General features: G+C 40.3%; 5 protein-coding genes across 8 annotated transcripts; 2 read left to right on the forward strand and 3 right to left on the reverse strand.

Moving 5' to 3' along the window:
- Positions 1-43,696: 43,696 nt before the first annotated feature.
- Positions 43,697-48,523, reverse strand: TEX36 (testis expressed 36). Its single transcript, XM_008491766.1, has 4 exons — positions 48,473-48,523; positions 47,551-47,682; positions 44,910-44,990; positions 43,697-43,945 (listed from the first exon to the last, which is right to left on the reverse strand). Exons 1-4 carry the CDS (start codon positions 48,521-48,523, stop codon positions 43,697-43,699), a joined length of 513 nt encoding a protein of 170 aa, XP_008489988.1.
- Positions 48,524-51,528: 3,005 nt separating this feature from the next.
- On the forward strand, positions 51,529-73,697 carry EDRF1 (erythroid differentiation regulatory factor 1). The gene is made up of 25 exons (XM_030452836.1): positions 51,529-51,702; positions 52,401-52,609; positions 54,661-54,727; positions 55,568-55,693; positions 56,208-56,332; positions 56,754-56,913; positions 58,115-58,216; positions 58,514-58,635; positions 59,616-59,727; positions 60,468-60,615; positions 60,692-60,800; positions 61,093-61,204; positions 61,434-61,694; positions 62,476-62,547; positions 62,647-62,797; positions 64,544-64,732; positions 65,766-65,966; positions 66,342-66,560; positions 67,717-67,940; positions 68,348-68,506; positions 68,770-68,919; positions 69,670-69,823; positions 70,086-70,201; positions 70,982-71,139; positions 72,920-73,697. Exons 1-25 carry the CDS (start codon positions 51,637-51,639, stop codon positions 73,089-73,091), a joined length of 3,684 nt encoding a protein of 1,227 aa, XP_030308696.1. The 5' UTR covers positions 51,529-51,636; the 3' UTR covers positions 73,092-73,697.
- UROS (uroporphyrinogen III synthase) lies at positions 55,498-92,272 on the reverse strand. Of its 4 annotated transcripts, XM_030452838.1 has the most exons (12): positions 92,040-92,138; positions 89,797-89,855; positions 87,699-87,788; positions 86,881-86,964; positions 85,827-85,923; positions 83,866-83,940; positions 83,146-83,220; positions 79,540-79,623; positions 79,020-79,105; positions 77,061-77,159; positions 56,376-56,482; positions 55,498-55,560 (listed from the first exon to the last, which is right to left on the reverse strand). In XM_030452838.1, exons 3-12 carry the CDS (start codon positions 87,759-87,761, stop codon positions 55,530-55,532), a joined length of 801 nt encoding a protein of 266 aa, XP_030308698.1. In that variant the 5' UTR covers positions 87,762-87,788; positions 89,797-89,855; positions 92,040-92,138; the 3' UTR covers positions 55,498-55,529. The 4 variants fall into 4 exon arrangements, with proteins under 4 accessions (XP_030308698.1, XP_030308700.1, XP_008489965.1 ...); XM_030452840.1 differs by lacking the exon at positions 77,061-77,159; XM_008491743.2 differs by lacking the exons at positions 55,498-55,560; positions 56,376-56,482 and adding an exon at positions 75,552-76,442 and having other exon boundaries at positions 92,040-92,272.
- Positions 92,273-92,286: 14 nt separating this feature from the next.
- On the forward strand, positions 92,287-101,813 carry BCCIP (BRCA2 and CDKN1A interacting protein). Its single transcript, XM_008491741.2, has 7 exons — positions 92,287-92,465; positions 95,243-95,317; positions 95,949-96,029; positions 96,875-96,967; positions 97,664-97,851; positions 98,219-98,396; positions 101,273-101,813. The coding sequence occupies exons 1-7, from the start codon at positions 92,337-92,339 to the stop codon at positions 101,441-101,443; spliced, it is 915 nt and encodes a 304-aa protein (XP_008489963.2). The 5' UTR covers positions 92,287-92,336; the 3' UTR covers positions 101,444-101,813.
- A 77-nt stretch (positions 101,814-101,890) lies between these two features.
- DHX32 (DEAH-box helicase 32 (putative)) lies at positions 101,891-121,315 on the reverse strand. Its single transcript, XM_008491765.2, has 11 exons — positions 121,046-121,315; positions 118,708-118,901; positions 116,964-117,336; positions 115,341-115,586; positions 113,099-113,198; positions 112,770-112,928; positions 107,130-107,321; positions 105,339-105,488; positions 104,166-104,356; positions 103,151-103,332; positions 101,891-102,100 (listed from the first exon to the last, which is right to left on the reverse strand). Exons 1-11 carry the CDS (start codon positions 121,313-121,315, stop codon positions 101,908-101,910), a joined length of 2,250 nt encoding a protein of 749 aa, XP_008489987.2. The 3' UTR covers positions 101,891-101,907.
- Positions 121,316-121,896: the final 581 nt, after the last annotated feature.

Here is a 121,896-nt window from a genome sequence, read left to right on the forward strand (position 1 = left end):
ATTAATTGCATGTAACATGCCTGAAGGCAGACTGGGAATGGAATTCAGATGGATGGACACAGAGAAGGATTAAGCTGATAATGGCAATTTGGGGTGTAACTTCTTCATAGTCACAAGAACTCTCCTCACATGGAATTATTTTCACAGATGGTATTTATACAGAAGTAGGAACTACCCCACAGTTTATCTTTTAAGCATTATGAAAGCTAAACTGCTGGTGTGATAGAACCTTTTCAGATTCTTTCATATCAAATTTTGACAACTAAGTGCTGTGTTCCTAAACCTGGTCACACAGATGCTCAAGTGATTTGATTGGGAAACTTGCTCTTTGCTTAAATTGTGTAACATCAGGGCTAGACTGGCCCCCTTCCAGGCTAAAAAGGAAAACAAGGAAGGAGCCAAGGGATGTAAGAAAAGTCCACCAGGGATCACTCTTTTGTTACCTGAAAATAAATGTTGGGTTTGGGTGTTTTCCTGAGAGATTTAAACCGTTCTGTCCTAGGGCTTAATTCAGCTCATGATTTATGAGTAGTGGGATAAAAGGTTCTGAATTGGTCTGGCTTATCCATTAACTGGTTGTGTTGATATTTCTTGACATTTCCCCTGCATTGGCCATTGCTGGAGATAGGATGCTGGAATAAACAGGCTGTGCTCTGGTCCATTCAGGCAACTCTTGTGTTTGCTTGAGGCCAAGAAAATCCTCTTACTCAAAGTGGGAGGGCAGGGCATGTTGTCAAAAACTACAGGCAAACAACAATTTGAAGGATTAAATCTGTCTGTAAGAAGAAAACAGGACCCAAACATAAGGAGGTAGATTTCAGGTAAGAGGAGGAGTGTGGCTTTGGGTGTACACTGCCCCTCTGGCTGGTATGGTGTGCTAAAGGCTGTACTCTGCAACTGGTGAACCACCACACATAAAATTAATGGGATAATTAATCTGCAGAGTGTGGAGATGCTCTGCCAGGGCTCAGCCATGGCCCTCTGCAGCAGCTCTGCCATTGCAAGGACTGGCATGAGAATTAAGGGTGAATTAATAAAAATAAGGGTGACTTGTAAAATATTTGTATTTTGTAAATAGGAGGCAACCCCAATCACGTTACCACCAGGCACAAGCAACCCTGGAGGGCTGGCAGGAAAGCACCTGATACCTCTCAGCTGGGGTATACCCCAACCTGCTTCTAACTCAATTTCTACTCAGTCTTTCTTATTCCAGGAATAAGGAAGGCCCAAAGAGGAGTTTCATATTAGCAATTAAACCTGAAAGGAAATTCACCCTCTTTGATCCTTCCAGGTCCATGTGCTGGACTGTTCCCTTGCAATTAATCTGGTTTGCTGAGGCAGAGGTGGAAGAAAGGCCACAGATGCTATTAGACAAAGAGCTGGTTCCTGTTAGTGTTGCAGATGGTGGAAGCAGAATCCTCTGTCTTTAGACACTATCAATTAAGCAATGTTGCCAAACCCACATCAGCTTCTCAGTCAAACATTTCATTTCTCAGCAGTCTGTGCAAAGTTTGAAAGCTACAGTATGTTCTGCCAGCGGCCTCCAGAAAGCTGCTTTGCATTGTTTTGCTTAAATGGCTACAAAAGTGCTGTCAAAGAGACACTGTCAACTGCAGCTTTTGTGTTTATTTCTTTTACTTTAGGAAAAAAAAGAAGAAAAAAAAAGAAAAAAAAAGAAAACCTTTTGGAGTTGAAAGAACTGATTTCTGCTTGTTTTATCAATTCTTTTTACATTCTTTTGGCAGACACTGGATTTCCCTCTCTCAATTCAATATTGAATAGACCTTTTTGACAGTTTTGAACCTGTTCCATAAAATTCCAAATGCACTGATTCATGGGGACTTGCAAAGTTCCTACACACTCACAAAAAGCCTGCCCTGCCTCAAGGATTGCTTTGCATCAGGATCATTTAAAACCTATGCTCCTTCATCTCTGTGGTTTCTCAGAGCCAAGAAGAACACTTACATCAACAATTTGTCCAGCTTGCTCACAGAGAGGGATACAACACCACTCACTGCCTCAAAGTCAAGAAAATCTAATTATGGCCAATATTATACAGGTTCTTCTCCTGCCTTTCAACATCAGAAGAAGGGCAAGATGCTGGTCTCTCAAAGAATAAAGTCCACAGAGGGCCTCTGAGAGCCCTGCACTGAGCACATATTCAGTCACAGATGCTGCAGTTCAATGCTGGGGTTACATTAATTCATTTATTAGTTGCCTTCTCTGCAGGATTTGGAGTTTCCCAGCAGCCTGAGGATATTTTCTTCCTGGAGTAGCCCCCCCACTCCCTTAACGCTGCTTCTCTGAGAACTAACTCCATAGTAGTGAGATTACTTTTGGTTTAAAACTCCTCCTGTTTTCCTACTCCAGGGGAATATTCCAGCCTAGAATCTTCACTCTGGAAAAGCAGAGGTGAATCTGTGTAAATTAATAAATGACAACGGTGGTGCTTGCAGTGATGTGTTAGGAGTCTGAAGGTGGAGGCAGCTATTTTCAGTGGGTTACAAACACAGGGAGAGCTGGTTCTATTTTCTGTTCCATGGCCAGGGTCAAGGAAAGAAATCAAGCAGTGGTTCCCAGTGTGTTGTCCACAGACCCATTGAGTCTGACTTCAAGTTCCAGCATGGAGAAGTAAATTCTACAGTCACTGAGCTGAAATTCAAGAGCCTGCAGCCTACAGAATTTTTCAGTAGCCCACAAAAAAAGAAAAAAAAAAGGAATGAAAACCACTGAATCCTGAAGCACCTCCAGACAGAGCATTAGGTCTCTCACATATGTCTCTCTCAGAATAAAGCTCCCATAGAAAGCACCAGGAATTAAATCTACAGGAGTGGAATGGAGCTCTATGGAACTCCCTCTAAGATCTATAGAATTGACTACAGCAGGGAGTCCTTTTCAGAGCCATTTTTTTTTCAGACAGCTTGAAGAAGGATCTAATTCTAATGAATGGGTTTTTATAAAGAAGTCATGGAATGACAATAATATTCCATTAAATTATTTTCCAGAGGAGTATTGACAGCAATAGCTATTACCATTATTTTATAAAACTATAGAGATTTATTGATCAGTGGATCCATTCTGCCTCTCTGACACTGAGAACTCAGACAATTTATGCTGCTATTCATTGTCAGGCAGAGGGTTTTGTTCTTTTTCCTTTTTAGAAACATCTGGAGCACCATGAATAATTACTTTAATTAAAATAAGAGACTATTTTATATGCCCTCCTTGGCAAGGACTTTGCCTTCATGCTGTCTGGCAAGTCCACTATTGCTGCTGTATAAATACCCCAGTGCTTATTGGTCATTTGATACTTTCCATGGATTTTTTGTGATTTAAGATATAATCCCCCTTGGGATCTTCCAGCTCTTGGACTCTGGCTGAGCCTCCTCACATCACATGGAAAGGAAGGATTAGTTCCATACCTGGGACGAGCCTGGGGCAAGCACAGCTCCTTGCAGAAGTGGCCAAAAGGAAAAAGGAGAGGGAAAATCCCTCCAAATAAAGGTTTGGAGATGGCAGAGGGAAACTGCAAGGCTGAGGAAATCCCCCTGGCTCTAAGGGAAGGTTTGCTGTACTCTAACACTTGGTCTGCAGGGAAATTGCAATATTAAGTGTAAGCAGTCAGGGATAACAAGAGAAGTGTCCATCTCACTGCCACTAAGGGGACAGAGGGATTTCCAATCAGGAACACCAACAAAGATCAGGAGAAGCTGGGGGAAGACATACCTAGGACTGAAGGAAATGAAAGCCAAGTGCTCTGCTCTGGAAACTGTCCAGCCCCCCAGCAGCCCAGTGCCAGAAGTCATTCATCCTGAGATCCACCCTCTGCTGCACTTGATGAAGGAAATCTCAAGCTTTTCTTCTAAGACTTGATTTTCTTGGTTCAAAAAAGTTCACCTCTATCTGCTGGAGAGGAAATTTCACAAGGGCATGGAGGGATAGGAAGAGGAGGAACAGTTTGAAACTAAAATGGGGGAGATTTAGATCAGAAATTAGGATGAAATTGTTTGGTCTGAGGGTGCTGAGCCCCTGGCCCAGGTTTGCCAGAGAAGCTGTGGCTGCCCATCCCTGGCAGTGTCTCAGCCCAGGTTGGATGGGGCTTGGAGCAACGTGGGCTGTGGGAGGTGTCCCTGCCCATGGCAGGGGGTGGAAATAGAAGATTTTTATTATTTTCTCTAGATCCTCATTAATTGCATCCTTATCAGCATCATCATCTCTAAGGCTTCCCCATAGTGTGGTGTCAGTCGTATAAGGATAGATCAAAGCAAAAACTTAAGGAAAAAAAAAGGAGTTTCTGACTTTGTTGGTACATATACATCTGGAAATATCTTTTTTCTTTCTTGTTATCTGCTCAAGTGTCCTTCATTTTGTCTTCTGGGAACCACCATGAGCACACAGGACTTTGGTTTGTTGTTTGTTTGTTTTTAAGAAAAATGTCTCTGCGCTAGATGCTAAATCCTCGCCTCACAGAAATCAGTGGCAAAATTCCTTATGCCCTGCTTCCCTGGGAGCAGGATTTGGTCCAGCAGGAATGCAGGAATGGACATTAGCTAAGCCTGCCACCTCCCATCCCTGGAGATCTTCCCAGGGCAGCAGTAATCAAAATAATTCATTTGCAGTTCTAAGCCTTTGATGCATGACTGCTGAGAAAGAAGATTTGCAAAAGCTGTGACAAACTTACACCTCAGCTTTCAGAAAAGAAGAAAAAAAATCTGTTACTGGAAAATTTGCCAATTTTTCCCCTCCAGCCCTCAATGCTCAGCAATTCATTTGACCACATAATTACTACTTAAAGAAAAAGACTTGGTAAAAGAAGTGTAATTTATGGGGATGAACAAGGAAACAGGTGAGAAATGCAGAAGAAATATTAGAAGTATAAAAAGAACAGAGAAACATTGCTGTATAATGCTGTCAAACCTACATCAAAGTCGAAAGGGAAAAATGAGATGCTCGTGTACACAGATTATGCCACCATCAGTTTTTGATGGAGCAGGAAGAGTCTTGGCAATCAAGATGATCTGATAATTACCTTTCTTAATGCATTAAATTCACTCAGCTTCACCTTCAGGCATTTAGCTGCAGAAAATAATGACATACATCCTCATGGTTAATGGTTAAACTCTATTTCCAAGAAATCTGTTCCACACGGTGTCACGTTAAAGCTCAGACAATAAAGCACTTTGAAAAGATGTCCTGATTGAAGAGAATGGTGATTTGAAGCATAAATAACAGCTGTTTGCATCAAAACATTTTAACTTGCAGGCTTTATTAATACTAATGAAAGGTGGATTGTCTTTGTTAATTACCTCCCCACCCTCCTTTGTCAAGATCAGCTGCAGAACAAACCTTCTCCTGCCAGCATCTCAGGATGCATTAGCCCTCATTAAACATCATTTTTAAACGAACATTTCATTTAAAGGAGATTAATTTTTAAAGTATGCTAGTGCTTGAAAATGAATCAGTGAAACTATCCAGTTGCTGGAGAATCCATTCACCTCCTCATCCACCAGAATTTATACCCAGATAAATCCAAGTGATGCCACTCACCAGGTTTGGAGTCTGTTTGAGAGGCTGCAGGCTCCCAAAGGGACTTTGCCAAGTGGTTGAGCCCTTTCCCACAGGATGTGCAAACTATCCTTGGGCCAGGAGAGAGCCAAACTCACATCATCTTCCTGGTCACACAAGCTCTGGAAAGGATTAATTTAACCTAAAGCTGCTTTTAATCCCTTTCTCCAGATGAGGACACATCCCTCACAGGCAGCATCTCCAAGACAAAGTCCTGGCAGCAGGATCCTGGTCTCAAGGGAGCAGAAGCTCAAACCAAGATGTTCCCCAGCTTCTTCCCAGCTTACTGCTTTCCCAGGTCCCACCCACTGCCATATCCAAAGGACTCATGGAGTTCCATCTTCAAACATTTTCCAGGTTGTTGTCAGGGTATTCTGGATACTTGAATTGGTCATGCCAGGTAGGATCATCCCTTCTTGTATGGCTTAATTCCATCATCATGGAGGCAGCATGGGAGGAGAAGAAAAGGTCACTGCTGTTTGCAGAGAATGAAAACTCATCTGTACATAAAGTTTGGGTTGGCCTTCTAGAAAATTTTGGACAGATCATATTTTTTTTCATGGATGGTTATTTTATTACTGCAAAAATGGTCACTTGAGGCCATCACTTGAGAGCAAGTGAGATTTCTTTCTTCAGTATGCACAAATTCATGGGCTGCAGGAAGAATTTCAGCACCCTACCATGGATGGCAAGTTTCCTCTACTGTGGAAATTGGACTTCTCTGAGACCCCAGGACCAAGAAATTTCAGATCATTCTTCTCAAATGAATGGGCTCTGGGCCCTCTCGTGGCTCCAGCTGACTTCGCAGAGCTTGAAACGTATCAGTCACATCCACATGGATAACTGCATAATAGTGCATAATGGAATGGAATTTGTTGCAGGATTTGGGAAAAGGAACTAAGGCTTAGTAGAACAGCTTATTTTCTCCTGTGCTGAAGTAGCTCTGCTCACTCCCATGGGACTGCTGCCTCTCATGGGCCTTGATTTAAGTTAACACTTCAGCAAAGGCCTGAAGTGCACAGAAAAATGTTCTAACTTTGCTGAAGTTTCACTGAAGCTGATGAGATTCAGGCACTACCTTTGGGCACAACAAATACTCCAGTGAAGGCTGCATTGGATTTCACTTCTTAACATTTTAAAGGGTTCTTGTTTGCATTTTGCACTGTGGTCTGCTTAATTAGAAACACAGGTGCATTCCCTCTGCTTATATTTTGCTTCTCAATTTAAAAAGCCAATTTAAAGCTCCTGATACAAGGTAAAACAATTACTTGCTGTTTAATTGGTTTTACTAAGAGTCATTTTAAATTAATACCTGTTTTTTGGGAATCCATTAATTCGTTTTAATTACACAATGTAAATATTTATATGTTAAGCAAGCACCCATAAATTGAATCTGGGAAAGGAGTAACAGTATTATCAGATATTAAACATCACTGCAAGCTCTCTGTGGAACAGGCAGCCTCTGACACTATTGTAATCATATCAGTTACTAATGATTTGCTATTAGAAATAAGGTTATTTTGGATATTTGTTGTACAGTCTAGCAATTAAAATACTTCATCTGTGACCCAGAGGATAATTCTGCTCTGCCAAAGTCAGGACTCCAGTGTATTTTTCCATGGTCAGTACCTACACAGTTACAAACTGTTCCTGAAGAGGAGGGGAGCAGACCTGAGAGCCACGTGTCAGAAACATTCTGTGCTCCACTTGGAAAAGCCAAATCTGGCCCAAGACAACCTGTTTATCACCAATGCAATGCAGCACTTTGGCTACAGAAATGCCCCAGTAGCTTTCCCTGAGCTCTTATAGGTTGTGCTGGCAGCCAAAAGCCATTTTTATCCCATAGTTAGTTGCAGTTTATGATCACATCCTCTCTGTGCATGCAGCAGCATTATCTCTCTCTTGTGCAGGATTGACAGAGAATGGCATCACCCCACTCCAGCTCTCCCTGGTACAAGAGCCACATTTCAAGCCTGACTCTGTTCCATGTTAGTTATTTAAGCAGATTTCCTAGAGTTTACTGCAGGAGAAAGGCAATCCATTCTTGGACATTTAAATTTAGATTCTTTTCACTCATTCACACAGTCAAAAAAAGGTATTTGTAGCAGTTCTCCTTTTCAATGGAGAAAATAAAACCAGCTGCCTAGCAAGTGCTGTCGACCAGGAGCTATATAAAGCAGTGCATTTATTTTTACCTCCAAGCACACAAAAGAAGTAAAGCAGTGGATGAGAAAATAAACCTGCCCCAAAAAAGAAAGGGTTTCATGTTTCTAGTACAGATCCTATTCCTAAAGCAGCTGGAGAGCCTGGAAACATTATTCTAAAGGGCATAGCCTGGAAGTCTCTCTGATGTACCCATCTTAATTGGTGTCTGCCTGAGATTTTAGGTACTTGCACGGAGGGGCAGTGAGCAGGGGCACTCAGGTTCAGCTCCTGTAACTGCTTAATCTTTAATGCAGTCAGTGGTAAGGCTAAGGAATGGCAGAGAGCAATCCAATCTGTCCCATGGATGTGCTTCCTTCTGTCCAGCAGCTATACACAACACAGAAGTGCCTCTAGAGAGCAATCCAATCCACTGAAGTTTAAAGTAAGAATGGTCATGGTTGGGACAAGACCCCAGGTCCATCTCTGGCCAGACCACTACTCCCATCCACTATTTGCAAATGAAGGAAATGTTCAGCAAGAAGTGGTTTTCAGAGATTAACTAACCCCCAGGTGGGTTTCCTTTTCATGAGAAGATGAGGGCCTCCTCTTGGACTGAGGCTGGAGGAAAGCAATAGGAAACCAGGTGGTGCCATCCCTCACCTTGGATCCAGGGCTTTACATCTCTGAGTGTGCTCACCAACCAGCTGAGCAGCTTTTGCATACAAATGTAGGGGAGAAAAGAGGGTGGCCCTGTGTTCTAGGTACTGAGGGTAACAGCATGGGCCTCACAAGAAGATGCTCTCTCTAAGGAGATAATCAGATTAAGGAGCCTCTTGTCTGGCTTCCCTACACTGCAGGTGGGCACACAGAGTTCATGAGGCAGCTGGAGAGGAGCTCAGACAATTTTTCATGCTGACCAAACCCCTTGCACCAGCTGGGCAGGAGGACACCCTTGCATTTTGGTCCACATGTCCTACACTAAGTGCCCATTTCATCTGCCACCACCAGTGGCTACCAAAAAAATCCAAAGAGACCCCAGTGGTGGCTGTAAGAAGAAGGGCCCAGGGTAATTTCAAATGATGTAGAGTATTGTCAAATGAATTCTATGCCTACCAGGTCAGACAGTCCTGGGCAGCAGACTGGACTGGAGACCCTGGGCAGAATGGATTCCAGCCAATATTAATAATTGCTTTACTAGTGGTTAATTGAGGTTCTTTGTTTAGTACCTACAGATTATAATTTAGGGTCTGAAGCATCTGTCATTTCTTTTCAGGGAAAATTAAAGCACCTGGATGACAGAATTGCTGTTTTTCAGCTCTTGTTGAGCCAGACCAGCTTTGAGATCTGGAGGTTTGCAAAACACTTTTTCTACGTAGTTTGGTGTTTCCTTTGCTTTCTTTGGTCCTTTGGAAATGACCAAAACCATGACTGTGCTCCTGGTCACCACCTTCCACTGGGAGGAATCACCCATCAGCCAGACAACCAATTTCATTCATATGAAAGAGGAAAATGAGAATTCTACAGCAATATTTTTCCACTTTATTTAGGCAATAATGTAAAAGCCCAAACCAACTTAAAATTATGCAAAACACTAGCATACAGAATGTCTAATTACATTCTGAATTCACTGCTTTCCAACTCCCTAAGTCAAAACAGGCAGCCAATGAAGAACATGAAATAATTGCAGTCATTATCACATGAAATGTCCTGCAGATGATTTTAGAGTGGTTTTGGTCTAGATCTATCATTAGCTTAGGCCCTTGCTATAAAGTCACATTTACACTAATAAGTACAGAGAATAAGGTAAAAGCCAAAGTTGGGAGAGTGGCTGGACTGGTTATTTCCTGTGGTGCATGAGAAACTCCTCTGCCTAAGAAATAAAAGCAGATATTCTGTTGGAGCCTGTGGTAAAAATTACCTATCTGGACCCTGCCTTTTTGAACTGCAATGGTTATATGCCAAGAGAAGAGAACATTGATTTCTTATACCTATGCAACATTTTAAGGGATCTACTACAAGTACTGAGTTCAATCTATTTGATTAGCTACTTAGATTAAAAAAAAAAAATATAAGCCTCAGCCCAGTTGTACTCATTTATCCTTTATTTATGCTTTGTTTAAAATTCCCAGAGTTGCTCAAGCTGCACGCCGTTGCTTTGCACCTCTCAGAAGATGTGTGCACATTAAACATATTGGCAATATTTATTTATTCTGCCATCTGTCCCCCTCTCCCCACATTTTCAACAGTTTGGCCTAAAGAGGGCCAAAAATCACCTGAGCATCATCAAATGAGTCCCCGGCTGTCAGCCTAACACATTGAGACCACAGCTGCTGTCCTGCTGCCTGATTTAATGAGGTTCCTAAAGTATCTGGACAAGTACTCGGGCTCTTGGTTGCCATGGTGATGGGAGCGGAGCTTGGAGCGGGTGTCAGCAGCATTCCCATCACTGGGAATCAGCCCTGGCCGTGGGGATGTGTCAGAGCCCCAGCCCAGCCCCTTGGCCACGCCAGGAGGATGAGCAGCTTCTGCCTGGCTCCGCAGCTCAGGACACAGCATCTACCAACAGAGCAAAACTCCTTTTTTTTTTTGGCTCTGACTCACTCAGTGCTCAGCAGCCCTCGTGTTTCTTATTCCCCTTCCAAAGCCAGTCCCTTCCCTCAGGTGCCAGGAGAAACCTGGTCAGTGCCACGCTCCCCAAAGGAGAAAGGATTGCTCCTTGGTTGCTTCAGATATCTCTGAATCCCAGCATGGGACTGGAGCAGAGGAGGAAGAGTGAGAAGTAAAATTCTGGGGCTGTCAGTGAGTCGGCTCAGCTGTCTCATGTGCAATCTGTGTTTCTTGTAGATGTTTCCTCACCCAACAAGAACTGGAAACCAGAGCAGAAATCCAGGGAGAAACCATGTCATGCCAGATCCTTCAGGTGGGATTCCCACACATTTCCACCAGAAGGGACAGGGACAGATTTTTTCTCCATATTTTAAAAGCTAAGAAGTTGAAGTTGTGCAGAAACACAGAAGGGGTAATCCAGATATTTAACTATACCCACAGCACCCAAACCTGAATGAAAGGTTAACTCGGTCACTTCTCCCCAGAAAACCCCCCAACAATTAAACATATTTTAATGACTGCTTCAAATCTCAGTTTCTCACCTGATAGTCTTTCAAGATTATTTTTCAGACTCAAAAGCAGCAGCTTCTTGCTGCTTTCCCACCCATTCAGATATTAACTTTCAGTCCAGAGTATTGAAGACCAAACAGCACCATATCAGAGGGATTAGCCCCAGATTTTACACTGCATTGGCCATTCAACCCAGCTTGTCCTCAGCTGGATGCTAACAATGAAGCAGTTACACTGTGTACAACCCAAGTGGGTAATGAAGATCTCTGAACAAAGACAGAGAGAAAATTAAAGAGTTTGGAGTTTAAGTAGCACAGAAAGCAGCATAAGATGTCATCAAAGTTGATAGCAACAGACATTTAAGAAGGTAGCATGTGAAGTCTCAGAAAATGGCATAAATATTTTGTAAGGGTAGGTGGAAAAGCACAGCACCATGCTGACAAATATGTAATCCCTCTGGGAATCACCTCAGCAAATAAGATCCACATTTCAAGAGAAATTCCCTGAATAAACCCCCTCCCTCTGAATGAAAAAGCATCAATAATCAGACCTGTTCTTGACATGGTGTTTTGTCACTCATTAAATCCTCTGAAAGCAGAGAGGGGAAACAAATTCCAAAGGAATTCACACTGAGAGCAGGAATTTCCTTCTGTAAAAACTAATACCATCAGTTTTGCTACAGTGCTGAGCAGATGTTACAGCTTAAGATGCTCCCCAAAATGAAGCTCTCAGTGCTAAGCCCTTAGGAACTACATTGCACAAGGGATGCAGCTTGGAGAGTGGGGTACATGTCACCCTGGGGTATGTCACTCACTCGGGTTGGGTAATAGTGGGAGCACAGCAAACCAAGGCTCCACACTTTGATTTCCAGCAGCTATTTACTGTATGCAACTTCCAGCCATGGCAGGTATCAGCAGGGATTTCTCCCCGTCTGGATTTCCTCATTAAAATATTGACATCTTCAAAACCAGAACGTTGCTCTGCAAACTTTCACCTCCAATGTCCCCGGGGCAGCCAGGGGGGTCAGAGGATGTCTACAACTTGTAGTACTGTTACAGGGAAAGGAACTGGGGACTTGGAACCAGTTCAAAATGTGTCGATCTACAGAACAAAATCCACTGCTCTGCCAGTCCTGATTAGTCCTACCATTGCAGCAAGAGGAGATAAAAGGCAAAGGCACATCTAAAGTCCCCCTGGTGAGGAGGGAAGGATTTCAGCACTGTGCCACCCTGACCCAGCTCAGCTTGGCAAAACTGGTCTTGGCAAGAAGCTGCTTCTGGCATGGTGTTTCATCTAGTACCTGTCAATCAAATTGGACTTGATGGCATCTTTGTTACACCCCTGGCTTCCTTTGAGGCATTGGCTTAGAAAAAAAGGACCCATGATTCACCTGGAAAGAGTGCTGAGGGCTGGGGACACCTTACCCTGCAGCTCCATGGGCTTCAGTGCCACTTAGGAAATGCTCCTCTCCAACCAAAGCATCAGCCCCTGGTGCCCACACAGGTTTGTAACCCAAGCACAGGACCTGGCCCCACCAGGCAAAGTCTGGACTAGAAGATCAGACAACACAACCTATTTTCAGGATGGCCAGTCCTCATTTGAACAAGAAATAAAACTAACAGAGCTGACCTTGTAATTGGAAATAAATAAATTAAAAAAAATCTGTTTCATTTCATTATGAATCCCCTTCCATTAGGAACCTCTCACCTGGGTTGAACTTCTCAGACCAATCAGACAAGAGTATCCACTGGGATGGCAGCAGGAAATTCCTGTACTGGGCACAGAAAGAATGGAAGCCACCCCTGGAAAGCTAAAGCTGTTATCTCCACTGACACCACCAGATAACTCCTAAAACTTGCTACTATTACCTTACTTTGTTATTTCCACAGTGGGAATTTCCACACAAAGCATTTCGCTAAAGCTGAGTGGTCCAGAAAACTCTGGCTTGGGATTCTATTTCATGGTATATACAAAAACTTTAAAAAAGTTCTAAAATCTTTTAGATTGAGCTTGTTCTTACAATATGCAGACTCCAGATTTGTTACAGTAAATGAGAGCTCTGTTCCATCTTCCACACAAAGACACAATTCTGACTTCTCTCCCAGCTTGGATATTAAAAGTTAACTTCAAATCCCTTCATGAAATGGATGTTTATTCTTGGGTTTTTTATTTGCAATTTTTGGCATAGTGTTATTTGCTTTATATTTACTTTTCCCCACCACAGCTATAATCTCCTCTTTCAGGATAGTGAAGTGTTCTCTAATTTGCTTTTATTTTGCTTCATGCACTCGTTGCACCTCATAACAGAGCTTCAAAGAGCTCCCATTCTGCCAAAGAAGTTTCTACAGAGGCTTTACTTGCTATAAAATATGGTGAAATTAGTTCAGCAACATGATTCCCCAAACACACATCCCTGGCATCAGTCTCCATGACTCTGTATCACAGGGAAGCATCAGTCCACAATAAGACCAAATACAACAGGGAGTGATGTGATCAGAGCATGTCCTACTGAAACACTTGTTCTTATCAAGTCCATGAATATTGCTTTTAAGTGTAAAAAAAAAAAAGTAATCTATTCTAGAAAGAGACTTAAGAACAGAAAGGGGGAAAGAACAATCTCTGATCTCTTGAGCCAAGCTCTCAAGACATCAATGCCTATGCACTCATTTCTAATCTCCACTAATTTGCTGGCTGCCCTAGAGACACACTTTGATCTTTGGGAAGATCTACTGTAGCTTTCTGCTTTGCAACAGGCAATGAAAACTGTAACCCCTTATAAAAAAGCAGTCTGAACCATGTAGTCAGAGCATCCAGCCCCCAGCTCACCAAGGAAGGTGCCACCTTCCACTGCACATCCATGGCATGAATATTCCTCACCAGCAGGGAAGGCTTTGGCTACGTACAACAAGGTCTGTAGTAGATGTCCTTGTCCTGTGCTGAGTGCCAGGGTTGCTGCCACACTTGGAGCTTCTGATGGGAAGTACAGAAACCACAAAGCTGGCTGTTTGGTTAGGCAAGTTGCTTCTTTAGAGGAGACCTGTGTTTTGCTATATTCATGGATTATTTGGGGTATACATGGCCTCACTCATGATGTGTCCTGCAGGAGGTACTCACAGGAGGAGAAGAGCACATTGCAACCTCTTTAAAGTAAGCCCAGGGGCTGGAGGTGCAGACTTGAGTTGGCAGAAGGAACCAGGTAGCACCACTGCAGGTGTGAGACAGCACTGCCTGCGTGTTCAGCACCTAACCACTACCACACCTCCAGTACAGCTCCTGGAGCCCCAGTAGCACTGGTTTATCCTCTGCACTCCACTATGAGACAGGGATCATAGAATCCCAGACTGGTTTAGGGATGAAGGGACCTTAAAGCTCACCCAGTGCCACCCCTCTGCCATGGGCAGGGACACCTCCCACAGCCCAGGTTGCTCCAAGCCCCATCCAACCTGGGCTGAGACACTGCCAGGGATGGGGCAGCCACAGCTTCTCTGGGAAACTGGCAAAGGGAAGGGGCTCTTACTGCTTCCTACTACAACCTCCTCCTCCTCAGCTCACTCCTGTTTCTCCCGCTTGTCCTCAGCTCTCTCTCTTCCCAATTCTTCAGCAGCTCAGCCCCACTAACTCCCAAAGCACACACACACACAGCTGAGGAGCAGGGATGCCTTTGCTGCCATCAGCTGTGTCTCTGTGTCCTCCCCTCCTCTCCAGCACCCCCACGTTTTGTCTGCTTGGGCTGTGAGCTCAGCAGGGCAGGAGCTGCTCCCTCTTTGTACAACTGTCAGCCCTCAGGCACCATCAGGAAAGGGGAATTAAATAAACACTGGAAAAATCTCTTTGCTTCAAGACTGAAACAGGGTTTCCTCAATACTGAAAAGTAACTGCAGGGATAAAACAGTAATTTTTCAGGAGGTCATAACTGGAGCACAAGAGTTTAGGTGGGAGGTTTTGGTGAATGCTTTGTACTACAGACATTGCTGAGGAGTTGAGAAAGCACTCGTGGTTTTGCAGGGAGGAGTACAACCAGGCTAACCTCACTAAAGGGTTTTTTAGCTTGATTTTTTCATTCAAGTACAACCCAGTGTCTAGAAATTACAAGAGGTCTCCTGCAGCAGTGACCCACTGTGCAGACCCACTCAAGGCACCATAAAGGGCTCCACTTTCCAAACCACAAATACTCTTCTGATGTTTCTGCACTCAGCAGAAGAAGTGGGATGCTTTGCACTGCTGAAAAAAAGTCCAGAAAGCCCAAATGAAGCACAGAAAAAAACCAGGCCCCAGAAGTGACAGACATTTTTTAATATTTTGGCCTAAATAATGAATTAAGCTCCCAAACAAACACTCTTAGGACTAGCCAAGATTATGAATGTTACAAGGCTGTAAAACAATAAAACTGAAAGCCAAATTTAACAGCATTATTTAGCATATGGTACAACGAGAGGAATGATAATAAAGTAATTCAAAGAGCTAAAAGTCCCCAATTATAGCTTCTGAATGTGTAGATCCTTTGTGAAATTTCCACATACCACGTGCAGAGAACAGCAGCAGGGAAGGAATCCAGCTATGGGGGCTGCAGGAAATCCCACATGGGGCATTTTTCATAACTGCATATCTACATTTCATTTTTCAGACATAAAATGAATTAAATGTTTTCTGCAGGTTTCAAGCAAAGCATAAAGCACCAGCAAGAATCTAACTTGGGGTGGAGAAGCCTGAGTGTGGCAGAGATGTGTAGGGAGAGGCAGAGGTGTGTGACCTGCAAATGGGCAGAGGGGACAGAAGGCTCTGTAGAGGAAACTCTGCTGTGGCCTCCCTGTCACTGAGCCAAGGGCTGTTGTCTCTAAGGCTTTAGGAGAGCTCAAGAGCTTCAAGAACTCTTCAGAGTGATTTTCTAACTTTAATTTTTTTTTTCATTGCAATAAGTAATATTTTCTATGGTAAAAGTTTTTCTCTTTCTGCCTTGCTGCACTGCACTATTCCTATTTTGGAATTTCAGACACCTCTGCTGGGAAAATCAGATCTCCACTTTCCAGCTGGGAGAGAGGAATTATACAGCATTTGCTGGAACAGGTTTCCCAGCAAAAAGGCAGCATGGAACATGCTTCTTCCTTATAATTATCATGGAATTTATGCAGAAGGGATCTGACACAATCAACAAAAAGATGAGCAAGAAGAAATCTGTGTTAATGAATTATTGTGTACTTGGAATCAGTAGATAGATAATGACAACTCAGAGGAAGAAACTCACATTTCTGGGAGCAGGAAACTCCAGCTGCAATCATGCTGTAAGTTTAGAAGAAATGGCCCTTGCACCAGGCAAAATGTCATGGTATAAAATGAGAATATATGGAATTCAGAAAACTTTTGGAAAACAATACTAGGGGTTATTTCCTAATGGATAGTCATGTTTAATTAGTTTAAGAGAAAATATGGCAAGGAATCCTGACACCACAGAGCAGAGTGCTGTTAACTTTGGCTGCTTCCTGAATTTTCAATGAGATTTCTCCTATAAAAACCATTTTGCTGCTGAAAACATTATAGAAAAGTTTTCTTGCTAATCAAAGAATGTCATGGTTTGGAGCATGCCAGTCATGTAGACTCTACCACAGGTACCACATCAAGGCAGCTCTGAACACCACATTCACAGATTCTTTTTTTCCTGCTTGGAAGATCATGGCTTAAAAAAAGAGTTCACTTTATGCCCTTAACTTGTGAACATATTAAATATGCAGACTAATGTTAACTAGTACCATTTAGCATCTGTCAGCCTCAAATCAGTGCATCAAGGCAGTTGTTCCTGTCATTTGCTTTTCCTGACCAATTTTTGTCATTCATTTCTAACCATATTGACTTTCCAGCATGGAATTGAGCTTCATTTCCAAACCAGCATCCAGTAAAAGTTAATGATCCAAAAATTTTACTACTTTCAGCTCACAGTGGACCAACCAATCATTTCTAACCATGGAGTTAAGGGCTTTGCTTCATATCCTGACCTCTCTGGGCCCTTCCATCCCCAGTGCCTGGGTAGCACAACCAGAACTCCTCAGTAGTTGACACCTCTCACACCTGAAGTACAGATGAAAACCCAAGGGGGATCCCAAGCACCCACATACCCCATTCCCACTGAACACCTCTGCAACCCTCCACTCTACCACTGGAAAGATGCAGGAGGAGCAGAGAGGAGAGAGAAGTTCTGCCCCACTCAGGATCTTCCCAAGTAGGTTGCAGTCCCATTTTTTAATTCTGTTCCATCCTTTTTCCTCTTCCAGTTTCCATAACAGAGGAGAGGGGAGCTTCACCCTCCCAGTCTAGGACTGGATATTTCTTCTCAATGGAGCAATTTCTCAACTAGAGGGAGTGCAGCAAGAGGGGGAGCTGGCAATTGCCTCTGGCCTTTCCATGGGTCAGAATGACTGACAGATGAGCCAGGACTAAATCTCTAAAGATAAATCTTGTGGCTTTGACCTTTAAACAATATAAAATCCCTCTGAAAAAAACACCCTTAAATTCAGGGCTTAAACTTCTGAGAAGCTCTTTAGACCCATTAGATCCTGGGGCTGATTATCATGGCATTCCTTTTCACACTATTTTGTTTCTGTTAGGGAAAAAAAATCCAGATACTGTTTTTAGACAGAGTCAAGAACAGGAAAAAGTACAGGCACACTCCAGCAGCTGGAAAAATTATGCCTAGAATTAAACAATATAAGCAGACAACATAAAGCAGAGCTGTTCTTTCTCATTTGTGGGTTTGTTGTTTTTTTTTTTCCTTGCAATACCACAGATAGAGCCTTCATTACAGCATCACAATCTCAACCAAGGGATGTCCAATTGCATCTTTTAAGAAATATTGCAGAAACATCTTAACACTGGAATGAAGAAACTGGCACTATTTGCTGCCCTCCATTTTGGAATTCTCATTGGCTCTCATTCCTTTTTCTCCCTCCGCTCAGCAGAACAAGATAATTAGACAGAAGCAAATAAGACAGAGCTAGAAAACAGAAGAGCCTGACATGTGTAGGACATGCTGTCAGCCATATGACATTCTATATATATTGGTACAGATGAAAATTGTACCACACACTGCGCTGTACATTAACACTGGAATGCTATACAGTAATTCATGGCCAGAAACTGATCCAATCCCCCGTGTTGGCTAATAGATTTTTGAAGTTTTCTCCCTAGCATTTTATTTTAAATGACAGTGTTTTCTATTAATGGGTGGGCACTGTCAGTTTGTTGACCCGGGTCGGGAAGGATGTCTTTTTGTTCAAATGGCAGCCATCATTTCTGTGAAGTGATGCATGTAAAAAAGCCAGGCAATGCAATTCACCTCACACGCTGCTGTCACTCAATTTGACATCTACATGTTGGAGTATTTTCTCAAAGTTTTCTCCATGTGACCTGCAAGTTAAAGATCAGGGAGGTTACCTTCATCCAGCCCATCCACCTGTCAATCATCTCCACCTAAAAATGAAAGTTGCAAATAAACTGCAGCTCCTGTTTATACTCTGCTGCCTGTCCCATCTTTTCCACGTCAGTCTTCCCGTTTCTCATTAGAGCAACATCGTGCTCCCCCTCACTTCTTCTTTGTGTATCCCAGATTAAGTTTCTTTCTTTTTCTGCCACTGTCCTTCTGAGCATGCAAAGTGCCTTCTCTCTCTTTTTTTTCCCTGAGATGACTTTGAAAGGAAACTTAGAAAGACATTAGTGGTCTTTTGAAAGCAATCCACAGCTACAAATCAAACACAAACTCCCTCCTCCATGAGGACACACAAGATGCCAGGAATTTAAGCACAGCTTTGCAGTCACCTGAAGCTAAACCATCTTTAGGATGTAAAACCCATTGGCAGAGCAAGCTGAGAGATCTGCCAAAATGCAGAGCCAGGGACTTCTCCACCACCACTTTGGGGCCCCCAAAATCCACCACTGGCCACCCACCCACCCTGAGGCCCTTCTCCCACTCCAGTGTGGGTCCTCATGGAAAAACCCACTTAAAGATTTGTGAGAGAAGGTGAAAGAGAGAGAAGGAAAAGGCTTACTGGTGTCCTGGGAGGGAGGAGATTAAATCTGAACCCAGGGAGGAAAACAAACAGCTCTGGAGTTTGGGAAGCCTGGTGATTTAAGTTTCCTGCAGTTTGAGGTGCTAAGGGGAAAGGTGTTTCTCTGTGCCACTGGTGTATTACTGTGGCTGACCCTTAGAAAAAAGGAGTTTTATACATGCTGAAAGTTGACTTGAACTGAATTACACTAAGAAAAAAGAAAATATTACTGAAAAAACACAACCCTGAAGGTGAAGGTGATTTTTACATCAGCCTAGAGGAGTCTAATGCTAAGTGGTTGATGTCAGTAAAGCTTTCCTCTCTTCTCTTGGAAGGCTGTCCCAGTGTGTCACCCAAAACTGCTAGAAAATCTCTCCCAGTATGAAAATTTCTCCCTGTACTTTAAACAAATGCTTCAGAAAATCATTCCTCCTTCCTAACTAACACAGTCAGCTTTGTTCACCAACCCCTGAAAACTGAGCTGAATAAATTAGAAACTACCCAAAGAATCTTGAATAACTTCAGTTAGAATAAAACTTCATAAGAGGACACTGTACACCCAAAGGCTTGGGGTCAATTCTCTTGGACTACCCAAGGTACCCAGAATACCCCAGAAAAACCAACCTAGAGGACAAACAAGGAGGAGATAGGGAACAGCTCTCACAGTCACAGAGCAGGACTGTGCTACTACTTATTTTTGCTTGTTACCAAACATCCAGCTTGAGTTTCAAACATTTTCTTTGTCGCACTGGTAAATCCTGGTTTCTGCAGGGAGATGATGATTTGGGGCAAGGCTGACAAATGCAGAGCCTTCTCTCCAGGCAGCAGGAAACCAACTCACAGCCCTGTCCAGATGTGGTAGCTGGGGTTTTCCAGCCTGGAACATATCCAGGGGATCCAGAGGTGAGAAGGTATTTTCTGCCTGCCTCCAAAGGAGTGTATTTCCAAGCATCATCTTGTGGGTAGTGCCTTATCTGGCGAACAAAAATAAGCTATCGCAGTGAAAAGAAAATACTTTCTGGCTTGAAATGTTATACTAGGGAGTCCCTCTCAGTCTTTGTCTTCTGCTCTATCAATATTTGTGTACTTCCCAGAAAGAAGTAGGCTTTTTGGCTTCACAGAAAAGAGCATATACATGAAAGTATCTCCATACATCTGAACACATCTCCAAGTAGCTCAGTAGTTGGATCACTTTCCTGGATGGTGAGACATGCAAACTCCAATCTTCCCAGGGAAAAGAGGGGGTTGAATCTCTGTCTGCTTCATTATAGCTGGGCACTGACTCCTCAATGTAAGGAGGATGGGACCATCTCTTCCCTAGTAATTGCTTTGCTTTCAAAAATTTCATTTGAAAAGGGGGGGAACAAATTAAAAAAAAAAAAAAAAAAAAATCAAGCAAACAAGAGAATGGTTTTCTCAAGCCTGGTATCCTAGTATTTCCCTCCTGTTTTAGTCTGGCTGCCAAATTTGACCAGTTCAGTCTGCTCCCAGAAGTCTGAAGAGGTGAAATGTCAGCCCTGCCTCAGCTTGTCTCTTTTGAGGGCAAATCTCCTTCTGGGCTAGGCTGGAAATGTGAGGAGTTCCTTCTGCTTTCTGACACAGCTAAGCAGTGAGGATGGTATTTTTCTAAGGTGGTTTGTAGGAACTGTGACTGTATTAAATGACATTTTACAGCTATTTTGACTGCATTGCTATTTGCATTTCAGATTTTCAAACCTACATGAAATGGTCTAAGTTTACAATTTAATTGAAGAAGAGGCCCTGGAAATTTTGATTTAGGAGACCCAGTCTTTGAGCTCCCATTTGCAGCCAACTGGCCAGCAGGTCTGTGCTCCTCTCTACTCACAGGAGGGGTCAGGAATAAAACTCCCTGACATGGTGACTGCCCTCATCATTTTCTTGGGCCTCAGCTGGAGCACAGAGGAATGGACTGAGAAGCAAGGGGAGTAAAATATTGCAGTGAACTTTTAAACTAAAATAGCAATAGAGAGTTAGATAATTAAATGGGAAACCAGACCCAAATGTCAAATAAGGAGGGAGACATCAAAGAGAAACAGCAATCTCTGATAAAGATCAAGAGAGAAAACTAAAATTTTTATGGCATATGCTGACAAATGGCTGAAGTAAAATATAACAAAGTAACTTGATTTAGCAATATTTCTACAGATTGTCTGAACTACACTGCTGCAGAGATCAAAGGATAGAGCTGGAAACAAAATACCAAAAGAAATGACACACTCGCCTTCTACCTCCCTCCCTTTTTAAATTCATATTTCAGTTCTAAGACTCAGAGGCTGGAAATTCATAAGAGTTTCTGGAAAGGTCACTCCATCATCTGAACAAGTGGAACATTTTATTTGAAATTTCTTCCGAGTACCTGGGTTTTTTTCCCCCATAGAAAGGTGTTCAGAAGGCAGGTCCAGCTTGTCTCTAGCTCAGATCTCAGTCCCAAACTCCTCTCTGGGATGCAGAGCTCTCCTCTGCATTTCTGTCACTCAGTCACATCTCCAGCAGATGGGCTTTCTGTATTTTTCCCCAACAATGCTTCTATTGTTGTTATTGAAACTTTTTCTCCTGCTCTGAGCCTAATCCTCCTGATTTGCAGATGAACCTGCTCATCCTGATGACCGTGCCCCTCTATCAACAGTTCCAGTTTGAATGCATCCTCTACAGAGGGAATCATCTCATTTTTTTGGTTTGCTTTGCTGACTTCATCACTTTCCCATACTCTAGTTAAATACATTCGTCAACTGAGGCATTTTGAACAGTTTGCTAATAAAAAAATATCTGTAATTTATTTCAGGTTTATTTGCAGTGATCACAAGTGCATGATCTCCAATTATATTTTGTTCATGCTTTCCAATTAGTTAAAAATTTAATCAGGAAAAAACCTGATTTTTCCATCCTGCTTGAAAGTCAGCTCTCAAGATAGCTGCTTTTCTAGAATATCAAGAGGCTGGGAGATCATCTTTATCTCTATTTTCTCCTCCTATGTGAGAACAAAGACCATTTTAATAAATGGAACTCAAACTCTTCCTCTTCAATGAAAAATGATTGAAGTAAACACACAAAACCAACCAAACAGAGGTGGCCAGATGAAATCCTGGAGTATATCTTACATGCAAGACTAAACTAGATCTAACGACCCTTTCTGGCTTAAATAAAGTATCAGATTTTCAGGAAGTAGCACATGGGCCATCCACTTTCTGCAAACTCGTGATAGTTAAAAGGAAATTGCAAATATATGGAAGGGCAAGGTTTAGCCATCTGACAGGAGGCACAAATGTTGACAGATAAAGTGGTTTAGCCAGTTTAAAATGTCTACTTAGTTCAAATACAAAATTACTCTTCAGTCAGTTCTTGAAAGCTGGAATAGAGTAAAATACCATTCTGCACCATAAAATGTGTGCAAAATACTGCAAAGCCTCCAGTGAAGCTTTTGTCATTTACTGCTGGATCTGGGTGTTTCACCTTGTCTGCACAGTTAGTAAATACCAAGCCCTTACAGGGGAGGAAGACAGCTAAAAGCTGAAGGCAGATCACAGGGCTAAGCTCTTGATAGCCAGGAGAGGATCTTATCACTCCTCACAGCACCTCCCTTTGCAGAAGAGATGTATTATATGCAACTCAGTGTAATCTTTAAAAAAAAAAATCTATTCACATTAAGGGGGTTATTCAGAATCACAAGTGGGATTTAGAAATTTATGTATGTGAAAGAAGAGAATCAATTAAACTGATGTAGACTCACCCTAGTATTCACCAGCTCAATCTTGATTACCAGAGATGCATTGTAACCAAGTCTGATCCTTTAGCTTCCATGTTTGCAGAGAACTTCAGCAAATTAAACTGTTGATTTTAAAAGCTATTTGTCTCCTATGTGTCATATATCCTGACATTTCCTCCCCGCTGAATCATCTTTTGCCAATTATTACATTTATGCACCGTGTCTTTCCTCCGATGTCTTTATATTTATAGTTCCATGGCTTGTATTTTCTTTTTCATTGTCTCTTAAGACTGGAGACAAAAACCAAATGTGGTGCTGGTTGGGGAGGAATTGCTGATGGATTTTTGCAGGGTTTCCCGATTTGCTTTGGGATCCCATTCACTTCTCACCTAGTTAACTCCTCATACCTTAATAGGTACAGTTCTAGAATATAAGCCACTTTATATGTCATGCTTGAATCTGCAAGAATTTAACAACCAGTTCCTGGTACTTGCCTCACCTGGGTTACCTTCCCTTCCCACAAGGAAGCAGTCTGGCAGACACAAGCTTTACTTTCAGGAGTTCTCTTTTCTCTAAAGTAGTGTTTCTACAAAATCAGTGTTTATTAACTATTGCTGCTGAGCCTCCTGAGGTGATGAGAGATCCTGGTACAAAGCCTTAGCTCACTTCAGTGGCATGAGCCTGGCTTTACAGGAGATATATATGGCAGCTAATTTTGTGGAGTTACTGCTTAGTCACAGAATTTTGAGGGACTTTTCAAGGACATTTAGTTCATCCCAAGCCTCAAAAAGGATCAGAATACCAATTAACTTCTGAGGCCAACTGACTTGTATGGATGGAGACACCACAACCTCTTCCTAAGATCTACTCCAATGCCATGTATGCCTCTCATTCTGTAGAGCCCCTCTAGACTTGGGATTATTTTAATTAAAACTTCAAATCAAGTCCTGCAATCCAAAATAGACAAATGTCCTACTATTCATTTTTTTTTAAATAAAAGATTAATGTGGTCTGTGTAAGAACTCTCCATTCATGCTTGTCTGCTGGCAGACATTTTCAAACTCTAAGAGCAACAAGAAAAAAAAAACAAAAACAAACTATTGTTGCTAATGACAAGCAATAAGCATTCTTTCTTGGACAATAAAGCTCTTTATTTTAATTCCCTGGGACTTCAAGACACAGTCTATCAAGTGCTTTTGGTTTCACACTTCACTACCATAGTTTATTTGGAAACAGAAGAGGCAGCACATAATGCTCAGTCTTACAGGATGCTTCTCATGAACAGGCAAATCCAAATCACCTGTCAGAAACTCCATGGAAAGTTTGTACTGAAATCCTACATTAAACATGGAGTTCAGCTCATGCATTGTGTTAGGGAAGGATAAGTGGTGGGAAATTGTTGCTCAGTGGTAGTAATTAAGTTTCCAGATTATAAGGCAAATGATAAGTGTTGATTGTTGCAGGTGAAAGAATGAGTATGACACTGCATGATTCAGCTGTGAGTTTGGTACCTGAGGTAATAACAAGCTCAAAACTTCATAACCAATTTTTTTCTATTCTTCTTTTTCACCCTAAAACAACTGGAAGTAAAAAGACTTGAAACAGATTCTCATCTCTGTTCCACCCACGACATAATTTTAATACAAAATTAAATCACCTCAATTAAGTCTCAACCAGTATGAGTACACTGCAGACTGCTCATAAATGTTGTTTGCAAGTTAATCATCAATACCTGACTATCTATCTACACTGCAGTCACCCCACAGCTTCAACAATTTCTATTTAAGGCAGAAAAAAGGATTTTAACCCTGCTTTGTTTCACACACTGGTTTCTCTTTGGCCAGATAGGAACCTGTGATTCCTTTTAGTGTTCTTCTATAGCAAACACAGGAAAAATACCTGAAAATGAGCAAGTGTAAGTACTTTATGGGAAAAACAGAAGGAAGAAAGGGAGAACTGAGTTGCAGTGATTTCAGATGAGGGCTTAAGTGTTGTCTAGAGCTGTGGTCTTATCTGTCAATGTTCAAAGTTCACCCGAGAGCTTCCAATGCCCCTGCCAGAAACACTCTGCACGGAGCTGCATTGCCCATCTGCTTCCTTTCCACAGAAAAAAATTCACTAAGCCCAAACATATAAAGAATAACAGCAAAGGAAGTCCAGGACCTGGAACTGTGACCCCATCCAGAGGGCCCTAACCAGGGATCACCTCCGCAGCTTGTGGGAGCTCTGGGCAGGGCAGAAAAGAGGCTCCATGGAGTGGTTCAGAGCGCAACCTCTGGGAGCTGCCTCCAGGGGCAGGGATGCAGCGATCTAATGCCTGATTCCTATTATATACATGGCTGCAGGAAATAACCTGCTGCCTTGGCTGCTGTGGGACCCTTCTGCTGCCTAATGTGCTGCCTCTTCAGGACTGGATTCCTTGAAACAGCTTTCTGGAAACATTTTTTTCTGGCTAATTGTTCTTTTTAGCACCACCACGCATGATGCAGGAGTCATCCACTCAGGAAAGAGCAAAATGAGAGCTTCTTGGGCTGCCCTGTGAGCTGCTCTCCATCCTTCCCTGGCATCTCATTACCCCAAGAGGCAGAGGAGCCTCCTGCTCCAGGTCAAGCAGACAGGCAAGGGAGGGCAGGGGACTCCTCTGCCTTTTCTAGGGCTTGTGTCCATTCAAATCAAGATAATAAACAAGTTTTCAGCCTCATGCTCCAGGCTGTATGATGATCACTGGGAGGTCTCGGAGAAGAAAGAAATAATAAAAGCTGAAAAAAACAAAGCAGAAATCTAAAAATCTGGAATACAAGCAATACAGCAAATGAAGCAAGGCTGTGGTTGTCTATAAGATATAAGGGCAGACTGCTGGGCAATGAAGAGGGCACTGAGGCAAACGTAGAGAACATATTCCCCATGGAAATAAAAAAAACAAACAACAAACCACACCACAAGAACATAACAATACACATTTAAGGTCAAGAATATAATCTACAAATAAAGAAAAAGTTCACAAGGAGCAAAAACTAAGAGATATTAAGAGGAAACCTACAGAGGAATGTAGCCTACAGTAGGATTATAGGCTTTTGACTCTGATTCTTACCATGAGGAAGGATTAGCTCTGATTACACAACAGCTCTGTTACTATTAGTGCCTTGCTCACATGCCAGTTGGAATAAAAGCAATGCAAAGTATCTTTAGTTAATTTTGATACCAAAATGCAGCCACAGGGCAGTTATTTAACCACAAGTATGGGTAAAGAATCTCATTTTTTGTTATCTTCCAGATGCAGAGTTCAGTCTGTACTAAACCCATCATCACAATGCATGTACTACCATTCCTCCTAAAACCTCCCCTACCTTCACCCCACATAAATAAACCCAAGCAAGCCCCTAACCTCAGTCTCTCAAGCAATGCTTCCAGAGCACATGGGGTCTCTAAGAAAAGCCACTGTTGAGACTGACAAGATTGGGCGAACCTCTGTTCCCAGGTCCATTCCTTACAAACTCTCCCACTCCAAAGGAATGAATGCAGAATTTTAAATCAGGAAGGTGAAGGTACAAATAATATTGCTTTTTTTGCTTTTTACTTGATTGCCCTCCTTGCAATGGGCATTTCAGCAGGAAGGTGAAAGTCCAGCTCAGTTTCTCAGAGCAGGTTTGTTCCAAGTGAGGTGTGACAGGACCTTACCTGCAGTCACTTAGAAGTTGCACACCATGCTAACTTGATCTGCACTAACTGGGAAACTCCAGACACCACTTTAATCTACTACTAATCTTCTAACTGATAAACACTTCCCTGTTTCAAATCCAAATTCTCTGAGGCCTCCAGAAGGAAGAGGATCCTGCTGCTTAAGGACAGTGCTAACATTGGCTGGCTGGGATTTGGAGAGAAAGGTTCAGATAAAGTTTAACCCCTCAGAGCCCCTTCCTTCCTCATTCCTTATGTGGCCAAGATGGAAATTTATCCTTAAAATTTTCAGAGAAACAGCATTTGGGGACAGAGTTTAAAATACTGGTATTAACATGACCAATTTATCTTAGCCTGGAATCACAGAATTGTAAATAATTATCTTTAGAGAAATCAGGCAAAAGATTCTAAGTACAAATGCCCTTCAAGCCCTATTTTTTTTTTCTTTTTGTATATCACACTGTAAAGATTTTCTGATGCCAAAACTAAGTGGAAGCAGCCTGCAGAGTCCCTTCTTTTTTTTCTGACACACTGCTACAGATTTATTAATAGCTTGTTTATATTGACTTAGTTCCTTTCTGTGGCCTGTAAAGGAAGTCTTTCATTGAAGGCACCACAACTGATGTCTTTCTGGTCTTAAACAACAGAGCTGGTATATTGCTGAGTAACTTTTTGCCTTGCTTCATTTATTAATTACCACGTGTAGCTATAATTATGGTACTCAAAACACATTAAGCTACGTGAAGTAAAAGCAAATATTTTTTTTTTCTGGAGGCTTTTCAGCTGGAAAGGCCTCCTTGGGCAATTTGTGATAAACATCCATGGCCTGACAGCTCCTGTACAGGCACCAAGTGCCCTCTCAGAATCTCCCGAGGGATGAGCTGTGTGGGGCTATGGAGCATTGACAGCAGCACCATCTGCTGGAAAAGCCTTTTATTCCGTCCTGTACCCTGGATTCCTTCCACAGCCCGAAAAAGCCAAGAAAGAAAAAGTTGTGCCAGCGGTTCCAAGTGGCAGATCTTGCCCACTGTTGTTGGTGATGCCCAGAGGGGCCCTCCTGAAGTCAGTGCTGGATGAAGAGCTCTCTCCTTAGGCTGCTGCTCATCACCCCCTCTTGGTCCTTCAGGTTGGTGGAAAGGCAAAGAGACACCACGATCTCCCTTCCCTGCTTGCAGGGTGTGAGCCAAGCCTTGCTTTAACTGATGGGGGAGGAAGAGGTGGTACCTGTAAGTGTGGCTGCCCCAGATGGGGTGGGAACAGCCAGCCCAGCTCCTGGAATTAGGACCCTGCAGGTCTGGCTCTGAGATTTACCAGGATAGACCAAAAATAGGGAGATGGAGATGCCCAGGCACTGATCCTTACAATTTCCCTAGGTAAACCAGGTTAGTAACAGGCTCTTGTCCCAAAGCATCAGTCTAAGCATTGAGATGAACCAATGAATGTGTAGTGAATATGTATCAAACAATTCTCATGATGTATACCTATAAATGTATCACCTAATTTAAGGGACCTAATTCTCTTGAAAATGAACTTTCATTCTTCTAGGACAAACCGTTCTCCACGTCATCTAAAGCTGTACCATTAAACCCAAAGGCAGGAAGGCTGCTTTTTAAGGACACCCATCTATTTTTATCTTGGTTCTTAAATAACTGGAGAAGTTTCTTTTCTGTGTGAATCAGAGCAGACTGCAGAATATTTGTAAATGCAGACAAGCAATACAACACATGCTTTTGCTCTATACTTTCTAGAAGTGCCATTTTCTCAGGTGGAATTATCAGGATGAATTTAAGGACCATTAAAGGACAAAGTCCTTCTTAAAAATGGAACCAGGCCAATTTATCTTTTGGTTGGCAAAGAAATGCAGTTAAGAAAAAATTAGCTACTTTGCATTTAGAACATGAGATAATTTAGTAATGTCAACATCCAGCAAAATGGGCTGAAGTGACTACTGCCATGGTGTAATTAAGGCTCAAGTCTCCAAGGTTATAAAGCAGATATACCTGTATTCCACTGGGCTTGACCCCACTACACACCCTAATTATATTTGAAGAACAATGGCAAACCATGTCAGACTTCTGGCTGCTCATTTAATAACATTAAGCTTCTAGGAGACAACCTCTGCCTTTCAGTTACATCTGAAATAGCAAACAAGGGTATTTAAAGAAAAGGAAAAAAAAAAATTGCAGCCATTCATCTGTCCTCACACAAATATCTCAAGACACATAATACAACCTACAAAACATCAAAGAATCAACTGGAAGTTCATATATATATATATATATATATATATATATTATATATACACACACCCCCATTGGCAAACATAATGAAAATTGCATGGCTCTTGCACTAAATTTACCCCTTTTGATTTGAATTATTTTTAAGGCTTCTGTTTACTGGAGTTTATTAGTCATTATTCAAGTTCTTTGGGGGAGTTGTTTCCCCTGGCTATAATACATGTTAGCTCTTCTGTTTCCACTAAATCTTTTCTCACATGGATTAATGAGAATCAAGGAAAGCAATTCAGGCAGTGCTGTGCCCAGAATCGATAGAAGGTTTCATAATGGCTCACTTTTATTTTTATGCATTTCTGAACACAGCCTTGTATTTAACTATTGAAAGTTAGACATCTGAAAGGTTACCCATTCATCTTCTTACAGGGACTTCTGGATCTTTTTCCTGAGGGGCTGGAATGAATTTCCAAACTATCAGTGTTACAGCTATGTGGTTAGTGATGAAGATTCTTTTAAATATAAATTTAATGAAACTTTAACACCTAATTTTATGCCTTTTAAAATGTCCAAACATCAATGTACACTGGTTAAAAGTTTCATCAGCCTCTCTAGTCTTAAGTAACTAACTCATAAGTAACCTACTTACTTGTAGTAAATAGCTAACTTGCTTCATGTGGAAATTTAGCATCTTTTTGTTCACACCCTATCCTGAATGTTCAGAGACTGAATGAGATGTGAATCCCTCAGATACATCCCTGCTAATTTGTTTGGCACAGTAGCAGCTGACTGTTACTCTGATGTTTGAAGTTTGTTGGTCTGTTTTTTCTTGCAGATTAAAAAGCAGTCACAAAAGTGGAAGAAAAAGAATAGCTCTCTCCCTGGCAATATATTTCTTTAACCAGCTTATCATAGATTTTTGAAAGTCCAAATTTATTATCTTAACTAGTTAACCATAACAAAACATTTGTACTGAATCCAAAAGGCATGATTTTCAAAGCAGTTATATTTCTCCCAAATGTCCTACAGCACAGTTATGATGAGATCTTGTTGGAAACAGGAATTTTCCCCAAGTTCTTTAATTTACTTTTTTGAAGACAGAAATATGAACTTTTCATCCAAAGCCCAAACACTTCATTTGCAATGAAGAGGACTTTGATAGTGCTATTGGGAAGGCTGACAAGAGCTGAAATCCTCCATAGAAAACAAACTGCTTCTGCACAGATCCAGGCAAGATTGTGTCAAAAAAAAGAAGAGAAGGCAAGTTTTCATTAACAGGAAATTTTACAACATTCCCACTCATCATTTCAAGTGATATCCCTACACCAAAAATAGGGTCACTTAATCACTTGAGTGTTTACTTAAAGGTACACAGAATTTTCACTGCATGCCCACACTATGGCATCATACCCCATGGGTAGGAAAGCCTGCACAGTTCACTTAACAGCTCAAACATTTAAATGCTCAAGTCCTTCTAGTTTATAACTTTTTTTTCCAGTTCTTTGGGCAATTCCAGCTCTGTCATTTTTTGATTTATCAGTATCCAGCACCACCTTTATCCCCTACTCCCAGCCACTCTTGCTTTTGTTATATTTGAAATAATTTGTGTATTTTTCTGCCTTTGTTACTTGCTCTTCAATTTCCTCCTTTGTCTTGCTGGACTTTCCTGTAATAGTTTGTTCTTTCCACTGGATCAATTTGGGCAGGATTTCCATTTTCACTGTTTGGCTTTAATAACCTCTTAAACTTTAGCAGTAGAGGAAAATCTGCTGTTCTGATTGAGCAATTAAGATTCTTTAAGCACGTTAATGAGAGGACACTGACATGTGACTGAGCTATATATAATCATGGCCTTTTAGAAAGTGTCACCAGAAAACCAATAAAATAAATTCACTAATACTGGGTCTTCTAAACCCCATTAGAGAGGAAAGTCTATGAGATAGCCTAAACATCTCATCAGGTCACCCAGGTTCTTTCCTGGTTTTATCTTCATGATGAGCTTCTCATTGCCATATGTGAACTTTCCAGATGAGATTCACTCATCTGATTATTTCCCTGGGGGATGGGAAGAGCACAGCCCTAATTAGCAATCTACTTTGATATGAAATAAATATTAATTGCTTTTTTTAATCTGAAGGTGTCTACAACCCTTGCCTTAATCTATTAACAAGAACCACAGTATTCTTTTCACTTTTTTTTTTTCCATCTGGGTGTGTGTTTTCCTTTTACTATTAAATAGCCCTTAAACTTACTGAGGCAACGTCTCATTCTTAAAGGTTTGTACTGAGTTACTGCTCAGAAAGCAGGTTTTTTTAGTTCCTTTCAAGGCATTTTCAGTGTGCCTGTGCCATACACAGTCTCAACCTACACACCAGGCCATTACATTGGATTTTGCTGTCCTCCTTACCCATTATGCTTGCTCTGTCTCCATTAGAGAAGAGACTTCATCTGCAATGATGAATGCTCTGCTGAGAAATGGATGCAAAACTAGCAAGTGTTCAGAATTCAGGCATCACTCAACCTACCCTGATCAGCAATTCAGGATCCAAAAATTCATCATGCATTTCACAGCTCATTTTCAGTACAAGGTATAGTGTTTATTTGCCTGGTCAGTACAGTTCAGGGGAGGCAAAAAATTTCCTAATGGAGATACTAATCCAAAGTATCAAGTGCATAAACAAATCTCTGTAAGAGGAGACATGGCAGTTGTGTCAGAGCTGCCACTTCAGGGCAGAGTGCTCAGACACTGTGCTCATGAGGATGATAGAAAACCCACCAACAAACAGAAAATCAAACTGGATCTAGTATAATTAATGCTTTTAACTAACAGTTTGTGGTGAGTGTCAGTCACTATTTCAAAGCCTAGAATCTCTCCAACAGATCAAGCTTTTTTCTTTCTTTCCTGTTGGAAAAAACACAGCATATTTATTCCATATTTTTCTATTTTCTGTTTTCTAGACAATTCTATCAGATTATATTTACCAAATGTAAACACTATTTCCTTAAAAGTAGACCAATAAGACTGGATACTAAATACCACATCTATTTTTAAAATACTTCTTAAAATGTTTAAGGAATATGGGTTGACCCTGTAAAACATATGTCCAGAATTAATCTAAGAAGTGGCTGCCACTGCTGCTCAACCTTTAAGGAATGAGGCACCACTTAGGAGGAAGTCAGAGAGATGACTTTCCAAGAAAAGAACTGGAAGATATCAGTGCAGGGGAAAGATTAATACTAAGGATGGGGAAGTGGGCATGGGACTCCTTGGTGGGAGCAGTGGGGGTGGAAGGAAAACAGACTGCAGAGAAAAAAGGAAAATTCTCATTTCCAGTCCAGTGCTGTTTTTCCTCAAGAGGACCTTTTCCTTTTTTTCTGTGCCATGTTTTCCTTTTAAAAACAGCAAGTTTCCTTCCACAACATCCAAGGAAATCTTCCCATAAGAAACCTGAGGAACACAGTGTTAGATTTTCAACTTTTCCTCTTCACTAACAGACTAATGGCAACCTGGCAGAACTAAGAGGCAGGCGTGAAAGCCTAGGGAGGATTTTTTTCTTATTATCACACCATCGCATCTGAAATAATTCCAGGATTCAAGCCAAGATCTTTGACACAACTATTTGTAACGCCGAGCTAAATACCAAAGCAAAATGCAGTTGAGCTCTGTTTGCTAAGCCAGAAATCCTCCTGAGGAGCTTCTAGATTTATCTGTCTTCAGAAGATGAAAGAAAAAAAAAAAAAAGAAATCCAGAAGTTTTTCTGAACGGGTGCAGCTTGGGGACTGAGTGTGATCCGTAGGCAGAATATTTTGCAAGGCTTTTTATCCCTGCCATGGCAGTCATTTCACTTGAATGTTCTATTTCTGTAGCCACAGGGGATTTTTAAGTTTGCTAAAACAACTGAACACATTCTTCAAAACAATACAGTGGGTCTGCCTTGTGAAAGCAAAGCTAATCAAATACAAGCATCCTGTGCTATTGATGTCAGCCAGCAAACCACTATGGCACCACTAGATTCTCTGCTTTTAGGCCAACAGGCATATTATGGACTGTTTTCTCCATCTGTTCTCAAAGCAAATGCCAAGATGGCCAAGGTGTCAGAACATCCCACTGAAAATTGGATCAAAGAAGTGACCTGAGCTGCCTTGCCAGGACTGGAGTCTTTGCAGAGACAAAATTTGTAGAAATAAAATACGACAACAAATCTAAAAAAATAATTTTAAGATAATTAAGTAGAAACTGATGCTTGTACAAGGAGAAGTCAAAACCAGAAATGGTGTGCTGGAAGTAGAATGCCAATTCATCTGGCATAGAGGACACAGATGAAGTGCAAAGGGTATTAACCATGGTATCATTGCCATGGAAAGAGGCACCTGAACAGGAGAGGTGGGAGCTACAAAATGGGAGATGACTTGATTTTTGACTCTTACTTTTGGTCTGCTTTTTGGCAAAAGACACCCTCGCATCACTCCCACTCCATTGAAGATGGCAAGAGCAGCAAATCCAAACTGTAGGGATATTCCTTGTTCTTGCCCTCCTTCCTTTCACTCCCCTCACTGTACCAGGAGGGGTCAGTCTCAGGTAGCAAAATTAAGTTTTACAAGTGCTGCTGAAAGACCTGGGGAATTCTGGAGTGCTTTCCCCAGAAAAAACTTGGTTGTGAACTGGTTAGGAAGTCTAGATCTTCCAGGCAAGCACTGCACTTTTCAGTGAGTTTCCTTCTATAGAAGGAGTCCAAAAATGCCTGTGAATTCAAATCTTCCATTTAAATGTAAAGCATCCCATTTCCCTGACTGACCAGAATAGGCTATTATTATTTGGATATTAAAGCCTTGTGTTTTCCACCCATTGAGTGCATAAACAACAGTTTAACCTTTCTACCAAGGCATGTACACCCGTCTACTCCTAGAAAAATGAATTCATGTTTAGCAGTCAAATCAGTATCAACCTGACCTTTAAACACATCAGTGTTTCTTGGAAAAATATTATGCCTGAGATGCCTACTGTGGTAAACAATATTAGCTGCTCCAGCCCATTGTTGAGCCATGCTGTGCAGAGTCTTATCAAAATAAGGGGGTGGAAATCGGCAGGGACCACAGATCTTCTGACAAACACCCCAGGATATGAAGAACAATGTAAATGTAACAGTACTGGCAGATATATTTCTATATTACTGTTCCAGAGATAACAGCTAAGGTGAATCATTTCCCACCACCTACAGCACTGAATTATTTCAGATTCTGAAGGGACCATATTTATTTTATTGGTAGGTAGCAATTTACTTAGCTGAAGATCATTATATTTATGTGTCTGTGAAAACCTCACTATAATTATATATTTGAGCTGTCTCAGAAGTGCTATATATATTCTCATTAGTCATGTACTTCCAAGGATATTTTTTTTTTTTCCTTCAACCTTTGCAATCTGAGTATGAAGTACTGCACTGCATACAAACCTCAATTCTTACAGTTTTCTTAAACTCCAGTTTAATCAAACAGCAGGGTGGTTATATTCAAATGCAAATGCTAAGCATGCTATGAAATATCTTCATTTCCTTAAATGACTGCACTGTAAAGCTTATTTAAAACAGACCTCACTGTGCAACAAAACAGGAGAAGACATGGGGGAAAAAGTCCTTGGTTTGATATTACTTTTGAGAAACTTTTCCAAAAAAGGTCATGAAAATGTTTAGAGCAGGGTAAGGAGATAAAGGAGAGGGTGTTCCTTTGGTTCCAGTCCTATCCTTGCCAAGTAGTTAATTATATCTCTCCAGGGTGGAGAGAGGTCCATTTATTCTCTTCACTGCACCTCTGAAGTCTCATGTGAAAAATACTTTTAAAACACAAAACGGTGTATGAGTTTCCATCTAAGCAGCAGTCCATGTAGCTGGAGATTAATCAACCCAATTAGTATCATTCCTTTCAGCTGCAGTATACACTGATGGTAAAACTTCCAGCTCTCAGACAGAGATAAGAAGATCCCACTTCCCTTTACTCCCCAGCTTATCAGTCTCTGCATTGGTCCTGCAAGATCATCAGATAATTCTTTTCATTCCCTCCTTTTTAATGAGAGGAGGTGCCAGGCTGACAGCCCTGAAAAGACTGAAGGTCTTTGCTTGTTATTGATGTTAATACTCCACCCTGCTGCATAAAGTTTATGAGCCAAAGAAACCCAAGAGCTTTAAAAAATATCACTAGCATCACTACTCTTACTCTATTTGATTTCCTCCCACAAGCAGCAAGAAAATGGCCTCAATTGTGTTTTCCTCTACCTTCCTTGCCAAAACCAGATAGGATCTGTAGGTGGTTTCTCCTGGATCAGCTGACAGATTTTTCTTTGTCATTTATGAAAAGAACCATGTAGAAAAAGATGTAGTGTAGAACTTGTGTACATCTTCCATATGTAAGCAGTGCAGCTACACACAGGATCTGCCACAACCACTCCATGGTTGTGAAAACATTGAACAAATGCACATAATCATACAAAAAAGTTCTCTGCTAACGAGGTTGTCAGGCCCTGGCTGCCCAGGGCAGTGGTGAAATCCCCATCCCTGGAGGGATCTCAAAGCTGTGGAGATGCTGAGGGACATGGGGCAGCAGTGGCCTTGGCACTGCTGGGTTGAACTTGATGCCCTTAAAGGTCTTTTCCAACCAAAATGATTCTATGATTCTACAACTTGGCACACAGACCTACCCTTTGTGAAACCCATCCTCAGCAAATGAGTAAGACTAAAAAACTCTCACAGTTTGAAACTCTGCTGCCCAGTCCGTGATTGCTGCTACATTTATTTTATTGTGATAAAAAATAAACATCACACCTTTAAACTTTTCACACTGCTAAAATCAGGGGGGATGACTCTCATGAGAGGATTGTGCCTGTGGGTCACAGAGTCCCACAGATCCACAAGAGATGCAGTTATGCTAGAATAGGCCATTCTGCAGCTCTGACACAGCTTGCTATTTGACTAGCAAACAAGGAACTTTTTCAACTTAGTTGCAGCCTGGTTTTCCTACCACTGATCTTTTTCATCCTTCATGGAATTTTGGTTTATTTTAATTCTTTGGTTGTTGATGTGCTGTGTCTGTACTGTGTACTTGCTAAAGATGGGCACAGCTTTAGGAGGAGGTCAGCAGTAGCTGCTGCTAACATTTACCTCATCACTTGTTAGAACTTTGTGATTCAGTTTAAAGGAATGTACAGCATTAATTTGAGCACTGAGGTTCTTAATTGGAGTGGTGCAACAGCCCTGAAACCTCTGAAATTATTGAGTCCCCTGCTGAAATGTTGGGGTTTTTTGGGGTGCCTCTTCAGGCAGTAACATTCCTTTTATCATAGTGTACATATGTTTCATAAGGAATTTAAAACTACAGAGGGCAGCACTAAGTATGGATCAGTAATATGCATTATTTGCTAGAGTGTGAGGTGAGCTCCCACCTGTGTTAGAAGCAGAGCTCCTGTCCCTCCAGAACTGTGCCCTTGCTCCTAGGAGCTGCAGCTACTGATCACTATCTTGGCCACAGATCAAGGACAGGAGCCTGTCCTGACTGGATATCATTTCTGTCCCCCTGTAATGCAACACTTCGATCACCCTGCACATAAGGAACAAATGATTTTCACTAATTAACAAACAGCCCTGGCACAGGGCCCAGGGATCCAGCTGCCCATGCTCTGGTACCAGCAGGAAAGGGCAAGGCAGAGACATGGTTTTTGCAGGATTGAGCCTTTAAAGGTCAAGTAATTACCAGCTTTTCAGAAGCATAAACTGCCCTTAAAGTCAACAAAGTGAACAAAAACTATTAGGAGATCCATCCAGCATTTATCTTTTAACTTGTTATCTCCAATACATGAATTCATTCTTACACTGGTTGCATTGCAATGCATAAAATATTAAAACTAAAAGGCTCAGGGAGTTCTGAGAGGAAAAAAAAAAAAAGTAAAACTATTTTAGATTCAGAAGCATTCCATCAATATGGAGTGTATTTGCATACTGGAATCAGAGAGTCCTGATTATGCATGTTTATTGATTTTGGCTTTGTTTTGATTAATGATAAAACTATGATACCTCTTGTGAGCAGCAAGGCTTGAGGGAGCTTAACACAACACAAATGGTTTGTATTTTAAGAAATCCCAGTTATGCAAATAAGAGGACATTCACATGCATTTTGCTCAACCATGGTTATAACAAAGCCCTAAAAACATTCTCTTTTATACTCTGGATAATTTGGGGAGGCATGTTTAATACAAAAATGCTGCATAACAATTACTTTTTCCTTCATTATGAATGACTTCCAGTATATCACCTTGGACAAAAGAACAAGCTTAAATTCCCACTGCATCTAATTTATTATTACTGCTGAAGATATTGTTTTGTGTCAGGGTGTAGACAATATTTCTAGAAACGTATTGGAAAAATCCTACTGGGGGGAGTTAAAGAGAAGTAGGGAGAAGTAAGGAAGAAATAACAAAGCATAGCTGGCTATAAAAGTTTTTGCATCTTTGTGAAAGAACAATGTTGGCATGTTAGCCCTCAGCCATGCCACTCAGGAAAGTGGGAGAAAGGCTGTGGGTACTCATTATTAGAGGGCAAAGAAGCTGAAGATAGATTTCCTGTGGGTAGTGTACAAAGGACATCAAGAGTTGAGCCAGATTTTACTCAGGTCTGAGATGCCAGCACTAAAACACACCCTGGACAGTGGGCTAAAATTATTCTGAGTGTATGCAGCAAGACATCTGCACATCAAGATAAATAAAGTTCTCAGGTGTTCTGACACATGGGTTATTCTTACAGATCTCAGCAGGGTCTTTGCCTGTACAGCAGCTGCCATATTGGCTTCTGGTACCTTCTCTGGCAGTAAGATCAGAGTCTGGACAGTTCAAGTTTAGGAGCTACCAGAGGTATAATAAGGGAGAAGATGGAGATGAGGAGGATCTCTCCCTTTAAGGTCAATTTGATAGTCCAGAGCTGTGCTGTAGGAGACTGACACAGAACAAAAGTGTGCAAGTTCTGCAAGCAATGGCTGACCCACCTGCTAACAGACCCTGTGACAACTTATTTTTAGAGCACAGCAGGGTCTGTCTTCTGGGGGTTGTGGTTGGGACAGCAGAATGCCACTCTCCCACATCATCCTCCAGATATTTGCTTCCACAGCAGTTCAGAGCTGCTTGATGCTGCAGGAAATCTGGCTGAATCCCTTCAGCAGGTGCTGCTGTGTGTTTGGAGAGCAACTTGGGCAATGCCAGAGGGAAGAGGGGTCAGCTGAACAGCAGGAAAGGGTCAGGCTGCCACACAGTCAGTCCTGCATCTGAAGGACTAGATTTGTCTTAGAAATTGTGCCTCTTAACATCCTCACTCCTTAACAAGCCCTCTCCTGCTTCAGGGACTTCATTATAGGAGACAGATGAAATGTTCATCTTACTCTTGCAGCTCAAGATACTGGAATTTTTCCTCCACTTTCAGAAAAAATAGTACTGTCCATGGAAAGCCATCATTCTACAATCATCACAGAAAAGCAGGACTCCCAGGCTGCAGGAGCAACTCTGCTTAGCAACTCAGCAGGGATCTCCCTTTTATGATACAAAGGGGTTGGGAGCAACAGAACCAAAGATCCAGGCTGGGGAGGTCACAGCTGGGTCCTGAGATGGCGTTTGTGAACCTCACAGCCTCTCAGGGGCACCTGGACACAACCCTGGTGCAAGGCACCCATCACTGCAGGGGGGTCCCTCCCAATTACTGTGCAGGAAGGGTTCAGCCATGCAAGTACACACACACACACACACACACATTTCTTCCTCTAACAAAACAAATTTCATTCAGTTTTCCACTCACTTGAAAAGGCAAATACTGATTAAATGGGCATTTCAAATTTCATAAAGAATTATTCAACCTCAAGGCTAAAGTTGTTTTATACTTAAACCTGAATTTAACTTATAGCACAAAGAAAACTGTAGCATCAGCCAGCACTCACTGAAAACCTGACACTAGAAAAATAAAAGTTGAACTAAATCTAGAGTTGCAAACTAAAGAACTAATTTTGTTAATTTCCTGGACATTGTCAGTGATTAAATAAGTAACTCTAGTCAGATTAGAGGCTCACATCAAAATAACAGTGGTTTGAAAACAATCTTCAAACCTTGTAAACGTCAAAAATGAGCAAGTGGAAAAAAGTATTTCAATCCATCAACTCCACAAGACCTCCAGACTTACACTTCTGTCGGGATCAAGTTGTTGCATTTCTCTGACATGACTGAGAGCTCACTGGTACCAGCATAAATCTGACAATTCAGTTCACTACAGTAAATCTTAAACTAAAATAACACAAACCAAACCAAAGCCGTTCGACACATCTGCCCCCCTGTGGCACGCAGCTGTATTGCATGTTGCAAAATTGGAGACTAGACGTTAATTCTATTCCAAGTGACAGCAAGTTTAATTTAGAATGAAAATTAACACCACACATGCACAGAAAACCTTCACAGTATTGCTTAAAAGCTGATAATGTAGATTTTAACACCAGTAGCAAATATAGGACTCAGCATTTTTGATGGAAACGACTTCTGCATCAGTCTTCCCCCTGCCAGTCCTCTTTTTACTCTTTTTCCTTTTTTTTTTTTTTTTTAAGTCTCTAAACCTGGTACTTAACTCCATCCATGAAATATTATGCAATATGTTGATCATGCTGTTTTTTAATTTCAACTCAACTGAAGAAGCTTTGTTAAAAAGAATCACTATATCCCAGGGGAATCAGGAAATTAAACTTTATTTATTGGGCTTTGACTTTTCCATAAGTAGACAAAGCCATATACCATCTGATTACCATCTGAGGGGCTGCACAGCTTGAAAAAAAAGCCCTGCCAATGTGCCACTGCGCCATTGATTAATTAAGCAATAAGATGAGAAGGTCTGTCTCTTAGGGTCATTAATGCATGCCTGAAATGCTATTTGAGGCATGAATGTCTGGTTAGTATTATGGAGCCTGATCCCAGAAGAATTTACATCTGAGCACAGTCCTCAATGCTTCTGTTGGTCTGTCCGGGCAGTAGGCACTGCCTTTTGGAGGTATCAGGATAAAATGGACAATCTAAAGACAAGCTGTAGGTTTGGGGGTGGAGGGATGAGAGGGAGAGCACATGTTTATTTTACATGAAAACAACAAAAAAAAGCAACAAGAAAACCACTTCCATTGCAAAAATAGCATGCTTTGAGTTACAAAATCTCTCTCTCCCTCTCCTTCCATTGAATATTGAAAGGAATTCCTAATTTCTATTTGGCTGAAACTTAGCTCTTTCAAACTGCCTTCTTTTTGTAGACCACACTTAAGAAATAATCATTTGAGATTTTTCACTTTCAGGTGAGTAACAAACTATGATCAGACAAGAGAGCAAGTTGATAACATGCTTTTCATAAACGCTACACAATTGTCTGCCTAAAAATTGGGTGTTTTAATGGCACATGCAGACCCACCGTTGCCATACACCCAAATTAAGGTCCATTAAGATTACATCCTTTTTTAATAGACTTCCTTTTTACTAGATACTAGATAATGTTTCAACAGCTCGTTATTTTATTATTTTGCTGCAGAGGCAAGGATAAAACAAGAAATTTGGGGTGAGGCAGCTCTGTATAGTCCTTTCTTACTCCAGAGTGGAATGGGTCTCTGCACTTTGCATCTCCTGCTCTTTAGATAACTTAGCAGCAGAAGGGAAATAATGGAATAATAACAATAACTAAAAAAGTTTGCATCCTGTCATTTATATATACAAACACCTAATATAAAGTTTCTCCTTGATTTCAGAAATTTTTTCTTGTCAACCAGAATAGCCACAGTATCAACATCAACACCTCTATTAGATCCAGGCCTACACTTTGAGTTCACCCTTAGCACCATCACACTTATTCCAATATTTTCCTCAGCTGGGGAAACTTCAGAGCAGTACAGGAGCACTTATAGAAGCTTAGTATCCACCACACTGGGAAGATAGCAGTGGAAATAAATAAGCACCACTCTGGGATTAGATAGATCACACACAGCTTTGCTACTGTGTAACTGCACAGCTCAGAGAAGCAACAGGACTCATTTTCCACCCAACATAAATATCAAGTTACTCAAACTAAACTTGAGAGTACGTGCTAAGAAACAACATCTCAGCTACAAGGATTGATTCAATTGTGAACAGAGAGAAATTAGATTAGCAACAGATGACTTAGAAGCCAAGCTGCTCCATCTCCACTGAATTACTGGCTCCATGAGCAGCACATTCCCCTTCCACACTGCCCTCTCCACAGGCACTTGGGGCTTTACCCCTCTCTTCTCTAGACACAAGAAAACAAAAGGCAACACTTCAACCTTGCCTCCTGCCGTACCAAACCAAATCTGCTGTCATACAACACCAACAGTTCCTTTATCAAGGTGAAAACCACTATTAAAAGCATTTCACAGGTCACAATATTTGGAAAATGAACCAGCTAAAAGCTGGCATCTGACTTACCAGGGGAAGCATCAGGCGAGAGACAGCAGCTTTGAGACCCTTTTCTCAGCTCTAGTTGTCAGCATGAGGGAAGAAGAAATAAAAAAAAAAACCCTTTAAACAAGTGGACATACCCATGCAGACACAAACATAAGACTATTCCACTGAAGCTGAACTGCTACAACTTGAGAAGCAAGCTGTCTGCAGCCAGGGCATGGCGATGGATATGAAGTGTGGCTGCTCTTCAGCTCAGCTCTGTTATTCACCAGGCTCAGCTGAGAAGTATCAACTCATTAAACCAGAGCAACCTGCAGCCATCACCCCATCCCCTTGGCTTAACTATTGAATCAGTTTTGCTTGATCAATTTAGCTAACACATTGAAAACACCTTTAAATTAACACAACAGAGACTTCCTCAGAAGGCTCTATAGACAGTACCTAAATCAGCCCAGAAGCAAAAACAGAGTTGTGGCTGTGTTCAAATTGCTGGCAATACAATTCAAAGAAATTTTGCAACAAACTTGCTTGGATTTTTTGTTCCTTTTGTTTTTTAACTAAAGCAACGTATAAAAAAGTCCATCTTTATCAGCACCACCTAGAGCATAAGCTCTGCTTCTCCAGAGTAGTGTTTGGCTGAGTTAACCCACAGTAGGTTCATTTTGCTGAACTTACCTCCACCCATCTGATCCTAATTACCACTTTCCCACACTGACCAGGAAACCTTTATGGGAGTTACCAGCCCTCTCCTCCATCCACCAAGATGGTTTGGGAAAAAAACCATATTGCAAAAATATTTTAACTCAACAGAGCTTTCTTCTCAGAGACATTATTATTACAAGATTAAGCAATACTGACAGTTTCTGTCCAAAGCATGCAAGGCTCTGACTTTCTGGAATTTATCTGGGGCATTTATCATTCATTTTGAAATTCAGTGTATTAGATCTCATTATTTACCCAAGAAACACAGACAGAGCATGAGATATATGGGAATCACCTGTTTTGTTCCACTCAGTACAATATATTTCAGTTTGTATAGAGGTTTCATGAGCTATCCATTTTCTCCTCTGAAATCTATCACAGCATCACACACAATAATCCACAGTTATTTTGGGGAAAAAAAAATCCATGTTTTGAGTCAAAATGTGAAGGGGAGAAAAAAGAAATCTGGAATCCTATTGGTGTTTAAAGGCATAACAAACTCCAGCAATTTATTTCCCCATATCCAGTTGTAATGCTAAGCCACAGATAAACATTACTAATGTAGCAAGAATGTGTTTCTTCCTTCTGATGGAGGTCCAGCATTGCCCTCTTGAGCATGCCAAGCAGCATGGGGTACTTCATTCACCATGTGATTGGCACCCAGTTGAGTTCTGAATCAGTTTGGAGATTAAATTGTTGGCTAAAACTCTGGAAATTCTGACATCAGAGTTGTCAGGCAGGCTGGCTTTACTTTGAGAAAAAATAATTCTTTTTAATAGTACTATGTTACTTGGCTTTTTATCTGTTTTCACATTGTTCAATAATGTTTTGCATTTCTATGCATTGTGTAGCACCCCAAGAGCTTTACTGGGGGAATATTTATATTAATTTAAAAAAAAATCAACTTATCATTTCAATGTGTGCTAATAAAGTTGCTACATGTTTGTGGAAACATTCTAGTAAAATCTATTTTGATGGCACACAAAATGTCAGCCATTGCATGCTGATACCAAGTGATGTATCTGCTCACTGAAAGGCAGAAATCATTTCTAAACACAGCTCATTTTCAAGGCATCTCTTACAAACAGGGACTTCTAAGGGTTGAGGGTTTCTTTTTCCATTTAGCTTGTAAACAAAGGAAATTTTCCTATAAATTTATGCTCAAAAATTTTTTGTTATTTTGCAGAGTAAGAAGCTTATTTCTAGTGTATTTTAAGACACAGTTTCAGCTCTTATTTTATTGATACTAATGGAAATGATCCAGAAGAGGAAAACACATTGTTTGGAGGTCTTTCCAGATCCAGTCTGCTTCAAACTCAAACCTCCATGAAGCTTTCCACTTCCAGCTTGAGCTTTTTTCCCCCTTCCTTCCAGGAAGACACACACACACTCACATTTTTTGAGGGCACACACAGCCATGCAAACATTGTTTGTAACATCCTTTCTTGCTTTACTCATACAGCTGCTCTCTTACAACTAAATATTATTTTTTCCCCACAATCTAATGCACAGCTTTGTTTTTATTTATTTCTCTAATGGATGGTAACCTGCCTTCAAACATGAAACCCTTCAGAAATATTTTCTCTCTTACCTGAACGAGCAGTTTTGGCTCCCTGTTGTGGTGAATCCCCAGGGATCCAGCTCCTTTTTATACTTCTGTCAACACAGATGCTGTTAGCTGCTTGAGCTACAGCCACAGCACTGATTCTGAAGTTGAAGGAGCTTTTATATCAAGATGAAGGGCAACCAGGTATCAAGTAACACAAGTACAATCACTACCTCTGTTGTCACAATAGAGGTATTGCTAAAAACATGTTCAATCATGCTCTTCCTTATAATGCTCTTCTTCATTAAAACTGTTTCAGTAATGTATGTCTGCAGAGTACCATATGATTGTTGATTGCAACAAACTCTCAGCTGCACTACCACACTCATTTTACACAAACGTTTATTCCCTCATCCAGCTGAGGAACAAGCACTTCAGCTCTCAAGAGGAGGCTCTGATGATGCTAATGCAGTGCCACCGAGGTGTCTGTGTGACTAAGATGGATTGTTTGGCTGCAGTTTTCTTCTGTTCCAGGGAACGGGTTTGTCAGTGTCACATTGTTTGGAGTGTTGTTTCGGGTACCGCCCGAAAAACTCTCTCTCAGTATTTTCATGTCTGACAAATGATGTCTGATAAATGGTTAAGCCATCCTTGCTGCTAGGAATTGATTCATGAGCCCACAGGAAGAAGTTCTGGGAGTTCTGTTGCTGTCTCTCTGGATCTACCTTCTTCCGGCCCATACCCTAAGAAAAAAAAAAAAAAATTAAATAAGAATTCCTGTAAACATATGACTTCCAGTCACAGTTTCACAGATGAATCTTGTAACAGTCACTACCCCACTGGGAAGTTAACAAAGCTGTTACCACAGTGATTTCAAGAACTCATGGCTGATCAAGTTAAAAATAATTTTGTCAGACTTGCCTGTATGCACATTCCTGGTTGCATATATAATGGGAAATCTGGTGACCTTTCATCTCTTATTGCTAATAAACCACTTACACTTTGCATTGCTTTAGCATGCTCTATACTCAGAGTTATTTAGCTATACTCAGCTAAATTAATCTTCAGAGCAAAGTAAAGAAACAGGTCAATAATTTCATGTTCAGACTGCAATAAATAAACTGAGACAGACCAGGTTCAAAACTGTCCCTTGTGTGTCCAAACACAGAGAGACACAGCCTGATTTTCACACTCCATATCTTGCAGGAAATGTATTTGGAATTATGCTTGGTCAGTTTCTCTAAGAATACAAGACACTACACAAAGTAAAAAGAAACTGAAGTTACTGAGTGAATAATGGATTAAAAAAAATAAAATAAAAATTAGAATCTACCTCTAACACAGCCCAAAATCAAACATTTAGTATCACAATTTGCTACTTCTTCCTCTACTCAGCTCCTGTACTGCACTGTTTGTCTTGCTGCTCAGAAAGATGTCAATAATCTAAGTGGAAAAACTTGAAACTGTTGCAGACACAGAACAGTCCAAAACAATTTAAATTCTATTTGAACTCATAGCTTCTGCAATATGGATTTAAAAAGTTATAAGGAGATATGAGCTAAAAAATGAAACATTCTGTTTACATTTTTCTCTTCTCACATTTTTTAGCATCTATAATTTGAGCAAGAGAGAGAAAAGAAACTCTTTAATCACTGGTAGACTGAGAGGTCTGAACCTCCTTGGTCCTTTTTAGTCCTGGGTACTTACAGAATCAAAATACTCTCCTACATTCCGTAGACTGTGTCTGTTGTCATGAGAAGAAAATGGGAAATTGTTGTTCACTGCTTTCTGAAAAAAAGAAATTATTTCAAAAAACCATGGATTTTCACATAACTTGCTTGGAGTCTAACAGTCACAGTTCTGATATTTTAAAAGATACTGAAATTACAGCTATTCTACCACAGAAGTCGTGTGTTACATCTTCAACTTCATGTATTTTTATGGGGCAATGTGGACCATCTGTATTTTATTTTTATAGAAAATCATCAGAAGGATTTGTATTCCCTTACCTTGCTGAATATGGACATGATTAATAGAGAAGTGTGGATTTTCAAATGAGAAATGCTGCATTCTGTCTGTAAGCAGCAAAAGACTGGATATCTCAGGATTGCCCCATCTGATTCACTTGTAAGCCTAGAGCTAATTAATATGAAGTACAAAAGGGACCTGAAAACTGAATTAGCTATGATTTATGTACTCAATGTCATGCACACTGCTTGTTAAGGGGAAGTGGAGGAGGTATTAATTGTATAACTAATATATAATCTCATTTTTTAGCATAATGTTCATCCAATCTCTAAAAGGAAACTAGAGTTTTAGAAGAAAAAAACAGTAAAACTGCAAAAGAACTATTTTTTAAGTAATTTAAGAGGGTTTTTTTTTTAAGTTTGTGTATTTTATATCATTACAATATTATTAAAATAGCTTAAAACTGAAACATGGAAAACTCTTCTGGACTATTAGATTGCCTCTGTTCTTCCTCAAGCATTATTTTCCTGTTACACATTGGGAACTTCATGTTTTTTTCCCATAAATGATCCAGCAGTTCTTAAAATCAGCATTGTGTAATAAATTTTTCATTTTCCAGATGTGATATTTACCTCCATTTAGTAGAGCAAGTTTCAGTGTAACATGATTTTAAAACTGTTCCAGGACTAAGGGAATCTGAATCAGTTCTACAGATAAATGGAACAAGCAGAACTGACATGTGGGATCACCAAATACACAGTTTGCCTGCATGGACTCAGCTGGATGATTGTACCTTAGGGTGTTGGGACTACTAGAGTCCCAACTACTTCTAGACTAGTTGGGACTACTAGAGAGATTTCTACCTTTTTAGGAACATGCCACACGTCCAACTTTTATTCTCATACAGATTGAACCAGGCTGTAGTTTGATGGATAAGTAAATTCAATAGATACGTGGTCACAAAAATTTAAAATTAAGCCTCTTCTAAGGCAGTAAAAGAAAAGACTTACTGAAATAACCTACTGTAATTACTCATCAATCTGAATGGTTTAGGAATCATGTTTATTACTAGTGCCTATATGCTGCAGGAAATTTGAAGACCAAAGTGGGAAATATTTAGTTTCATCTCTTGGAATTATGCTGTGTATTAACTGATGGTGGAAAAAAAAAATCCATTACCAATTAATTACAGGACTATCATGAAGTTTGAAATAAGAGGTAATAGAAGCTTAAACAGTTACTACATTTCTGAGAAAATTAATTAACTTCACAGCCAGTGAGTTCCCTGATACAAGGAGCTTAGAGACATTCAGCTTCACATGCAGCAAGCTCCCAGCACTCTCCAAGCACTTTTTTAAAATGTCACATAGACAAATGTCCTCAGATTCCTCCTGTGCCATCACATTTTACCTTTAAATGCATCTTTGTACTCTCACTGGTGATACCATCTTAATTCTTATGGCAGGGAGGAATTCCACTGATGTTTTAACAGTGAAGGGCTGGTAAATAAGAGGCAAAACCCAGGAGGTGAACAGTCATGCTAGAGCTGCTAAGAGGTCCATCCAACCTGGTTCTCCTCTTCAGACAGTGGCTAAGGCAGGATGCTCCACAGGGAGCTGTAAGCAATACCAACATAAAGCTGTTCCAGTATCATCTTCCCCTTTTCACTAGCCTCAAGCTTCCTTTTTAAATATTCCTTCCAAGCCCACTTGTGTTAGGAAGCAAAATCTGTGAAGTGAACTCAATAGAACTGCTATGCTTCCAAAAGATGGAAAGAGAAAATATTCTGTGCACCAAGTGACAAGGACAGAAAAAGGTGCTGATGAAATTGTAAGATTTTATACAGTATCTTGGTATCTTGTTCGTTTCAGAGATTGCCCCAGATCTCATCATTTTTAGGCAAGCCTTAAAAAATGTTTCAGATGGGAAGTTTCTAAGTTCTTAATGGTCAAAAAATCAATCCCTTGCCAAATTACACACTATTTCTGACATTCAACACAAAACGGATCATCAGATTTCAATTAAACATCCTTGCAGGGCTTTACACCCAGATTTGGGACTGAGATTGATCACCATTTATTCTGGCACATAAACCTGCCTCAAACAGCTGTAGCAGCTAATAAAAAGGGAAAGTTGCTGATGCTGGAAATCAGTGGTAACTACAGCAGGGTTTTGAGTACCCAAAATTATAACTGGGTAAGAGCAAAATGTGTTTCTCCCTCAGCACAGCTACCAAATCATTTTACTGCCTGAGGCACAAAGTCTGCCAGGCTGTTACGGCTGCTTCCTCACTCTGAGTGCCAATCCTGCTCACAACTCAGCAAGTGATATCTTGCAAAAAGGACCTCTGTGAACTGCCTGCCTGGCCCCAGCCACTCACCTGCTCCCGAGCTCGGTATGCCCGTGGCAATCTGTCCTCAATATACTGAACTTCTGCTGGCTGCTGGATCTGCTTGAGTGCAGAACGTGTAATGGACTCAGGCTGACTCTGGTGTGCTCCGGGGTGAGCAAACTAGGAAACAATGACATTCGTGATCCATTAAAAAAAAAACAAAAGCAAAAGCAAACAAACAAACAAACCACAGCAAATAAATTTGATCAGCAATGTGGACGAAACTGCGTTTTCCCGGTTATTTTTTATTATTTGGATTGCAGCAGCACCTAGTGGCCTCTGGAAATAAAACCCAAAAGAGCAACCTCCCCCAGACCATAGAATAAAGACCTTACAGTGGAGCTCAGGAGGCAGACAAGTGTATTATTTCTCCAGGGCCTTTCCAAAAATTCTTTATAAAGCAATAATCCATCTAGCAGAACCACTTATGCTATAATGTCTTTTTTTTCCCTCCACACTGCTGCTGGTGCTGTAGTTTGAAAATAAAGATTTTAGGGACCAGCTCAGCCCCATGTCAGGCCCAGGGGGTGACAGAAGAGCCCACACTGTGTGTGCACTGCAGTGCCCCAGGATACTGAGACAGCCCAGGGACTCCAACAGAGTCCCTGAGTCACATCTCTGGAGGCCAAGAAGGGAGCCAAACATCAGCTGGCATTCTCCAGAAGATAATGAGCTAACTGATTATATTATTATTATCATTATCATTATTATTATTATTACAGTTATTATTACAATAAGAGACCTCCAGCACTGATGGAAAACCAAAACCATCCTGCCAGGGTCTGCTCTAGCACACTTTCTCCCAACCCCAAGTGCACTTTTTCCTTATCAGCCTCCCGAATGGAAAACCTGGGTGTTCTTCAGAAAGTTTAAGGATAAAAAAATCCCTGCAGGGGGCTCCTGCCCTCACCCAGATACCGGCACTCCGGTCGCTGGGATTGGCCTTCCTGCCCTTGGCCATGTCCCCACCGCCCTGGTAACGCGGTTGTCAGGGAAGCCACTTGTGTCCCCTCCCTGCCGTGACGTCATACCCTGCCTGCTGCGTCATCAAACGAGGATCCAGAGGAGCGAATGCAGTGCTGGGATTACACATCGAGTAGAGATGGGAGAACCAAGAGTAATTTGGGATGAAAAAGACCTTCAAGGGCATAAAATCCAACCCTTATCCCAGCAGTGCCAAGGCCACCACTGCCCCATGTCCCTCAGCATCTCCACAGCCTTCAGATCCCTCAGGGATGGGGACTCCACCACTGCCCTGGGCAGTTCCACCTTTTGGTGAGGAAATTGTTCCTAATATCCAACCCAAACCTCCCCTGGCAAATTGAGATCTGTTTAAAAAAAATACTGAATTCTCTACAATTAGTTCAGTGACATTTCACACTGAATGGTAACATCTGGGGAAAGGAGGGGCATTTTTGAAGAAAAAAACCCATGACATTAGGTGTGTTATTTTCAAGATGTCACCTCATGCTCTTTTTAAAATGGCTTTACACACACACACATCCTCATTGTGGACACAATATTTGGGTTTTTTTTTTAAAAAAGAACCTGGCAGCACCTTGAGGGGGTTCCTCAAGGAAGGTGGGGGTGGCAGACAGCACCATGCCACTTGCCTGCTGCCCACAGACTCTCATGTCTGTTCATTCCTGTCACACAGTCACTAAGAAGGATGGAGCTGGCTAATTTTTTCTTTTATTTATAACCTTTTGGATTGGGGGAATGTGGAGAACCAGCCAAAATGCCAGAGTTGTTTCACAGAACCACACACAAAGCAAGGCTTCACCTCCTGGGCCTTTAACAGGCTGGAAAGGACACAGCAGAGGAAGGGGAAGGGCTTTGCTCTCCAGTATGTTGATATTCCAGGCTGAGTTGGGTGGAAATCTGATACCACAGCTGGGAAATGGAAGAAGAAAACCCACAGAATGTGTTCAGGATGAATGATTCAGACTGTCACAGCCTTTTACAATGCCAAAATACAAAGATTCCTGTGGGAAAATCTCCTTTTTCACCTTACTATCAGCCAGAGGTAATTTGAGAACTCCAGCTGCCACCATGGAGTTTTCCAAGGCTTCCTTCTAAATTATTTCTTTTTTCTCTTTAAGTATCTGTTCAACTTCTGACAATGCAGAAAAGAGCAATGATTTGGAACTTGTTATTGAGGCCATGCTGCAAGTTACTTTTCAGTCCAGAACTAAGTACATGGCTGTAACAATGATTTACAGAGGGTAATGCAAACCTTGTTTATGAAAAATAAGCTGCTCCAGCTAAAGCAGTTTTGGTTAAGGAAAAAAAAAAATCAAGATCAACACGTTTTGAAACACTTTCATGATTATATTTTCTTCTCAGCCTTGACTGTAATGAGCTGTACCCATGTCTAATGTGTCAGGATCAGAGCTGAAGGCTAGAGAGATAACTAATGCTATTTTTAAGACTGAGTAAACCAGTGACAGAAAGCAACAAGAGAAGCTTGACAGGCAATTTGTAATTTGCTCTCATTCCACTCTACTCCTTTTCACATTCAGTAACTCAAGGCCCATTACTGCAAACTCAGACAAAAAGCACTTTGGCTTTTAAAATATTACTCCAGCAGAATCTGTTTTTTTTTATGATGGGCTTCACCAGGTTGGTATTTACTGCTGTTTTCCAGGGATACACAGGTGAAGCTGAAAAACTTTATGATACTTAAAAGGTCCCTTCTTAACATCACGGTACTAAAGGAACAAATAATAGAATTGTGCCAGTGGCAGCAGGCATGGCTACAATGTAAGTTTTAGCCCAACTGCTTTAAAACATTACCTTAAATGATTGGATTTCCTAAACAAATTTGTTTGTGTGTTTTCATACCAAAGTGTATTATTTATGTTGATGTTACTAATAAAAGACACGCCTTGTGCTGGTAAAATTTGCAAAATTAGGGAGTGTTTTAGCTTGGTTCACAAAGGAAATGAATGCTTATGCACTCAATTTTCAACTGTTCAGGCAATTAGCAATAAACTTTGAGACAAAAAAGGGATTTTGGAGATGACCAGAACCATCTTAGTTCCCTGAGGACTGGTGGCAGGACTGCAAAGTCTCTCAGGCAGACTTTGGTCCCAGTTGTTATACACAAATATACACACATAATCCCTGGAAGTAATGATTAAGAGCCAGGCAGCATTTGTACTTCCAGACCAGTCACAAACTGTGCTGCCTCCTGTGGTGTGCTTAACAACGAATGGAATGTAATTAGAAAATAATTTATAAAAGTACTTTGTGCACTATTCATGTCACCATTTGCTTGCTCAGGCCACCACAGCCAAGCCTTTACCAAACTCAGTGCAGTCCAGCAGACTGCAGCTCTTCATCACCCAACACCCTGAGGTGTTTCACAGATGTTAAAGAGTTTTTCAGTGTGTGCAAACCTCTCCAAAGCCTTACTGGCCTGTCTCCTTACCTAAGCTACCTAACACGGCCATGTCCCGGTCCTTTCTGAGGACAGGCTGGATAACACAGGCCAGACAGGTTCCGGGAGCTCTCGGCAGGCGCAGGCCTCAGAAGCCCGCAGCACATCACACCCCTGGCACGGCCGGACCGCAGCCCCATCGCCAACACCCGCTCCACTCAGCGCTCTCGGGGGCTGGAAACCGCCTTGGGGAAAAAAAAATTAAAAAAAAAAATTAAAAATAAAATAAAATAAAATCAACCCGGCAGCCGAGCCAGAGGAGCGAGCGAGCGACCGCCTCACAGCCGCTCATCCCCTCACAGCCACCATGGCCGCTCCTCCCCTCACAGCTCAGCCCCACCCTCACGACAGTCCCGCCCCCCGCGCTCTCCTATTGGTCAACTCTCCCAATTCCCTCCTGTCAGTCTTGCCCTCCACGCTCTTCTATTGGCTACACCCCGCCTTCCCGCCTCCAGCCCTCCTCCTGGGGCTTCTCGGGAGGCCTCGCGAGAAGTGGCTTTTGCAGGAGTCGCGCACCGCCCTCCCGCCTCCCTGCTAGCAGCGGGCGCCGATCCCGCCCCGAACCTCCCGAACCCCCCTTCCCGAACCCCTCCGAACCCCCGGACCCGCGGCTGAGGGGCTGTTCCCGCGCTATGGAGGAGCTCCGCGGCATGGAGGCGGCCGCTTCTCTGCGGGGAGAGGCGGAGGAGCCCAAGCAGGTAACGGCGGTGGTTGTGGGGGTGACGGACGCGGCTCTGCCTGCGGTGGGCGATTGGGGTCCCACTGCTCCCCCCGCACCTCAGACCCCGCTCCCTCAGTCCCCGGCGGGACCGGGGGCAGCCCGGGGAGGGAAGGGGGGGGGGGGGTCGGTCCTCTGGGGGCGGGCCGGGCTGAGGCGCTGCGGGCGCAGCCCTGGGTGGTGTTTTGGGTTAGCTCATGGTGCTGCTTCCAGTTGGGTGAGGGAGGGAATGGTGTTGTCACGGGCTGGAGTCCCGCGGGGAACCTGGTAATTATGATTAAGGTTTAGTGGCGAGAGGTATTTTTGTTGTTAAGTGCGGTGCTCTGCATTGCATTTGCATAAATAGTGTCCTGTGGAGCTGTTTTTCCCGGAGCGCGGATCGGTTCAAAGCCCTCGAGTCTGACAGCTGCCTGGCTTCAACATTAATGCTCGGGGAAGAGGCTCCTTTACAGGGGCAGCAATGTGTTTTCTTTAAGGAACCTTTGTATCTTATTTTAGTTTCGGCCTTTCTGAGTAATTCCGTATCCTGTGGCGAGCCGAATCTCACAGGGGGAAGCTCGAAGTGGGGCAGCACCAGGGCTCTGGGGCTCAGCATGGGAAACCTCTCCTGGCAGCTCGTATCCTATCGCTTCATTCCTTGTCCTTTTCCAAGCCTCTGTGTTCTCTCCTTCAAACCAGGGCTCGGTGTTGTTTCTGGGAGGCAACGAGGTGAAAAGCAGCGCTGTGGTGAAGTACTCCTCTGCCCCCCCACAGGCAGCCTTTGCCTGGCTCCAGGAGAAAACGGATCTGAAGCTCCCCCCTGCCAACTGGCTCCGGGAGAGCGCCAGGCTGGGGCCAGCCGGTGCCACCATTCTTGGCAACAACAAAAAAAGTAAACCTTTTTCAAGGTAAATGACAGCAGGATCTCTTTTTTTTCTTTTTTTCTTTTTTTGGATTGACAGGAAGCTGAACATGAGCCAGCAGTGTGCCCAGGTGGCCAAGAAGGCCAATGGCATCCTGACCTGGCTCAGGAACAGCGTGGCCAGCAGGTCCAGGGAAGGGATTCTGCCCCTGTGCTCAGCTCTGTTGAGGCCACAGCTTGAGTCCTGTGTCCAGTTCTGGGCCCCTCAGCTCAGGAAGGAGATTGAGGTCCTGGAGCAGGTCCAAAGGAGGCAACTGGGCTGGTGAAGGGACTTGAGCACAGATCCTATGAGGAGAGGCTGAGGGAGCTGGGGGTGTTGAGGCTGGAGAAGAGGAGGCTCAGGGGAGACCTTATCACTCTCTCCAACTCCCTGAAAGGAGGTTGGAGCCAGGGGGGGGTTGGGCTCTTTTCCCAGGCAACTCTCAGCAAGACAAGAGGGCAGGGTCTCAAGTTGTGCCAGGGGAGGTTTAGGTTGGGCATTAGAAAGAATTTCTTTCTGGAGAGGGTGATCAGACATTGGAATGGGCTGCCCAGGGAAGTAGTGGATTCTCCGTGTCTGGAGATATTTCAAAAGAGACTGGATGTGGCACTCAGTGCCATGGGCTGGGAACTGCAGCAGGAGTGGATCAAGGGTTGGACTTGATGATCTCCGAGGTCCCTTCCAACCCAGCCAGTTCTGTGATTCTATGATTCATATTAATAAGAGTAATTTTAATAGCAGACCCTCTGTAATCCAGAGTATAAAAAGCAGGCTTTGCCATAGCAACTAGCAAATGCTTTTCCTTAACCATTCCCCCTCTGCTTTTCATCCCTAGTTAATGCAGTTATCTTTGGTAATGATTCATGATGCTGGTAATGTTGTTATAATTTTTTTTCAAGTCATTTTTTTGACACTTTACCCGAGATGGTCAAACTGATGGGGTGTTCTTCCCTAGTTAGCTGCTGTCAGTTGGCCAAAATTAAACCAGACTGGTTCACCCAGCCATTCTGCTTTTGGTAAAAGCTGAAAATAGAACAAATGTGGTTCCCCTTGAAAGTTACAGAGCCAACTTGTAGCCCAGGAGTGAACACAGAAGGTGGAACAAGGGGCAAACCCAAAAAGTGGTGTTACATTTCAGTATGGATGTCTGATAAGTTAAGGGTGTTCATAAATACAAGGCTTAAATCCTGTACTGACCAACCAAATCACACCAAATCAACTACTAGTTAGTGAAATGTAACAGTTTGTAGAGGGGCTGTGTTTAAATCCTCATAATCTGTTTTGGGAGATGTCCACTTTTGAGAAGAGTAAGGTTTCCCAGAGCTTTGAGTTTTTCCTGTTTATTTTAGTATTGTGTTGGTCAAATAGAGGCTGACAGTTTAATCTCCTTGTCTGTCATGTCAGTATTAAATAACCAGTAGTAAAAGTGTAGCTGAAGACACTTCCATATCTATTTGTTTGGGTTATAGTAATACCTGGTTGAATTTGAAAGACTGTTCTGGATATTGGAATACTTTTATATATTTTGTAAATATAATAAGTATATTTAATAGCTTGTCATTTAAAGACACTTCACTGAATGTAGGTGAAGATAAAGGATGTGTTTCTTAAAATATGTAGGCCACTTCTAGATAATATAGATAAGGTAGAAGGAAATGGCAACTGCTGAGATGAATTTAAAATGCTCAGTGTCATGAAGAGGAACTCTTTGAACACCTGTTTTTAATGTTTATAAAAAGAAATTCTAATTTCCCATAACTGTCTTTAAAAAAAAATTCAAAAACTTTAAATTCTGATTTTCTTGATTTCATCAAAACTTAAAATGCACTTTAGAAGATGTTTAAATTAGATCTGAGTGCTTCCAATGATATTTTTGAAATACTTGTAGAATGTCAATATGATTTTGTGAATTAGTGTCAGGTTGTTACAACTGGCAGTGTTTACCTAGACTTTTCCTTTGATGCAGAAAATGCTTGCAAAGATTTAATAAGCTTTAGAGAAAAGGAGATCTCTATTTACTGTCACACTGAATTTGTCTTGTAATGTTTTTTAAATAGCTTTGGGATGGCCTATGAGTTCATTGACTCAGTTGGAAATGATGTTGATGTTGTGTCTGATTCAGAGGTATGTACAAGTTTTTAAGTTCCAGCATTCAAACTCTAATGTTGTATAAACCTTATCTTAAGATACTGTCATGACTTCTGTCATTTGGTGTCCTTTAAGAAAAAGTAAAGATCCCCTAGTGAAACACAGGGATCACCTAACTTATGATCTGTCATGCAAGAGAGTTGTTATCACTGAATAAGAAATGTAGAGATAAAAATCATATTTCCTGTGGGTTTCTGCAAATATTCCTCAGCTAAAATATATGGTTTAGTGAATGCAGCACATCAATCTTGCACAGTATAGTTGGCATCTGTGTTTGAAACTCATTATTTAGATGTGAATTATTAGATTTAGTATTTTTCTATTCTTATCTAGAAAAGTGAGCCCCCTCCAGTCTTCTTTCCTCTGACTTTCCCAGCTTTTTCAGTGCTGGTAATATCTGTAGAATTCAGATGAAGCTGCTCAGAAGAGGAATCATAAATACTCATTTACTGTGCTGATGTTTGGCAGATTTTTATTCAGACTTCAATATCTGTCCAGATTCCTCTGGCTGTCTGACAGAGTGATTCCTGTGGTGAAGATAAAGCTTTTAAAATCCAAACCACCCACTTGCATTTTTTTTGGTGACTTTTGATGAGACCTGGTTGTGATGATCCAAAGAGAGCTGATGTTTAAACCACAGCTGTGGTTTATAGTGAGTGCTTGGGCTCTGTATCACTCTCCTTGTTCTCTCCCACCTCAACAAATGCAACTTCTTGTGGAATTGCATCCTCTTAAAATCATGGCCAGTGTATTCACTGCTAAGAATTGTTGTATAATTCTATGGAATGTGATCTCTGTTCTCTTTTCTCCTGCAAGAACATAAAAAAACTTCTGAAGATCCCATACAGCAAGTCACATGTCAGCATGGCTGTGCATCGCATCGGGCGCACGCTCCTGTTGGATGAGCTGGATATTCAGGAACTCTTCATGAGATCATCTCAGGTTAATCATTTGAGTTTTATTTTGAACATACTTAGCATATGATCTAGATGCAGTGTTTCAAGAAGAGTGTTGCCACCAAGGAACCATGCATGGAGCAAAATCCCTGAGAATCAGACGTGAGGACAAAAGATGCTGAGCTCTGCAGCAGTTGCTTTACCCATGAGCTGTATCTCATGTCCTGTATTTATGATATCATAAGATTAAAATTCCATCTTCCACATCCTGGGCCTGTGATTACTTCATTGCTATACTATTTCATTAGTAATAAGTATTTTTAATTGTGTAACCTCTTACCATGTATTAAACTTTCTAAAAAAATTAACTTTTCAGTAAGAACATTTTTTTTTCCTAGAAGATACATTTTCAGTAAATGGCCAGTTAAAAGACTTCAGCTGTGAAGCTGTTTTCTGGATTTCTTTTGCTGTTGTGGATGAAGATTCATAAGTTAATGAGGCACTTGGTTTACCTTGCAGATGGTTTTTTATATTAATTTCATGTTTATGTTATTGCTTAGACAGGGGACTGGACATGGCTGAAGGAGTTTTATCAAAGGCTGATTGATCAGAAGTGGCAACGAAAAAAGAAGAGTAAAGAACATTGGTACCAGAAGGCTATACTCTCTAAATTTCTGTATTACAGGTAACCTTATGTCTGCATGAATCTCAAATTCTGCACCACTCACTTTTGCCTGATTCCTGATCTTGAAGTAAATGTTGGAACTCCCATTATGGTCTGTTTTAATTGTTTGTCCAGAGGAAGCTGAGGGTTGAGATCAGGAAATACCTGAAACTGAAGAAAATCAAGTGTTAAAGAATAAAATAAACTTAATGAACTGCATATCTTAGTATTTCTGGGTTTGAGAGGTGAACAGCTTAAAGTACACAAGGTAAATTGTAAGAGCTGCTGTCATTTTGTAGGAGTTTGACCACTGAACAGCCTGTCAATGAAGCAGTCCTTTAGCACAGTAACAGAGTCATTCTTTGGGAGCATCAAATATAACAGTTCTAGAATGGATCTGTTTGCATATTATTGACTGAAACTTCCAATGTTTTTTTGTCAGCATTAATGGTGATGGAGCTGCTCAGCCTGTTCCTTCCACATCAAAACAGCATCAGGAAGGTCCTGTTTCAGGTGAGAGTGATGAAGCAGGAAGGGCCTCCTGGCCAGCTCCTTTTGAAATGCCTTCTTCATTATCTGAAGATCCAGGTGCTTCTAACCAGGTTAGTTTACATAATGCTTAAAGGACACCTTAGTTTTTATAGAGACACATTTACTGAAAGGCTTTCAAAGGTGCTGCTGCAGTTACTCTTTGCTGAAAGACAGCAGAGGCATTAGAAGGACTGTGTGTAGTGTGATTCAGTTTATGCCAGTGTTTCAGAGCTCCAAATTTCAGAAATTGTTTGGGTTTTTTTCTCTCCCAGTAATACTAAAAGCATTTTCAGCTGTGCATTTTTGAGTGACAACACATTTGGCTAAGAGTAGTCTTAAAAAAGTAGAAACAGCTGATGTCTAGAAGGTGTGTATAGAAGTCTAAAGTTTTGGTCTTTTTAAATCTGACATTAATCTGTTGTGGCTCTGAATTTATTAGGTGAAGAGGAAAAGGCAGATATAGCAAAAAGCTGGCACAACAGCTAAGCAGCATTTACAAATGCTTGTTATGAGGTTACCCAAGTTGAAGGCAGAGATATTTATAGTAATTATGCAACAAAATATTATTCCTGTTAGGCTGCAATCCAGGGATTCAGTCTGTGGGTGAACTGATATATAAAAGCCTGGGAATTTCTGTGGGGTTTTGGTATTAGAATGCAGGAATTGTTTGCCTTTTTTTAGAGTGTAAAAGATCTGTTGTATTCAGTCTGTTAATATTAATGCTATATTTACAGTTGGGCAGTATTACCAACTGGTGTGCCACTTAATCAGCTAACTGGTGTGCCAGTGTTCAGCTAACTTTTGAAAGCTCTGACCTTCATTATCTGTAAAATTCTAGCTGCATGTGCTGTGATGTAGTAATAACCTCAAAGTATTTCAGTACTTAAAGGCTTTTAATAAAAAAGCTTCTTCATAAAGAAGCTGTTGTGCTTTTGTACAGTGTGATTTCCTTTCATTTACAAGTAAGACATCAGGACAGAGGTTTTACATTCTGGTGCTGATGCTGGGGTAATCAAGAGTTTCTATGAACACTTTCAGATTTCTTTCCAAAACCTGTGGCAATGCACACTACAACATTTTGATACTAGCTACAGAAGAGCCTTTTAGTCACTGCAAGAGGCTTTTTTGTAGTTAAAATACATAATTATTGAAAGATGTTGGATGTAAAGGTTTTTTCCACTCTATACTTTTGCTGTTCAGGTTTATTTTTGTTTTAGTGGCCTGACATTACCTCAGCAGCAGAATCACCCCTTCTCCTTGTGCTTTTCACAGGGAAGTGTGCCTCTTGAACACTCATATGTAGTGGGGCATGTGGCCTCAGCCCCCAAAGAACAAAACCTGACTACTTTGTTCACTGAAGGGGAAAACAGTCAGGTATGATCTATGTGAAATTTGAGCTCAAACACTGAACCCACAATTTAATCAAACAGTTTTAAAATTTGGTCAAAAAAAAAAGAAAAAAAAGAACCTAAATCCCCTGTAGAAGTAACTTTTGTGGCATCTGTGGTCTCAGCCTTTTGAGTTGATGTGAATGCATAGTGTAGTTCATGATGTACTGTCTTTTATTTGCTGCTTTTTGCTTCTTGCTTCCTCATAATTCTGCAGAATGTCACAGGGAGCATGTTTTATAACAGTGATTTATAGACCTTTTGTTTTTTTCTCTTCATGAAGGGGCTTAAAAATGATTTTGTTCGAAACATCTTGTGGACCTTTGAAGATATCCACATGTTAGTAGGATCCAATATGCCAATATTTGGAGGTGGGAGATACCCTGCTGTCAGCCTGCGTCTCAGGTGAGTTTGGAAGCTCATGAAATGTGCAGGCCAGCCTTGGCAGACTTGTTGCTTTGTTTTCTATTTACATACCTGCTGTTTTTTTATTAACTCCTGGCTTTTTAACAAAAAAATTCATGTTATGGTTAAATAGCAATGGCATTGGAAAGGGGTGGGAGACAGAAACTGTCCCAGTCAGTCCTCTCAAACTGTCCCTCTGCCACTGCACTGGGACTGGAGATGCTCTGCCACTTTATCTGACTTGTAACTAAATCCCTCTTTGAAACTACTGTCAGCTTGCACCCTTTTCTGACTTCAGTGTGAATGTTGAGTGTTAAAACACTGCTGTGTATCCAGTCCTTAATTTCATTCCACTGCTATTTTTATAAAAGAGGGCAGTAATATTTCTCCTGCTGAGGCTGCCTTCCAAGAGCTGCTGGTTGTGCACCTCGTTAACACTTGACTGTGGTAGTTCTAAGTTCTTCCTGCTCACTCAGAGCTGACCACTTGGTTCCCAGTCTTTCTGTTCCTGTCTTTGCATGGGCAAAGAATAAGCAAAAGCTTGAAACTTGCCTGATGTTTGTCCATCTTTTTAAGCCACATCTAGGAATTAACAGTGCCTTTGCAAGGCATTTCAGAAGGTCTGGGAAATGACTTGAAATACAAGTAGTTGCAGCTTATACTGCTGTTCCTTTAGAACTTAAGTTCTTGTTATCTTGGTGACAGTGTGACATCTGAAGCTTTCAAAGTGTCAGCATAAGTGTGAGCAGAAGTGCAAATTTGCAGAGGGAAGTTGTATTCCATAGGAGAGATCAGTACATCTCTTTTGTTTGATATATCTCCTTTTTTACCTCTGAAATACAATGCACAAAATTTTTTTGGTATCCATCCACTCTCCAGTGACTGAAATCTAAATTCCATTTTAGGTATCTGTGTTATTTTCTGAAAAGTAAATAAAGAGCTAAAAGAGACAAATAACACTCGAAATGTTTGTGTCTTAGGGATAACAACAAGCCAATAAATGTGCTAACAGGAATTGACTACTGGTTGGACAACTTAATATGCAATGTACCTGAGCTTGTGATGTGCTTTCATGTGAATGGAATTGTTCAGGTAAGTCTGGCTCTTGGTGTTATACCAAGTGCATCTGTCTTCAGTTCCTGAAATTGTTCCAGCTGCAACAGATTGCTTCTGTTCTTACTGTTCTGACAGAAAGATTGCAAAAATTCTGTATTGCAGAAAGAAGCATGTACAGAGTTTACAAATCATCCAGAAATCATGGGGTTTTTTTCTCACTTCAATCATGCAAGATTTCATCTCCCCCCTCACACCCCCAATATAAGAAGGCAAAAAAAAAAAAAAAAAACCAGCACCAGAAAGACCCCATTTTCTTGCATTTTCAAATCTGTAGTGTTGAATTCCCAGGACAGATACATGCTTTTAAAATTTTTGTTTGCATTGACTATTTTACAGTAGACCACAGATTATCAGCTGAGTTTCTGTTGCCAGCAGCTTTGTGCTGCCTCCTGTGTCCTAGGTGCCAGGCTGCCTGGGTTTTACTGAAGTAATGGATGTTCCACCTTTACCACTTTTTTTTTTTGTCCATCTTTTATCTTCCTTTTACTTCACCATGTTTGCCATAAATTGAGTCTGCTTTAGAACTTTCATTGAATAGTGTAGTCAAGGTGTGCTTGCTTTTAAATCTATGATAGAAATTAATTTATCCTAACACTGTATCATAATAGTAGCCTTTTGTTTCCTTTAGCAGTTGATAGAGACATTGATGTGTAGATTTTGGGAGGGTAGATGGCACAGAGCTCTCAATCTTGAATTTTAACATATCTTCTTTGCAGAAATATGAAATGATCAAGACTGAAGATATTCCTAATTTGGAAAACTCTAATTTTTCTACCAAAGTGATAAAAGATATTGCTCAAAATATCTTATCTTTTCTGAAATCAAATTGCACCAAAGAAGGACATACTTATTGGCTGTTTAAGGGTAAGTAGATTTAGATCCATTTGAAAAGATTGTATTTTAATGTCATGTTGATTTAAAGAAAGGTCTTATCTTGCAGCAAGTGGGAGTGATATAGTAAAGCTCTATGACCTAACCACCCTTTGTGAAGAGACAGAAGACAAATACCAAAACCCTTTTACAATGCCAGTGGCAATTCTTCTATACAAGTGAGTTTTTATCATTTTTGTGGTAATACTTAGCTCTTGATACATTTATATTTGTTAAGAAGACAGACCAAAAGTTATGATTAAATGGAAATATGCTGGGTAAGCCTCAATCCCAGTAAACCAAAACAGACTTTCTCCTTTTCACTGTTCCTTCATGCAGGCTGCACTCTTGCTGAGTAAGTCTTGTAAACTTCAGGAGATCAGCATTTGCAGTAGTATTGTTTAAAGCTTTTTCTCTTCCAGCACAAAGAAATCATCCAGAGTTTTACTATTTTGCTCAACTTTCTTTTAGAGTTGCTTGCAATATGATGCTGAAGAAAAACCAGAACAAGAAACACTATGGCACTATCAGAACATTGCTCCTTAATTGTCTTAAGTTGCTGGACAATGGCAGACATCCTCAAGTAAGAATTCTGTGTTTTCTTGTGGTTTTCTAAATACAATGGAAATTCAGTGCTCAAGCATATGGGCTCATTCAGAAGGGGTGTATACAGGCTGTCTTTATGGGCTATCAAAAACCTACCTGCATGTGCTGCTTATCTCTTGTTCTAAGAGAAATTATACTGATACTGCCTAACAAAAAAAAAATTGATAGTAAATCACTGTTTGTTTTTTTTTCTCTTACCTGGAAAGATTATAGCTTCAGCAAACTACATGTTATCAGAGCTCTTTCAGCTGGATGAACCAAAAAAAGATGACAATGCAGACTTCCCCATAAATGGAAATTCTGATGAAAGTTACAGTGAAGAAGAGGAAGAAATGGCAGACAGTGATGAAAATGGTTCTTTTAGTAACAGTTCTGATCCACCAGATGACAATAAAGCAGTGGCTATCATCAAGTCTGTTGGAGAGTTATCAGTACCAGAAAAATACAAGTCTGTGCATCGAATACGTGTAAGTGAAGCTGTGGATTTTTTTTTAAGGGTTTTCTTGAAAGCTTCAGTTGATGGAGAAAGGTTTGTTGTTGAAATTCAGCTAGGTTTTGGTTTTGTCTTAGATAACCATTGTATCTTCGTTTTGGGTTAACTGAGGCACCAGGCAGTGAGAAAGCATCTGTTCTTCAGCTGTTCTTTAAAGCTTGAGGTGTTTGGATTTTATAGTGTAGCGATTATGATGTTTTCTACAACTGCTCTGAGTAGCAAAGAACAAGATTTCCTAGAAGAAAATTGTAAGTCTTACTGCTGTTTTAATTTCTGACATTTCAGGGACCATCAGCTGAAAATACAATTGTTAAGAGGTGCAGAAGCACTCAGTTTCCTCTTTCTTCTCCTCCTTATACTCTAGGCTAGAAGAAAACAAAAATATAACCCCCAAAAAAGATCTCAGGGCACTGAGTTGTTCAAAGGTTATGAAAGTGATGGATAGGCTGAGAAATTATTTCTGTGTAGTGTTAAATCTGTTTGTCTCCCTGGGTCTTGCAGAGCAGCTCTGAGTGCTTTGTAATTCCTGTTAAGGAACAGAGTCCTCTCTTCTCTCTTCATTTTCTTTGGCACCACCAGGAGACACCAAGTGTAGGTGACCAGGAATCTGAGTTGTTTGCTGAGATAAAGGGATAAAAAACCCCACACTGATGCTTTTGAGCATAGAGTTGAGATGTTTTATTTGTGTCTTCTAGCCAGTGAGTGTGACATTTCACATGTTAAGTGTTTATTCTCTTCTCCCATCCCCAATCCAGCCCAGCTGTGCATTCCCTGTCTGCCATGGCACTGAGGAACGCTGCAGGCTGGTGCTCAACTATGTCCTGGAGGTAATCTTACAATCTCAACCTAGTTCCCAATCCTTGGGGTCTTCTGGACTTGCTAAATGTTGGTTTCAGGGTGACTTACATTATTTCTTCTTCACACAGGGCTTAAAGTCTGTTGACAGCAGCATTAAAAAAGAAGGTGACCTTCCTGCAGCTGACCCCAGCACACCAATCCCACTGAAATATGAAGATGAATCCACCAGTGGTGGGCCTGAGTGTCTGGAACAACAGATGGCATTATTTTTAGACAAAAGTAAGTGGTGGGATTGTGCAAATAGGAGCTTTCCAGTGCCAAGAGGAACTGCTGCTACTTTATTTTGGTTGTCAAAACAGTGCAATTACAAGTTACTAATTACACTATTATTGCCTAAGCAAAAAGTACTGTGCTGAAAACTGGAGGACAGTGTGTTCCTTTTTAAACATAAGAGTTGCTCATTTGGCATATTTTGCATATCAGAGCATCTTTTATTAGTAAACACATAATGATACTGGGCCTCCTTTAGATAAGGCTTGCAAATGACTTGGTATTTTGGGGTTTGAGTGGAGCACAGTACCTTGGTTGGATTGCTTTTGCAGTAGCCTTCATTCCTGCTCTCTGACTTGGAAGTTTTGTGAAGGAACTTCATTTCTGGCAGTTTTTTTTCCCTATCTTATGTTTGCTGCTGAACTGCATATAAAATATTGACAGGGATTTTGTTTTCTTTCTCATGCCTCTAACTGTAGAAGGAGACAGGAAGTGATGATACTTAGTTTGCTCAAACTCCAGAAGTTTCAGGCTATAGTCTGTCTATTGTATTTTTCTCTGGAGTGCCATAAAAAGGCATGGATTTCAGCTCTCCTGCAGCCAGGCTCTGGTTATAGCCCTTACCATTTGGAACTGATAACACAGTGCAGCAGCTTGCCAGCTGGAGAGGAGAAGAATTTGTTCTGTTTAGAAACAAGTGTTTCCTGGGGGATCTGGGAGGTAAATATTGTACAGATCTGAAATAATTATTTTTTAAATTTGACTTCTGGATCTGTGGTGGAGTTCTTCCCTCAAGCAGCAATAGTTCTGGTTGTTTAGGTCATAAGGATTGAGTTCAACGTAGAGAGAAGTAGTTCAAACATAAGGGAGAAACTTTTACTTCTCCATTATGTGGGGTTTTTTTTCTGTGATGCAGATTGTGTAACTTCTCTGCTAGGTGTGTATGTTTATATACTTAGAGAAAAGGTAAGTGCTCTTAATTCTTGAAAAGAAAGAAAACCTCTGAATATATGGATGCAGGACATGTGTTTTGTGTCTTTAACTGCCTGAGGTGTTACTGTGTGAAATTTCTGTGCCCTTATGCAAGGATGAAATTCTTCTAGAACTTGATTTCTGACTCAGGCCTTGTAGGTCCACCTGGAAGCAAGAGACTGAATGTTAAGCAGATATTATCAAGACAAAATTCTGTCCTTTGGCATGCCAGAAGTCAGTGGCCTGTTCTTTCTGGTTCTGTAACCAAAGAAGGAACCTTTACGTTATGCTGAGGATATTTTGAAGCTAGTGTGAGAGACACTGGGTTTCCTTGTGGGAAGGACCAGGTTATCTAATTCCCTCTGGGCTGGAGGATTTCTCACTTCAAGACTGTTCATACAGAATCAGAACATACATTGTAAGGATCTGGTGAAGAAGATAACAAATTATGCCTGTAGCTTTTCAGTTCTTTTCTGCTGCTACCTAATGGAATAGTCTTGGCCACTGCACCTGAATTTCAAAAGCTGTTTTAAAGCGTGAGAGGTTGGCTGCATTCTCCCTGCACTTGCTCCCACTATCAGGTGGAGTACCTGGTAAAGTTCCAAGTATTTGGTCCATTTTGCAGATGAAAAATGTAGTGGCAGGCAGGCTGACATAACTGTGCTTGTGCAGAGCTGTAATAAGGCAATTTACATTCTGTCTGGGGGCTGATGAAGTGGTGGCCAACCTCTGGCACATGTTACGGAGAAAAGATTTACTGATGAGGTTCTGTCCCTGTTACAGTGGGCTCATTTCAGAAGGGTAAGCATTCCAGACAGTCAGGAATGATTCCTGGGTCGTGGCAATATAAAATGAAGCTCCAGCTCATTCTGAAATCATCAAAGGCTTATTATGTCCTCTCTGATGCTGCTATGATCCTGCAGAAATACGGGCGAGCGTTACGATACATCAAGCTGGCTCTGCAGTGCCATGGTAAGTTGCTGGGAAGTATTTGTCAGCTCTGTCATTGCCAGGGGAGGCCTTTCATGACAGCAAATCCTTCTCCTGTGCCTGATTTATCCCAGGGGCATGCAGTGACAAGTCTGACACCTGTGTGTTTAGTTAACTGTGTAGCTGGTTATTCAGGAGTGAATATAACTCTACAGTGAAATAACTCTTGACTCTGGTAGAAAGGTTGCTCCTGGTTTGACAGAGTGAGGAAATTTCAAGTGCAGGGTTGAAGCTTGAGAGTGCTGAGGTTGGGCAAGTCAGTCCTGGTGCCAGGAGCAAGGTAGCATTCTGTGGTCTCAGTGTTACTGCAAACAGATGTTTCTTCCCTTTAAAATGTTCAGTGGTTCCCATTGAATTTAAACATATTCCTGACTCAGAAATACCAAACTTGTTGGCAAGGTGAATTGGATACTCCTCTAAACTGAACTGCATCTTCAGGTGCTGCTTAGGAAAATGAAGGCAGTAAAATCAGGCTGCTTAGAATATTACTACAATAATGAAAATAATGAAGTGGAAAATTCCACTAGTGTAGTACTGCAGCACTGCTGGTTTGCTTCCATAGTGGTAGGGCCTGGGGCAGGGGAGAGGGGGCTTACAAAGCAGGAACACTTGATCTTAACACAAAGCATCACCATGCTTGTCAGTAACTCAAAGCATTTTTTTAGCTTTCAGCCTGTACCTTTTGGAAGGTGAATTTTCAGGCTGTATCTCATTTGTGTGAATCTCCAGAAAGTCAGTTTTCCTTTAGTCAAATCTGAGATTGGTATTTGTAATTATCAGATTTGCTGCTCCTCTCAAACAACACAGTTGCTCTTTTTCAACTGCCAGCCACATAAAGTAGCTCTGACTTCTGAAATAGGTTAGTTCTAAGAAGAGGTGTTGTCTACATACAGCCAGTGTGTGACAGGTAAACATAAAAACCAATTATAATGTCAGTCTGTGTCAAACCTTTTGACATTAAATTCTTTTCTTTCCCTCTCCCTCATCCGTGGACTTTTTATTTTTATTCTAACAGATACCTACTGTTGTCTCTGTGCCAGCATGCTTCCTGAAGTATTGCTATTTCTTTGTCAGTGTTTAACCCTTTGTGGAGATATCCAGTTAATGCTTGCTCAGAATGCAAACAACAGAGCAGCATATCTTGAAGAATACAACTACCAGACAAAAGAAGATCAGGAAATCTTACACAGTCTTCACAGAGAATCCAGGTGCCAAGGTATGATAAAAGACAGCTGCCATAATTCAGGTCTCTCACAGACAGAAGCTTCATGGTGCTTCCCCAAAACCATACAGCAGGGTTTAGAATGTTTCAGTTCTGTTTGCTTCAGACAGGCTCACTGTGCCTGTCACCTCCAAGGAGGTTGCCAAGGTACTGTATGACATACGTGAAGCTGTAAAATGAGGTGGTGATTATTTAATTAGAGAGTAAATTGTGCTTATTTGTTAAAACTGTGGGATCCTTCTGATATGGATGCATTTAGTCTAGAAGAGAGTGCCCACAATGATGCCCATTGCACATTGAAATTTGGAAGTACTGTTTGACACCCAGGCTTTGCATTTTAATTTCTGGTCTTTGCATTTTGTTTTCTAGTCTTTGCCTGGGCTACTGACTTGTCTACAGACTTGGAATGCCAGCTCTCCACCAGCTGCAAATGTTATGAAGCAGCTTATGAAATTTTACTTTTCAGTAATTTAAAAAACCAGAATCCAGAGCAGCATATACAGGTACTGAAGAGGATGGGCAATATCAGGAATGAGATTGGAGTCTTTTACATGAACCAGGCTGCTGCAGTGCAGACTGAGAGAGTGGGCAAGTATTTTATGTGTATCTTTTTTATCTTTTTCACTTTCATGGGGCTGCAGTGATCACGTTCACTAATATTTCAGAAATTGTATTTCTTATTATCAAGAAGCTACTTCAAGAACTTTGTAGTAAGTAATTGATGCTATGTTAACTTTAATGTCCTTATAAATGTTTGTCTACAGGAGATTACTCTGGCTTGTAGTTAATTGAACCTAAACTGAATAATGGAATCTGTAGCTTTGGGGAAATTCTTTTTAGAATGCCCTCAAAAAAACATTCTGGAACCTTTAAACCAACTCCCTTATAAAAGGGAGGGCATGCTGCATTCTTGTTGTGTTTGGCTTGGCCCAGCATGAACAAGTGTGAGCTTAATTTAAATGTATGAATAGTTTTGGTGAAGTCAGCCTATTAATTTCTTTCATTTTATTTTTGGTAAATAAATCTTTGGAAGCTTTCCTTCTAGTTTATTTTTGTTGTGGGTTTTTTGAGGAAATGGAGGTTGCCTAAACTTTGCAGGGTGTAGGGTGCTGGGTTGTGTTCTTTTTGGTTTGGAAAGAAAAACCAGTAATGTGTTGTCTACAAGTAAGAGTTATATATAAACTAGAACAAATGAGATGCTAGTGATTCAGTGTAAACAGCTTCAGCCTCCCAAACACCAGCTTTTTTGTGATCTTTATCCAATTAATATTTGAAGGATTTGAGGTCAGACTTTTATCTTTGTGATTTTTCATAATCTCTGTGGTGTTGCAGAACTGCTGTTTGGCTGAAGTTAAGAGCTCAAATACTGAATTTCACTTGTCTGTAAAAGTCACTTTTTTACTTGTTTTATGCTGTAAGCTGATAGAAATAGTGACAATACCCTGAGTATTACTGTAAAAAAAAACAAAAGTAAAAATATATTTTACCTTGTTAATTTCTGTTATTTTTTGTTTGTCATGTTATGACAGTTCTTTTCAAAGTATATTATGTGTAATAGTGCACTTCAGCTATCAAGATTTTCATGCTTGATGTTTAAGAGTGTTTTCCATGAATTGGGTAATTCAGAATAATTTGCCACCCTTTAAATTCTAAAATATTGTTCAGGAGCACAGGAACACAGTGGAAATGTTTGGTACCTTTCAGTAATCTGAATGAGATGCTAAGCCTTGTGTCTTAACCCTAGTGAGTAAAAACATCTCAGTGACAGAGCAGCAACTCTGGAAGAAGAGTTTCTCTTGCTTTGAAGAAGGAATCCAGAATTTTGAGTCCATTGATGATGCAACCAATGCTGCTCTTCTGCTCTGCAACACGGGGAGGCTGATGAGGATTTGTGCCCAAGCACACTGTGCAGCTGAGGGTGACTTCAAAAGGGAGTTTTCCCCAGAAGAAGCCCTTTATTATAATAAGGTAACATGGCTTTATTTTTCAGATGGCCCACAAAAAGCATTATAAATTGCTTTTTACCTTAGAGTATTCATAAATATCTGTCAGTGCTGATGTAATAACTTGAGATGCCTCTCCTGCTTTCCTGTTTCCCTAGTCCGTGCTGTACACTTCAGTGTTCAGGCTTCAGTGGTGGTGTTGAGGTTTGATTCTGTTGCTCTGATGTATGAAGTGCTGTGAGGTTTGGATTCTGATGTTTAACAGACAGCAGTACCACACACAAGGGAAAGAGAAATGCAAGGTCTGGATTAAAGTTCTGAGCAAAATGAGTGTAAGGAAAAAGACTGAAGAAGGCTCAGACAAATTATTTTGGGATGCTTTCTTGAGAATGAGTCAAGTAGCTAACTGTGTGTGTATTTTATAACCTTTAGGCCATTGACTACTATCTGAAGGCATTAAGATCACTAGGAAAGAGGGATGTGCATCCAGCTGTTTGGGATTCTGTCAACTGGGAGCTGTCTACTACATATTTCACTATGGCAACTCTGCAGCAGGATTATGCTCCTCTGTCTCGAAAGGCTCAGGAACAGGTACTGAAAGCATTTGTGGCATTTGGTAATACTGACCTGTTGTCTTCTGAACATGTAAGCAGTGAGTAAAATTGATACTAAATAGCTTGTAAACCTTCATTAGATTTGCAAGAACCACTGCTAACCATTAAATGCTCAGTGACCTGCATTGATAAGGATTTGCTTAATGAAAAGTGCCACAAGTAGAGATTTAACCCTGACACTTGCACACAGTGGTGTTCTAGTCAAAGTAATCCTGCTACATCTTTTGTTTTCTCTTGTAGATAGAGAAGGAAGTTAGTGAAGCCATGATGAAGTCCTTGAAATACTGTGATGTTGATACAGTGTCTGCCAGGCAGCCTCTCTGCCAGTACCGGGCTGCAACCATCCACCACAGGCTTGGCTCCATGTACCACAGCTGCCTGAGAAACCAGGTGTGGGTACAAACTGGTTTGTGCTTCTTTGCTTAATGGGTCCTGTATGTGTGGAGATTGGTGTTCATCCTGGTGAGGCCACAGCTTGAGTCCTGTGTCCAGGTCTGGGCCCCTCAGTTTAGGAAGGAGATTGAGGTGCTGGAGCAGGTCCAAAGGAGGCAACTGGGCTGGTGAAGGGACTCGAGCACAGACCCTATGAGGAGAGGCTGAGGGAGCTGGGGGTGTTGAGGCTGGAGAAGAGGAGGCTCAGGGGAGACCTCATCACTCTCTGCAACTCCCTGAAAGGAGGTTGGAGCCAGGGGGGGTTGGGCTCTTTTCCCAGGCAACTCTCAGCAAGACAAGAGGGCAGGGTCTCAAGTTGTGCCAGGGGAGGTTTAGGTTGGAGATGAGAAAGAATTTCTTTCTGGAGAGGGTGATCAGGCATTGGAATGGGCTGCCCAGGGAAGTAGTGGATTCTCCGTGTCTGGAGATATTTCAAAAGAGCCTGGATGTGGCACTGAGTGCCATGGGCTGGGAACTGCAGCGGGAGTGGATCAAGGGTTGGACTTGATGATCTCTGAGGTCCCTTCCAACCCAGCCAATTCTGTGATTCAAAGATGTCAGCTGGTGATGAGTTCTAGGAACATGCAGACCTTTACATGAACCTTTATGAAATGAGCTGGAGATTGTTGGTACCTGGTCTTGTCCAGAAGCATTTTTTTCTCAGTGACCTCATGAACAAATTTCCTAGGTGCCTTACTTTGCCTGCAGGTTGGAGATGAACATCTGAGGAAACAGCACCGTATCCTGGCTGAGCTCCATTACAGCAAAGCAGTAAGGCTCTTCCAGCTCCTCAAGGATGCTCCCTGTGAGTTCCTCCGTGTGCAGCTGGAAAGAGTGGCTTTTGCAGAATTCCAGATGGCCAGTAAGTCTAGCTCTGTCTTACTCTACAACAGCTTTCCAAACCATCATTACCTAATGAATGTCATTTTTGGTATATAAGAGCAGGAGTAATGTGTTCCTCAGAGCAGATTTTTCTTCGAGAGGAGACATTTTATCTTGCTGGTTTTCTGCTGCCTTGGGACAGTATGTGCTTTTTTATGAGGAATCTTAGAATACTTAGATGGAAGAAAAAGTGCAATCTAATGATTTGTGTCCAGTTTTATTTATTTTTTTTTTTCCTCAAGGTCAGAACAGCAGTGCTGGGAAATTAAAGACTTTGTGTGGGGCCCTGGATGTAATGGTGAAAACCAAGGGTGCGTTCCAGCTCATCAGGAAAGAGCTTGTGGCAGAAAGGGAACAGGTAAAGAAAAATCAAGTGGTCTGATCTCCTCCCTTGGATCTTGCATTTGCTTCCAACTGGCCATTTGGCAATCAAGATCCTGTTTGGCTAGTTTTCAGCAGAGCTAGTTGCTTAAACAGTGTGAAGAGGGTTTGAACTCATTGCAGTTCACTTCTAACCTTTACATAGAAATGGATAAAAAAATTAACTGCAGAACAAACCCTTCATCTGAAGCTGGATTAAAACATGTTTGTATAGGGATGAATAATGAGTGAGTGAACAGGGTTCTGTGCTACTTTATTATCCCTTTAAAAGTCTCCTTAAAGAGCTTTAAGAATGTATTTGCAATATAAGTGGGAATTCTCTATGTATATTTAATATTTAATATTGATATATTAAATATTATTATTGTATATTTAACATTGAATTATTAAAATGTGGAAGGTTATCTGTAGCTAGTGTTGATAGATTCTTGATGCCTAGAGCAATTAATTACTTGGTATATGCTGCTACTTGTTCATTCCTTGCTTACAAATTACAGTTTGAGCAACAAATAGTCAAGTCTGCATTTCCCTGATATTTTTGTAACTAAATTCTCCAAAATGTATGTATAATATAGGCAGGCAACATGTGTGCAGTGTAGGCATGAGCTGACTGCTGAAGCCTCCTAAAGAAAGGTGTTCCAGCAGTTGTGCTGTTGGTACCACTCCTCCAGAGAGTCAGCTAACTGCAGGTGTGGCTGCCTGACTCAGCTGAAGTGTTGAAGGGAGTGAAATGGTTCCTGTCTTTCTCTTCTTGTAGATCAGCAAGGGGAAAAGCAGCCCTGAGAATATGTCAGCCAATGATGCTGGCCTGAACAAAGAAGAAGTACTGAAACTGCTCGGTATTTTTGAGTCCAGAATGTCATTCCTGCTCCTTCAATCCATTAAGTTGTTAACTTCAACCAAAAAAAAAATTGGGTAAGTTGCTCCTTGGTCTGTGTGTGTAGATGTGGTTCCTGTCCATAAACCCACACAAACTATGTTCTGTTAGGCATGGAAGAAAGTGTGGTGTTTGTTCTTTCCTGGAGGTGACTGTTCTGTGTGGACAATGAGCCCATATACACCTGGATCATGGAAATTTAGCATGTTTTCTGTGGTTTTGTGTGTAATTGAGGTAATAACCAAAAAAACATCTTCAGTAAGTGTATGTAGGCAGGTTTTTTCTCTCCCCTTTTCTGGTAGCTGTCCAGGACTGAGCAAGGACAGAAGAGTCAGACTTGAATGGCTGCATCCAGATAGGAAACTCATAGTTTGTAATCCCCATCTGAAATGCAAGGTGCAGTTATGAATCACTGCTGCTTTATCATGCTCTGTGATATCCAACTTATCCTTTGGAGGGTATAAATCTTGTGTCTCGCATAGATATAAATTCACACACAAAGTAGTTTAACTTGTACTGCCATAATTTTGCTGGCATATTTCTCATTGTTTTTTTAATCAGACTGGTGAGGGAATGAGGTACATGTCTGGGGTGTCCTTATCTTAACTGGCATTGGTCTTCATCAGTGACAGAGCACTCCAAAGTTAGTGAGTGGATCTTCTGATATGTCTTGATGATAAAATGCATCAGAGGCAGCAGAGTTTAGCAAGCAAATACTTCAGAAGAAATGTGGGCACATCAGGAGTGCTGCAAATAGAGAGGGATGTGTGGGGGGAGGATACTCCATGGCATTAAAGAGTTTTTTTTCATGGCTAAGGGAGTGCAGGAAAGAAATAATCTGTCTTGGCAGTGGGATGCAGAAGAAATGGGGTCCTTTTTGTGTTGACCTTGAGGTGCTTTGGGGAGTAGGTGTGGCAGTGAAGTTGCCTGCACCACTCTTGCTGGTGTGGGTTCAACCTGAACATGTATTGTTACTTTGGGGATCCTGAGAACATTTTTCTTCCTTCAGCAGCAGTTCTGTTTGACTACAGAAGCTCCAGCAGCACACTGTGCTGTTCCTAACATGAGTTCTGGTATATAAGTCCTAGGCAATTCCTCTTGGAAGTTGTGTTATGAGTTTATCAGACTGCAGTGCTGCTGATGAAAGTGCTCTTTTGATAGAAGTCAACTGAAATGAATTCATTCTGCACAGGAAGTTGTCTGCTGGTGGTAGGAGATGGTAAACAGGAAAAAAAAAACAAAACCAAACCTGAAGAAATCCCGTGGGCTTCCTTGGCTGTGTTTTAGGTGCAGTGTTTGGGTGTTTTCACTCTCTAAAGAGCTTCCACAAGGTGGCAACATGAACACGTGAAATGCAGAGGAAAAAAGTACAACTTGTATGTAATCAAGTAGATTTCTTTAAGGAACAGAGTGCATTGTTTTAGACTCATTATCTCATAATATGGGTAAGTGTTGCAAAACAAAAAACTCAATATCAAGAATGGAGGACTGAGGCTGAACTTAAAACTTCTCATTTAACCTTTCTAGTACCCTGTGTCCATCGTGTGTTTCCTCAGCTCTGCTGGGCAGAGGTCTGACTTCTGGGTTAATAATAGGCTGAAAAGGGAGAAACTTGGAGCTCACAAATGCTCACAGATTTCAAGGTTTTGGATGCACTGTGGCAGAGAACAGGAGAGACTCAAACCAGGACAGCAACCTGGAAGGGAGGTGTCCAGGGGTAGTCATCAGTGTTGTTATTTAATAATCACATTGATAACTTGCAGAATAAGACGTTGTGGTCAGGTTAATGGCTTGTATCATCTGTTTTTCTTTTCTTAGGGGCTATAATGAAGAAGAAGTTGTTCTTAAAACAAACAAGCAAGTTTACTCCCTGCTGTTGCGTGCGACTGCTAACAAAAGCATGACTCTGCTGGAGAGAATAGAGGTCATCTTAAATTTACTGGAACAGCTGACTCAAAACACTGAAACCAGTAATGGAACAATTCAGTGACCCAGAGGCTGCAGACCAGCAGAAACAGTGCCTTGCTGTGCAGGGATCAGGGGGATATTTGTATTTATTGAAGGTTCTAATATCACCTGCACTGTTGCATGGTATGTCTGGGAAAGAAGAGGAACTCCTTTTTATCCTGCAGGAACTCTGTCGTGGCTCAGTTACTGGCATTTCTTTGCTTGAAATGCCAAACAAGGGTTCTGGATTGAAACCTGACAATTTTTTTATGCTGGAGAAATTCTTCCAGCTAACAGGCTCTGCAGCAATAGAAACGTTCTGCAGCAAATTGTAACCTCAGAGTTGCTCCAGTTTGATACGTCCTGAAATGTACTTTGTAAGCAGGGCCTCCCTGGAACCCCTGACCTGGTAATGTGAACCCAAGCTGTCAGATTTTCTGTTGAGCACATGGAGACAGACACATTATTTTTGTTAGTTCCTCTCCTGCACAAAACCTGTGCCTTTCAGGCTCTGGTGCAAGACTCGTGCAAGTCACAGGCACTTCATTTACCCCAGCAAGAGTGGGTTGAGATGTGTTTGGCTCAATTGAGAATAGTATTATCTTTTTTCAGACTTGAAACTGTGAATAAATGAGAGCATATTTTTAAATAAAGATTTATTTATTAAATAAAAGCTCATGTCTTGTGGTTATTGGTTATGACTGTCAGGATACTCCTCAGAGAAGCAAACTGCCCAAGGGAATTAAAATTATTTGAAAGGCAGCAGGGGTGGGGAAAAAACCTGTAAAATCAGCCCTAAGACATGAGTGCAGTCTTATATCAGCATGAAAGGACTTTTTTTTTTTGAAAATGTGTTAGTTTTGAAAATTATAGCATCTGATATCTTAATATTTTTTCTAAACTAAATGTGGTTCATTACTTTGTAATATTGCAAAACATTTAAAGGTATTAACTGTTGTTAGATGTGTGTATTTCTGCAGAGGTTTGGGGGGTTTTAATTTCTGTATTTACACAGAAGTAGTGGATTCATTATTTAAGATGCTTGTTTTGAGCAAGTGATTCTTACTCCTAGGGCAAGAGCTGCAGCCTGATGTCTTCTATCTGGGGCACGTTTTCACCCAGAAAACCCCAGTTTTGTAGCAGTTTCTACCCTGACAATTTAAATATAGTTTCACAAGTGGCATCCTTTGCTCTGTCTCCAGAAGAACCCTGATCTTTCTGATGCAGCACAGATCACAAATGCACCCAAGAGCAGCAAAAAGCACCCTGTGAAAGGATGAAAGGTGAGGGGCTGTGGATGTATCCACTCTCTTGCTCCTGCTTGTGAGTGACAAACTTGGAAAAGGAGATGGAACTCAAGATTTGGGTTCTGGGTCCTTGCCTGCCTGCCGCTGGGGGCTGTTCCATGAAAAATCCCTTATACTCACCAGGTCAGAGGTGCAGAAAATTGAACAGCAGGTTTCTGAAGATGGCTAAAACCACTTCACCTGACTTTGTTGGTGTCAGGAAGCCTGGCAGGGGTGAGGGGTAGGAGAAAGCTGACTGGGACAAAGTCTCTGCTTCAGAGCTGTGACTGAGCAAGGCTGCTGAGATCAGTAACCAGGGCTCAGGTGCAGAGAACAGAGAGATTCCTGGTTAGTGAAGAGGCTGCTGCTCTGCCTGCTGCTGGAAAAGGGGAAGTTCCAGCCAAGAACTCATTAATCACATCCCTTTTAGTTGCTGCCTTAATGCAAGAGAAGAGCACATTCCCTGCCCCAGGTTTCACTTGAAGAGGAACAGCCTGGGAGGTCTGTCCCAAAGACAAATGTCAGAACTGAGTGTAAACTCATGCCCCAGGACTGAAAGAGGGGCCTAAATGGGCTTTTGCAGAAGAGGTTTTGCCAGCGTGGATGCGTTTTAGTGGCACTGCACAGCTCCCTGCTCACAGGCAGAGCTTTCTGCAGAGGACATGGCAGGGAGCAAGCAGAGTTCAGGAAGAGGGGTAGAGGGGTTGTATGAGCAAGAGACAGCAGGAAAAAAAAAGGGAAACAGACAGAGAATGTCAATAATTGTGTAATTATTACATGCCCCTTGTCTCCTTGGGGCATGTTTACATGATCCTACAACTATGTCCCATTACCTGAGGCATTCCAGTGTCCTACAGGATGCTCTGCTTCAGTAAAGGATTCCTCCCTCTGTTCAATGTTATCTTCCAGCAATCAGAGCACTTGTGAGATTGCTTCATCTCAGGAAACTGAGCTGCTTTATAAAGCAAAATGGTTTTCTTGCTGTGCCCACAAACTGCTGCTGAACCCACAAACACAACCTGAAATTCCTTCTGCTTATATTAACTGGGCTCAGAGCAACTCCTGTTACAGGCATGGAGCATCCTACCTAATTGGGAATTCAGGCCATAAACTCAGAATTAAGCTAACAGAAATGTACAGCAATGCTAACAACATGAATGACTTTCATGAGGATTATAATTGAGTATATTACAATTTAAATCTTCTATGAATTCCTGAGCATTAGCTGAAGGTAGCATTAGCTCTAAATAGGATTACTTTTTCTCTCTTTACAGATAAACAAAGCATAAGCCACATCCAAAACAGACAACACTGTTATTAACAAAGATAAGGCAATTTATTTCTCTGTTATTAAATCTTCCTTCTTAACAAGAACAGAACCCAAAATCTATCTTTTAAGACCTTGTACTGTGAAGACTTTTAGTGGCAATACCTGACCTGCTGTAAGCTCCACACAGTGCAACTTGACTGCAAGAGTTGTTCTGTTCCATTGAGAATCTATAATCATAATTTTAAACATAAATACTGGAAAAGCAGCACAATGAACAAGGAAGCTTTACAACAGAAAATGCTTAATTGTAAGGAGATTTTTCTTCTGCAAAAGATGCATGTGCAAAACTTCCTAGACAGAGAAATGAAACCCTTACCTTGTGTGCTAGGAGATACCTGAGGTGATTTGTTTCTTTCAGAATCTACTCTGCTGCAGATTAACCTCTCACAACTAGTTTTCAAAGAACATCCACACAGAATATTTACTCTGCATAAGTGAGAAAACAGGGAATAGCTGATGCTTGAAAACATCCTGGACTAATTCAGCACTCCTTAGCTACCTAGATGCAAACTTCTAACACCAGGTCCTCACAAGGGCAGCATTGCACAATCCTGAGAAACACTTTCTTGCAAGATAAGAGGTCAGAAAAAACCTTCTAGAGCACCATATTCACCTTCAAATGCAGGCTGTGCTCTTAGTTAGATAAACAGTCCTGTAGGTGAAGAGCTTTTTGGATCCCAGCAGCGAGGGCCTGGGGAGTGGGAGTCTCAGCAGTGCAGCTGCAGGGGATTCCTGCCCCTCCCAGGGCTTCAGCAGTTGTTGGGCCAATGGCAGCAAACTGGAAGGAGGTTGGTTGGAGTTACAATGGTGGTGTGTCAGCTCTCAGCTGCTCAGGTACAAACCCTTCCTCTTTGCTCACACTCTCAGCATGGCAGCTCCTATAGCTGCACTTCCCAATCTCTACAAACCACTCCAGGTTGAAGATTTTCAGTTTTAAAAGCCTCTCAGTTGAGCTGCTTAGAAAAGATGGTTATGTCTCTCACCATTAAACAGTTGAAGCTCTCAGCCCCACAAAACAGGAGAAGTGAGAGGAATTTATTATGCCTCAGACTGTATCTGCTGATTCCAGCAAGAACTACTCACCCTCTCACATCCCAAAAAGAAACTTAAGCCTGCAACCAGTGGAGAGGGGGTGTGCTGCTTGTGGCAAAAAATTCCAGGTGAAAACAGTTTCTCAGCTATATAACATTTGTTATAAACATTTTTTTCCTCAGCCATATAACTTTCAGACTCTCAGCTATATAATATTTGTATTTGCTATAACCTGTCTTCTCAGAGATATAAACACATAAGAGAAAATGAATGTTTCTAATGGGTGTAAAAACTTTCCTCTCTCTCATTTGCCCACCCCAGCCTTGCTCCCTATTTTATTTCACCACTGTTAAAGAGCAGGTACCTTGATGTGGTCAATAAAATCCCCAGAGAGCTTCTGAATGTGCTGGAGGCAAAACTTGACACCAGATGGACTGAAGAACACAACACTCACTGGAATTCCCTGAGTAGAAGCAACCACAGATTACTCACTCCTCCAGCAGTGCACCAGTGAGTCCAGTGCTTTCACATAACCCCCCTCAGCTGTCTCTGTGGGCAGGAAGTGTTTTTAGAGACAAGGAGCAGCAATTCAGCCAACAAAAAGGCTTTCCTGTGGTGCAGCCAGGACATACTACCACAGAATGCTGAAATCCAGGTATAACTACAACCAAATGCTTGGGCCACACAAGTGCTTGGTGATAAATGTCCAAATGTTCTGAAGCTGGACTCGCTTTCCTGTTTAGCAAGAAAACTCAGCATGTTATTTCCCTAAATCCATCCCCATCTACCTTAATTCTGCACATATGCTTCCCAGGACTCCTGGGGTTTACCCTCAGTTCTGCCTGCCCTGAGATGCTCTGGCAGAGATGAGGTGATGCTTCAAAACTGCTTTCTCAGAACAAACCTGCCTGAGGAAAGCAGCAGCAACCTTCTGTAGCCAGAAGAAAACTGCAACATTCTGCCTGGATTGAAGGTCCTGGTCCCTTGAGCTGCAGCCCCAAAGGAGATGCCTCCTCCTTTAGCATGATTTTTTTGTGTTAACAGCAAGATTACACTAATTCCACTCAAACTCCATCTGTTAGTTTTCAGCCAGCTTTAGCCCATGGGAACCATCAGCCTGGCACTTGAATGCAGGGCTGCTCATTGTCTCTGTGTGCTAAAGAGGTAACCACAACATCATCAGTTAAAAACCAACTACAAAGGGCCTGAGAAACATTTTGTAACAGCTTTACACAGAAACCAACATCTAATTGCAGCAAGCAAGGAATTGCACAGAAAGAGTGCAGAAAGTTACATATTGACTCACTTTAATATCTGCTGTAAACTAAATAGCCTGGGATTAGAAATGCAGAACCCATCTGGAGCAATCTATCAGTCAGACTAACCATGCCATAACCTTTTAGGATCTCTTTAAAAAGAACTTTAAAATCAATATGTAATTTAACAGACATTAATGCAGAGTTTACAAAGAGCTGGAATGAGCTCAAGGAGGACAAGCTCTGTGAGAAGGAAAGCCTGCATTTTAACTAAAATGATCATGTAGAAGTGGAATATGCAGAAAGCCAATCTTGAAAAGGTGAAAACAATTATTAGTAGCTTCAAATCTGTCACTATGCACTGACCCTTTCTTAATGATACTTGCTGATTAGTTTCAAAGAGAGAAAAACAATCCTAGCAAATAGTTCTCAGTATCATAGAATCACTGAATGGTTTGGGTTGGAAAGGACCTTAAAGATCAGAGTTCCAACCCCCTGCATGAGCAGGGACACCTCCTACCAGCCCAGGTTTGCTCCAAGCCCCATCCAACTTGTCAACATCTCACTTGGAATGAGAATACTTGAAGTGAGATCATTAACACAGAGACCAGAGAATGGGAGAACAATGAAGGGCACGTTTTATACTACTCAGTTCTGGTTTGCAATATCCAGCAAAGATGTCCAGTGATCCATCCCTTACACTGACAAAAATTAATAATAAAACTGTTCATCAATATCCTTGCTAAATGCAGTTTATGACATGGTTTTATTTAAAGAGCAGCCTTGTATTGCTCAAAAAGTGAAAGGTTTTGTTTTCTCCTGTGTGTTTCAGGGCTGTTTGCAACTGCAATAACAAATAACTGAGGGACTGATTCTCTGAAACTTTTACTAAGTTTCAGAGTAGTGAACAGTGCTAGTAGTGAATAGGGAAATGAACCAAGAAGCCTATGCAACATATTCTTGTATCACTACAAATATAATTTACAGAGAGACCAAAAAAAAATAGTATACTCTGCCCTGTATTATCACATAATTGAAAATTCTAATTATGAATATGGAAAATTCACCTGTTGTGAGAAGTAACTGCTTAAAGATTCTTGCAGGTCAGGGTGTTGGGTGGTTTCATAAATAGTAAGGCTTTCCAGAGGTATACCTGGAACAGAGTTGCATTCATTTGTATTATTTCTATAAATCATTCTCAACATACTAATTGCACTTAAGTGTAATATTTCAGGCTAAGAAGATACAGACAACATTCTGTGAAGGATTTGTAGGTATTTCCAGAATTGCAAGACAGGAGGATCTTGGAGCAGAGTGGCAGATCTTGCCCCATTTCTGTGAGGAGGTGACTTCCCACCTCACAGAGGAGAAGGCAAGTGAAGAACAAAGCAAGAAACCTTGCTCAGGGCATGCTGCAGCTCAGTCCCAGGGCAGCAATTGAACCTCACAGTTTTCACTCACATCCTCTAACTTTTAGCCAACATAACAGCAAATTCAGTTTTACATATTTAGATTTGGTTCACAAGCTTTAGATACCCCTGTTCTCAGAACTGAGTCATTAAAATGAAGCTCCAAGGGAAGTCCAACCTTTTTCTCTCAGTACTGTAGGAAGCACTTCTCTTTTCAGGGCTCCACAAGGAAAAAGAAGAGCTGAGGAATCAGGTTTCTCTCCTGTAAACACACAAACAAGAGCTTCAATTAACTTATGTCTTCATTAAAGGGTAAACATGAGACTTTTAATACATTTTAAAGGTATCAAATGTTGAACACTACAGTAAATGCTGCATCCTTCATCACAGGCACAGCCCTAAGATAACTGAAAACATTTGCAGTGCAACTGCATCCACAATTCAGAGGCCAGAGGCTGCTTTGCATGTAAATTAAAAATTATTCCATAACTATAATATGAATACATTGGCTAAAAAGATCTCACAAGAGATAAGCTGCATTTCTATTCCCCTTGCCATGCTACAAAGCTCAAGTACTGTGCAAGATCTCCCCTCCTCCTCAGAAACACAATCTTCCTCCATTTTGTATTTAAGATTTTAGACCCATGCAATATGTAGCAGATTGCTCTCTATGAGACAAAGAAGAGGACAGAAATCCTGTGCTCAAACTATCAGCCTATCCAAAAGTCTTATTTTCTTCCATCCCCAAGGAAAAATTATTCCACTTCTAGGGTGATTGTGGGTATCAACACTTGCTCTTGACCTTTAAAATGGAAGTGGCCTCCAAGTTTTTTGTTCCAACTGGCAACACACAAGAAACCCCAGGAAACAGTGGAAGAACCTTTCAGATAAATGGCTGTCCAGAACTCCTGAGAGACTGCAATGTCCATAAGTTTGGTATGTTTCTAATACCTTATCAGAGAAGTAAACAAAATCTGCTTAAAAAATACCATGAGTAGTAGTGTTCACATCACCATCTCTTGGGTTGCATCTTCTCCCAAGAGTTTGTAACAGTGTGAGAGATGTCTCAGGGGAAAAGCATGGGAAAAATTAAATGGAAAGACCCTAGGAGTCACCACAGATATTTTTGTCTGTCCTAATTGCACACTGAAGTACTACTGGAAGCCAGAGATATGTTAGTAATAAATTCCAGAAAGTGTCAACTTGGGACAGGACAGAATGTGAAAGAGATTTTAAAAGAGTAAGATACAACCTAAATATTCCAGCTTGAGCCCCCCTATACAACTCACATCAGTAAACTGAAAGGCCACTGTGCTATCTGTACAGAAACACTAATCCTTCCTGGCTTGTGTTTAGAAAAAAAAACCCAAAAGTTCCTTAGTAGGCCTGAATACAAGCAGTGGCCCTAATGGTTTCCCTGCTTCTGTAACCAACACAAACTAAAACCAACTAAAAGATATTTGCCTTGAGAAGACAGTAAATCTAGCTAGCTAGCTGAAGATTAAATCCCTTTATTTTACCAATCAGGTTGAAGTGGGTAGCAAAGCACAGAAGGTGCCTAACAGAAGAAACACCATTGTTTCAGATTTTATTATTTTGACCATAAATTATAATGCTATTAAAAATTGAGAGGTATTCTTTTAACTTGCTTCTCATTTTGTGCACAAACTAAGGTAAATACATACATAATAGGGAACATGATGTAATTTAATCTGTACTTCAGAGGTTTATAAACCACTTGATGAACTGAAAGTGCATAAACATCCACAATCCAATCAATCATGGAGCAGGATTGGAGGGAACAACACCAGGCAGGCTCCAAGGGTTAGAATTCACTGCTTGGTTATCAAAACTGAAAGGTGTTCAAAGGCAATGTTAATTTTTTAATTTTATTTTATTTCATTTTATTTTTTGCAAGGCCAATGGCAGCTTTGCAGCACTGTGTTAATTTAAACACCCTCCTGGTGTTCTGCTTGGAAACCACCCTGGGGATACTCTGTGGGAAGGGCTGTAAAACACACAGATCCCTCCTTCCCTGTGGTCTCTGGATCCAACTTCTTCTCTGCTGCCACCAGGAAGCGCTGTGCCAGCTCCTGGCTCCGGGAAGCAGCTCCCAAGGGAGGAGGAAGAGCCAGGATGATTCTCCATTGGCTTGAGGAATAACCAGGAGGAGGTCACTGGCAGGAGCTGTGCCACTCACAAGTTCCCCACCCAAGGATTTCCCACCCCACCCGGTACTTACACCTGATCCTGGTTCTTTTCAAGTTCATATAACAAAAGACAAGTATTTTTCTCATCTCCTTTACCCCCAAAAAAAACACCCCCAAGCCCTTCTGCAAACTGGCAAACATTGATCCATTACCAGAAGTAGATTTCCTAGCACTAAAAAGTGAGCTAAAATCTGTCCTTGTTTTAAAATATCTCTTGGAAGAGTAGGTGTGGGTTATTCTTCACCTATGGCAAACTTGTGTTGAAAATTTCATTTTTAATTTTCAGAATCTTTTTCTTTAATCTTGTTTTGGCAGCTATCATTATTACCATTCAATATTTCACTTCACTAAAATATTTTATTTGCCAAGTGAAATACAGAGCACTTTGCTCATAAAAAACACCACTTGCCTGCTCCAATCCATTTTCTTTTACCTATAAATCTCTGCTCCCACACACACTGTGCTACTCATCACTCACTTTCATATCTAATGTTATGCCTAGCAGTCAAAAAATAACACAGCAGGGCTCTTGACATCATTTCCAGCACTGAAGCACCTAGCACCTTGTTCAGCAAATTCCTAAAGTGTGGTCAGCAAGTAGGGTTTGAAAGCAGTGCAGTAATTCATCCAACTTCTAGAATAACTGCACCAACTGGTACTTGTGTCTCTGACCAGGGCAAGCCAAAGGCAGACTATTTACCTTGCCTGGCTGGAAAAAACAGCTTTTCAGAGCCTTGATCCTTCTTTATTCCTTCAGTGGACACTGCAAGAACATCAACATGAAGGTTTCTGCTTCCCTTTTTACATTTTGGGCAGAAAGTCCTTCAGTGAATGATGAATCTTTCTGTCAGACTGAAAGTTCCCCTCTAATTCAAGTAGAGAAGCTCCACTGCCCAGCTCTGTTTTCTCTCCTGATGCACCCCAGGCTGAATAAAAATACAGAGAAGGATCTTCCAGCTAACAGGCTGCTGCTGAGACACTGAAACTTTGGTGTCATTTTAGCAATTAGAGAGATTATTTTAGCAATGAGTTTTAGAGAGCACAGGGACTAAATCTGCATGGGACAGTGGGGACCAAAATTATTTTGGTGACTCTTCCTTCCAGCCCTGCTGAAAAACTGATTCCTCTAACACTACATGATCATCCTGAGGAAAGGACTTCCCCTCATCTGTAAACTAAAAATTCCCCAGCATCAACTGGTTTGAAGCAAGGAAAGTCAGGTCACCCAGAGCTGACAGCACACCTACAGTCCCTGTCATTTAAATCCTAGGATTAATCAGCAATTTCCAGTCTTTACAGCTCTGATCATTTACTTAAAAACTACCATGCCTACTGGGTCATACAAAAATATTAATTACAGAGTCTAAGATTTCATGTGAATTAATATTTTGTACAGGTATTTAAAAGTATTTTGTTTTCTCTTTTAGACATATCACCCCCATTCCCAGCAGCTGAATGCTACTTCTACTTAGAAGAGATCTATGCAGGATGTGCTTCTCTGCTTCAGTGTACACTCCATTTTATTCACAGGAAACTCTGAATCAATGGAAGGTAAATAGATTTTAAATACTTACTAGAGCAAATATATTGAGCTAATTTTTCAGCATTTCCAGACTTTTCTCCTTGTGGAGTAAGGCCAATTTCTTCCACTATGACCAAAAGCAGCAAAGAAAAACAATGAAATCAATGAGAATGATTCAGATTTATTGCCCCAGAAACAAGGGTTGAAGTGGGAGACAGAAGCTGACCCAAGCTCTCAAATGCTTCTTTGAAAAGCATAAAAACAGAGCACTTGAAGTAGCCACAAAAATAATTACTCTTTTAGTAAACTAAAATCTACTTTGCATTTCATTATGCACATGAAGTACATATTGCACATAAAGTACATCAGATGAAACCCAATGTCAAGACAAATAAAGAAGCTGAGCCACTGAGGTCAAAGAGATTTAAATTGCTGACTTTGTATAATCTCAATCCTGGTTTAGCCCCCTTCATCCAACTTCATTTTCCAAAACCACATGCAAATCAAAACCACAGGGGGATTATTTCTTTTTTGACCAATTTTTTTAAGTAGTTACCATCACATTATAATAAAAGTAATGGAAAATTTAAAAAGTAGCTGAAATAAGGTGTATAGCTCTGAAGTGCACACCATTAGCTCTTCTCAAAATTACCCACTTAAAAAACTTCCCCATAGTTTTTTTTGAAACCCCCTGAACAGCAGCTAATATTCCAAAAATTGTACTGACAAGACAGATTTACCTCAGACTTCTTTTTTTCAGACCCCATCTTACCTAGGGAAGCTGTAGCTTTTCCTACCACATATGCTGGTTTGGTATTCCATCTTTGTCTGAGAGATTTTGACCAGGCTGAAAAACATTAAATTAAATTTAAACATGTGGCAACATAATATGAATGCTAAATCCCTCTTTGGACTTCTGTTTAATCTACAAATTCTGCAGAACAATAATAACTAATACTTCACTACACATTTCAGCAAATCTGGATGTACAAAATGAATTTTTAATGTTTTTTTTTTTCTCCTTGTGCAAACAGCAATCTACAGCATGTTTTTAAAAGTCCTGTTTGGGTAAACAATTCTTGGCTGCTTTCCTTAAGTAGCATTTTTAATGTGTATTTGCCCTGTGCCAGATAGAAAGCAACTTGCAATGTTCATTTCTGTTCTGGCACTAAGAACATAAAAAAGCATCAAAACTCATAGGGAAAACCAGCACGTAGTACAAAGGGAGATTTAGATACACAGTGTTTTAAAACTGAAAGCTTAGGCAAAACCCAAATATAATCTCCTCTGACAACAAATAAAGGGTAAAAACCTGGACCCATGCACTGCAGAACTCTAAAACACAACTCTTTGTAATAAAAGAAAAATACAGAAACTCATTAGATTTTAAAGATACACCCAAAACAAAGATATCATCTCAGAAATAAAAAGTACCAGAGACCAAAATAAAATTACCAGGAAATGGTTTTCCTTTTTCAGGCAGTAAATGTGTTACAGATTACACATCTTGGATCTAATGGGGTTGTCCCTGCCTGTGGCAGAGGGTTTGGAACCAGAGGATCTTAGAGGTTCCTACCAACCCTGGAAATTCTGTAATTCTGTGATCCAGATACCTGATCCCTATGTGCCTGAAATACTGATGTGCCAACAATAAATCTGCTGAAGTCTTTTACTGTCTTGTCTTAAACTAGTGCAGCACAGGACACCAAGTTTCTTTCTAGTATTCTTAGGAAAAAAAAAAACAAACAAAAAAACCCAACCATAAACTAAAGCAGTAAAAATAAGTTAAATTAGAAAAAAAAAAATCAGAGGAAATTATTGTAAAGAAGGAAAAGGAGAAGTATTACCTTTGAAAGGAACCCAAACAGGAACTAAAGACTCATTTTATTGATTAAAATACCTACTTTGGCAATTTGCAAAATTCCTAATCAAGACTAGGGATGAGCTCTAGATAAGAGATTAAAAAGCCCCTAAAATAGAGCTTTCTACTACTGAAAATGCTAGAATAAGCTGACACTGCATTCACTGCTTACTCAATAGTGTGACCCTACTCACTGAGCAGTATGATTGCAGCCTCAGTAAGGAGCAGATTCAGCAATGACACAATTTAAGTGCACATGGGAGTTACCACTTAGCATAAGAATTCAGAAGAGTTCAGAAGGATTTTCTAGATCATTGGTATGGTAATTTCTATTTTGTGCTCTACAGGGTTCTAACTCATAACTAATCTCTTGGCTTTTAAGTATCACCATTTCTTCCTGGCTTTTTAGCTAATGCATAATTCACTTGAGACCTTTTATAGCCAAGAAAGAAAAACCTTTTTTTTCTGGAAGGCTCACTACCAAGTCCACAGAAGCAGCAGCCAGTCTCTACAAAATGCATCAGTCTCTAAGGGAGGGAAATAGTTAGAAACCATAACCAGGGACTGCAGCAAAATGTTCCTCACGCCTCAGTGTTTCTGACAACTCCTGTTTGACAAGGATAACCACAACTGAAAAACTCACAGTAATTCATAATCTGCACCAAAAGCTCTTTCCTTCATTTTCTAACATTGCAAGTGCAGAAAACCCAACCCTCAATCCCTCACAAGCTCAATTTTGATCTTCATGTTTTCAAAAGAACTGAGAGACAACTTGTTTAGAAGACACACTCCAATTGCTGACTGGTGGATGAAGTAAGATTACAAACCTCACAAAATACTGAAAGACTAAGAAAGACTACATAAAAACTCACCTTCATTTTTAGTATTGTCTTTTAAACATAGCTTGATGGCTTCCAGTGCTCTTGGACTGGTAAAAACTAGGCCTCCATAACACTCTGGATTAGACAGCTACTTATAAACAGCAAGCAAATAAAAGAAAATAATAAATAAATACATAAATACATTCATAAATAAATTCTTTATAATCTTATGAGGAACAAAACAGCTTCAATACATGTCTGAAACTGAAAAGGGCAAACATTTCACTACTATCAGTAGCCAGGGTATTCATAAGTGATACACAACAAATCTCAAATTCAGAACAAAACTTGCACAGATTCTACTAATTCTGAGAATCTTTAGGAAACAGCAAGGATTCCTGTCACTGAAATAAGCTGGAAGAACAGGCAAATGACATAGGAGGACTTAAAAATTACTTCCAAGAACTGTTATTCCAGGTAGTAACAGAGAGGGCACTACCCAGCCAGCTGGTTGCCTCTCCAAGAGACAGATAAGGAGAAGGCTCTCAAAGACCAGTACAATAAAAAGTGTTCTTGGATCACTAAATGCAGATCATGATACATTTAAATGTCTGACAAAGTTTAGTGGTGTTGCAGATTGTCAGTAAAGGAAAATCTTGGAAAATCTTTCCAAATTTCAAGAAAATACATGTACTGAAGAAGGTGTAGAAAGATGACATCAATTGTGCAGCTTTATTGCATGCAAACAGAGGGTGCAGCACACAATTTTAATACAATTCAAGGGTGGACTTCAAGTAAAGCTGTCACTGCAGTTTTCTGATTTTTTTGTTGTGAGAAGATGCCAGAATCCCTGTGACTACCTGCAGCCCACTGATCTAATTGTGAATTCTAGCTGACCAACATATTTGTTTAACAAGCATGAACACCAGCTTGATTTGTATGAGATACTGGTAGGTGTTGTAAACAGAATTGTGTTTGAGCAAACAATAAAAGTGGAAGAGCAAAGGGCAGCAGCCTAATTAAATCAAGGTAGGACACAGCACCTTGGCAACCATGGCCTGAATTCTGTTGAAATATAAGGCAACTGAAACAATGGGAAACATACCTTTTCAAATAAGCTTTCAAGAGATACGAATTCAAATGACAAAACTGGAATCAAAGTTGCTTCAAATCCATATAATCCCAATTCCTGTATGTAAAAAAAGGTTTACAGCTCTTGAAATAGATTTCAAACGGGTTTTTTTTTCTTTTTCAAAGAATTAGCTAAGTAAACACAAATGTATCTTTCAACTACAGTAAGATATGATGCCATCTTATTTGCTTTTCCTAATGAATCTAGTTTGTTAGTTAATTGGGATTACAACATATTCCTAACCAGCTGTGGAACCCAGAGTTCTTACAGAGCTACTCAATAGTTACAGTACACACTGCCACATAACCCTTAGGTCCCCCAGTGACAAAGGATCCTGCAAACATTCCTGTACATCTGTGTAATATTCTGAAGTCAAGAGAACTGCTCTTAGGAGTAAGAGCTACTCACACAACTAAAGGCAATAGCAGAAAGGACCAAAACAATTAACCTCTTTTTCACATTATATTCCCAGTAAGACAACCACCATTTTTGGTAATCATAATTCTATCCACATGAACATAATCAGTACTAATTAATCAAAATGCAGTTGTTTTAATATCAGCACTTTGGTGGGAGCTTTAACAGTGAATTCAGTATGAATAACTAATATATTTTTTTCAGGACCAGCAAATTTTCCAGCAGGTGTTTTTTTTAGCAACATTTCAGACATGTCCTCCTAATTTTGATTAAACACCTTTTTCACTTTCAACAGCCACAGTCATCTGTCTTGCTGGATGTATTATTTAACAGTGAAGTGACAAAACTCCTTACTTTATAAAAAGTTTACTCACTTTAATATACGGATCCGGCCCCGAATCTTTGTCTTTGGGATCCTTCAGCAACAGAACCTTCATTGTTTAACAAATAACTGCAAAAGAACTCTGAAATGCAATAAAGGAATTTATCTAAATTAGATCTAGAAGACTTGCTGCTGCACAGTGACTCTAATGAAACTTCAAAGAAGCTGTGCTGCCACCAGCTGCACTGCTCTCTGTACAATGAGTAAGCAGAAAATGTACATTCTCTGAGCATGAACATCCACCCTGATAAGACCAACAAAAAACATGCTGTGTCTAGATAAAACTGCTTAAGAGAGGGAGAAACTGTAAGGGAAGTCATCAAGAAGACATTTTAAAAGAGTATTTTGTAGTAACAACCTCTACAGTGCAGTCATGTTCAGCAATAAACTTCTATCTATAAAAACTTATTCTAATTAATTCATTTCCACCCCATGCTTATCATAATGAGTATGTAAGGGTTTATGTTGCAAGTGATTTAATTTGGATGATTTGGGGTCTCACCCTTTCCACAAGGCAAAATATATTCAGGCCAGTCTTTCACTTAAAAAAAAAAAATAAATGCAAATGTATCAGCATCTATATACACCCAAATATGCACCTCCATATAATATATCTAATATTTATATGCCTCCTTTTACATCTACAGTAAAGAAGGCAAGACTGAGAAAATATATTATGCCATTAAAATTAAAGATGATGGTTCTCAGTTTCTTAGAAGTTGACTTTGGTGCTGAATTCAAAGCCTGTTACAACATGTAAGCAAATATACCAAGCATCAAAGTAAACAAAATGTAATAATGCAGTCACAAATCCAGTCTCTAACCACACATTTACCTTAATTACCCCTATTACCTTACTGATAGATTACACACTTGCAAATTCACTTTTAAATGAGTAATTATGAGCATGCAGATGTAAAGAACATCTTAAATTTTATGCATTCTCGTGACATGCATTGAAAACCTCATGATTCATCACAGGCAAAAAAAAAAAAAAATCAAAACCACCTGTTCAGACAAAAATGAAAAGTTAAAAGGCAGGTTTATCAAAGAGTGAACAAAACATGATCTGGTACAAATATCCAGAGCTCAGTGTCAGGCATTGCCCTACAGCCAGGAGCACTGCAAAATGCAGGTGGGTGAAAAAGGCACCCAAAGCACCACCCGTGGGAACTCTGTGTCCAACCATGATACTGCATCCATTTTGTAAAGTTTAAACTTCATTGGTTTTAAGCCAGGTTTTAAAATGTGGTGTCTCTAGTTGAGGTGTTTGATTCTGAACATCTTTCCCTTTCTCCTTTCCAGAAGACTTCCAGTACTCAGAGCTGGCAGGAGGGAACTGCTTTGCAGTTCTGAAATGCCACAGACAGAGAAGTGACAGGAATGACCCAAAACACCCACAGAAACAAAGGGATTTTGTTGAGGGCAGCAAACCTCTCACAGTGTAACTCTGGCTGATTTCAAACAGAGTAAATGCCAAAGGAAATCCCTCCCCTGGCTTCAAAGAGTTAAAACTTCCCAATACTTGTGAATATCCCAGTGCCAGTAGCTCACAGGAGGTAGGGCTGAGTGGCATTTCCCACTCACTTTGATATTGGAACAGCTTACAATCTTACAAATTCTTGTAAAAATATAGTGTACACCCAGTTCTGTGTACTACAGGTTGTTGTTCTGATACTGAAGTTACCAACAGTCTTTAACATAACTCTACCTTAAGTGCTTGTTCTCCAAGTTAGATACACTTACATTTCTACTGGCAATCTTTTAGTCTGAATGCACCAATAAATATAATTTGAATTCAAACCTACCACACCCTCCTATTGCCAAAAATCTATCATGTTTAATAACATTAATGAAGCCCTCCAAAGAGAAATGCAAGGAAGTCTTTTCAATCTGTATAATACAAGAGACTATTACTCTCTGGAAAGAGCTATTTCTAACAGTGCTGTGATGAAAACACTCATGTGATGGTATGACCCCACAGAATAATTACAAAGCCATCAAATATCATGAACTCCATGCCAGCTGCAACTATATAGATGTCACCCCTACAAAGAAAGCTGTATTTTGGATTCAGCCATCTGGCTCACCTGTAAAAAGGTCAAGATTGCAGGCTTCTTGATAAACACTCCTGATGCATCAAACAGCACTAAGAGAAAGCATAAAAATAAGACATGCAGCATCTCCAGGGATTTTGGAGGAGAACAACAAGATATAAAGATGTATTTTTAGGTTCCATATGTATTTTATCTATCAGTTATGTGAGGTAGCACAAATTTCTAAAAAAGTTTGCATCTAGGACAAGGAACAGACTTCACAGAGTCCAGCAGTGCTCAATCTATACCTGGAAAAGAGAATGTATATGAATGACCATAATGAGTTTTCCACTGTCAAGTCCTTGTTTCCAGGATGATGCTGGCCACCCATTGTTGGCTCACTAAACTCTTTGTTTGCCTGAGCACCAATAAAAATCCTCCAAAGATTGCTCCTCAAATGTTAAAAAAAAAAAATAAAAAAAACAGCATTTAAACCCTATTAGGCCTGCAAAGAACTTAATAACTGAACAACAGATTTTCTGTCTTGAGCACACAGACAGAAAGCTGGAGAAAACCTTTTATTAGTCTGTTTGGGGACCATCCAATTAGTTCTGGTAACAACCTGCAAGAGCTACTGGAGTGATGGAGGCATTAAATCAGGACTGAAGGCTACAATCAACTTGGTGCTATTTCTCTGAGCCCACTTAATTTAGAAGAAGGGTAATTTTAGGTCACATTGTATATTCAGAGTATTATGCTTACAGACATAATTGAAATGCTTCCCATTCACAGCCTCTCACAGTAAAATTCAACATCTCTGTGCCTTCAATTAAAATATAAAGCTGATTACAATGTGCATCCCTGATAATAGCACAGTAAAAATGAGCAATACTCTTACATGTTAAATAAAAAAACCTTTGCAGATTTTTTTTTATATAAAACATTGTACAGAAAGAACATCTCTGTGGGTCACTCAACTTTCTGTACAAAAGCTGTCCTCAAACTAATTGTGACCTACCTTTAATACAGAGGACAGCTTGTAAAAAGAAATAAATGGGTCCTTTTGTTTCTTGCTGCTATTGACTCCAAGAGCTGCAAAATGTATTGAACTTTTCTAATAACTATTCTGATTATAAGCAACTGTATCAGTCACATAATGAGGTTTGACTGTCAATAGCAGAGCGAATTGTCTGGTCCATCACAGACATAAATGGAGATGAATTCTACTTAGATGTGATTTTTCAAAGACCTCTTAAAGCTCGTTCTTTTGATGCAATGCATTTGTTACCAATATTCTTTTAGTATTAGATGGGCTTAATAACCAGAGAAGAAAAAGGCTTACTCATAGGGCTGCCATGAACTCAGAAATCTACCAAACTCACAGGTTTGATGCTTAGAAGGGACATACAAATTCTAACCTGTCTGGATTGTGTTTATAAAGATGAAATTACATCCCAGGGCCTGTGGTTTTTATTCCTTGTGGCTGGCAATACCAAAACCCCAATCTTCTCCTCCAAATGACCCCATTAACACCTACCTTTATTTATTACCTAGACACAAAGACATTTATAGAGCATGGGCTGCGTGAATGTCAGACATTAACGTCCACTTGTACACTTTTTGTGCTTAGGATTTTCCAACACATTTTCCCAATGGATTTTTTTTGTTTTTATAACAAAACACATTCACGTTGTGCTTACTGCACTCTACCTCACTGCCTTTCCTATTCATTTGTCTGTCATTATCTGTAACTAGCCTGGGAATTAATTTTTGAAGTAAACAGTAATCATCTGAGTAACTTTTTAATTTTTTTATATATATATTTTTTTTTTTTAATTTGGCTTTCAGTAATTTGACTCAGCTCACAGATGCTCAGCACAGGCTTTCGGACCCCAGAATCGTATTTCAAGCCCCTATTTGCATTAATTTTTTTTTTTTCCTTTACAACAGTGTGACCGAGAGGTCCATGAGAAGCAGGCGAGGGACCGAGGCGGTGAATGTGGAGGAAAAGCGAGGACATTTATTGCTGAGGAGAATTCCTTCACCTCCCCGATGCCTCAGCAAGGCAACACCCACCTACAATTCCAAACACCGTTCCGTTTATGTCGGAATTTACGGATAATTTCCAGAACAGCTCTTTCAAAGCAGCACAAAGAGGGAATCCCGGGGGGCTCCTTATGAGGGGACAGACCCGGGTCGTGAGGTGATTCCCCCGCCCGCTCCTCCACACCTCCCGGGCGCTCTCCCGGGGCCTCTCCCCCTCTGGCAAAGTCACACAACCTCTCCCTCCCATTCACCTCAGGCTGTCACGACATGTCACGACATCCCCCGACGACTCTCTCCTGCGCTACCTTCGCCGGGCGGCGGTGCCGACACGCTTCACGCCCGCACCGGGACCACCGACACCCCTGGACCTTACTGAGGGAGAGACCCCGGTCCGGCAGGGTCTGGCAGGGTCCGGCGGGTACCGGCGGTGTACAACCGGCCCAGACTCGCCCAGCCACCCTCAGCCCAGGGCGGGTACCGCGCCTGCCCGACACCGCTCCCAACACCGGGGCCTTCCGGGGGCCCAGCGCCTGCGCGCCGCGGCGGCAATGGCTACGCCAGCGAAGCGGAGGCTTCAATCCCAACCCCAACCTCTGTCCGAGGAGAGCGGCTCGGAGCCGGAATCGGAGGAGGAGTCGGGCGAGTCGGATTCTGAGGAAGAGGAGAAGATCGATGAGGTGAGCAGAGCCCTCTCGGCGCTGCTGGCCTGCACCGCACCCGCACTCGGGGCCCCGCAGGCGCGGCCAAACCCCCCCTCCTCCTTTCCTCCATATCGTTCCCGTCCTCTTTTGATGCACTGGAGGTAAAATAAGTTGGAAAATGATGGAAAGAGGCAACCGGGCTCGTGAAGCCGTGAGTGGTGTTGGGGAGCGGGGTTTGTCCCCCTGCCAACCCCTTGAGAGGAACCCGGGGGTCGGGGCGCGGGCTTCAGCTTAAAGTGTAATAAAGTAACACGATGTGCGAATGTATGAGGTAAAACAGACTCAGTGGATCGATGGAGAGTTTGAATTATCTTTGTTTGTTTATTTTCTTTTTTAAAACGTGATAATACCCAAGGCCGCGTGGTCTGTCTGCGTTCTGTGTGGGGAAACCCCACGGCCTCTTGACAATAAGGCTTTCAGCTCAGGAGATTTGCTTTAAGTTCCTTCTTGTTGAAGAAAGAGGAGGGGGAATTTTTTTTTTTTTAAAGCCAGACCTCAAGGAAACCAAATGTCAATGTGTTTTCCGAGCTTTGTCTCTATGTATAGACACGTGTGGAAAGCACATCAGTCAGGGAAGGGTCCCTCCCCTGACTGGGAGGGGGGAGTTTTGAGCTCTTATTAAAATCTTGGGACGATAATAAATGATCTGTCATTTTCACAGAGGTTAAAAGAGTCAAAGAGTAGGAGTATCAAAGTGTTTTGACTCAATACACTTCAAGGTAAATATTTTGCTCGCTTGGTTGTCTTCACTAGGACTTCACTTTTTAAGCAGTTTTCATCTTAGGTGAGGCCTCAGCTTATTTTAGCAAACAAACAAAAAGAACAAAACCCTACCTTTTAAAAAATTATTATAAAAAGTGTACGCTTAATTGTTTTATCTGTCATAATAACACGATGGGAAAGCACTTTTTGCCATTTTCTAGAAACCTGTGCCCTGTTCTGTGAGTACTGACATGATTTGAGCTGACGTGTTGAGGAAGTTCTTGAGCAGCAGCTCTCTGTACCTTGAGTGTTTCTAAACTGCCTCAGCCTTTTGCCCCAGTGGGGACATCATGGAATTAAAGCTGTTGGCAATAATATTTTTTTTTCCTGCTTCTTTTTAAGTGCTCAGCATTTCTGCTAACTGTGTTTTATTGTTTCAGCATCGAGGTTCTTGAGTGACAGAGGTGTTAAGGGTGGTGTCTGTGCCTCCTGCACTGCTGCATTGTATTTGCAGTTGTTTGTGCAGGGGATGAAATGTCCAATATTGTGCTGAATTTGGTGTTCCAGCTTTTGAGAGTGATACACTGTTATTATGTGTGTTTTGGTTTGTGAGTGTCAATGGAAAAATATACTGAGTTTCCCTCAATTCTTCTGTCAGACATCAAGGTGTGCTTTGCTAGAGTTGAAGTGTACTGAGCACTTAGACCTATTCAGACTTGGAGATCTGTAAAATCAGCTTTGTTTCAGTATAGTTCTCATAATTTTAATTTTTGCCATACCAGCCTTTCAATTCACCTCTAGGACAACCTCTTTATTTATGCAGATATTTTTTTCTTAGAAAGGGCTGTGTGGCAGTTCTGTCCATCTGAGAACAGCAACATGATTGCCAGCCGTGGCCTGGTTGATGAGAAGGTGCTTTGCTCACTGCTGTGTTCTCTCTAGCAGAGTTTTACTGCATATAAGCAGCTTGCTCTGTGGGCTGTGTGCTTTGGATGCAGTGCAAAGAGAGTAAGTGCAGAGTAGCAAGAAAAGACACACCAAAATATATGAGAAGTCTTTATTTCCTTTGGTTTGTTTGTTTTTTTTAATAGATGAAAGATGGGGTGTTTGTAAACTCTCCCATACCAGGGTGTTATTTTTGGGCACTGGGAAAGCCATAAAGCAAACCCAGTGTTAGAACATGTAGTGCTGCTGTGCTTATATCAATTTTATGGCTGTGATTTGCACAGCATTCAGAACCACTGTAAACTGTGTTTTGTTCAGACTTTACTGGTGTAATCATTCAGTGAGGTCCTTGAATTTTAAAGCAGTCAGGAAGTTCCTGGATGCCAGGATGGATACTACACACCCCAAAGATACAATCTCTTTGCTTATATACACAGCTTCTTAAATAAATCATGTCCCCTCCTTGAGAAAGTCACTTATGTTTTACCTCTGTACATCTTCCTTGCTTTACTGGACCATAAAAGAATATTTGACACCCATCTGTATTTCTTCCCCTCAGAAGGGGTTGTATATTTTTTTTATATGTTGTAAATTGGCCTCTGAGGCTGTTCTCCCAGTGGATTGTAAAGACTATGACCTCAGTGTGAGACTGGAGTGCTAGGAGTCTTCTTTGGTGTCAGAAGTTTTGATTTGATTTGATTGAAATTTTTAGTGTTCAGAAGTTTTGATTCCTCGAAACAGTTTGAGGCATCACACTCCAATCCTGCAGGTTTAAGAGTTTAACTGCCTGGATCAAAGCTCTTTCTGCAGCAGAGAATCTGTATGGCTACAGTGAACCCAAGTGTGAGAAAGACATTGCAGGAATGAAGTATTAAGGGTTTGTTCACAACACAATTTGCAAATTAGTTGTAAAAAATTACTGTCAAAAATGCTCTCTCAAGACTACAGAAGAAATGTTAACAATTGCTGTGATTACTGCAAGATGGTAGTAAGTTTTATTTACGATGTTCACCATTACTTCTCTTCAAGTTTCTTGCAGTTTACCTTTGTTTTGATGTAGCTTCTTGGCAAGTGTGTTTGATATTCTGTATTTCACTTTTTCATAGGAGGTGAATATTGAATTTGAAGCACATTCCATATCAGACAATGACTACAATGGGATAAAGAAATTGCTACAACAGGTACTTTGACTTTTTGGTTGGTATTTCCATGAATAATATTTAAAGAGTGACATAAAGTCATCAGGTCACATTTTTTTATTGATTCATAGTTTTCCTGTGCTTCAGCTCATAGTAATCATGTGTTTCATAATCCATGGGTTCAAGAACTTGACCCAGTGCACTATAGGGCTCTTCTTCCACAGTGTATGTAATCTTTCCATCTTCATTGTGTTAGCTGCTGCCCAAAAAACTGCCTTCAATGTTAGTCAGCTTTCTGGAAGTGTTTTTTTGTAAATTACAGTCCTTAAAAAAAGGCAAGAGATGGGTCTGTTTAATGTGACAACTTCCAGTCTTCTGGTTGTTTCTCTTGTGCTCAGCAAGAATTTAGGTCACACCAAACTCAAAAGGATACCAGGTATGCCAAGTGTCTGCTTGTGGAGGGTTAATTAGCAAGCACTTCAAGAAGTTGTTTTTTAGTCTTTGCAGTGTTACATTGGAGGAAGTTAAATAAACAAAGTCACTAAATGGAAATCGGAAATGAAACGTTGTTGCATGACAACCTTCAGAAGTTACTGACTTCATTCTCAAATTAAGTGGCCTATGATCTATCATCAGGCATAAAACTTCTTCATACTTGTTTTTTATTTTCCAGTTGTTTCTAAAAGCTCCTGTTAACATTGCTGAATTAACTGATATATTAATACAACAGAATCATATTGGAAGTATTATCAAGGTAAGAGAGAATTTACCATTGTCAAGGAAGTACAATACTTTTTATGTTGAAATAATGTTACAGACTTGCAAAAGGTGATGCTGTCCTTGTGGTTTGTTTGCTTGCTTGATGCCTATTTTCAACCCAAAGAGATTTGGTTTATTTTTTTGGCTGATTTCTTCTTACATATGGAAGGCTTGTCATTTTTGTCTCTGAATTTTGGTACAGTAGATGGCCTGAAGAAGCTGCTTCCACAGGGCACAGCTGTGCAGTTGTGCCATGTTGTATGGCATCCTCACTGTGGGTTTCCTTTTTGTTCTGTCTCATCAGTTTTTATGCCCAAGTTTAATGTGATCCTTGGTTACAACTGCATGACCATCAGTTCTTTCCCCAGGTTTTTCATTGCAGGGTTTTGTTGAGCTTTTTTTTCACCCCCTATCAAAGCTCTTTTACTCAATGTTTTTTAAGCAAACTGTTTTTTAAAACTTCTCAGGTTTATTTTCCTGCATAATAAACTGAAGAAAATTGGTTTTGCTTAAGATATTGCTGTCCCTTGTACTGAGATGCTGCTCGTTATGTGTGAGCTATCAAATTTTAGTGCCTTTCAAAAGATCCTGCTGTAGAAGACACACAACCTGGCTCTAAATCACTGGCTCTAGGTGCAGAGACATTCAGTGATGCAGCATTTTCATAGGCATAATCAGAATTCTTTCATAACCGTCACCAAAAGTTGTAGGTTGTGTTTGTACAGATCGCTTTAGATGGTTGTCACATGCCAAGCATCTCTGGAAAGAAAAACATTTCTTGCTGGGGAGAGTGGAAATAGAATGTCAACCTGAGCTGTTGCTTTTTGTTTCTTTGAACAGCAAGCAGAAGTCCAAGAAGAAAGTAGTGATGATGATGAAGATGATGATGAAGTCCTTGGCTTTATAAGCTGCTTAAATTTAACAGAAAGGAAGGTTGGTATTCCTCATGAACACCCAGGCAGTAGGGAGACTTCATCCTGCTTTTTGGCCTTGCATAAAAAAAGCTGAATCAAGATTTTGAATTCCACCTTGGAAGATTATCATAGAATCATAGAATTGGCTGGGTTGGAAGGGACCTCAGAGATCATCAAGTCCAACCCTTGATCCACTCCCGCTGCAGTTCCCAGCCCTTGGCACTCAGTGCCACATCCAGGCTCTTTTGAAATATCTCCAGACATGGAGAATCCACTACTTCCCTGGGCAGCCCATTATGTTCTTAAAAGTTGTTCATCACTTAGCTTTCTTTTGGATCTAGTCCCATGTATCTTCCTGAAGGTCAAACATAAAGCAGAGAGTGGAATAGAGAGTTAAAACTAGGTTTAGTAAGAAGTTTCAAGGTAGCTGAGCTGTCAGCCTCTTGTATTCCTTCACTTTCATCTTTTGCAGCTTTCTGAGTTTTGCTGTTGAGCATACAGCAGCTTCTAGCTGCATTCTTATCACTTAAGAACCTTTGTTTGCCCTCAGCTGCAGGGTTGGTAAATAATTTCAGATAAATTGTATGTTGCTTTAGGGACTGCAAAAGGACATTGCCAGTAGGCCTGTAGAGTATTTCCCTGAAGTCCATATTCAAGGTTTTCTTGTGTAAATTCTTGTTCTGCAATGTAAAGAAAACACACCTCTTGGTTCTAGGGTACACAGTGCACTGAACAAATCAAGGAGCTGATTCTAAGTCACTGTGAGAAGAGCTGTGAACAGCAGGTAGCTGAACAACTGGAAAAGCTCCTAAATGACAGCTCTAAGCCTGTGGGTCTCCTGCTAAGTGAAAGATTCATTAATGTTCCACCCCAGATTGCTCTGCCCATGCACCAGCAGCTTCAGTAAGTTTGTTTCCTTGTTTTTGGTTAACATCATGTTGAACAGTATGTTTTCTTCACATTTTTTTCAGAAATTATATATATAGAACTATGTTAACACAGTGTTACTATAGGTATAAGTATAGGTATAAGTAAGACATGAAAAATATAAAAAAAACTTCATCTCAGATAAGGTCTTAGTTTTAAAATTGCAAATATTATATTTGAATACCAGGAATGCATATGCAGAAGTTATCTTCTGAGGTGTAGAGGAACAAGCTGAAATATGAATATCCTTTCTGTACTAATACATTAGAAGGTTTACTTATGCACTTGTTGAGGGTTTAAATTTATTTTCAAATTGTATGTGTAAAGATTTATTTGTCTTTAGAAAAGAGTTGACTGAGGCACACAGAACAAACAAACCTTGTGGAAAGTGCCACTACTATCTTCTCATCAGCAAGACCTTTACAGAAGCCACAAAGAGCAATGCAAAGAGTAAGGGAAAGAGAAATCAGCAAAAGGAGGAATTAATGTTTGCAAATGCAGAGGAAGAATTCTTTTATGAGGTAACAATTTAAATTTTAAATTATTTTAAAATTAAAAATTATTTTAAATTAAAGATGTTTATTTTCTTGACACAAAATGGTATTTCACCTAAAATTCAAAGTTTTTTTTTTTAAAAGATATCAGATATCTCTCAGCTCCAGCTTTTTTTAGAGTAGTGTTGAGAGAGGAGGATGCAACCCGTGGTTGTGTCAGAAACTTGGGTGTGTCATCCAGGAATCCAGATTATTAAATTCTCTGTATTGGCATGAATTTGCTAATATGTTACTTGTATCAGGTCACAATTAACCTGACTGCAAGATGGTGTGGTGCACATTTTACCTGTGGCAGTGGTAAAAATGGTAAAATCTCTGGTATTAGAGATTGGATCAGCATCTGCAATACCTGTTAATACTTTAATACATAGATCTCTTTTCTCTGCCTCCACACAGTAGTCCTGTGCCAGAGAAAACAGCTGTTAAGGTTTTATTTAGGTTTGATAATGCAGTTAAATGAATTTCTCTGAGGTCTTTTCCCAAGAAACTTACCCAATGCAAAGCCACACGTTGGTGTCTTGTTTGTTGTATAACATGGAAACCTGATCTGTCTGCTTCCATTTGGATACTTGTCATTTTCAGAAACTTCTAGGAATAAAAACTTTGGAGACTCAAACACGTAGATAAAAATTCTCTTTTCTGTCTCTGTTCTGCTCAGAACAAGTATATTAATAAAAAGTGCTAAAATATTGTGACAAAAATATTGCTTCCTATTTCCTAAGGCAACCTCTCTGTGCAGTTCTGCTGGTCCCAAGACAAATCATGAGAGGGGAAGGTGCAGGAAATAAAATGAAAATATATACTTGGAAACGTGAATAGTTTTTCATTGAACTTTTTCTTTTTTCAAAACTTTAAAAATACAACATGATTGCTTTGTCAAGAGCCCATTATTATTCATTTCTGGCAGTGCCTACAGGATAAAGTGCTTGCACATGCATCACACAGTTAATGGCAAAGGTTCCTGTGTGCAATAACTCATGACACTCTCTGTTAGAGGCTATATTATGGCTGAAATTTTATTTCTTGGGAAGAAGAAAAATGTAAGTAGGTGAATTCATTGTTTGCTATAGGGAATAACAAATAATAAAATAACAAATTTGGGATTTTCTTTTTATGTTCCTGACACAGCAGCTTTACCAACTCAACTTTAGTTATATATATATATATATTATTTTAAAAAGTGAGGGGGAGAAGCCTGTGATACCCACATGTTGTGTTCTTCAAGGCCTATTTTACATTTATCTGTTTTGTGATTTTGAATGGCATTTTAAAGACTAATTGTGTGCTTTTCTATAAATTGCAATAATTATCCTCTCAAGTGGGCAGGTTCTAACTGAGCATTTCTTTTTAGCAGGCCTAAGCTTTTTAACAAAATAATCTTAAACATTTTGGAGGGTATTAAATTAAGTAGGTCTCTGTATTTAATAATGTATATGTGTTAAATTAGTGGTGGAGTTTATACCCTTCCTGATCACACAACTTTTATCAGATTGACATAAAATAGTGTTAAGTGTAGTGAAGCAGACACTTGGAACCAAATAAAACAGAGATATGCCCTTTGCCACTTGGCAGTTCACTGTGTTTTATTCTATTTATTCTATTCCTTAAACGGTTATTGAGGGAGCAGAAGAAAAGTTCTGTTATAACCAGAATGGATTAAAGGTTTAGGGTTTCCATTGCTCATACTGTTCTTGAGCAAAGCCACTCAATTTTGGGTCTTCCAAAATGAAATGTACAGCCTTGAGATGCTGTTAGTAAATAGCAAAGCTAAAAGGAGACTGGATTTAACTTCCCTTGCAAAGGGAAGAGGTTAGGGAAGTTTATTTTTTTTCACTTAGTTCAGATCTTACTTCTTACTCTGTTTTATGTGGGAACTGGAAACATCAGTTAGGCATTTCTTAGCCATCAGGCATTTTGTCTGGGAAAGCTAATAAAAAAGCTTCTATCTGTATGCAGTATGTACCACTGGAAAGCAATGATCCATAATGTAGACACCTCCCTGTTTGAAGACACAACCTGTACAGATATATGTTGCAGTGGCTCCAAACATCTGGAGACTTTACAAGAGCTTCTTGAAATTCTCAGTAATTTGAGTTAGTGCCTGAACCCTTAATACAGAATTTCTGCCAGTGGTGTGAGAGAGGGGGATTGCTGTACCCAATATCCTTACTGATATGCTAATGCTTAGGACTCTGAGCAGTTTTAGAGTGCCACAAAAGGAACAGAGCCTGTTCCTTGCCAGGGGTCTTCACCACGTGGCCCACACCAAGCTGTCATCTTTAATTCAGGCTCTTTTCCACCTGCACCCCCTCGCTGCTTCTTTTATCTGGGTTTTGGTGGATCTGCTAATTCTTAACATTACACAGCTAGTAGTTTGCTCTTGTTCCGGGGCTGAGGGTTTGCTAAAAGCCTGATATTCTTGTCATTCAGAAATCCCAGATAGCTGGCACAATAGCTTCTAAGGGTTGGCATAACCTGATGTGATGATATGGAATGAGATGCTGTCTTAAAACCATCTAAAATGAGGCACAGTAAGCATAAAAAAGGGGGCATATAGATATTTCTCTTTTTTTCCCTCTTCAGGTTTTTGGTTTTTTTGATACCCAATCACAATGATAGCAATCATTTTAGGATTGAATATGAATTGTATGAATTCTGTGAAAAGCCAGAGTTCAAAGCACTTCACAGTGATTTCTCTGGTAGGTTTGCTGGGCCTTGTGAGAGAGAAGAAAAGAACTTCTCAATAAGCATGTGCATAATGGGGTTGTTTTTACTGTGTTTAGGTGATGTATTGTCTTCATGCTAATTAAAAATACTAATCTTAATGCATTTATTCTGTTTAGAAAGCCCTTTTGAAGTTCAGCTACTCTGTGCAAGAGGAAAGTGACACCTGTTTGGGAGGCAGATGGTCCTTTGATGATGTACCAATGAAGCCTTTGCGGACTGTTATGATAGTTCCAGCTGATGGAATTAATGTAATTATGGAGAAACTCAAAGATTATCTCTCACTCTGAATGGTCCTATAAACACCTTTTATTTTTTTTGTAAAGCAGCCATGCAGAACTCTGACAATCTTTTCAGGCTGCTCTTAATGGTTTTGTTCTGCTCAAATGCTTCCTCTGTGCACCTAAAAGACAAGTAGGTGGTACAGCCAAAAATACCCAGCAAATTAATACATTTAAATACTGTGTCTTACTACAGTCTGCTATCATCATTAAGCAGTCAATAAAAAAACAATATCACAAGGAAACTTGAAGATCTACTCCATGTGTTTTTAACCCAACTTAAATTGTCTATCTTTGTTACAAAACAATACATGCAACTCCTTTTGTTTAAGAAAAGTGCTTTTTCTGTATGTTTCTTCCATCAAATGTATTTGTCAAAATTTCAAAATAACAACATGGGTTAAGATGGGGAGGTATATTGCATAGACTGTTTTTATTTATATTTGTTCAATTTATGATATTTCACTCTAAAATCACTGAATAATACATCTTTGTTCAGTGTGAGTTTGGGCAAAGTTTTCATTTTCCTTGCTGTCATCATTAGTTTTCTGTTCCTCCTTTGTGACTGAAACAGGTGACAAGTGATTCATTATTTCCTGGAGAATATCCTTATTTTCACTAGGAGGAAGATTGCTAAAGTAGTACTGAGGTACCAGCTCCATGAATCTGGTGAGGAAATAAGGCAAAACATTAATTTTTTTAATTTTTTTTTTAATGGAACATAATCCAGGCTTGTACAAAACACACCAGCAACATGATGATGGATACAGCTACAAAGTTGATATTTCAACTCAAAACCAGAACTCTCTGCAAGATCTACTCATAGTTTGTGCTTTCAGTAGACTTGAACATATTATATACACACTCTGCACCTCAGGTGATTGTTGTTCAGTTCTCAGTGCTGCAGACTGGGTGAAATAGTGTTGGGTTTTTTCTCTGGATTTGAACATATTTTTATTCAATGAAACTATGAAAAAGGCTTTCTTATGAACTTTGAAAAGAGAAAAAAGTACACGTACATAAAACATGTTGAGAAAAAGATCTGCTGGAAAATATCTTTTCCAGGAACAAAGACATGCCCAGCCAGATTAATCTGTGACTACACTGCTGTGTTAACTATTCCTTGATTTTATTTTTTATTCCTGTGTATTTTATCTTGTAAGAAACTTCTGCTTTCTGGTTTTTTTTTTTCAATGAATTATTTAATTACAGTTATAGAAGCAGACATTAGATTAATTCAGTACCTGAATAGATCAGCACCTATTAGGAAATGCAAAAGGCTGACTTAAATGATGTTTTGCATGAAAAGAATATTAAGGGGTAAGATCAAAAGTTTTTCCCTTTTTAATAGTTCTGAGCTCTAATGGAATTGAGTGCTCTGAATGAAAATGAAGATGCCAAGCAAAGCTACCCACAGTAACAGAACAGTAACAGAACAATACTGGCAACAAGGAAATAAAATATAATCCACATAGATTTACTAGTGAATATGAAAAGTGTGAAAAGCAGTAATTTCTTCACTCTTCTGGTGATGCTAACTCCTCTTGCTTGACTAGATTGAGTGATTTCTCAATGTTTCTCAACAGATCCAGAAGAAATCTGCTTTTATTATGGAGATAAAGGAAAAGCCTTGTGTCCTGCCCCTGTCTGTGACTTAAAAGACACTTTAGTGGTAGAGGTATGAGTGAAGAGAGAGTTTCACCATTGCTTACTTACAGGTTGGGTGATATCTCAGAGACCACTCTGATGGAATTGTCTTCTGAAATACTGAACTCATGGAATAAAACCCACTCAGGGGTCTTTCTGGAGTTACAATATGATGAGAAAGGGTGAAGCTGGGCCACTTGTCTGTGTGTTAACATTAAGTAGTTTCCTGAGCCATCTACATCACGAGCAATCTAAAAAAAAATGCAGAGAGTTGTTATTTAATTGAATATTCAAGATGCATAGATCAGTGTTTGCCTTTCTATTAAAGCCAGGAATTAAACTTGTATTCAGGATCTTTCAACTGGAGAGCCTAACACTCTTCATAAATGTCTGCAAGGAAAGCTTGGGACTGAGGACTGTGAAATGAGATTTAAAGAAAACATCAATTTGAATGTTTGAAAGGAAACTTTGCAACAAATGAAGGCAGGCTTATACTGTAAGTATCCCAGCTTGACTTTGAGGGTGGCAGGCCTCTTGAAATAGTGTAGTTTGGAGGGGTCATTCTTATATTTAGGTGGAGCATTGTGATGCAAAGAAAACCATGTTCTCAAGTGAGAATACATTAATCTTTCTGGTTTGTGTTTACAGTTGCAGTTTGATTACCTCCTTTGGTGTTGCTGAAGCAAGCTGTATGTTATGTATACCTAAACGTATTCACCAAATCAGTTCTTTGTTTCCTGGGTGTAATTTCATGAAAACATCTTCACAAGAGCAATAAGGCTCTGAGAGACTTACTACAAATTAGGGAATTTTTTGAGGTGAAAGAAAGAAAGAAAGGTGTGTTTGAGTGAAAGGCAGATTGACAGCTTTCCTCTTGCAGTGAAGTGTGTGAACTGCATGCTGTGAGAGCTGAACTCCAAGAAAAAGATTGGAATTGGTAGAAGTGTTGGTGTGATACACTGGAAAAAAAAGGCTTTTATCCTTCCCTATGATCAAAAGACTTCACTATTTGACTTGTGTTGCTTGGAAGCATTCTGTGTAAGGTAACATTGCAGTCAGAAGAAACCATAATATTTTTCCTTACGTGCATAAAGTAACCAGATAAGAGAGATTTCTTGATGCTTAGTGTGTTTTCTGTTGACCCAAAGTCTGGTTCTGAGATGGGAAGTTCAATACGCTTCATAATCTCTACTAATTCAGCCCGGATGATTTCTGCCATCCTCAGTGCAGAGCAGCTTAGGAAATAATCACGACACCATTTCTCATTGCTGTAGTCTGTGGAGGGGAAAAAAAAAAACAAACCACAATATTTTGGCTTAAAGCAGAGTGTTACTGATGGGTGATGTCCACAAATACTGCTCTGTAAATTCTCTTTGAATAGGTGAAAAGCATTTTGGAGTGAGTAGCTGTGTCAAAGCTGTCCAAAATTCTGCTAAGAAGAACCATAAGGACAACTTAAGCTCTCTGATTTTGCTTGTAAAGTGAGTGGGCAATACTTTATATCCTTACTTACTATTCAAAATCCCTTATTTTGTCTGTAAAAAGTGATAGCTTCTGAAAGAATGAGTAGCAATCCTATTTTCGGGCTTTCTGGATTCAGACAGGGATATGGAACTGAGAAAACATTTGTAGTGCTTGTGATGATCCCACACTTGGACCTCTCCTCAGCATTTATTGTGTCTGAACTTGAAACAGTCCTGTCCTGCCATACATTTGTTCTTGGTATGTGCAAATCTGTCACTCTGATGTGTAAGAACTGGACTCAGGCTGAACAAACCTGGGTCAGATGTCTGAACACAGGAAAAGTGCTGTGAACACCTTCTGCCTACTGCTGTTCCCTTAAACTTTCCTGGTAGTTGGCAGCTCTCAGAAAAACATCAGAACTGTGAAGCTGCTGGGGGAATCACCTATTCACATCATTTCATAGCTTAAGCTTAGATTATGGCCTTTTACTGGAGAAACAATCTGATTTTGTACAGTGGCACTTCAAATGCCAGCTGCATGAGTGCTTAAATATCCTTGGTGGATGAGGTATGATTTCCTACCTCACATTCAGTTAATTAAGAAACTAAAATTATTATTTATAGTGACTACTATCATAGGTTGCTCTTCTCTGCAAATGGACAATTCCAGAAAGGATCATTCAAGAAGGATTTATAAACTGAATGCCAATAATACTTGGTTGGGTTTTGGGTGGGGTTTTTTTCTTTTGTTTTTTGGTTTTCTGGCCAGATTGGTTACAAATGGGTACACTTACATTGGGGTGTGGAGTTTGCACTGGCTTCCTTGAAGGCATTGAAGACATTGATAAGAGTAAAGTGATCTCCTGCAGGGTGTGAGAATTTCCTCCAGCAAGTAAGAGCAATCTCTTCTGTTCCAGGAGGTGGGTGTAAGAAGCAGGTAGGAGCTTAGAGAAAAATCAAGCCAGGGGTTATTAAGACACTCAGGTGAATGAATGCACAAACAGTAGCTCCACTGATAGTTTTTGTGGCTTTTTTTCCTTTCTCAGTTCCCCTTAATCTTCAGTGTTGGATTGCTACTGAAGAGCTGGATCTCTTGCTTTTACTAAGGTTTATTTAGATGGATGTTCTTGCAATCTCACCTTTAGTTACTTTCTGCTGTAAACACAAGAGGGTGAGCAGCTTTCTCCTGCACTGGTGACAAAAATGCTTGATAATGGCATGGTCCAATTGAGCCAGAATCCAAGCATAGGGTTTCTTTAATATAGAAAGAAACTAGTTCTGTGGATGTAATGCCTTAATTTGCTCCTATATGTTGAAATTTGTGCCTTCCAGTGTGTTTTACTTCTGTTTTGGTACTGTACTACATAATTGTGCCTTTTGAGATGGATGAGCTTTTAAAAAGCTAAACTGTGCCTATGCTCAATCCTTTATATTTTTTTTCTATGTACTTAAAACTTATATCCCATTTGAGGCCCACTATTAAACATCAAGCCAGGGTAAGCATTAAACCAAGTTGTTGTGTAAGGAGAAAAATTAATTCAGCTTGGTATCTTGGGGGTTCATGTCTTTGCTTCTTAAGGCTCCTCACCAACTTCTGGGCCTAGGATATTCCCTTTGGGCACACACAGTGATGCTGTGCCAAATCATTCCAGGCAGGGTTAGGCTGGGGCTGTTGAGCACTAGAGAGCTTTGAAACATTGGTTCTGTGCTAGGGTTGTCCTGGAAAACAAGTAGGACAGTGCTATATGGCTAGGAGACAGCTAAATATTGCTGAAACCATTATCACTAATGAGCACTGAGACCTGGAAGAATCTAAGTTTAGCCCTGTCCTGTGTTATCTGGTGACATTCTGAGAAGTCATTGTCATTATTTGCTCTTTGATCTTCTTTAGGAATCAACCTCCTCCTAAAATCTTTGATTTTGTGCCTCTTTGATGTATTACAATTTCAGTAGTGGCTTTCAAGGAATTAATAGCTTTTAAGTATCTGGGCTTTATGTGTTGGTTTGAAAGTTCTGTCAAATCAAATGAAATAAATTCTATAGTTAACAACCTCCTAATATAAATGTTCCTGTTCCAGACTTCACATGTCCAGCATTTGGAGCCAGCTGGTTTGTCTTACAGTTCCACATAGGAATACAGAGATCCATCAGGACAGAAAGGTGTGGGCACTTAAGGTTAGTTTTATAAAATATTTAAAGTGGAGGAAGAAGATCACAAAGTAATTCTCAGTAGGTCATCATCCCAGTATTGTTTGTAATTAAAAGTTCCCTTAATTTGCAGTTTCAGTCTACAACAAAATACAGGAATATGAGAATGTTCATTTTGAAGGGGTGTTTTGTGAATGCTTTCTGATAAAAGGTTGGGGCATCTGAAGCATGGGATTAGAGTGCTAGTTATGAATTCATCACTTGTATTTCATTGCAAGTTTAAAGACTTAAACAGCCAAAGATATTAATTTACTTGGAATAAGCAGGTGTGAATATCAGAAGTTTGCATTCAGGTTTCCCTTGTGAACAGACAAAAGAATCTACATGGATTTGGCAGGTGACACAATCATTATTTATGAAACCTTCTTTTTGAGTACCTGTTACCATGGCTGCAATGGTGAGCATCTCATCAACACACTCAAATTCACACGAAGCCAGAATTGACTTTGACAGTTGTGGATCCAGGGGAAATTCTGACATAATAATTCCAAATTCAGAAAGGTTTCCATCATTATCCAGGGCTGCCAGATAATCGAGATCTTCCAAAGCCTGCATCAGGCTTTCAGGAGCTAATAGAAAGGAAAGATAATTCCAATTCTTGAGAAAGGAAATGTCTAAATGAATGCCTGAATTCTCATTATGATACTGTATATTGCAGATGTGAAAATGATAGCAGTCAGCTTCTAGCATTTGACAACAGGGAAGAAGAAAAAGTAATAATGAGATGAACAAAAGGCTGAGAACGTTCCAGAGGAAGAAGAAAAGAGGTAAATTATAGGGCTGCAAATAACCTTATTGATCTTTTTTAATATCTGAGCAGTTTTTGTCAAAAGTCCAGCCACTGGCTGCTGAATTGTGCATTGTACTTTCTCACTGCACAAAATTAAATTCTGGTGACAACTTCCTTACAGCCTCCATAGGCTGAAATGAGAACAGGGAGGCAGAAAACCTGAGTGAATATAGGAAAATAATTAGGTAGGCTAGGAGGCTAATTTGTGGAGAAGAATTAGGGAGTTACCATCCTCTTTCATGGGTGAGGGTGAATGAAATCAGCAACCCACAAGATCTGAAGATACAGAATGTGGCTTGTACACACAGACACAAATATGCCTTTTCCTCAGTTCTCATTACATCTCATCAGTGATTTCTGATTAAGCACATCAGTACTTAAAATGAGAACCTGAGCAGGAAAAGTTGCTGAAAGTTGGTCCCTTTGGCAAAATAAGGACAGAAGACCTTTACATGCAGTCCTGGTGGCTACAGTTCTAGGGCTAGAGAGAGGGAACCTGAGGCCTGTGCAGAAGTTGTTGAGTCCACACTGTCCAACAAGTTGCTAGAGCTTAAAAAACAATGGTGGAAATTCAGGAACTCCTGAAGTGTGAAGGCTCTTCCCAGCTCTAATTTTTAAAGGTAGGTTCCTATTCCAGGTCTTAATGGTCAATACCTTCTACAAGTGCTACTTCATTTTAATTCTTAACTGCTCTCCTATCCCTGCAGCAACTTTAGGCATGTTCCAGTGTAAGGAACTGTTTGATGTTTTCTGGATGACAAGTTAAATTCTAGTATCAATGAAGGTGGTGACAAAAATTCCACTAGAGCAGAACATTGCCTGATTCCCAGCTGTGCATGCCACGGGAAATCAATGACATCACTGCCCATTTTTGAGACTTCTGTGGGCTGCTGTCAGTTTGCATATTAACATAAACAAATAAATCTCTAAATAAACCAGAAACCCACCAAAATGCAACCACAGCTACCCACACAGGCAGGGTGTGTGTTTGTTCTTGTATCTTCATTAGTAGATGAGTAGAAATAATTGCTTGTTTGGATCTATTATGGACAGGACCCTGTCTTTGACAAGCTACATCATGAAAATGAAAAGCAAGGACAATCTGTAAGGAGCTGGTAGGTCACATTTAGCCCTAACATCCCACCTCAGGCACCCTGCCTTCCTGCAAGAAAACCTTGAGTTTGCCTTTTTTACTTAATTGGCAATGAGCTGTTGGTTTATTGCCATCACTCTGTAATTACCTAGTTCTAATGAAGTACAGGAAATAGTGGGAAGCAAGCAAACACTTGTTTTCAAGCCTTTTCTGCTACTAATGTCTGAAGGGAAAAACAGTTTAGTAATTCCCCTTGCAGCTTTTACAGAACTACTCTACTGTGCAAACCTGCTCTAGGATGTCTAAAGTAACATCTTAGAAGAGTCAATAACAGCAAATAGATACCAGTGACTGAAAATACAAGGGGAATAAAATGGTCATTCAGACAGATAGTAATTACTAGGAAATCATGGAAAGCTAATTTCCAGAAAACAAAGTAGTTTGTGCTAAAACTTAGAAAATATATGGTTATATGGCAGCCAATTTCAGTCCCTTGATAGCATCAGTAATTTGTATTTTTATGCCCTAGAGCTAGTTGCCTTGAGATTTATCAGCACGAATGACTTGCCTATTTTGCTCTGAGTGTTACTAAAAAAAAAAAAAACAAACAAAAAAGACTGCTGGAGTTTAATTGTGTCAGAAAGGACAAGATGGTAAAGGCAGATTAAGCAGGTGAAGAAACAGGAAATAAAAAAACCCAATAGAATAGGGCTCTTGGGTGTGGGTCTGCATTTTAAGGCACAAACTCAATAAAATGCCATTGTAAGGACAGCAGATGCTCATTTGAGAGTTCTTTGTAGTATGGTTCCCTTTTGAATTAAAAAAGATGATAAAACAAAAGCAGTGTAAATGTTTATATACAGAAATCTCTTCTTTAAAGAACTTAAAGCTGCATTGTCTTAAAATGATTTCTAGCAAGCAAGCCTCATTATTTTTAGGGCTGCTTGCCCTAAAATAATTAATCATTAAATCATTAATCTGAGGATTTGAAGGTTATTTAAAATGATATTCTTGTCTCACGTTTTTGTAACTAGACATGAACAGTGTTAATTTTCTAAAGGCCACTGCACCTTAACAGTATCATGTCCTACATGACTGAAATGGAAATGCTGGCTGTGTGAGAAGTGTAAAGGTATTATTCTTTTTTCCACAAGAAAGCAAATTATGTAGCAATTTGCCAAAAATTCTGTAATGAGTGGATATTAGAGATTGAAGTAAAACATAGATTTGATGATTATTAATAGTCCTTTTAATTGCCATGTCATGTTCACCTGGGGCATCTGCAGGTCCTGCTTTGTGAACATTTTGGCTGTGTAAAATACTTTTTTTTTTAATAGACCTTTTCTTTCCATGGGGACAGCTGTTCCAAAGGTAGGGCTGACATGAATGTTGGGTGAAGGGATGTTGTCTTTAAAGAGATGATTTGTTACCTGGCAAACCAACAGCTTTTCCAGCTTCTGTTAGGCTCAGCATCATAAAGAACTGCCAAATCAATTGCTGCCAGGAGAATAATCTGGGGAATGGTGTTTTCTGTTACTGTTTTTTAACATTGCTCCTTGGATAGCAAGCTGAAGGTATGGAGAAATCCAGTGCCAAGTTTTCTTTAAATCATGCAAAGATTTTTCTTCTTCAAGGACAAGTTCTATGTGTAGGCTTTACCTCAATTCTCTTTTTGCCCCTATAACTGCTGAGGTAGGATTTTTAATGAGTCTGCCATGCCCTTAGGCCACCAATTCTATATTAATTTGAAATTATAGTAATGGTTGATCATTAAAAATTACTTCTTCCAAACTGACACTTCATAGCCTTTCTATTCACCCTCCATCTGCTCCTTCACTCCTCCAAGCTGGCAAGTAGTGGTCTCCACTGTGCTTTTCTGCCAGCAGCAGGGACAGCCAGGACAAGGACTGATCTGCATTTTGCTACCATAAATGTTCCAAGTTACAGCCACACAGCACAGGTAGCACTGACTGTTCAGTGAAGTCCATTTTCTATCTGCTTTGTATCACCCTCAAATCACGCTCAAGACTGTGCCACATGTGCCACATGTAGTATAACCACAAAGAGTATAATTTACAGATTATTACATAATGGCTTAAAAATCTTTTAATCACTTGGGTTTCATTACTCTCCAGTAAATGATACTAGAGTGGTCCAGCTTTTAACAGGACTTTTAACATCTGCTCTGTGTTCTCCACTTCTCTTGCAGGGAATGGACTGTGAAGTACTTTAATTTCTTGCTGTGAATTTCAGTGTACTTTTTGGTCTGTTTGGACAAGACAAAGACAAGGACTGATCTGCGTTTTGCTACCATAAACATTCCAAGTTACAGCCACACAGCACAGGTAGCACTGACTGTTCAGTGAAATCCATTTTCTATCTGCTTTGTATCACCCTCAAATCATGCCCAAGACTGTGCCACATGTAGTATAACCACAAAGAGTATAATTTACAGGTTATTACATAATGGCTTAAAATCTTTTAATCACTTGGGTTTCATTACTCTCCAGTAAATGATATTAGAGTGGTCCAGCTTTTAACAGGTTCCCCCTTTTCTTTGGGCTTCCCTGTGTGATCCCAGCTCCTTATTCCAAGTCATTGCCTGCATGCAGTGAGGTATCTGCTCAGGGACTGGGCTGTACTAATGCCCTGACACCCATTCCTGATGCCTCTTGTCCCATGGATAGGGAATGCTGCCAAGGGGCAGGTTCTCCCACCCATACTTTGCCTCCTGTGTTTGGTTGCTCTCTGGTCCTTTCCTCCTCTGAGTCCCTTTATGCTTTTCCACTCATTTATGCAGTGCAGTCTGTGACCATGTCTACACCATCAGAAAGTTTTTCCTTAGACAAACAATACTATTTAACCAAGGAAATTCAGAAATTAAAACATCCCAGAACCAACAAGTGAATTAATTTATCTGCCTTGAAGTGATCTCTCTTGAGTAGGCTGTACACAACCCATTGAGTTCCTGTCTCTAAGAGTCTGTTTATAATTTAAAAATATGCAAACAAATTTTGTTTCTGAAACTATTTGGAATAATATGCACTTGTGCTACTCTTGTTATTATGGATATTCTAGAATTGTTCTCTCAGAAGGGTTATAATAGCATAGCTCCCAAAGTCAGGGTATCCGTGACCAACAACAAATATTTTATGTGAAAATTGTTTATGGTAATTCTGCATGAATCAGCAAACTGCTCTCACCTGGATTTCTTACAGAAATTTTACATGCCTTCATCTCTTTATTGATTTGCATAGTGTAAATAAGGATTTTCCAGTGATTTACAAATAATGCCTGATGTTGCTGCAGTCTGGGGGAAAGGAGTTCTCTTGTCCCATGATGTAACACAGTAAAGTAAAGTAAAGTAAAGTAAAGTAAAGTAAAGTAAAGTAAAGTAAAGTAAAGTAAAGTAAAGTAAAGTAAAGTAAAGATCTGGCTGATAACTGGCAGAACCATGAAGACATCCCCATTATCTGGCACAGGAATCCAAATAATGCACTCCAGCCCTGCAGTGCCAAATACATTTTCACATGGCTGCTGAATTCTGAAAAGGGCAACAAGTCTGCTGCACTTGCTCAGCTTGATTATAGCCTGAATTCAATGCAGCAGCTCTAAGCCTGACATTGTTGCTTTTATAATGCAGTAATGAGGCAGAGTTAATCCAGGCTTTTTAGTTTTCCTCAAAGAACAGCAGAAAAAAAACCCCAAAACCAACTTGTGCACATTGCTGCTGAGCAGAAATTAAATGTTTTACTGGTGTGATTTTTGCTTCCTTGCTTATCTGCTCTGTGTTCTCCACTTGTAGGGAATGGACTGTGAAGTACTTGGATTTCTTGCTGTGGATTTCAGTGTACTTTTTGGTCTGTTTGTTCACCAGTTCATGTCACACTGTCATCTCAGTGAAAATGGGATTCAGTTTTGGAGAAATTCACCTTGGGTTCAAAAAAGCCCCAAGCTTCTTTCTGTTTAATTGCAAGGAAAACTTGCAACTATTGCATCAGGAGGTGTTCCAGTAGGTAAGGGGTGAAAGTAGTGGCATTATTATAAGTATTGTGAATAACAGGGCAAAATTAATCTTTAAAAACTGCAAAAATAATTACACAACTCTGGAAAATTACCATAAATTATCATTACCTGGCCTGCTAATGAAGTCACAGTGTCCTAAGCCAGCTATATCCATCCTCTTCAGGAAGAGAACCACGCTTGTTAGCTTTGATTCCTGTATTTTGGCTGGAAAATAGGGTTTCATTTCTTTGTATGTAAATTCTTCAGGATACAAGCAGAAGAGTTTTCCTGGAAGAGATTTTAGGAAAATTACCTTTTTCTTTTTTCCTTTTTTTTTTTAAATATTTTATATGTAATTGCCACATTTATATTTTATTGCCACATTTATATTTTATTGCCACATTGATTCTATCAACAATTTGAGCTAATGGAGTTAAACTTTGAGCTAATAATTCTACCTGATGAAGACATGCCCAGAATTTGTTTATGCATCTCTGCTTGACTTTTGCTGATAGGCTGCGTTATAACAGAGTCTGCTCTGATTCTAGGATTGTACACCTTTAAATGAAAGAGATATTAAGCATCAGATAAGTAAATGAAGACTGCAGATATATTAATGGTCTGTACTGAAGTTTATCTAGGTCATTTTACAGAAAGTGTAGCAACAGTTGGGTTTCTTTTTATACTACGTTATTTCACCAGCCTGGAAATGAGAGCTCTCAGCACTGTGATAAATTGAAAGAACTTTGTAAGCATCCTGTAAGATAAATGTCTTTTTCTGAAGAAATTTACCTTACTAGAGCACAAAGTGTAGATCTAGAGTATCATCAAGAAAAGCATGACAAAAAAATTATTTATTTCTTCCAGTGACAGAATCCCAATATTGTCTGATAACATTTTGCTCCCTAACTCCAAATTTTTGTCTTAATACTGAAATCTCTCAAATTTAGTACAGGAGACAAGGGCTGTATCAAAGTTTTACTGTGTCCTATTTGATTTTTTTTCTTAATTGTATTTCATTTTGATTAAACAGAAGAGCCAATTCACTCACTGTTCTGTCCACAGGGTGATGTCCAAAAGCTTCTGTAATATACAGCAAGGCATATAAAACCTGGACAAGATAATTTTCTAGTCATGTCATCTGAATCAACTTTTTCTAGTTTAGAGCAGGCTTTAATAAAAAAAAGATAAAATATACTTTGGTGCAGGGGACAGATTTCTTTTCCTCCAGGGAAATTTAGGATTTATCCCAACTCCAAGACTTAAGGATTTTGTTCTGCACACAACTTTGGCTACGTTCAGCTTTCAGCCATGTAGACTGAATGACTTTGAACTTCTGAGGGATGAATATCAGAGGCCTAAACTGCAGCCATTAGGACAGAATTATTAGAGTTAAAATTGTGGGACTGAGAGCAGTGATTTGGTTTGCTTCCATTGCTTCATATTTCTGATGGACAGAAAGTACTGGATTTTATTTTGGGCTTCAACTCACCATGGAGGTGAAATTGATTTACTTTCTCCAGGCCAACTATATTTTCAGAAATAAGTTGTTATGCATGCTGTGATTGAAAACTGCTTTTAAGCTTTTGTTTGTCTCACACAAAATGTGACTATTTTTTCCTTGGCTTGATGAGTTTATAACCCCCATAGGAGAACCTTTAAAAATGGTGTTAGGCACTTGTTGCAATGCAAAGAAAATTCAGTGGTGGTTCCCAAGCTTTTGCCTAAACTACTTTCAAAGCTGATCAGGATGAATGATCCCCAATCCATAATTTTAGGAGTACTTAATTTCCATTTTGGTGATTTAATTCTGGATTATATAAAGAAACTGTACCACATTTTTTCTTTTGACTATTACTGGAATATTTAATCCAACTAGCAACACCCATAGGACAGGTACAAAGCCTGTAGTAGTGCAGCTTTCCAGCTCATGTAATGTCATCATCACGTTCCTACACAGTCCCTCATTCTTTGGGACATTCTTGTGAAAGAAACAAGAGATATGAATATATGAGAATTATTTGTGTGGCTCTTCCCAGGATGGAAGCAATGGATGTAATCAGAATGAACTGTAACAGGCCAAAGATTAATTTGTTAAATTGCAGCATTCTGAGACACGTGGATGCAAACAAAGCTCCTGAAGGAGCACAGACAGCTCTAAAGGGGATTCTTTTTCCCTCTGTGAGCATCCTTCACTGTTAGATGATCTGTGGCATCACTAAATTCTTAAAGAAGGGATGAGGTTAATCTAGGAAACCAGGCAATCTGCCAACACTTAGTGGAGAACTGATTGTATTTTGCTCTGTCTATAAGATACTGAAGAGATGATTATGATTTATTGGCCAAAACTGCAGTCAGATACAGCTTGCAAATGAAGTGTCAGTGGATTAGTGCCCAGGTGAATGTCAGGTTTAGCTGGGACTGTTGAACAGGCTTTAGAAACTTGAAAAAATTGTTTTCTGACTGAATTTAGGAAGGAATTGATTTCTTCCTTGTTTTTCATGTGAATTTTCCATGGAATTATTTAAATTTTGTGAATTCAAATGTTAAATTTATCACAGAATCAGATTTATGAAAGAACAGAAAAATATTCAGGCTTTTTAGTAAGCATTTGCATCAATCTGTTAGCTGCACATTTCCCTTTTTCCCCACCCTGAAAAACCCATGTTGGGCATACTGACTTTGGTTAGCTGGACTAACCTTTCTCCTTTCAACACCCACATCAATGACAAAGGTTACATTTTTCATCCAAATCAAGGATTCTCCAAAGCACGTGGTGAGTAGCACTTTTCGTCTGTATTTCTTGCAGCCTTTCTGTTTTTCTTGACTCGGTTTGGGAATCAGTTCTTGTTTTATGGGGTATAAAGGAACTGGGATGAGTTCTCCAAGGTCAGGATTTAAATTAGACTGTTCCTGTCTGATCATCTGGTAAGCTTTTTCAATTTCCTGAAATCAAGAAAGATATTTTTTTTTATATTTATTTTTTTCTCATGAGTGCAAACCCCAAATATCAACATTTAATTTTAAAGCAATTCTTAATTAAAAAATATTTTAAACTGTGTATCAAGCTCTAAGATTTAAATATTCCATGATTAATAATTAAGGGGCTAAAAAAAACCCCCTCTCTCTGAGAATTTACTGACTGTATCTGCTAACTGCAGATGAGGGAAAAGCTGGGCTGGTTTTTGTAATCCTCTGAAGTTTTCAAAAGTCTTTGGGGGTTTAAATCATATTGAAATCAACCTCCAGGGTGAGACAGATGTGCAAAAATATACTATAGGAATGGCAAGGCTGAGAAATCCTAAAACTGTCACTAAACTTCATGTTTACAGGACATGTGGGGATGCATCCACATCAGTCCTTTAGTGCCAAAGGGTTTGATCACTTGGGAAAGTGCTGTGTTCTTAGTCTAATTACAATACATTAAAAGGTTAAAGAATGCAGAAATTGCCCTGCTTTCCCTTAATTATTGTGTTCAAGAAGATATAAATATTCTAAAGTTTTATGGTGGTTCCCCCAGCCCAGTGATTAAGTCTATGAGGACTTAATAAAGTCAATAAAATGTCTCCAGGTTGTGTTACTGGAACATCACTTTTAAAGCAGTCCACAAATTCAGAGGTCAAATATATATTGTAAAAGGTTTTTTGTTGGTTTTGTTTTAGTCTTATTTAAAAATATAAAATGCTTTGCACTGTGATTGATTTTTTTAAAAGTATACAAGAATAATTTATAGAGTTGTTCAGATGAAAAGGGGTATTTCTCTCAAAAGCATTTTTATTAGCAATTGTTTTTCAAAATTGAAAAAAAGAGGTTGATTTGCTATGTGGAACTGACACTATGTTCATCATAGTTAGAGGCTGAAAGTATTATATACCAGTTTTTACAGAGATCTAAGAGTGGCAGCTAATAGCAAGGCTGGCACAAAGACAACACATAAATTGCAATGTTCCCAGTTGATTCATATTTTTGTTCAGTTTCAGAGACAGCTGAGTGCCAGGGAACAATGAGCTATATTACCCACATGAAACTTTAATATGAGACTTAAAGAATGCATGGGCTGGGAATGTTTATTTGATGGGCATTTTGCTTTCAACACTTTTGAGCACTGTGATTTATCTTGTTTCTTAGAAGGACTCTATAGATATATTCATGTGTTACATAGATATAATACAGTGTTATGCATAAAATTACTTCTTTGTAGAACAACTTGAAATAATAGAGACTTCTGGTGCTATCTGATGTCTCAGATACTGTCAAGAGGATATTTGTAGGCATTATAAAAACACAGAAATAATTCAATAATTCAGTTGGTTCATAACTTACTTGCTCACATGCCAGAAAGATGACAATGTCCCCCTTCTCTTTTGAGTGATGGATCTCAAAGAGCAGTCGTAGTGCAGACAGAAAATGGTCCTTCTGGATGCTGCAGGAGTACACAACCTCTGTCTGGTGGTTGTTTTCCACTCTTATGAAGGGGACACTGCCAAAATAATTGTGCAGTTTGCTGGCCATGTGGGGCAGAGTGAGTATCACCAGCCTCAGCTCTGGTCTGGAGATCAAGACTGCTTTAAGGAGGCCAAGTAAAGCATCTGTTGCAACAGTTCTTTCATGCACATCATCCAGGATGATAACACCATAAGGGTTGAGAAGAGGTGTAGACATCATTTCCCTTTGTAGCATCTCATCTGTGCAGTACCTGCAACATCCAAACAGGAAATTCTACAGAGTGGCTTGAAATATTGAAATGATTGTGAGAAATTAATCCAGGCTCTTGAGGACAGCTTGGGTATTTGCATTCTAACAAGGAATGATTTGTTAAAGACAGCTTATTTTTCACATGTTATCCTAACCTCAACTGTGTGTTTAAATCCTTCTTCAGCTAGCTAGAAACTCAGTGTAGTTCAGTGACACTATACTTGAAAGGATGCAAAAGAAGAAATATTTCTGCCCTAATATTGTAACATACTGCCTTTCATCTCCCAGACTACACAAGCATGTTGCACACAACCAGTTTTTGAGCAAGGAACTAATAGAATTAGTGAGGAAAAGGTGTACACGTGTGACTGTGATGCAGTGCCAGGAGCAGGATGAGAGACTGTAGAGCCCTCCTCACTTTTATCCCTATTATTCCTGCTACTGAAAGTTCTGTAGAAGGATATTATGTATTCTGTGTTGCTCAGCAGGATTTTGAATTCTTGAACAAGGCCTCCATGTGTGGCAGGATATGGTTCATCTCCTTTTCACATCAGGAGCAGCTGCAGGTAGATGTGCTGCAGGAGGAGGTTTACAGAGCTCCCTGTGAAAGAGAAAGGATGCATAAAAGGGAAGGAGGTTGAATTTGTGGTGAGTATCCTCTTCTCCACTGGCAATCAGTGTCTGGGAAAAAGGCTTATGATATAGATTTCATAGTTAGTGCCTGCCATGTTAAGGAACCAGAGAAAATAACTCTTAAACTTTAGAGAGGCTCAAAATCTTATTCTCTGCATTGCTGCTGTCATCTGCCTGTATTTAATAGTTAATATCATTTCTTATCTCTTAAAAATCATTCTAAATGCCTTTTTTTTTTTCCTCTCTTGGTATGGAATGCTCTCTTTTCTAGCCATGCCTTTTGCATCTATTTAAATTCTACTGTGCCTTTGTGATAGTTTATCCCACGTTTCCTGGAAAGCAGAGAAAGGAAAAGCAGAATGCTATGGAGATTAATGAGGAGGATCTTAATGAAGTTTTTCCAAGATGGAAATCTTGTGCACTTAAATCTCCACTCCAGTTTAGCACCAAATACATCCCTCAGGCCATTTACAGCTTATTGATTAATCACTACATCTCCAGTGTCTGCATTTAAAAATCTATGCAACTTTATCAAGCTGTCTTGATTTTTTTGTTTGTTTTCCTCCTGTATGCAAAGATTTTTTCCAACCTTAGTCATGTTCCCCCAAGGTTGTGGGGCTCTTTGTCCTGCCCACAAGTGGAGAGGTGCAGAAGTGCCTAAGGTCTGAACCTGCAAACTGGTGAGCTGGCAAAGAGCTGTGTAAGTTACATGTTAGCTTGAAGGCATTAAAACCCAAACCTGAGGATGGTTTCTGTTGTGCAGCAGCTTTCAAAGGGGACAAAATACCCCACTTCATGCCCAATGTTGACATCCATTTCATCAGCCACACGGAGTGCCAGCCACACTGCTGTCTGCTTGTGAGCCTGGGTGCAAACCACCACCCCATGTTGGTACTGGGCAGAGAGGCAATGCTCAGCACACCACTGAGGAATCTGTGAGTAAAGAAGGAAACAGAAGTAGTTAGTATTTAACACGTTTGTCTGAGACTGTGAGGCAAAAGGAGCAGAGAGTGTGGAAGAACCCAACCTGAGCACCTGCTTATTGCCAGGAAGCTGAACATGAGCCAGCAGTGTGCCCAGGTGGCCAAGAAGGCCAATGGCATCCTGGGCTGGATCAGGAACAGCGTGGCCAGCAGGTCCAGAAGGGACAGAATTGGCCTCTGGGGAGAAGGGAACACCAGCAGCATCACTCCTAAGCATCTCCTGATTGATCCAGCTACTTTATGGAGTTATTGTCAGGGGCTTCTCAGCTGCCTCAGTGTTAAACCTGCCCAGACTATGTCATATTCAGGTCCTTAACATAAGAAACATGCCCCAGGAAGATTTCAAACTGACAAATGCCCCAGTAAATATATGTAATCTCAGATTAATTACTCTGTAAACAAAGACAACTGAAACTGCTCAGGAAACTTAGGCAGTACCTCTCTGATTTGTATGTTTACAGGAGAAAAAGGAGCACTAGAAAATATTAATGGGCTGTTGTAATAAGAGGGTAAAATGACACTATAAATATTATTTTAATGGAAGTATTAGATTTCAAATCCTTCATCAACATCTGTAAACAAGGTGCATCAGCCGCGAATCATTTATTTCTATATAGTTATTTATGTTTGTAGAAATGCCTAAAAGCCAGCCAGCAATGTGTTAAATCTTCCTAAACTTGATAAAGGACACCTTTTAAAGCTAACATTTCTTAGCAAGTATTAGATTATCATACAAAGTTCCTTTTGTAGAAATTACAATCAATAACAAGGCACACAGCCTTTGCACTCCTAAAAATACTCCAGACATCAGGTTGTTGTAGATCTTTTTTATGGGAACACAGGACTTTTCAATGAGCAATATGATGTCTCTAGCTCAATATGTGATCTCCAGCCATGTCCAGCACCCTGGCAGGCATGAGATGCCCTGCTACAGGAATTATCCAACAGCTTTACCTGCAGGAAAACTTTTTTCCTGATCCCACTCATAAACAATCATGTTTTGGCTTAGAACACCAGCTTGAGAATTCCTCTCTGCTTACTGTAGTAACAGACTTACACTGTTAAATATTATTACAATGGAATTTGAGAGTCCTGGTGGATATTTATGTGTTTAGAGTCAACTGAGATCTTGGCTTCAGTCATGTCTTTTAACACGAGATCTGTAAAGTAGTTGTGTATTCTTGGAAATAGCATTTGTTCTTGGCTGACCTGAGGGAAAGACTATTACTTCTCCCTGAGAAACAGCCCTAATGATTCCACTCCTACATCCTCTGAGAGCTTTTTTCACCTCCTCTTGTGACCTGCCTGCAAATCCACTGTATTTTATTGCTAACATAGCTCTAATCAGAGCCAAAACACACTTTTTAAATAAGACTATGCACTGATGAAGGTGAAAAAGGGGATAGAATGACAGGCTTAGTCATTAGTTAGGAGGCAATGAAATTTTCCAAATGGACTAAATAGTGGCCAGCCAAATCTAGAAGAAATGATTTACTGATTAAAATACTAAAGCAACCTGAAATAAGTCCTGAAGTATTTTACACTTCGCTTTGGCCTCTCTGAAGACAGAAAAAATACACCTGTAATTTCAGTAGGGAAGGATTTTAGCTGATACATTCTGTGCCACATTTTAAAGTATGTAGTTTATAGCTTTTCAAGTTGAGATGTGATCTGCTATAAAAAGAGCAGAAATTTACAGTGCACTGACTGACAGATACAAGAAAATTTTACCCAAAGTTTTTCTAAGGTTATATGTATATTTGGTTCTGAATTTTACACTATACTAAGTTCATGTGGTTTTTAGGGTGCAAAAAGGGCTTCATATTTTTATTTACTAAACAAAATTATTTATTATAGTTATTTATTTATTCTTTATTTACTAAAACAAAAGTTGTAATCTGAGGTTTGTGGTAGCTGTTTCTGACACTGTGTCAGACAGCCTCAGTCTGAGAAGTGTTACTCTTCAGTGCTCAATTTATCCAAAAGACATATTGGTATGATAGTAATAATAACTCTGAAAAGTGTACAACATTAAAGGTTCTAGAAATAGTTTTAAAAAAAACACATAAAGACAACCATTTATGTTGTACTGACCTGGGAGCTCTTGCCACACTTAGCATCTCCAGACACGATCACAATTTGGTTATGAAGCAAACTTTCTCTAAAAGTATATTTCTCTTTCCAGACTGGAAGTTCTTCTCTTTCTTTCAGAAGTTTGTAGTAACGGGAAGAGTAAGGCAAGCCATCAAAAGGATTAAGCTCTAAATCTTCTCCACATATTGGTATTTCCTCTTCATCCCCATCGCTGCATTCAAGTAGTTCTGAGAAGCAGTGCATCTCTGGAGGAAAAGGTAAAAACTCCATTTTTCTTACATGTATTATTCCCAGCAAAAAACACATTAGTAGTGGATGGAGTCCTTTGTGTACTGATAGATCATTCAGGCTCCCTAAACCTGAGGAAATCCATTTTTTCTTGCCTCAGGATTAGAATTTCCCAGCTCTTCAGTTCAGTCTTGGGGTCCAGCTGCCTTCTTTGGGGTCTGTTTTGTCCCACTTAAGTGCTTTAATGATGCCAATGAGCCTTGGGAAAAAAAAACAACCCACAAAAAACCTTAAAAAAACTCCCAAACCAAACTCCAAACTCTTCAAAACATCAGTGATTAAAGCAAAAGATGTCAAAGCAGCTGAGTAGCAGAAACCCTGAGCACCAGCCCCTGCCTCTGCTCCTGCTGGAGGACAATTGGGAAAGAGCCCCCTGATCCTGACCTTTATCCCTCCCAGCTGCTGTGAATAGGAGGCTCCAGGGTGATTATTGTGATTGCAGAGGTGGTCATGTGGCCACCTAATCCTGGCACAAAGGGCTTCACCCCTGGGTGCAGCAAAATCTCTGCAGGGGCTGCGGGTGTTGCAGGTTTTCAGGAGGTGGCTGCTGCAGGATGGAGCCT

Source organism: Calypte anna, chromosome 6, assembly GCF_003957555.1.
Source record: "Calypte anna isolate BGI_N300 chromosome 6, bCalAnn1_v1.p, whole genome shotgun sequence".
NCBI classification, from domain to species: domain Eukaryota; kingdom Metazoa; phylum Chordata; class Aves; order Apodiformes; family Trochilidae; genus Calypte; species Calypte anna.

What these genes read in the sequence shown, in the direction of transcription:
- TEX36 (XM_008491766.1), bottom strand. Translation starts at nt 48,523, where the DNA reads ATGGCCAAGGGCAGGAAGGCCAATCCCAGCGACCGGAGTGCCGGTATC. An exon ending in ACCGGAGTGCCGGTATCTGG is followed by an intron (nt 47,683 to 48,472) that starts GTGAGGGCAGGA and finishes ATTGTTTCCTAG; the next exon opens with TTTGCTCACCCCGGAGCACA. An exon ending in CATACCGAGCTCGGGAGCAG is followed by an intron (nt 44,991 to 47,550) that starts GTGAGTGGCTGG and finishes TCTTTTTTTCAG; the next exon opens with AAAGCAGTGAACAACAATTT.
- EDRF1 (XM_030452836.1), top strand. Translation starts at nt 51,637, where the DNA reads ATGGAGGAGCTCCGCGGCATGGAGGCGGCCGCTTCTCTGCGGGGAGAG. An exon ending in CTGAAGGGGAAAACAGTCAG is followed by an intron (nt 58,217 to 58,513) that starts GTATGATCTATG and finishes CTCTTCATGAAG; the next exon opens with GGGCTTAAAAATGATTTTGT. An exon ending in TACTTATTGGCTGTTTAAGG is followed by an intron (nt 60,616 to 60,691) that starts GTAAGTAGATTT and finishes CTTATCTTGCAG; the next exon opens with CAAGTGGGAGTGATATAGTA.
- UROS (XM_008491743.2), bottom strand. Translation starts at nt 87,761, where the DNA reads ATGAAGGTTCTGTTGCTGAAGGATCCCAAAGACAAAGATTCGGGGCCG. An exon ending in TTGAAAGCTTATTTGAAAAG is followed by an intron (nt 85,924 to 86,880) that starts GTATGTTTCCCA and finishes GTTTATAAGTAG; the next exon opens with CTGTCTAATCCAGAGTGTTA. An exon ending in AGCTCAATATATTTGCTCTA is followed by an intron (nt 79,624 to 83,145) that starts GTAAGTATTTAA and finishes GTGTGTTTACAG; the next exon opens with GAGAGAAACCTGATTCCTCA.
- BCCIP (XM_008491741.2), top strand. Translation starts at nt 92,337, where the DNA reads ATGGCTACGCCAGCGAAGCGGAGGCTTCAATCCCAACCCCAACCTCTG. An exon ending in TAAATTTAACAGAAAGGAAG is followed by an intron (nt 96,968 to 97,663) that starts GTTGGTATTCCT and finishes TCTTGGTTCTAG; the next exon opens with GGTACACAGTGCACTGAACA. An exon ending in AGGAAGAATTCTTTTATGAG is followed by an intron (nt 98,397 to 101,272) that starts GTAACAATTTAA and finishes TATTCTGTTTAG; the next exon opens with AAAGCCCTTTTGAAGTTCAG.
- DHX32 (XM_008491765.2), bottom strand. Translation starts at nt 121,315, where the DNA reads ATGGAGTTTTTACCTTTTCCTCCAGAGATGCACTGCTTCTCAGAACTA. An exon ending in TGGGTGTTGAAAGGAGAAAG is followed by an intron (nt 113,199 to 115,340) that starts GTTAGTCCAGCT and finishes TTTCATTTAAAG; the next exon opens with GTGTACAATCCTAGAATCAG. An exon ending in TCTGAGATATCACCCAACCT is followed by an intron (nt 102,101 to 103,150) that starts GTAAGTAAGCAA and finishes TTTCCTCACCAG; the next exon opens with ATTCATGGAGCTGGTACCTC.